The 120,610-nt window shown below is 59.6% G+C and overlaps 13 protein-coding genes across 24 annotated transcripts; 9 read left to right on the top strand and 4 right to left on the bottom strand.

The window, feature by feature from the left end:
• The first annotated feature begins 1,383 nt into the window (after positions 1-1,383).
• On the top strand, positions 1,384-11,202 carry CYTH1 (cytohesin 1). The gene is given in 15 exon segments (XM_068209834.1): positions 1,384-1,414; positions 1,417-1,503; positions 1,506-1,547; positions 3,928-4,010; positions 4,739-4,803; positions 5,465-5,531; positions 5,713-5,831; positions 6,115-6,195; positions 6,287-6,399; positions 6,487-6,635; positions 6,725-6,836; positions 9,164-9,240; positions 9,339-9,410; positions 9,720-9,874; positions 10,085-11,202. Coding segments are annotated over 15 exon segments (1,317 nt in total). The 5' UTR covers positions 1,384-1,398; the 3' UTR covers positions 10,164-11,202.
• Positions 11,203-12,309: 1,107 nt separating this feature from the next.
• Positions 12,310-45,662, top strand: DNAH17 (dynein axonemal heavy chain 17). The gene is made up of 80 exons (XM_068209864.1): positions 12,310-12,691; positions 13,388-13,581; positions 13,856-14,048; positions 14,140-14,239; positions 14,317-14,402; positions 14,515-14,640; positions 14,877-15,032; positions 15,111-15,194; positions 15,519-15,686; positions 15,943-16,059; positions 16,175-16,443; positions 16,557-16,752; positions 17,141-17,287; positions 17,513-17,621; positions 17,762-17,865; positions 17,969-18,109; positions 18,235-18,378; positions 18,540-18,722; positions 18,816-19,070; positions 19,177-19,346; positions 19,586-19,808; positions 19,887-20,003; positions 20,120-20,206; positions 20,430-20,582; positions 20,936-21,184; positions 21,422-21,544; positions 21,770-22,117; positions 22,197-22,288; positions 22,431-22,557; positions 22,775-22,927; positions 23,313-23,438; positions 23,560-23,667; positions 23,788-23,919; positions 24,214-24,374; positions 24,462-24,618; positions 24,886-24,990; positions 25,411-25,568; positions 26,073-26,211; positions 26,722-26,949; positions 27,104-27,241; positions 27,709-27,841; positions 28,026-28,153; positions 28,245-28,393; positions 28,726-29,008; positions 29,098-29,271; positions 29,855-30,062; positions 30,157-30,322; positions 30,406-30,508; positions 30,667-30,814; positions 30,930-31,021; positions 31,196-31,357; positions 31,449-31,613; positions 31,759-31,950; positions 32,346-32,612; positions 33,091-33,252; positions 33,751-33,984; positions 34,175-34,339; positions 34,434-34,529; positions 34,622-34,839; positions 35,073-35,280; positions 35,458-35,573; positions 35,853-36,045; positions 36,150-36,385; positions 36,687-36,803; positions 37,293-37,497; positions 37,820-37,984; positions 38,097-38,237; positions 38,378-38,548; positions 38,700-38,822; positions 38,963-39,156; positions 39,266-39,414; positions 39,521-39,648; positions 39,886-40,113; positions 40,639-40,830; positions 41,424-41,603; positions 42,469-42,651; positions 43,309-43,491; positions 43,689-43,832; positions 44,320-44,545; positions 45,289-45,662. Exons 1-80 carry the CDS (start codon positions 12,347-12,349, stop codon positions 45,534-45,536), a joined length of 13,386 nt encoding a protein of 4,461 aa, XP_068065965.1. The 5' UTR covers positions 12,310-12,346; the 3' UTR covers positions 45,537-45,662.
• Positions 45,330-63,281, bottom strand: PGS1 (phosphatidylglycerophosphate synthase 1). 3 transcript variants are annotated; one of them, XM_068209849.1, is made up of 10 exons: positions 63,122-63,281; positions 56,968-57,157; positions 56,519-56,596; positions 55,531-55,630; positions 54,694-54,883; positions 54,195-54,373; positions 52,786-53,319; positions 49,352-49,500; positions 47,187-47,329; positions 45,330-45,470 (listed from the first exon to the last, which is right to left on the bottom strand). In XM_068209849.1, exons 1-9 carry the CDS (start codon positions 63,205-63,207, stop codon positions 47,210-47,212), a joined length of 1,626 nt encoding a protein of 541 aa, XP_068065950.1. In that variant the 5' UTR covers positions 63,208-63,281; the 3' UTR covers positions 45,330-45,470; positions 47,187-47,209. The 3 variants fall into 3 exon arrangements, with proteins under 3 accessions (XP_068065950.1, XP_068065948.1, XP_068065949.1); XM_068209847.1 differs by lacking the exon at positions 63,122-63,281 and adding an exon at positions 60,806-60,991; XM_068209848.1 differs by lacking the exons at positions 45,330-45,470; positions 63,122-63,281 and adding exons at positions 45,784-45,911; positions 60,806-60,992.
• On the top strand, positions 62,399-107,570 carry HGS (hepatocyte growth factor-regulated tyrosine kinase substrate). 2 transcript variants are annotated; one of them, XM_068209843.1, is made up of 22 exons: positions 62,399-62,411; positions 98,425-98,473; positions 98,780-98,864; positions 99,261-99,336; positions 99,734-99,826; positions 101,659-101,782; positions 102,655-102,707; positions 103,156-103,224; positions 103,410-103,534; positions 103,768-103,846; positions 103,934-104,032; positions 104,240-104,335; positions 104,658-104,696; positions 104,779-104,922; positions 105,059-105,272; positions 105,454-105,626; positions 105,766-105,906; positions 105,984-106,155; positions 106,233-106,366; positions 106,622-106,738; positions 106,885-106,980; positions 107,071-107,570. In XM_068209843.1, the coding sequence occupies exons 2-22, from the start codon at positions 98,437-98,439 to the stop codon at positions 107,173-107,175; spliced, it is 2,271 nt and encodes a 756-aa protein (XP_068065944.1). In that variant the 5' UTR covers positions 62,399-62,411; positions 98,425-98,436; the 3' UTR covers positions 107,176-107,570. The 2 variants fall into 2 exon arrangements, with proteins under 2 accessions (XP_068065944.1, XP_068065945.1); XM_068209844.1 differs by lacking the exon at positions 62,399-62,411 and having other exon boundaries at positions 98,335-98,473; positions 105,062-105,272.
• SOCS3 (suppressor of cytokine signaling 3) lies at positions 62,421-64,985 on the top strand. The gene is made up of 2 exons (XM_068209861.1): positions 62,421-62,572; positions 63,139-64,985. The coding sequence occupies exon 2, from the start codon at positions 63,206-63,208 to the stop codon at positions 63,833-63,835; it is 630 nt and encodes a 209-aa protein (XP_068065962.1). The 5' UTR covers positions 62,421-62,572; positions 63,139-63,205; the 3' UTR covers positions 63,836-64,985.
• On the top strand, positions 76,728-79,403 carry LOC137485377 (uncharacterized). 2 transcript variants are annotated; one of them, XM_068209851.1, is made up of 7 exons: positions 76,729-76,965; positions 77,139-77,222; positions 77,313-77,401; positions 77,652-77,837; positions 77,986-78,123; positions 78,295-78,487; positions 78,803-79,403. In XM_068209851.1, the coding sequence occupies exons 1-7, from the start codon at positions 76,761-76,763 to the stop codon at positions 79,138-79,140; spliced, it is 1,233 nt and encodes a 410-aa protein (XP_068065952.1). In that variant the 5' UTR covers positions 76,729-76,760; the 3' UTR covers positions 79,141-79,403. The 2 variants fall into 2 exon arrangements, with proteins under 2 accessions (XP_068065951.1, XP_068065952.1); XM_068209850.1 differs by having other exon boundaries at positions 76,728-76,965; positions 77,986-78,487.
• On the bottom strand, positions 79,698-82,603 carry AFMID (arylformamidase). The gene is made up of 11 exons (XM_068209852.1): positions 82,373-82,603; positions 82,172-82,262; positions 81,993-82,097; positions 81,874-81,922; positions 81,614-81,699; positions 81,463-81,535; positions 81,084-81,181; positions 80,846-80,924; positions 80,496-80,625; positions 80,144-80,248; positions 79,698-80,032 (listed from the first exon to the last, which is right to left on the bottom strand). Exons 1-11 carry the CDS (start codon positions 82,586-82,588, stop codon positions 80,003-80,005), a joined length of 1,062 nt encoding a protein of 353 aa, XP_068065953.1. The 5' UTR covers positions 82,589-82,603; the 3' UTR covers positions 79,698-80,002.
• On the top strand, positions 82,738-85,725 carry TK1 (thymidine kinase 1). The gene is made up of 7 exons (XM_068209860.1): positions 82,738-82,864; positions 83,130-83,161; positions 83,246-83,359; positions 83,437-83,530; positions 83,855-83,944; positions 84,029-84,148; positions 84,258-85,725. Exons 1-7 carry the CDS (start codon positions 82,799-82,801, stop codon positions 84,411-84,413), a joined length of 672 nt encoding a protein of 223 aa, XP_068065961.1. The 5' UTR covers positions 82,738-82,798; the 3' UTR covers positions 84,414-85,725.
• On the bottom strand, positions 85,992-88,188 carry SYNGR2 (synaptogyrin 2). Its single transcript, XM_068209859.1, has 4 exons — positions 88,030-88,188; positions 87,642-87,879; positions 87,225-87,364; positions 85,992-87,125 (listed from the first exon to the last, which is right to left on the bottom strand). The coding sequence occupies exons 1-4, from the start codon at positions 88,132-88,134 to the stop codon at positions 86,928-86,930; spliced, it is 681 nt and encodes a 226-aa protein (XP_068065960.1). The 5' UTR covers positions 88,135-88,188; the 3' UTR covers positions 85,992-86,927.
• Positions 88,729-95,487, top strand: TMC6 (transmembrane channel like 6). Of its 6 annotated transcripts, none has more exons than XR_011005297.1 (20): positions 88,729-89,113; positions 89,238-89,356; positions 89,655-89,786; positions 89,896-90,054; positions 90,169-90,274; positions 90,374-90,470; positions 90,560-90,814; positions 91,075-91,265; positions 91,346-91,484; positions 91,644-91,799; positions 91,979-92,154; positions 92,303-92,384; positions 92,705-92,802; positions 92,955-93,050; positions 93,197-93,272; positions 93,519-93,652; positions 94,006-94,182; positions 94,304-94,449; positions 94,585-94,663; positions 94,869-95,487. XR_011005297.1 is itself a non-coding variant. In XM_068209842.1 (20 exons), exons 1-19 carry the CDS (start codon positions 89,058-89,060, stop codon positions 94,654-94,656), a joined length of 2,400 nt encoding a protein of 799 aa, XP_068065943.1. In that variant the 5' UTR covers positions 88,736-89,057; the 3' UTR covers positions 94,657-94,663; positions 94,869-95,487. The 6 variants fall into 6 exon arrangements, 3 of the variants coding, with proteins under 3 accessions (XP_068065943.1, XP_068065942.1, XP_068065941.1); XR_011005295.1 differs by having other exon boundaries at positions 94,861-95,487; XR_011005296.1 differs by having other exon boundaries at positions 94,854-95,487.
• ARL16 (ADP ribosylation factor like GTPase 16) lies at positions 97,079-98,387 on the bottom strand. 3 transcript variants are annotated; one of them, XM_068209856.1, is made up of 4 exons: positions 98,237-98,387; positions 98,090-98,146; positions 97,574-98,004; positions 97,079-97,422 (listed from the first exon to the last, which is right to left on the bottom strand). In XM_068209856.1, exons 1-4 carry the CDS (start codon positions 98,318-98,320, stop codon positions 97,251-97,253), a joined length of 744 nt encoding a protein of 247 aa, XP_068065957.1. In that variant the 5' UTR covers positions 98,321-98,387; the 3' UTR covers positions 97,079-97,250. The 3 variants fall into 3 exon arrangements, with proteins under 3 accessions (XP_068065957.1, XP_068065958.1, XP_068065959.1); XM_068209857.1 differs by having other exon boundaries at positions 97,574-97,689; positions 98,237-98,384; XM_068209858.1 differs by lacking the exon at positions 98,237-98,387 and having other exon boundaries at positions 97,574-97,689; positions 97,891-98,004; positions 98,090-98,224.
• A 688-nt stretch (positions 107,571-108,258) lies between the features above and the next one.
• MRPL12 (mitochondrial ribosomal protein L12) lies at positions 108,259-111,689 on the top strand. Its single transcript, XM_068209863.1, has 4 exons — positions 108,259-108,549; positions 108,640-108,720; positions 108,821-108,955; positions 111,391-111,689. The coding sequence occupies exons 1-4, from the start codon at positions 108,274-108,276 to the stop codon at positions 111,505-111,507; spliced, it is 609 nt and encodes a 202-aa protein (XP_068065964.1). The 5' UTR covers positions 108,259-108,273; the 3' UTR covers positions 111,508-111,689.
• A 716-nt stretch (positions 111,690-112,405) lies between these two features.
• On the top strand, positions 112,406-118,469 carry SLC25A10 (solute carrier family 25 member 10). Its single transcript, XM_068209853.1, has 11 exons — positions 112,406-112,630; positions 115,434-115,553; positions 115,641-115,749; positions 115,829-115,877; positions 116,212-116,253; positions 116,523-116,566; positions 117,052-117,122; positions 117,228-117,320; positions 117,544-117,621; positions 117,729-117,785; positions 118,223-118,469. Exons 1-11 carry the CDS (start codon positions 112,541-112,543, stop codon positions 118,322-118,324), a joined length of 855 nt encoding a protein of 284 aa, XP_068065954.1. The 5' UTR covers positions 112,406-112,540; the 3' UTR covers positions 118,325-118,469.
• Positions 118,470-120,610: the final 2,141 nt, after the last annotated feature.

Here is a 120,610-nt window from a genome sequence, read left to right as displayed (position 1 = left end):
CTTTGGCCAAGCTGGGCTCTGCTCCTCTCAAGGCCTGGCACCATAAGCAGTGCTGGGAGCAGGTGAGGTGCCTGCCTGGCTGCATTCCTTGCACATGCACAGTCTCTGCAGACATGGCTGAGCTGGTCTTCACCATGCTGGAGGCTGGGGGTCTGTGCATGGGAATGTTGGAGCCTTGAGCCACTGGGAGCAAGATAGTGGCTGTGGAGTGGGTTCCTTGATGGGCTCTGGGTCAGGGAAGCGAGGTTAATGGGGTGTTGGGCAGGGCTGCACAAAAGCAGGAGAGTGTCCTGAGCACAGGGTCCGGCAGCCTAGGAGGGCCTGTCCTGGAGCTGCCTGTCCCCAAACCCTTTTCCTGATGCACCTCAGCTGTGGGGAAGGATGGGGCTGACGCAACCCAGGGTGTGCACATGGTGAAAACAGGATGTGGTATGAGGAGACAAGCAGGATGTTTCTGGGGGCCCCACGGGACCCCCTCAAGGGGCACCGTGGGTAGTAGCGGCACCTGCAGCAGCACGCGGAGACCCTGGACTCATCCCCATGGCCTGCCTGGCCCCAGGGCTGTTGCTGTTGCCCCTCTGGTGTGGTACAGCGTGGGCCAGCAGCAGGGCTGGCTGCTGCTGTAGCTCAGGGGGCCAAAGGACAACCTGAGGCTTCTGAAGCCCACCCTCCCCTTACTCCATAGCTGGCATTCTGGGTGCTGTGTTTCCATCTCGTGCTGCTGAGCAGGATTTAGCTGAGTCAAGGCAGCCGAAGCTGATGCGGCCTCTCCAGGCACAGGGACGTGCTGGGGTCGCTCCCACTACAGGCACAGCCCCACAGCACCTGGAGTTGCCACACAGGGGTCCTGCACAGAGCAGTGGGGTCCCTGCAGACACCCCATAGCAAGGGGGCAAGACAGTGGGGAACAACATCCCATGGGGACTGGCATGGCTCCTAGTCCTTCTCCTGGTTCCAGTTCTTGTCCCAGCCAGCTGTGGGAGATGCCATGAGGCCTGCGGAGGTGAGCGGGCACCAGCTGTCCCCACGGCCAGCACAGGACCTGGACCTGCACTGGAGGGATCTGGCAGAGTCGGGGGAGCTGCAGGGCTGGGGGTCTGCTGGCCTGTGGGGGCCCAGCTGGTGGAGGGGCAGGGAGGGGACCCCGGTGCTGCGCAGCGAGCTCAAGATGTGCCGGGTCGGGTGTCCTGGCAGGCTCCGAGGAAGGAAGGGCCGGGCCAGCCCAGGCCCTGCCTGGCTGGGACCCCAGCACAGGGCGTCCCCCGGCCCTGAGCCAAGGAGGGGGAGCAGGCGCCCATTTCCCACCCAGCCGGGAGCACAGGAGTTAAGGTGCTGACGGCTCTGGCTCACGGCGGCAGGAACAGGGTGGTGCTGGTGCTGGCTCCTGGCGAGGCCGGGATGACGCCCGAGAGGCCCGGAGCTCATTGGTACGGGGCCCTGAGTCACCGCGGAAGCACCGAGGCTGCAGGTGCCCGCTCCGAGCCCCGGCAGCTCGGGCACGGCCGGCGAGGGCCCTGGCACGATGGTGCTCAGGGCAGAGGGCAACGGTGAGCCGGGCCGGGGCGCGGGGGGCCGGGCAAGGGTGGCCGGTGGTTCGTGACTGCCCCGCTGCCCTCGGGCAGCGCTAGGACAGAGGGCGAGGCCAGCAGGGTCCTGTGCCGCGGGGCTGTGCTCTGGGCGAGCTGCGGAGGGCCATGTGCTGCGATTGCTGCTCCGGGCTGCAGCCCCGCTGAGCCCCGAGCCCCATGGACAGGTCCTGCTGCCCCGGGGCAGGATCCTGCCGCGGGAGCCCGCGCCTTCCCGTGCTGGTGGGGACGCCCAGCCATGCTGGGATCCTGCAGTGTGGTGGGTCCGTGTGCGACTTCTGTGCCAGGCTGAAGCCAGGGGAAGTGTCTGGTCCAGCCTCCCGTCCCCCGGCACTGCTCTGCCTGCGGCCGGGCTCGCTGGGGCTCTCCAGGGCGGTTGCTGTGCAGAGCCAGGGAAGGGTTAATGCCGCCTTCCTTCCCCAGAAAAGCTCCTGCGTCTGGGGTTTCTCTTCCTCTGGCTGCTGCTGACATGGCTGGGCTGCTTGTCACGAGTGCTCAGCCTCCACCGGGGAGGGACCTTCCGGGGCTCTGGAAGAGCCCTGCCGCACCACGCCTACCCCGGGGCCACCGGGACCCCGGCTGGAGCCCCTGTCCTCTCCCAGGTGGGCAGCAAGAGGCAGAGCTGAGGGCTTGCCTGAGGCCTGGCATGAATTTGGCTTTCCCTACGGCCAGGCCTGGGGGTCTGGCAGCTGGACAAGAGGGTCCTGCAGCTAGGCAGGAGGGTCCTGTGGCACACGCAGCAGCCCAGGGATTTGGGGGTTTCTGTGTCTGATGAGCCAGTGTGACGCAGCTCATCCCTCCCGCTGCCAGCCTGGGCTTGCTGGGCGCCCTGGGGCCTGGCAGTGGGGGCTGGTGCCGGTGGGAATGGTGAGAATGGCGCTGGGATGTGCAGAAGGTGCTGGGATGCATCGACACAGCTCTGGTACTGTAAGTAACTTTTAACCTGGTGTCACGAGCTGACCTGTCTGGCTCAGGCTTCCCGACATGGGAGACTGAAAGTATTGGGAAGTGTTGGCGTGTCTGAAGGACTGTGTCGCAAGCCAAGGCGCCTCAGCCTTGGCAACAAAGGGTTGTGAAGGAGGAAGCTCATCAGACCCAGAGCAGAGGCAGGGAAGTGCTGAGCTCAGAGATTCGGGTGCAGGGTGGCCGTGTCCCAGGGAGCTCCCACTGAGGCAGCGGCGGTGCGGGGAGAATCGATGCACAGTTGAGGACAGTGCTGGTCCAAAGGAACGTGGTGTCTTTGGGCACTGGCATGGGGCAGTGACTGCGCTGGGGACACTCTGGTGAGTCTGGGCTGGTGGCAGCAGTGACTGTGTATGTGGTGGCACACGGGACCTCAGTGAGCGAGGGGGTAATGCTTGGGGCAGGGGAGGATGGTGACAGCCCTACAATGCCTGTTCCCGCACCCCAGGGCGGGAGGTGGAGGTCGCACAAGAGCTGAGCAGGCAGATACTGCTGCCACCTCCCTTGGGGACAACGCTCTGGAGGGAAGGTGTTTTGGTGTCCTTGCAGGTGACCTTGGTGCAACGCACAGGACCCACTGGCAGAGGTGGGAGACATGAGCATAGTAGGAGGGCTAGGAGCACTCTTGAAGGAGCCAGTGACCTTGGGGACTGGAGGGAACAAGAATGTTCACTTTGTCACCATGAAGCAAGGAAGTCACGTGCCAAAGAGCACTAGGAATGTTCCTGGAGCAAGGGGACCATGTGGTGGCCCTGGGCGATGGTGTTGGAGGGGGGGTGTCTGGCTCCCCAGGGTGACGGGAAGGTGTAGATGTCATGGTGTGCAGGTGAGGTCTGTCTGGAGGGTGCACCACCTCCAGGCTCTGCCCCAGAATAATGCACTGTAGAGGGAGCTGCAAGGGTGGCCAGGAGCTGGTTTATGTTTGGGGCTGACCTGGTGCAGCAGAACAACCTGCAGGGCTGCAGGTCAGTGTGGAGCCTGTTGGGACACAGCAGAGCTGCTTGGCCATGGGGAGCGGAATGGGCACCCACACCAGCCCAGCTGGGGCAGAGCAGAGTGAAATGGGACTTGGAGGGGCAGCAGGGCTGGCAGAAGCAGTGCTGGAGGTGATGCGGGGGCCTGTGTGGGTTCTCAGTCTGCAGCTGCCACAGTCTGAAGGAGCAGATGCCCTTGCCCTCAAATTCCTTTCATGCCACTGGTGCCACTTGGCCTCTGTGTGGGGCTGGAGACACTGCTCACCAGCCCAGCTCCTCCTGCCACCCAGCACCTCCACGTCCTGCCTCCACCCAGGCCCACAGCTGCTGGCTGGGAGCAGGGGCTGTGCCAGGAGCCTGATTGCCAGGACCACACATGCTGATCTGATCATGTCTCTGCTCAGTGCCCAGTGACCTGACCCCAGAGGAGTGCCAGGAGCTGGAGAACATCCGCCGCCGAAAGCAGGAGCTGCTGGCTGACATACAGGTGTGATGCCAAGGGGCCCACACAGCCACACAGCCTCCCTGTCCCAGAGACAGCAGTCTGGCTGGCAAGGGACAATGTCCCTGCTTGTATCACTGATAGGGTCCCTGGAGCCCCATCCAGGATCCCTCATGCTGCTGCTCCACAGCTCTTCCTACAAGGGGCTCTGGGAGCAGGGTCCCAGCTGGGATGTGGTCCCAGGTAGCAGCCAGCCATCCCTGCCCTGCCAAAGCAGCCATGCCTTTTCCTGTACCCTGCAGAGCTCTAGGCTGTGCAGTTGTGCCAGTCTGTGCCAGCCCCTGCCTGGCACGAGCAGGGACCATGTCTCTGGGCCAGGCCACTGCTCTGGCAAGTGACTGTGAGGTCGGGGCTCATCTGGGACACTGTCAGTCGTGTCCCTGATTAAGGCAGCAGAGGCTAATTACTGCCATATGCTGGGCATGATCTGAAGGGATTAGGGGTAATTCTGTTAACCTCCGAATCTCTTCCTTCCTGCATGCTGGGAGCGCAGCAATGCTGCAGGGATTAGCAGCAGGGGGCAGCCAGCCCCACTGCCACTGCCCTCTGAGCTGGTTCAGCCCCTGGGCAGCGCTTGGGGGTGGGGGGAAGAAGGGAGGGAAGGAAGGAGGGGCTGTGGAGCCTCTTGGGGGAGTGGGGCTTTCTCCAGGGCTGGGGGCTGGAGGGTTTGTGGGGGAGGCACCTCCTTGTCTCAGTGCCCCCTCTCCCCACAGCGCCTGAAGGATGAGATAGCAGAAGTGACGAATGAGATCGAGAACCTGGGCTCCACGGAGGAGAGGTGAGTCCCAGCACCACAGAGACCCCCTCGGGCTCACCTATGCTGTGCAGGAGCCAAGGGCAGCTGAGCCCTGGCCCACAAGTGCTGGCGTAAACAGCTTTCCCAGGCGCCCTGAGCTCCTGGGAGCAGGATTCCAGGATGATCTGCTGCTCCCAGGTCTGTTTTTCCCAGCCCCAGCCCTTCTGTCTGGCCACAGCCATTGGCGAGCTTTGTTATTCTGAGCTGGTGCAGTCAGTGCCAGCTGGGATTAGGGGGTTCCGGCAGCTGGTGGGAGCCGACTCCCAGCATCATTCCCAATTACCCGCTGGGGCATGAAGCCTGTCCCCTTCTGCCAGCCCCACTGCTCTCCCCAGAACCCTGCCACAGCCAGCTTGCCCAAGCCTGCCCGTGTCTGGGTGACCTGACAGGTGCTGTGCCTGCACCCCTCTGCTCAGGGTGACCCCAAGGACACGGGGTGGCAGCTCCGCTCTGTTCCAGGGCCTGGTAGGCCGAGAGCAGCCCCAGGCCACGGCGTGGGGCAGACACGGAGCAGTGTGTTGGCTTTGTCCTCTGTGGGTCCAGCATGGGTTCCCTTGGTCCCTCCCCACAGTGCACTGCCCCAGGGGCTGCACAGTGGCAGAGGGGCCCTGCCGGGTGCTCAGAGCTTCTTCATGCCTTGCAGGAAAAACATGCAGAGGAACAAGCAGGTGGCCATGGGCAGGAAGAAGTTCAACATGGATCCCAAGAAGGTACTGTGGGATAGGGAGCAGGGCTGGTTACCTGCCTCTGGGGGTGTGCATGGCTCTGCCACCTCCCAGTCCAGGTTGCTGGGGCTGGGGCAGAGCCAGCAGCCACAGCAGGGGCTGGCGGTCAGGGGGCAGGCTGGGGCGGCAGCCACAGACCCCCAAGCACCTCTCTTGCACCCTCCAGGGCATCCAGTTCCTGATCGAGAATGACCTGTTGAAGAACACGTGTGAGGACATTGCTCAATTCCTGTACAAGGGAGAGGGCCTCAACAAGACAGCCATCGGCGACTACCTGGGCGAGAGGTGCACTGGGCTCGGGTTTCTGGGCTCCTGCCACCTGAGAGATGGGACACTGCAGATCTGAGCTCACAGGGCAGCTCACTGGGGGTACCCAGGGTATTTGGTTCATGGCTGGCACTTGCAAGTGGCTGATTTGTGCAGACCAGACCAGGGATCAAGCAGGGGGTAGCTGCAGCTTTCCCCCATGAATGAGTAGAATCTGGAGAAGGGCAGGGACAGTGGAGCCACTCAGCAGTCACAGGATTGCTGATCATGCATCCCTCGTGCTCTGGCTTTGTTCCCACAGGGATGAGTTCAACATCCAAGTCCTGCATGCCTTTGTGGAGCTGCACGAATTCACTGACCTCAACCTTGTGCAGGCCTTGCGGTGAGTAAGGGGCTGGCAGCTGAGCGTGGCCCATTGAGGGTGGTGGGGACCATGGAGCCCCGAAATCAGCAGCACAGCTTGCTCTCCACAGGCAGTTCCTGTGGAGCTTCCGGCTGCCAGGGGAGGCACAGAAGATTGACCGGATGATGGAGGCCTTTGCCCAGCGGTACTGCCAGTGCAACCCTGGTGTCTTCCAGTCCACAGGTGAGCGCCTGTCCCAGACAGCACCTATCCCAGGGTGCCCCTGGTATCATCCTGCCCCACAGCTGATTTTCCCCTCTGCCCCTGCAGACACCTGCTACGTGCTGTCATTTGCCATCATCATGCTGAACACGAGCCTGCACAATCCCAACGTGAAGGACAAGCCCACAGCAGAGCGATTCATCGCCATGAACCGTGGCATCAATGACGGGGGGGACCTGCCTGAAGAGCTGCTCCAGGTGAGGGCCAGGCTGCAAAGCTGGCCCAGAGCAGGGCCCACCACGGGGCTGCAGGGCAAAGCAGAGCTGATTCCATGTCATTCTACCAGAATCTGTACGAGAGCATCAAGAATGAGCCCTTCAAAATCCCTGAGGATGATGGCAATGACCTCACCCACACCTTCTTCAACCCCGACCGGGAGGGCTGGCTCCTGAAGCTTGGTGAGTGCCAGCAGCAAGGGAGGGCAAGGTCTCACCAGGGTGCAATACCCCTGGGCTTCCCACACTTTTCCTGCTGGCCTGGCTCTTCAGAGTGTGAGGAGGCTACAGAGACAGGCATAGCCTTCATGGGAAAGGCATCTGTACATCCAGCCCTCCATTTTCCCTTGGCTGGGCAGCAGGAGCAGACTCAGAGCCGATGAGGCCCTGCAGAGCGGCTGGGTGGGTGTCCTGGGGGATTCTTCCTCTAGGTTGGGCAAGCTCCTGGGGTGCAGAGCTGGTACCAGGGTCTGGTGTCAGAGCACAGAGACCTCGAGGCCCTTCAGGTCACCGAGTCACAGCAGGATGTGGAGCAGGCCCACGGGGGCAAGCAGCGAGCTGCCCCAGGCTGCGTGCATCCCCCCTCCATACCACAGACAAGCCCCTGCCTCACCTTCCCACAGCATTATCACCTCTGCATCCCGGCTCCACATGCAGGCAGCATGCATGGCGTCCCTGCTACACCGCCCGGCTCCGCAGCCGGAGCCCTCCACGCCCTGGCTCCTGTGGCTTCTCTTCTTGGCACCTCTGGGGAGCCCTCACCCAGGTTTAGCGAGGGGGAATGGGTGTTGGCAGGATCAGGGTCCAGTGGGGCGTTTCCCCAGGGTTCTGGCTGGGGTCAGAACTCCTGATACGTGGCCAGCCCCTTGGGAGGGGAGAGCAAGAACTGCCTGCTCCCTGCCCTGGGGTGGGGGGGACTCAGGACAGCCCCAGGCTCTCCCGTCCCTGATTGGAGGGGCCCTGCATACCCAGGTTCAGGTTGGCACCACCAATGGGGTGGCAGAGAGGCAGCGAAGTGGCTGGGGACCCCAACTGTCTTGGGGGGCAGGGAAGGACCCTGCTGGTCAGCCACGGGGTGGAGGGAGCCAGGCCCTGTCCCCAGCAGCCAAGGAGCCCCATCCCACAGAGCCACAGTGAGCCAGGGCAGTCAAGCCCCCACAGCCCTGCCGCTGGCCCAACCCCTCACAGCTTCCCTGCTGCAGCCCGGCCCCACTGACCTGCAGGGCAAGGGGGGGCTTTGGGGTTCCTCTTTTTATTTTTTTTCCTTTTTTTTTTTTTTAATTTTCTTTTCTCCCTCATTTATATGTTTCCATGATTTTGGCTCTTCCTTTCCTTGCCCCCAACTCCAGGAGGTACGTACCCCTCTTCCCTGCTCTGCTCACACTGCTGGGGCTTCGTTTCCTTTGCGTTTTTAATTGCTGGTGATGAGTCTCATTGCTGCTGCTGTTGCTGCTAACCCCACATGCCCAGGGACCTCGCCTGCTGCAGGACAGCCCCTCTCCACCTCCAGGCAGGGACATGGGGTGCCAGCCCTGCCAATGCCGTGCGTTCCCCAAGGCCTGTGGCCTCCTCTGCCACCCCGGGGGAGGACGGGGCCGCAGTGGCACCTTGTCACCTGCCCAGCTGTGCACCACCATGTCTGCAGACAGCTCAGCCTGGCCAATGGGTTCTTGCCTCCGGTGACACAAGGGATGGGGACAGGTTTGGGGTCTCCTCAGGAGAGGCCCCAGCCTGTGCACGGGTGGTTAGGGCGTGCCAAGAGGCTGGAGCTGGATCCATCTGCGTGGTGCCCTGTGCTGTGCTAAGGGCTCACGGCAGTCCCCATGAGGCACCAGCACTGCTCCAATGCCTGCACCCCAAGGTGTCGGGAAGCATTGGTGCTGGCCCTCAGAACTGCTCTGGGGCAGGGACAGGGGTGGGCTGCCAGCTGGCACAGGGGAGTGGGGGGCCATAGGGCCTTCCTGGCAGGGGAGGGAGATGAGCAGGACCCCCAGTTTACACTGTGGCTCCTGGTGTCCGTGCCGGATCCAGCCTGCAAGGGTGGGTGCTCGTCCTGCATTCAGCACTGCTGCAGTGGCTGCGCTGGAGGGGAGCTGGGCCCGGGGGGGAGCAGGGCAGCTTCTCCCACTGTGCTGGCAGCTGTGGAGCTCGGCCGTGGCCTTGGGTCCTGCCTTGCCCGGGGTCCAGGACGAGCGGGACCATGGACATTGTGAACAGAAATCCCTGTGTCTTCCAAGGGAGCTGCCTGGCCGCAGTTTCCTCTAGCTGTGCTGAATCTGTGCTTGGGTGGGAGCGGCCAGCGCTCCCAGCCCGGCAGTCCCGCCCTCGCCTCCATCCTCTCCCGTGCGCTTCCTGCTCTGGTCGGTGCGGTGTGCGCTGCCTGCTGCTGCTGCCCGCCGCTGCCTGGCTCTGCTTGGCTCTGTGTGTCCGCCCGGGCCTGCGCTGCTGGAGCCTCTGTGTGCCCGGCCCTGCTCGCAGGGCCGTGCCCGACTGGCCCTCTCTGCTCCCAGGAGGCAGGGTGAAGACGTGGAAGCGGCGCTGGTTCATCCTGACTGACAACTGCCTTTACTACTTCGAGTACACAACGGTGAGTGGGTTCCTGCAGGGTGAGCTGAGCTGGGGCAGGGAAGGGGCTAGACTGGGGGTGTCCCACCCCACAGCTGACCATCTGCTTGGCCACACCAGGATAAGGAGCCCCGTGGCATCATCCCCCTGGAGAACCTGAGCATCCGTGAGGTGGAGGACTCAAAGAAGCCCGTGAGTGCTGTGGCAGTGTCCTCTGGGGTTTGGGGGCAGCTTTGGCTTGGGCAGGAAAAGCTGGGAGGTTTTGCAGCACCGAGATGTCCCCAGGAGTGGCAGGGGCCCCAGGGCAGTCACTGCCTTCATCAAAGGGGCTGGTCACCACAGGGGCACATGCAGGGCCAGGGGGTGGCAATCACGGTGTGTCTGTCCCTCTCTGCCACGCTGGGGTGGCTGTGCCAGGGGTGTGTGGCTCTGCTTTTTCCCTCCCAGTCTGGGGTTCCCTTTGGAAATGGGGGCTGTGTCTGAGCGGTCTCTCCCTCCCAGAACTGCTTTGAGCTCTACATCCCTGACAACAAGGACCAGGTGATCAAGGCCTGCAAGACAGAGGCAGATGGGCGTGTGGTAGAGGGGAACCACACCGTGTATCGCATCTCTGCCCCCACGCCTGAGGAGAAGGAGGAGTGGATCAAGTGCATCAAGTGAGTGCTTGGAGGAGCATGTGGGGGCACGGGCACAGCAGGGACCTGCCTGCTGTCCTCAAAGGGGACAGTGCTTCCCAGGGCATCCTGCAAGGATGGGGGAAGAAAGCTTCCCCAGGGATATAAAGGGATCTGCCCAAGGCCAAGCCAGGGAGGTGGCACCCATCACTGCAGCACTTTGGCCTGACCCAGCCCTTGTTCCCCTGCCAGGGCAGCCATCAGCCGGGACCCCTTCTACGAGATGCTGGCTGCCAGGAAGAAGAAAGTCTCCTCCACCAAGAGGCACTAGCAGCCAGACTGGCCCTGCGAGGCCAGCCCAAGTGTCCCCCTGTCATGGGGGCATGTGGGGTGGGGGTCACGCTGCACGCTGGCCCTTGAGGCCCAGGGCCCAGCTTCAGCTTAGCCATTTCTTTACTGTGGGGGGAGGGAAGGGGCACGGGCATCTCAGTGACTCTGGCCCCCCCTCACTGCCTCATCACCAGACAGCATCTTCACAGGCTCAAGCTGGAACACAGCAGCCCTGGGAGCCCTGGCCTCAGCACCATGGGCACCCTCCCTGCCTCTGAGCCCCCAGAAGCCTGCGGCCACATGGCACTGGGTCCCCCCAGCACCCGTGTTCAGACGCTCTTGGGGTGTTCCGTCAGGAGGGTGACCAGCTGTTGGTGAGCAGCTGGCAGTTTTGGGGTGCCACAGGTGCTGGGGTGCAAGGTGTCAGCCCCAGGGGGGCCCTGCAGAGATACAGCTCCTGGCCCTCGTTGTAGCGGGCTGGGTCTGTCCTAGGCGTCCCCACGCTGCTGCCTTGGACCCTCCCAGCCACCCCCTGCACTGGAATGGTCCCACAGACACAGGAGGGACGAAGGGCAGGGACTGTTGATGAGCAGTGGTGCTACACAGGGCAGAGATGTGCCCTCACCCGGCTGTGGGAGCTGTGGCTTGGATGTGGCGGCGCTCGGTGGCATTGCCCCAGCACATCCTTGTGCCGTGGCCCTCGTGCCGGGGTGGCATGGGAGAGCCTGCCCTCGGGATGGCTGCTGGTGGGGATCTGGCTGGGTGGGGGCTGTGGCCCCACCTCTCTCTGCCTCACAATCGCCTGTGGCTTGTCCTGTCCCCATCCTCACGCACGGTCTGGAGGCGCCTGGATCAGTATTAGTCTATTTATCAGAGGTGTAAATACTCCTGTATAGTTTTCTCCTTGTAGATTATTTTGTATGTGGGTGGTTCAGTGCAGAGGCCTCACAGGAGTGGGGCGGGTGGGCAGGATTTTTTATTCTAACTTTTTTTTTTTTTTTTTTAATTTGCCATGGCCTTGTTGAAGATCAGCAACAAATAAATACTTGCACCACACTTCCCTTGGCCTCCTGTGCTCTTTGCAGCTTGGGGTGGGCAGGAGTCCCCTGCCAGTGTCAGCCTTTGCCCTGTGCCCAGCCTTGGACTGGGCTCGTTTTCGTCCCAGTCCGAGGCTATGATGTGCTGGGGGTGTTTGTGAGCCTTGTGCCTTCACAGCTGCCCCTGGCCACCAGGACAGTGCCTGGGGTACCTCACTGCAGAAGGCAGGGTGCCTGTTCCAGGCTGGGACAACTCTTGGTCCTGCACCCTGCTGAGGGCACCAAGCTTGGCTGGCAGGGCCGTGGTCACCCATGGGTAGAGGTGTTCAGGGCACTCTGGAGGACTGGGGACAGTGGGGGCGTGGGGTACCCTCGGGTACCCTGTTCTGACCAGGACTGGGGGATTCATACCCAGCTGGTACCAGGGATCAAAGTCAACTTGGGGCTGAGGGCAAGCTGGGAGTGCCAAGCCTGTGCCAGCTGTGTTGGTGCCATCAGGGCTGGAGGGGGGTTGTCCACTCACACGCATTTGTGCCATGGGGGGGATCTGCCCAAGCTGCAGTCCCTGCCCATCCTGTGCCTCAGATGGGGCAGCCTTTGGGACTGCAGCCTGAGTCTGGCCAGGGTGGGCAAACAGCCCTTGCTGAGGGATTGGGCAGTGGGGGGTGCAGGGGGAAGGGCAGCCCTGCAGTTGGGCCGGTGCCCGTTGGGCCAGTGCCCGTTGGGCTGGTGCCGGGGTCAGTTGGGGCAGACTGTCGGTTGAACTGCTGGCGGTGTCAGGTGGGGTGCAGACAGTGCCTGGAGGCTGTTGGAGGGTTGAGGAGTGTGACAGGGAAGCAGTAGAGCCAGGTAAGATTGGGGTGAGCCAGGGCAGCGATAGGGCCAGGCAGGGATGGGCAGGTCAGGGGGAATAGGGCTGGGTGGTGATGGGCCAGGCAGGGATGGGGTAGGCTTGGGGCCACTGGGCCCAGGCCGGGATGGGACTGGCAGCTTCCCCTAAGCCTGCATGTGCAGAGGGAAGGCTGAGGGCCGTGGAGGGGTGGGATGGGCAGTGTCAGGAGGTCAGGGTGTGGGGTCTGCACAGCCCCTGGCTGAGCGGGGTTCTTGCAGGTGCTGGGGAGCTGCAGGCACGCCCGGTGCTGGCACGATGTCAGCCCCACAGGACGAGCGGTTAGTCCTCCTCGAGAGCTTGGCCACGGCGTTGCTGCATGTCCGGCCAGACAAGTGGGGCAAGTTTGTGGCCAGCGAGGAGACTTCAGTCATGCTGGACAAGTTCTTCAAGCAGCCAGAAATGCTGGAGCTGGTGCTGGGGCTGAACCCTGCTGGGCAGCTCCAGCCCACTACCTGCTTCCCACCTGCCCTAAAGGGCAAGGGAATCTACTGCGTGAAGAGGAAGGGGGAGAACATCACCGGGGAGAACTGTCGGAGTGGTCTGCTGGTGGGAGACATCGGCCCCTCACCTGTGGAGCAGCTCATCACCGTGCTGCTGGAGGTGGGTTGCCCATGCAGGCACAGGCTTGGGGCGAGCAGGGTGAGCTGAGCTCCCTGGGCACACTGCTGTGCTGGGACCCCTGCTGTGGGCTGCTCTAGACGAATTTCCAGGTAGGCTCCAAAATAAACTAAAATTCACACAAGAAAACTTGTCCCAGGTCCTTGCCCTGACCTTGCTGTGGCTCCCATCCTATGTTGAACAAGCCCCACAAGGACAAGAGCTGGGTGAAAGTCACCAACCCGGTTTTCTTCTGGCCCCAACTAGATCACTTCCTGCAATTTTAGAAACTCATAATAATTCCCACTTACCTTTACCCTGCAGCTGGGAAATGTCTAAGTGTATTTCTCTCAAACTTCTCATAAATATTCCCACTGCCAGTCCAGAACACCCAAAAGCTGCATCAGCTCCAGGAGCCCCCACTATTCCCCCTCACTGCTGGGGGCTTTTGCTCATGTGCCAGCCTCTGACTCTGCTAGATGCATTCACTGTGCCACTTCCAGCACTTCCCAGGCCATGAGAGCTGGAAACCAGAGCAAAGGGCCTTTTGGTCACACTGATAAATACCAGCAAAACTCATCTGTGGCCAACTGAGCCGTGACTGCACTGAGACTGTGCTTCAGTGGGCAGTGGAGGGAAATGCCCACTGCCCTGTACAGGAGGTCATGAGCAAGTGCCTGACCTAGCCCTGTCTTGCAGGTTGTGTCCCCTCTGCTCCTTAGCCAGGATGAGGGGGTGGGCTGGCCCAGGATCGTGGTGGAGGACGTCATGCGCCACACTCACCAGCTGCAGAACAAGATGTTTGTGATGACTGGGAAGATCCAGGGAAAGCCACTGCTCCCACTGCCCGAGCACCTGGTCAGCTGGGAGGACTCAGGCGCCGCCCTGGACTGGTGGGTGGCACCACTTGGTGCCAGAAAAGCCTAGCAGGGGCCCAGGACAGCATAAATCCCTCGGGGAGGGATGGGAGCCAGGTCACTGGCTCGGTCCCTGCACAGCCCTGGGCACAGCCATCCCCTGCAGCAGACAAGCTTTGAGGGGTTCATGCCCTGCATCTGCAGTGGCAGAGATGGCCACATGCAGGAGTCATGGGCTTCCCTAGGGCTGTTTGGGGTTCCCGTGGGGCAGTTCAGGGCTCCCAAGGGGCATAACCCATCTGCCTTTCAGCCTGGTGGAGCCCATAGATGGTACAGTGCTGCACTCCATCGAGACCGTGGTCATCGAGTGGTTCCAGCAGGTTGAAGAGATCTTTAGCCAGGACCCAGCGCAGCAACTGCTGGAGGGGCTGCACCCCCTGCCCAGGGTTGAGTTTGATTTCTGGCAGACCAGGGTGACCTGCTTGAAGTGCGTCAGTGAGCAGGTACTGTCTCACCCATGGTGGCCACATGTGCTCATGCTGAGCCCCCCGTGCTGAGCCGCCTGTGCTGATCCTGACGCCTCTTCCCTGGCAGCTGCTCTCACCCCAAGTGACAATGCTGGCCAAGACACTGGAGAGGGCTGACAGCTGCTACTGGCCATCACTGCAGAACATGTTCAGGGCCGTCACTGGTGGTGAGCTCCCATGACATGGTGGTGGCTGCCTCCAACAAGGTGTCCTCATCCCAACACGGACTTTCTCCATGTCCTAGGTTTGGAGGAAGCCAATGATGTCAGCCTCCACCTGCAACCCCTGCAGGGGCTGCTGGAGGAGATGGAGCAAATGGACTACTCCCAGGTGAGTGATGTGTGGCAAAATAACCAGGCAGAGCCTCATCTCGGCAGCAGCAGAGCCCCAGAGGCTTTGGGGGGACACATCCCCCCGCACTGACGAGGCTCTGCTCCCACAGCTGCAGCCCTTCGTGCCCAAGGTGCTCTGCACTGTCTGCCTGCTCCGGGCTCACTGCGTGCACTACCACTCGCCTGCCCACATAGCCCGTGTCCTGCAGGAGACCTGCAACTTCTTCATCAGCCTGGTACAGCCCCATGGCCAGCACTGACCCACCCCTGTCCCCTCCAGTTGCCTCTCTGGGGCAGATGCGGTGATGCAGAGACACCCTGGACAAGGGAACAGCAGAGCCCCCCACAGGGCTGGGGGGAGTCTGGGGCAGGCACGGGCTGCCTGCAACCACCAGCAAGTCTGTGGGGGTGAAGGGGGCAGGAGGAGCCTCCACATCCTCCTGACAGCAGGCCCTGCCTGTGTCTGTCCCAGACCTATAAATTCCTGAACCCGGAGGACATGCTGAAGGGGCTGCAAGGAGAACCCCAGGAGACCCTGGAGGGACTCAAACAAGCCATCTCCACCACAGAGAAGTTCTTCCAGTCCTACAGCACTTACTGCTCTGATGTAACCCCCACATTCTTCCCGGTGGGTGCAGGGATGGTGCAGGGACCTCTGACCCCCTGCACGCCAGCAGCAGACTGACAGCCCCCTCTGCCCTTCCAGGAGCAGCCAGAGCTCTGGCAGTTTCCCCCCAGACAGATCTTTGGGAGGATGGATGCCTTCTTGCACAGGCTCAAGGCCATCAAGGTGAGAGCACAGCACTTCAGGGCACAGTGCCAGCCTCAGTCAGGCCTTCCCTGCCCTGGGGATCCTGGGGAGGGAGTGGCACAGGGGGAGCTCGGCTGGCACAGTGGGACGACACTGGGAGTTCAGTGGCAGCGTCCCAGCACAGGCTCCCCCCAGCCCCGAGCCCCCATGGCAGGATGGTCACACCCTAGCCAGGCCACCCCTGCGGGGCTGCTCCTCAGGACTGCTGAGCTGGCAGGACACAGCCCTGTGCTGGTGGTGCAGCTCCTGCACCTGCAGCCTGGGACAGGGGAAGCCAGGTACAAGGGGGTTTATGCTTGCCAGGAGCTGTTCCAGGCAGCCATCGACTTCCTGAGGCTGGAGAAGACAGCGCTGGGAGGGGTGCGAGGGAACTTCCTTGGGACCTGGGTGTTGCGGATCTCTGAGGAGATCTGTGAAGACACCAAGGCTTTTGCTGAATGCAGATATGATCCCTTGGATCCCGATGAAGAGGTGAGCAGGTGCTGGAGTGGAAATGTAATGGATGCTGGAATTGAGGTGTTAACATTGGCTAAGTGAAAAGAAAAAAAATCTCTTGTGAGAACATGCTGCATAGGGACACATGGGACTGCCCCACAGCAGCACAGGGCTGGCTCTGGAGTAGGTCATGGGGCTCTGGACCTTCTGGGTTCAGCAAATCCTTCCTGAAGGATCTGAGAAGGAGGCACAGGGGCTGTGCCACTTTAAACCATTTTGCTTTCAATGGCAGCAATGGGACAGAGACTTTGCAGAGTTCCAGAAGAAGGTTGAGGATGCAAACAGGCAGCTGGCTGCCATCTTCTGCCAGGGCTTTGATGACTGTAACAGCCTGCCAGCTGCCGTGAAGGTACCTGTGCCCCAGCTCAGCAGCCTGGCACGCAGCTCCCACAGGACCTGGGGGTCTCGCCTGTCCTGGGACTGCTCCAGGGTGCAGGAACCTGTGCCTACCTCTCTCTCTGCAGCTGGTGCACATGTTTGCCTCTGTGCTGGAGCAGCCCCTGATCAAGGCTGAGGCTTTCCCCTGCTACTTGGCCCTGCTGGGAATGTTCGAGGCGGAACTGGAGAGCGTCAAGGCGCTGTATGACACCCGGTTCGTGTCCCCCCCAGCCCCCGGGGGGGCCCCAGCCATCCACAAGAACATGCCACCCGTGGCTGGGCAGCTGAAGTGGGCTCTGGAGCTGCAGCAGCGACTGGAGGGGCCACGCAAGGACTTGTTGGCCATCAACCACCCGTAGGTGCAGGTCCCCTGTCCCAGGGGACACAGGGCAGCAGTGGGGCGGGATCCAGCCTGGAGCGGGTCCCCTCCCGTGCCCTGCTGCAGCAGCTCTCTTGTGGCTCTGACAGTGCCATGGCGGGCGCTGAGGCTGAGCTGGTGTCCGGGAAGTACGAGGAAATGATGGGGCTGCTGCAACGTTACAGCAAGAGGATCTACGAGGAATGGGCGAGCGGGCCCGGCCGGGACTGCCACTTCAGCCTGGAGCAGCCCCTGCTCCGGAGGGACCCCGAGTCCGGCCTCCTCAGCGTGAACTTCAGCAGAGAGGTCGGTGTCGGCACGGGCAACGCCAGCAGCGCCCCACCCGGGCTGAGCCCGCGGTCCCGGGGCTGAGCCCGCCGTCCCGGGGCTGAGCCCGCGGTCCCGGGACTGAGCCCGCCGTCCCGGGGCTGAGCCCACGGTCCCGGGGCTGAGCCCGCCGTCCCGGGGCTGAGCCCGCCGTCCCGGGGCTGAGCCCGCCGTCCCGGGGCTGAGCCCGCGGTCCCGGGGCTGAACCCGCGGTCCCGGGGCTGAGCCCGCCGTCCCGGGGCTGAACCCGCCGTCCCGGGGCTGAGCCCGCGGTCCCGGGGCTGAGCCCGCCGTCCCGGGGCTGAGCCCGCTGCAGAGGGTGTTGCGGTGTTGCTAACCGGCCCCTCCCGGCTGTGGTGTCTCGCAGCTCTCTGCCGTCCTGCGGGAGGTGAAGTACCTGCACATCCAGCAGCAGCAGGACATCCCAAGCAATGCTGAGAGCCTCTTTGCCCAAAATGAGACTTTCCAAAAGATAGGGGACAACCTGGAGCTCATCGTGGGCTGGTACAATGAGGCAGGTTCTGAAGGGGAGGCAACCCAGCTGTTTTTCCAGGCTGAAAGGGACTGGGGGGGTTTGGGTACCACTGGCACCTCAGGTCCCTGCCCATCCCGTGGCTAAGCCAAGCCGTGGCTGCTGCCCCCCACCACTGTGTTGGTGGGGTGGGGACCCCGTTCCTCAGTGCTCACTGAGGACGTGTTGGCCCAGATGAAGCACTCACCTGTGGATGTGTTGGCCCAGGTGAAGCAGCAGCTGATGCCAGTGGAGCAGCCACTGCTGGCAAGGGAGCGTGAGGCCCTGAACGTCCGTCTGGCCAGTGCTGAGAAGTCTCTGTTCTGGAGCCATGAAGGTAGAAACCCCCACCTTGGCTATCTAAGGCTGGGGATTGTCCTTGTGCATTTTGGGGGTCCCTGGTCCCCAGCACCAACTGATCTCCCACTGCCCTGGGGGTGTCTCCACAACATGCTCATGTGCCCATTTCTCTCCCAGGTGTCATGGAATACATCCAGGACATGAGGGAGACCTTGCATGACCTGCAGAGACGGGTCCAGAGAACGAAGCTGAACCTACAGAACATCACCCAGCTGATGGAGGTAATGCTTGCTGGCACTTCACAAGCATCTTTCTGGGACACATCTAGCTGGGATTGTCCTTTCCCTGGCTCAGCAGAGCAGCCCCGTTCTCTCCTCCCTGCAGGTCTGTTCAGCCACTCCCTTGTTTGGAAGAAAGGACAACAAGGAAACCACGCTCCTGGACCTTGATGGGAAAGAAAACGCCTTAGCTCAGCGCCGTGCTGTCATCAGGAGCACAGGCGAGAAGATCCAGGGGATGGTGAAGGTGAGACATGGCCCTGGAGCGCTCAATGGCTCACAGGGCCATAAGGAAGGACTTGAAGCAGCGTCAGGAGGCGATGCCTTTGCTGGGTGCTCACTGACAAACGCTGCCTGGTTTTCTCGTGGCAGGAGAACGCAGATATGTTTAAGGCTGACGTGTCCTCACAGATATGGCAGAACTATGTGGGATACATAGACAAAATCGTGTTTGATGGGCTCTGCAGACTCATTCACAAATCCCTGCAGCTGCTGCTCACCAACATGGACCCTGACGTAGGTGCTGGTGTTCTGGCAGTGGGTGTCCTGGTGCTGGGCTCGGGGTGTCCCAGTGCTCACTGCCAGTTTGGTCAGTGGCCAAACGTGACTGTCCCCGCGCTCCCTGCAGCTTGCAGGGCTGTGGGGCTGTGGGACATGAAGGCTCTGACATATTTCAGGCCCGGGTGTCCCCGCTGTTTGAGGTGCGCATGGAGCTGTCCGAGGGCCGGGTGCAGTACCAGCCCTCCCTGGAGGTGGGGGCCGGCGACAGCTTCTTGGTGCTGGTGGAGGAGCTGCTCGCGGACATGGAGGCGGTGGCAGCCTCCATGCCACAGCTGCTGGAGGGGGCGGTCAGTTACAAGGTGAGTCACAGGCAGCAGCTCCCAGCTCAGCAGGAAGGGGGTGAGGGTGGCCGTTGTCCCCAGCCAGTCTCTGAGCTCTGCCTGTCCCTTCAGATGGCGCTGGAGGAGCAGCCGGACCTCATGAGGATGCAGGAGAAGGTGATGTCGCTGGTGGTCAGCACCATGGCAGAAGGTGAGGAATTCAGCGCCAGCTTTGAGGAGCACTCCCACCTGTGGAAGGAGACCCCCGAGGAGTTCCTGCAGCGCTTCCTCACCTTGGGCAGTGCCCCTGGAGAGGGCAAGACAGAACCACTGCCAGAGAAACCCTTGGCACCTGGGATACCGCCCCTCATGCTTTTTCAACAGGAGGTGTGGGATGGGTGCCTTGAGATGTGCTGGGTGCTTGGGTGCCCTAGAGGACACTGGGTGCCCAGAGAGGTGCCAGCCACAGACTGTGACCCATTCTTGTCCCCAGATCGATGTACTTGAGGCACTGCATGAAGAGGTGTTGGAGTTTGAGGAAACCAGGGTGTTTGGGGGGTGGCTGCAGAGTGACTGCCGCCCCTTCAAGAAGGCGCTGCTGGGTGCCATCAAGGGCCAGAGCCTGGCGCTCCGGCAGTACCTCGCCCACCACGTCACCAGCAGGTAAGGCCCGGTCAGCCCTGGTGTAGGGACGGGGTGCTCCCACTGACTGAAACCCGGCTAAGCTGTGGCACAGGCACCACTGTGTGCCAGGGCAGGGCTGACCCAGGGAGACAGCCCTGGAAGTGCAGGTTCCAGGTGAAGGTTCCAGGCACCTTCAGGGGTGAGTTTCTGGGGGGTCATGGCCTGCAGAGTGAGCCCCAAGCCCCAAGGACACCTGGTGAGCGCCAGTGTCCTCTCAGTCTCCAGGAGCTGCAGAATTTCATCAAAGAGTCCACTGCCGGCTTGAGTAAACCTCTGGAGGAGGGAGACTATGAAGGACTGGTGGCGATGATGGGGCACCTGGTGAAGGTCAGAGAGAGGCAGGAGATGACTGATGTCATGTTTGAGCCCTTGAAGGAGACAGTTGCGCTGCTCAAGACTTACGGGGACAAGATGCCAGAGGAGATCCACCTGCTGCTCCAGGTGGGATGCATAGGTATGGAGGGCTGGGCAGGGGCTTACTGGGGCCAGGATGGTGACCCCACATGGTGTCCACTGCAGAAGCTGCCCGAGAGCTGGGACAACAACAAGAAGCTGTGCCTGCGGGTGGCGGACAATGCAGCGCCCCTGCAAGCCGCCGAGGCCACCATCCTCCGCAACAAGTGCCAGGAATTCGAGGTGCCTGCCTGGGGGCTGCGGGCAGGGAGGCAGCTCCTCGGCAGCTTTGGGAAGACTCTGCTGCTTCCCAAATGCCAGATCCTGGCTGCCCCCATGAGCCCCATGCTCCCACACAGGTCCAGCAGCTCGCATTCCGGGAGAGTTTCCAGGGAAAAGCCCCTTTCTCGTACACAGAACCAGAACCCTACAAGTCACTGGACAGGGTAAGGAAGGGGAGGATACCAGGGCCACTGCTGTTCCCACTGGCACTGCCTGGCCACCCCTGACATTGGATGCCAGGGAGGGGCAGCCACTCCAGCTCTGGCTCCAGCTTCCAGGCTAACAGGGAGAGTCTGGCCCTGCAGCAGGGACGGAGCCCCTGCTGGAATAGAGACATGTCCCTGGCACACAGTCCCTGGCTGATACCTTTTCCTTTCCTCCATCCAGCAAAATAAGAGCATCATGGCCTTGGAGAAGGAAATGGCAGCCCTGGCCACCTCAGCTGCGCTGTTTGAGGTGTCGGTCCCGGAGTACAAACAGCTTAAAACCTGTCGCAAGGAGCTGCGCCTGCTGAAGGACCTCTGGGACATGATCACCCTGGTGTGTGCTGTGCTCTGGGAGCAGGACACAGTGCCCAGAGCTGCATCCAGGCCAGGGCTGGATAGCAGGCTGCTCTTGGCTGGCATGGGCACCCAACGCAGGCAGCTGGTGCCAGTTGGCCAGTGCCAGCCAAAGGTGCAGAGCTGTTGCAGCTTCTCAGAGAGCTCATTGCCATCAGAGGGAGGATGAGACATGGGGCAGGTTGTTACACTTAGAGCAGGTCTGCTCTCATGGCGTGTGCGTGAGTGGGGCCCCAGTGGACACGCAGGGAGTGCGGGCACTGGGTATGCTGCTCCTCTTCCCGGGCAGGAATGCTTTTGCTAATCACATGTGAAAATGTATCCTGGGTCCAGGTGAACCTGAGCATCACCATCTGGAAGACAACCAAGTGGGCAGAGCTTAATGTTGAGGATATGGATATTGAGTGCAAGAAATTTGCTAAAGACATCCGGGGTTTGGATAAGGAGATGAAGAGCTGGGACGCGTTCACGGGGCTGGACAGCAGCATGAAGAACATGATGACATCCCTGCACGCCGTGAGCGAGCTGCAGAACCCCGCCATCAGGGACCGGCACTGGCAGGAGCTTGTGCAGACAACCAAGGTACTCCTGAGTCCTCCTGCCCAGCCCTGGCCCAGAAGGCTCCAGCCCCTGGCCCAGGGGGCTCCCAAGATCCACACCCAGCAAGGGAAGGGTGCCATTAGGTTTAAATCTGGCCACATGCAAATATTTGTGTAGGGTCTCTAAAAGTGGGTGTTAATTGAGCTCGTCTGGCTGAGCTGCTGGACTGCCTCTCTGTGGAGGGGAGTCCAAGGCCCAACCACCCCGGTTCTGCTCCAGGTGCAATTCACCATGTCCGAGGACACCACCCTCGCTGATCTGCTGCAGCTGAACCTACACAAGTTTGAGGAGGAGGTTCGCGGCATTGTGGACAAAGCGTCAAAGGAGGCTGAGATGGAGAAGGTAAATGGGGCTCAGCTCCTCCACTGCTTTGCTGAGACCCCAGTGCCAATGTGCCTCTGTGGCTGTCAAGGCCTTTTGTCCCGGTTCCTGGGACTGGAGTCCACAGGGAGCACACAGAGCTTGTGGAGCCCCTGGCTGGAGCTGGTGCTCCTTTGCCCCCTGCTTCCCCACAGGGGCTGGGCCCAGCACCACGGCATCCAGCTCATCCTCGTGCCCCAAATGCAGGTGTTGAATGCCCTGGACACTACTTGGGCAGCAATGAAGTTTGAGTATGAGCCCCACAGCAGGACCCAGCTCCCACTGCTCAAGATGGATGAGGTGCTCATTGAGATGCTGGAGGACAACCAAATGCAGCTGCAGAACGTGTTGGCCTCCAAGTACCGAGCCTTCTTCCTTCAGAGGGCACAGGACTGGCAGGAGAAGCTGTCAACCACTGACACTGTTATCAACACCTGGTTTGAGGTACAGAGGAAGTGGAGTCACCTGGAAACAATCTTCATAGCATCTGAAGACACACGAAGTCAACTGCCAGAGGAGTCGAAGAAATTCGATACCATTGATGAGGATTTCCGAGTGCGAAGCCCATTCCCCCTCTCCTTTTTCCCACAGCTCTCTCCCACTTCAGGTTGGCTGAAGTGTTTTTCCTCTTCAGGATCTGATCGCTGATGCAGTACAAACTCCCAACGTGATTGAATGCACCAACAAGCCCAAGCTGCACTCCAAGCTGGAAGCGCTGCAGGAGAGGTAAGGACCAAGTGATCCTGGTGAAGCACTTGGGAGGGCAAAGGAAGGGGTTGATTCCTCCAAAGCGTCAGCAAGACAAGGACTGAGCAAAGGGTAGAACTGATAAATGGGGGTTAATGCAGGTTTTTCTGTTTTCTGCCAGGCTGGCAGTCTGTGAGAAGGCCTTGGCTGAATACCTTGAGACCAAAAGACTGGCTTTTCCCCGGTTCTATTTTGTCTCCTCTGCGGACCTACTGGATATTTTATCGAAGGGGACTGAGCCCTTTGAGGTATAGGCTGTGTGCGAGCATGGGGCTGAGTCCTGTGCCATTTCTCTGCACTTGTTTGAGCAGTTTTAGAACATTTTTCACTCTTACGGGCAGAACACCATCCCTGATCTGCCTTCCTGGGGTTGCAGTGCCCAGGGAGCACTCAGGGGTAGATCACCCCTGATCACCCCTCCACACGTGACAGGGGTCCTGACAGTGGCTGTGCCTCTGCTCTCAGGTGTCCCGACACTTGACGAAGCTGTTCGACAGTTTGGCCAAGGTGAAGTTCCAGGAGGGCTCAGACAAAAAGCCTCAGAAGGTGGCCCAGGGGATGTTCAGCCGGGACGGGGAGTACGTGCACTTCGATGCAGACTGTGACCTGTCTGGCCAGGTCAGCTGAGCTTCATGGAGACTTTGAGGCTGAGGCAGGGGGCAGGTTGAGGATGGGCATGAGCCTTTAGCTGGTTGTGCTGTAACAGCCTGGCAGGAGTCTAAAAATGCAATTACAAAGATTTTTGGCCAAAAGCCCCAGAAATGGCACCTGCATTGTAGGTACAGAGAAGCACTGTTGTGTGAACCTGCTCAGCCCCTCGAGGGCTGCAGGGTGGTTACCCCTCACCTGTTTGCCCTCAGACCACCACTCATCACCTCCCGTGGGATGTGCCCTGCTGGATCGGCCCCAGGCTCTCTGTGTGGCGAATTGTGATGTGCAGGGAGAGGTTTGTGCCGCCCGGGTGGGCTGGAGCTGCTCGCTCAGCTCTGATGTGACCCTCCAGGTGGAGGTTTGGCTGAACCGGCTGCTGGAGCGCATGCGCTCGACTCTGCGAAACCTCATCGCCCAGGCCCTGGGCACCTACGAGGACAAGCTGCGGGAGGAGTGGGTGTTTGACTACCCAGCACAGGTGGGTGCTGAGCTGGCTCTGACAGGGACAGGAGGAGGAGCCAGAGAGCCCCGGGAGGCACAGGTGCCCACCCTGAGCCAGGTTCCTCTTTATGGCGTGTCATCCCCATGGTTTGCCGCAGGTCGCCCTCACGTGCGCCCAGATTGCCTGGACCTCAGAAGTCGGTGTTGCTTTTGCGAGTCTGGAGAAAGGTTACGAGAATGCCCTGAAGGATTATAACAAAAAGCAGGTTGGCATCTTCTGCGCCTGACCTGGAGCCGGCCCGAGCCTCTCTACCAGGCCAGGGGTCATCGAGAGGTGGGCAAATGAGGGCATCATCTCTATGCGCATTATTTCTGTCCTTCCCCAGATTTCTCTGCTGAATGCCCTGATTTCTCTGCTCCTTGGGAACCTGAGTGCTGGAGATAGAATGAAGATCATGACAATCTGTACTATTGATGTCCATGCAAGGGACGTTGTGGCCAAAATGATCCAAACAAAGGTATTTGGTACCAGAGGGAATTTTTGCTGCAGCATCCCTCAGAACTTTGGAGCATAGATTTTTCTGTCATTCCATTACTTTTGGGCTGGGCACCTGTGTTGGTGGGTGTGGACTGGGCTGGGCTGTGAGGAGGCATGGTCCTCACACACCCCAGCATGGCTCTGGGACCCCTTTGCCCACTGTCCTAGTGCTGGGAGGTGGCGAACGGTCCCGAGGCAGGGTGTGTCGCTCTCCCAGCGGGCCAGGGTGGGCAGTGCCAGTGCCCACCTGCCTCCACAGCCAGCTGCTCCGCAGGTGGAGACCTCCCAGGCATTTGCCTGGCAGTCCCAGCTGCGGCACCGCTGGGATGACGGGGAGAAGCACTGCTTCGCCAACATCTGCGACGCTCAGCTGCTGTACGCCTACGAGTACCTGGGGAACACCCCCCGGCTGGTCATCACCCCCCTGACCGACAGGTGGGGGCTTGGCTCCCCAGCCCTGCCCCGGCACTGCGGCCGTGCCACACCACGGGCCCCGCTCAGCCCGGAGTCCTCCCTCCACAGGTGCTACATCACCCTGACACAGTCCCTTCACCTCTACATGGGGGGGGCCCCCGCGGGCCCTGCAGGCACCGGGAAGACAGAGACCACCAAGGACCTGGGCCGGGCTGTGGGCATTATGGTCTACGTGTTCAACTGCTCCGAGCAGATGGACTACAAGGTAGGGCACGGGGCAACAGGATGGTGGCACCGAGGTGAGAACCACGGGGTGTCCAAGACAAGGGGACCCTGTGTTTGGGTCAATGGGAGCCCAGGGGAGCCTCGGCAGGGGGGTTTTATCACTGTGGGGAATTTCCCTAGGGAGGAGCACAATCCGTAAGGCACGAGCAGCTCTCAGCACTCGAGTTTTGTCACCAAATCCTCCACTGCAGCTGTCGTGAGGGATCGCAGTGCCTGAGCCCTGTCCCATTGCTCTGTTTCTCTCCAGTCCTGTGGGAACATCTACAAAGGACTTGCCCAGACAGGCGCCTGGGGCTGCTTCGACGAGTTCAATCGCATTTTGGTGGAGGTCCTGTCTGTCATTGCGGTGCAGGTGCGCGCTGTCCCCACAACACAGTGGCACTGGGTGCCAAAGAGACTTCATGTCCTGCATGCTTCCCCAGTTAAACCTGACTCGCGGGACAGTTGGCCGCTGTTCTCTCCACTACATCCTGTTTGGACACAGGGTGGGGGGTGAAATCCCAGCAGTGCAGGGCATTGGGGCACAGTTAAACCTCACAGTCCAGCTGTGTCCATCCTGGTGACCTGTCATCCGCAGCTCTGCCATCACCTGGGACAGGGAGTTGGTGTGATTAGGAAGGAGCTGGTTTAAGGCCAGGTCTCCTGCTGCTGTGGCTTCAGCAAGATCTCAATATTATTCCTGGCACAGCTAAACCCTCAGGCTCACCTTGGGGAGCAGTCAGGGCCAGCCAGAGCACTGGGCAGGGAGCCAACACCTCTGCTCACCTGGCAGGTAAAATGTATTCAGGATGCAATCCGTGCCAAGAAGAAAAAATTCAACTTCCTTGGGGAGACCATCTCCCTGGTGCCATCGGTTGGGATCTTCATCACCATGAACCCTGGTTATGCCGGGCGCACGGAGCTGCCCGAGAATCTGAAAGCTCTGTTCAGGTGGGTCGGTGTCACTGCAGCACTTCCCTCCGTGCTGGCACTCCTGTGCCACACCCCTACCACCCTAAGCCAAGGGTGGTGGCCCTGGTGTGAGGGAGCCCTTAGCGCCATGGGACAGCCATGTCACTCCCCAGAGGTGGCCAGGCGGGGTGAGCTGGGCTGCTCAGCAAGGGGAAAGCGTGCTCGGGTGGGTTGCCACCCTCAACTAAAATCCAATAGAGAGTTGACAAAAAGGTGGTGAAGCACTGGAAGGGGAGGGACAGAGATGCTGTGGGACCCCTGTCCTTGGTGAAATTCAACCTGTGACTGCAGAAGGGCTGGTGTGCCCTAGTCTGGTGGGACATGAGCCCTGCTTGGAGAAGGAGTCTGGGCAGGAGACCCCAGCAGGTGTAACTGCAGCAGCTGACTGTTCGTTACACTGCAAACTTGGGGGCAAACCCTGGGAGCTGTGGGAGGATAAGGACATGGTAAGCAGCCTTGACAACTGCAGCTGCTCCTCTCTAGACCCTGCGCTATGGTGGTCCCCGATTTTGAACTGATCTGTGAAATCATGCTTGTGGCAGAGGGATTTCTCCATGCCAAGCTCCTGGCAAGAAAGTTCATCACTCTCTACACGCTCTGCAAAGAGCTGCTGTCGAAACAGGTAATTAACAATATTACACAGTGCTGGCTGGGAGAGGAAAGAGTCCATTTGATCATCAAACCTGACACACGGTTTGTGGGATTGCTGGTGGTGACACACGGAGTGACAGTTCTGCACAGCTCAGGTCTATGGCTGGACAAGATCCACTTCTGCATCATATGGCACCTTTCTGCCTTAAGGAAGGAATCAAGAAGCCCAAAAGTAGAATAGCATGGAATTAGAATTAGAATTAGGCCAGTTAAGGTGAGAGCACTCAGATATTATTCATCTCAAGAGAGGTGATTTGCACTATAAACATGCCTCCAAGAAGGAAGTCAGATTCCCAGTTCCAAACTACCCCCATGACTGACAGAGGCTTCTCCTGTAGATAAGCTCAGTTGTGCTCCAGCCCGGTGGGTGCCATGTGGATGCCCTGCCTGAGGCCAACGGACAGGGAGTTCCTCTGCAGTGCTGCTTGAAGCAGTTCTCCCTCACCAGTGTGCAATGGTGATTCTCTGCTTCCTCTCACAGGACCACTATGACTGGGGACTGCGGGCCATCAAGTCCGTGCTGGTGGTGGCTGGCTCCTTAAAGAGGGGGGACCCCGGCTCTGCAGAGGACCAGGTGCTGATGAGAGCTTTACGAGACTTCAATATCCCCAAGATCGTGACAGATGACTTGCCTGTGTTCTTGGGCCTGATTGGAGACTTGTTTCCAGCACTGGACATTCCCAGGAAGAGGGACCTCAACTTTGAGAAGGTGCAAGCCCAAGCACAGCACCATTGCAGAGATGTCGCAGTCCTGGCAGGATCCAGAGGCTGATGGTCTATTCAGTGCTTCTGGGGGCGGCTGGCTCATCTCCAGGGCCTTTCCAAGGCTGCTGCTGGTGGTCAGTGCCTGCTCTCCCTCCCAGGTCATCCGTGAGTCCGTGCTGGAGCTGAAGCTGCAGGCAGAGGAGAATTTCGTGCTGAAGGTGGTACAGCTGGAGGAGCTGCTCCAAGTGCGACACTCCGTCTTTGTCGTTGGCAACGCCGGCTGCGGCAAGTCCCAGGTAGAGGCCAAACCATCCTGAGGACATGGGCCCCCCACGGCCTCAGCCAAGCAGATCCCGTGGCCATGCCAGAACAGTGTTTGGACAGAGGTCAGCAGTGGCCATGCCAGGCCCTCAGGCACTGTGTGTGCCAGAGAGAGCCCCTGCAGCTGGGCAGGTCTGGGATGCACAGCTCAGGGGCTGCCCGAGACACCCACGGGCGGAGCAGAGACAAAGACAGAGAGCAGACAGGGGCACACTCTCAGGATTGCTCCTGGGTGCCGGCAGGATGACAGGACAGGGCTGGCTGGCAGGGCCTGGTTCACGCCTGTCCAGGAGCTGGCTCTGCAGAGGGAGCTCAGGGGCTTTCCCAGAAGTAGTCCAGGTGGAAGCAGGGCTCCATGACTCCACTGCAGGCAGAGGCTGCTGAAGGCTGTGGTTGCCCGGGTGGGATCAGCACCTGTGGCTGCACCATCCTCTCTCCACAGGTGCTGAAGTCGCTCAACAAGACGTACCAAAGGCTGAAGAGGAGGCCAGTCACTATGGACCTCGACCCCAAGGCTGTGACCTGCGATGAGCTGTTTGGGATCATTCATCCAGCCACACGGGAATGGAAGGATGGTGAGACACCAATGCTGTGAGCTCAGTTTATGGGATGTGAGATGGAATGGGAAGTCTTTTCCCTGGGGCTCTTTCCTGGAGTGGGAGGGAGAAGGAATGTGTTTCATGGGAGCACCAGTCCCACGTGTCCTCCAGCAAATGGCTGTGTGTGGAGAGGAACAACCCAAGTGTCTCTGTGGGGCAGGTCTGTTCTCCACAGCAATGCGTGACCTGGCCAACATCACGCATGATGGGCCCAAGTGGATCATCCTTGATGGAGACATTGATCCAATGTGGATTGAGTCCTTGAACACAGTCATGGATGACAATAAGGTTGGTGCCATCACACCCCAGGGGCTTTGCTCATTTGTTATCTCAGGGGGACCAACTCCAGACATCCCCCACAATGAGCCACTTCCCCCAGGTTCTCACCTTGGCCAGCAATGAGCGCATCCCCCTCACTCCCACCATGAGGCTCATCTTCGAGATCAGCCACCTGCGGACGGCCACGCCGGCCACCGTGTCCCGGGCTGGAATCCTCTACATCAACCCCACAGACCTGGGCTGGAGCCCGTGAGCTGGGCAGGGAGGATGGGTTGGGCTGGGATGGGATGCAACGCGATGCAATGCGATGCAATGATGCAATGGGATGGGATGCGATACGATGGGTGGGATGGGATGGGATGGGATGCGATGGGATGCGGTGCGATGGGATGCGGTGCAATGGGTGGGATGTGATGGGATGGGATGCGGTGCGATGGGATGTGATGGGATGGGATGGGATGTGATGGGTGGGATGTGGTGCGATGGGATGCTATGCGATGGGATGGGATGTGATGGGATGGGATAGGATGGGATGCGATGGAATGGGATACTTGCTGCAGCCCTGTTTGTCTCTCCCACAGCATTGTGGCCAGCTGGATTGAGACAAGGACAGTGAAGTCTGAGAAGGCCGCTCTGATGATCCTCTTTGACAAGTACCTGCCACCATGCCTGGAGAAGCTCAGGTCTGGGTTCAAGACAATCACCCCTGTTCCTGAGATCACGGCCATACAGACAGTTCTGTCCCTGCTAGAATGTTTCCTGACACCGAAGAATGTCCCACCAGACTCACCCCGGGAGCAGTATGAGCTCTTCTTCGTCTTTGCCTGCATCTGGGCCTTTGGTGGGGCCTTGTTCCAGGACCAGGTACAGCCAAGGGACTGCCCAGCACCTGCCACTCTTCTCTGCATCCCATCATATGGCTGGGGTCTGAGTGTCTCTGTTTTGTCTTCCAGCTGGTGGATCACCGCCAGCAGTTCAGCAAGTGGTGGCTGTCAGAATTTAAAACCATCAAGTTTCCTAATCAGGGGACAATTTTTGACTATTACATTCATCCAAAAACAAAGACATTCAATCCCTGGGATGAAAGAGTGCCAGAGTTCAAGCTCGACCCTGATGTCCCCTTACAGGTATTTCCCACAAGGGCTGTGTTTATATGGTTTGTTTGACTGTCACTCCACAGTCTTCCCCTCAGCAATGCGTGGAGCATCATCAGGATTCAGACTGGTAGCACCCATCACACCTGATGGCTTCCAGTGATTCTCTTTACCCCACAGAAGCCTCAGGCAAGGGCTGTGAGTTCCATGTCTCCTTTACCTTCAGATTAACCTGCAGCTTCAGAGAGTCTCACAAAATAGCTGTGACTATTGCCTGAGTGCAGTATGTCCTCTAGCACCCACTTTGTGTCTCCTACAGTGGCATCTTGGGGGGGCTATCTAAGCTGTCAGGGAAAAGGGCGAGGAACTGTGGCTGTGTGGCAGTTTCAGGAGCTGTCCATGTTCTGTGTAATAACTTGGTTTTGGTCAGAAAGTCTTTAGAGTAACAGCACGCAAGATGTGTAGCTTTAGAGAAGGACTAGGTTTGCCTGCAGAGAGCACCAGGAGCTGCCAGGAGCACTGTGCAGGGCTCTGGCACACTGCCCGCTGCCCCGACAGAGGGTCCTGCCTCTGCCAGTGCCAGGGCAATGCAGGGACTGACAGAGCCTCTCCCCAGGCTGCTGTGGTGCACACCACAGAGACCATTCGCCTCCGCTACTTCATGGACCTGCTGATGGAGAAGCAGCGGCCGGTGATGCTGGTGGGGAACGCAGGGACGGGAAAGTCAGTCCTGATGTGGGACAAGCTGGAAGCACTCAGCACAGATGAATATCTGGTGCAGTCTGTGCCCCTCAACTTCTATACAACCTCGGCCATGCTGCAGGGTAAGGCTTGCAGAGCCAGCAGCTGGCCCTGCATTGGGCTGTGCCGCAGGGTCCTGCAGTGCTGACCCCCAACCACCTACTCCTCTAACTGCAGCCATCCTTGAGAAACCCCTGGAGAAGAAATCAGGGAGAGTTTTTGGCCCACCTGGCACTAGAAGGCTGATCTACTTCATCGATGACATGAACATGCCAGAGGTGGACAAGTATGGCACTGTGGCACCACACACCCTTATTCGGCAGCACCTGGACCACGGGCACTGGTGGGTGCTGGAGGGGCACGGCATGATGGGGGGATCCTGTCCCCATCCCTGGGGAAAGCTTCACGGTGCTGGTCCCTGCACAGGTATGACAGGAACAAACTGACCCTGAAGGACATCCGCGATTGCCAGTACGTGGCCTGCATGAACCCGACCGCGGGGTCCTTCACCATCGACTCACGGCTGCAGGTGTGCAGGGCCTGGGGGCAGGGCTCTGCCTGGCACATTCACTCTCCAGGCACTGAAGCCCAGAGGGTGGAATGGGGCAGGGGACCCTGCAGTGCCGGCTGGCTGCATCAGCCCCTGTGGGATGAAGTGCCCACATCCATTTCTGCCCCTTTCTGCAGCGCCACTTCTGCGTCCTTGCTGTGTGCTTTCCCAGCCATGAGGCTCTGCACACTGTGTACAGCACCATCCTGCAGCAGCACTTGGCCCAGCACAACATGCCAATGCCTCTCCAGAAGATGCAGCCCAAGCTGGTAGCAGCAGCCCTGGGTGAGCCTTTGCCACACTGGGGTGGGACAAGCCCCTGGGGAATGCGCTGCTGGGGAGCCAGGCTCAGGGGTCTCTGGGGACCTGGAGCCTGCTCACCCCTCTGTCCTGCCAACAGCCCTGCACCAGAAGGTTGCCACCAACTTTCTGCCAACAGTCATCAAGTTCCACTACATCTTCAACCTGCGGGACCTCTCCAACATATTCCAGGTAGTGGGAGAGCTGTTTCTTCTAAAATATCCTTGTTCCTCCCTTTCCTGATCCCACATCCTTGCAGCATACCATGTCCCTGAAAAGGGCCTTGGCTTCTCCCCAGAGCAAACCTTTGCAATCAGCTCTGAGCAGCACTAAAATAACCCTAAGGGCTGTGGATTTGTTTGTCAGGGGCTGCTCTTCTCCACCCCTGAATGCCTGAAAACCCCTGTGGACTTGGTGCGTCTCTGGCTTCACGAAGCAGAGAGGGTGTATGGAGACAAGCTTGTCGATGAAGAGGATCAGTGCAGCTTCAAGAAGGTGATGGCCGACATCTGCAAAGCCTCTTTTCAAGTAAGCTGTGCTGACAAGTACGGTGCTCCAGCCCAGTGGTGCCCCCAGGTGCCCCACAGCTGAGCCCCACGGTGGGAATTGCCTCTCCCAGGAGATCAATGAAGACCTGATGTTCGCCAAGCCCAACATCTACTGCCACTTTGCCCAGGGCATGGATGAGTCCAAGTACATGCCAGTGGCAAGCTGGGCAGCTCTGAGTGACCTGCTTGGGGAAGCCCTGGACAGCTACAATAAGGTGAATGCAGCGATGAATCTGGTGAGTGCCTGTGGCAGGCAGGTCTGCCCTGAAAAGATGGGACTTCAGCATTGCACTGCTTGGTTGGGTTGGTGCATTATGGGGCACCCATTGCTCTTTCTGCCCTGATCCAGAACACCAAACCTTCCCCTCCTGCTTTCTTCAGGTGCTCTTCGAAGACGCAGTGTCTCACATTTGCAGAATTAGCCGGATCTTGGAGTCTCCTCGGGGCAACGCACTACTGGTGGGGGTGGGAGGCAGTGGAAAGCAGAGCCTGGCACGGCTGGCAGCTCACATCAGCAACCTGAGTGTGTTCCAGATCATGCTGAGGAAAGGCTATGGCATCCCAGACCTGAAGGTAGGAGCAGCTTTGGACCCTGGCTCAGTGCCACCTGCTTGGGGATGTGTGCTGCACCTGCAGTGACAGTGCCTGGGGGGGGCTCACGAGGCTCTGCTTTCCTTGTGACACTGAGTTTGCATATGAGGATCCACAGGTGACACCCCTGAGCCCTTCCCCAGGGGGCCACAGTGCTTCCCCAGCCAGGCATGGGCAGGAGCTGCTGGTGACGCCGGGGGTGGTGGTGTGGGCAGCCCTGGTGCTGGACCAGTGCCTGGGCAGAGCACCTGGCACCAGCTCCTTCCCAAAGGCTCCCTTCCAGCTCTCCAGGGCAGCCCAGGGCTGCTCCAAACTGTCACTCTGGAGAACACTTCATGGGGGTTGAACTGGGAGGTGACAGTTTCTCTCTGTCCCAGCTGGACCTTGCCTCCCAGTGTATCAAAGCAGCTGTGAAGAACATCCCTGGCGTGTTCCTGATGACAGACTCCCAGGTGGCTGAAGAATCATTCCTGGTTGTGATCAATGATTTCTTGGCGTCTGGGGAGGTGCCAGGCCTATTTCAGGATACTGACCTGGAAACCATCATTGGGTCCATGAGGCCTCAAGTGAAGTCCCTTGGATTGGAGGATACAAAGGAAAACTGCTGGAAATTATTTATAGAAAAAGTCAGGCACCAGTTAAAGGTGGGTGATTGCTCTCCAGGTTGGTTTGTCTGTGCCCCTGATTTGCCCCATCCAAAACCTCTTTGCAACAGGCCACAGAAACACTAAGGTTTCATCCCAGGATGGGGGGTTTAGGCAAAAGGTGTTTTCAGAGACTCTCAGGTGCCTCCAGCCCCAGAGGTGCTGTACTGACCTCCCTGGGGGCAGAGTGGGTCAGTAGCTTCCACGGCCACACACCATGCTGGGCACTCCCAGCGACACCCACACGAGCACTGTGCTCAGCTGCTGACTGCAGGCACCAAAGGGGACCCATTTCCAGCCCTGGTGGCAGGCACAGGGTGCACAACCAGAGACCACCTCGTGCATGCTGGGAGTTAATGGGAAGGCAGCAAATCTCAGGTCTGCAGCAGAATCCTTGCAGTTATGTGGAGCCCCCGCAGACACTGCCCCCACCCTGGCAGCAGGGACACCCCACTCAGCCACTGTTGCTCTGCCCCAGGTTGTCCTCTGCTTCTCCCCCGTGGGCTCAACCCTGCGTGTGCGGGCCAGGAGATTCCCAGCCGTGGTCAACTGCACGGCCATTGACTGGTTCCACGAGTGGCCGGAGGATGCTCTCGTGTCTGTCAGCAGCAGGTTCCTGGAGGAAACACCAGACATCGAGGTGAGCTGGGACCCAGCACAGCTGCTGTCCTAGGGCACTGGGGATTGCCGGCTGCACCGGGCAATGAACTGCACCTCTGCTGCTCTCTGTGTTTAGTGTGCCCAGGGATGGGGGTCTGGCATGACTCGGAGGGCTGGGGACAGCAAGCTGGGAATAGGTCTGAGATAAGTTTACAGCTGGTTCCAGCATCAGAGCCTGCAGCCCTGCACTGTGCTGGTGAGGATGAACCCTCCCTTTCCATTCTGTCCTTAAAAGACCTGCACAGGCAACAGCCCGGGGACAGCAGCTCCTCCCCACACAGGGATGTCAGGGACAGAGCTGGGCATGGGAACCAACACCCGTGCCTTTACCACCAGCATCTCAGCTCTGGATTGTGGTCACTTTGCTCTGGCCTCTGTGGCTGCAGGCAGAGCCAACCTTGCAGGAGGGCTCAGTGCAGCCCCTGCACGCCAGCGCAGCCCCCGCTGCAGCAGCTCCCTGCCTGTGCTCTCTGTGCAGCCAGAGGTCAAGGCCTCCATCAGCCAGTTCATGTCCTTCGTCCACACAAGCTCAAAGGAGATGTCCAAGACCTACCTGGCCGTGGAGAGACGCTATAATTACACCACGCCAAAGACATTCCTGGAGCAGATAAAGCTCTACCAAAACCTGCTGGCGGATAAAAGGAGCAAGCTCTCTGCCAGCATCGACAGGCTGGAGAAGGGGCTGATGAAGCTGAGGAGCACGGCCTCACAGGTGTCTGCCCATAGCCTCTCTTGTCCATCATGCCTGTTCTGGGTCTGGCACAGGGGGAGAGAGCAGGCACATCCCTGCAGGATGGTCACGGTGTCTGTGAGGTCCCCAAGCCATAACAAGACACTGCTGCTCCATCAGGCAGGGCTTGGCAGGATCGGCCCTTTTATCTGCTGTTTCTTCCCTCATTGAGGTGGACGACCTGAAAGCCATGCTGGCAGTCCAGGAGATAGAGCTGAAGCAGAAGAATGAGGACACAGACAAACTGATCCACGTGGTGGGTGTTGAGACAGAGAAGGTCAGCAAGGAGAAAGCCATTGCTGATGAGGAGGAGCTGAAGGTCGAGGCCATCAACAAGGTGCGAAATGCTGAGCTGGTGTCCAACATGGGACAGGGCAGCATGAGCTCTGTGATTACAGCCACTTACCCCATCCCATGTCCTCCCCCCCCAGATGGTGGCTGAGAAGCAACGAGCCTGTGCAAGTGACCTGGCAGAAGCAGAGGTGGTGCTCTCCGCCGCCCGCGAGGCCCTCGACACGCTCAACAAGGTGGGTGACTTCTCAGTGGGAAGCAGGTGCCCAGCCAGGGCTGGCAGCCGTGGGCCAGGGTGATGTTCAGTGGCCCTGTGGTCCCTCCCCAGTACAACCTGACGGAGCTGAAGTCCTTTGGAGCCCCACCACCAGAGGTAGTGAATGTGATGGCAGCTGTGTTGATTCTGACGGCCGAAAATGGCAAGATTCCAAAAGACAAGAGCTGGACAGCAGGAAAAGTCAAGATTGGAAAAGCAGACACTTTCCTTGCAAGCTTAAAAAACTATGATGGGGAAAACATCCCTGAGGCCTGTCTCAAGGCATTTGAGTGAGTCCATGGCTGGTTCCTGCCCCTTCACAGCCCCTGCCACCAGCTGCCCTGAGCAGGGAGGCCAGGGGGGACCCAGAGCACGGCAGGGTTTGGGGACAGGAGTGGGATCCAGGCACTGGCCCCGCTCTGCCACACTGCCACCCAGAGGAAACCCAAGCCCCGGGAGGAGTGGGACGGGCTGCCAGCAGCTGCGGCGCAGTGCCACAGCACGCCTTGTCCTCCCGTTGCAGGCCGTACCGGAAAGACCCCAGCTTTAATCCAGAGTTCATCAAGTCCAAGTCAACGGCTGCAGCAGGGCTGTGCTCCTGGTGCCTCAACATGGTCCGCTTCTACGAGGTGCACTGCACGGTGAAGCCCAAGAGACAGGCAGTGGCTGATGCTGATGCCGAGCTGGCAGAGGCACAGGCGAGGCTGAGTCGCATTAAGAGCAAAATTGTGGTGTGTGTCCCCACAGCCCCCAGCCACAAGCCCCTCAGTCACCAAATGAGCAAAAGAACTCTGTGAACCCAGAGCCCGGCCCAAGCACTGTGCTGGGACAGAGATGCTGCAGAGCTCTGGGACCATGGAGCCTCCCATCTGGGCAAGGTGTAATTCTGGGACTGTTCTCTTCCAAAGGCCCTGAATGAAAATCTGGCGACTCTCACCGCTCAGTTTGAGAAAGCCACAGCAGAGAAGATCAAATGCCAGCAGGAGGCTGATGAAACCAACAAAGTCATCACCTTGGCGAACAGGTACCATGCAAACACTGGCTCTGAAGCATCAGGGCAGGCTGCTGCTCCCTGGCATCGCCTGGTGGCCCTGACACCAGGGCCATGGGAGCAGCAGAGTGCCCCATACCCTCCCCAAATTAAAAAATTCTGAGATTAATTGGGCCGGACATTCATGGGGGAGGCAGCCATGGAGATGTTTGGTGACAACGCCCCAGGTCACCATGGCTGAGTCGCCACCCATCCCCCGCCCGGGTCACAGCACCAGCACCACAGCAGCCACCATCCTCTCTAACCCCATAGGCTCGTTGGGGGCCTGGCGTCCGAAAACGTCCGCTGGGCTGAGTCAGTGGAGCAGCTCAGGGAGCAGGAGAAGACGCTGTGCGGGGACGTGCTGCTGGTCTCTGCCTTCGTGTCCTACATCGGATACTTTACCAAGAAGTACAGGGCTGAGCTTCTGGAGGAGCACTGGGTCCCCTTCCTCCACAGGCAGTCGGTGAGAGGCCGCAGGTTCCACCCCAGAGTGCCTTCCCCCATGCCCACCAGCACCGGGGGCTCCCACGCCTCTGCAGCCAGGCACCCAACAGCCCCTCCCTGCAGGTGCCCATCCCCATCACCCCGGACCTGGACCCCCTCAGTCTCCTCATGAATTCTGCCGACGTGGCAGCCTGGAACAATCAGGGGCTGCCCAGCGACCGCACTTCCACCGAGAACGCTGCCATCCTCTGCAGCACCCAGCGCTGGCCACTGCTCGTGGACGCCCAGCTGCAGGGCGGCAAGTGGATCAAGAAAAAATACGGGGAGGACCTGCAGATCGTCCGCCTGGGCCAGAAAAGGTGGGCCAGGGGCTGTGGGGTGAGCACAAGGTCAAGCTGCACCAGCCCCCCCTTTCCCTGCCATTGGAGGGTGCAGAGTCAGGGTAATCACATCCCCCATCAGATTCAGAGCACCCAAGGGCAGCAGCCCTGAGGATGTACCTGACACCTCCAAAAGCTCTGTGGGGGCCAGGACTGGCAGAGCACAACAGGGTCCCGACAGGGCACAGTGGGTGGAAAGCAATCTGTGAGCCCCCCACAGCAGCCCAAGCCCTCCACAGTGCACAGACTTGTCATACACGCCTCCCCTCTCCTCCCTCAGATACCTGGACATCATTGCCCAGGCGGTCTCTGAAGGACAGACACTGCTGATCGAGGACATCGGGGAGACGATAGAGGCAGTGCTGGACCCACTGCTGGGCAGGACCTTCAAGGGCAGGTCAGCACACCCCAATGCTGAGGGGTTTCACCTGCCCCAAGCAGCCACTGCTGCCCCAAAACGCTGCTAGATGCACCTTCACTGTGGGCAGCTTGGAAGCCTGATCCTTCTTTTGTTTGGCCACATCCCCCTGTTCTCCAGTATGTCCCATGGAGGACACCTGTACTGAATGTGGCCTGGTCTTTGGCATCCAGTTCATTTAGTGATTCAAGGATGTGTTCCCTGGGACACCTGCCATGTGGCATGAAAAGCTGGAAGGGGAAATGCACCCCAGAGGCCATGAGGGGCTGTGGCAGGGCAGTCTCCAGCTCCTGTTCCTCCATCCTTGCCCTGCTAAGTCTGGTTTGGTACTTCTGCCCTTGCTGTGCCTTTTCCCAACCAAAGAAATTCATCCCAAGTGGTCAGGAACAGCACACAGGCTGAGGGCATCTGTCTGTGATGAGTTAGTGCCCAGTGTGTGGGGATTAATTTGTTTAATTAACTGAACAGATACATTAGAATTGGAGATAAAGAAGTAGAGTATAACCAGCAGTTCCGCCTAATCCTGCATACCCGATGTTTCAACCCACACTACAAGCCAGAGGTGCAGGCTCAGTGCACTCTCATCAACTTCTTGGTGACACGGGAGGGCCTGGAGGACCAGCTGCTGGCTGCTGTGGTAGCCCGGGAGCGGCCGGACCTGGAGGCCCTGAAGGTACAGGGGCAAGAGGGGCTGGTTAGAGGGGTGGGAGAGGCTGAGGCACCGCAGAGGGCTTGGGTGGGGAGCATGAGAGCTCCCCTCCATGTGCCCGCTGCTGTTTGTCGGGAGCCAAGGAAGTCCCAACAGACCCTGCAGCTGCAGCCAGCACTGCCTGGGCACGCTCATCACCTCACCCTGCGGGTGATGCTGGGACCCAGCACAGGCCACAGTCGCCTTCCCTTGCACCAGCACGTTGGTGGCCCTGTGACAGAGGGACTGGTGCCAGCCCTCTGCTGTGATCTCTTGAGCGACACATCCCTGGGTGCTGCTGTCACAGGCAAGCCTGACCAAGAGCCAGAACGAGTTCAAGATCAAGCTGAAGGAGCTGGAGGACTCCCTGCTCGCCCGGCTGTCGGCTGCTGAGGGAGATTTCCTGCGGGACACAGCACTGGTGGAGAACCTGGAGATAACAAAGCACACAGCCAAGGAAATTGAGGAAAAGGTAAACGTGCTTGCTGGAGCTGGTGCCACAGGCAGAGGGACAGCTCGGCTGGGCACCCAGCTGCTTTGATGTGTGATGGGGTTCTGGTAACACCCACCCTCTGCACCTCCAGGTAAAAGAAGCTAAAGTCACTGAAGTACAAATAAACGTTGCGAGAGAGAACTACCGGCCGGCAGCAGAGCGCGCATCCCTGCTGTACTTCATCCTGAGTGACCTTTGCAAGATCAACCCCATCTACCAGTTCTCTCTCAAGGTAGATGGGGAGTGAGGAGGGACAGAGATGTGGGTGGGTGGGACAGAGGTGGGGGAGCACGGACATTCAGTATTTCAGCTTTTTTGATATTGACAAGACCCCAGCAGCAACATGCTGATGCCTGCCGGGATCTTCCTCAGGCCTTCAACGGGGTCTTTGAGAAAGCCATCCAGCGTGCAGTCCCCAGCGACGACACCCAGCAGAGGGTGATCAACCTGACCGACCAGATCACCTACTCGGTCTATGTGTACACTGCACAGGGCCTCTTTGAGAGAGACAAACTCATCTTCCTGGCCCAGGTTGCCTTCCAGGTAATCCCTGCTGCTGTACCACAGGCATTCACGTGGCTTTAGACAGCCTGTTCTCTTACTCTGGTGCTGCTGTGGATGCTCAGAGCCTCTCGTCCCTCACAGTGGGGCCGTGAGCATTGGGTGGCTGCGACACTGCACTCCCAACTTTCAGGTCCTGACCCTCAAGAAAGAAGTGAACCCAGCAGAGCTGGACTTCCTCCTGCGCTTCCCTTCCAAGACTGGCATCACGTCCCCTGTGGACTTCCTGCAGCACCAGAGCTGGGGTGCTGTCAAGGTGGGTCTGTGCAGTCACCCACTGTGCCAAGGCAATGCCAGCACAGCCCCTAGTGCAGCAGGTCCAGGGTCACCTGCAGCGGGTCCCTGGGGATGAGCAGAGCCCAGGAGTGATTTAGTCTTTCTCTGTGGAACCTGAAGGCACTTTCAGAAATGGAAGAGTTCACCAGCCTGGAGAGCGACATCGAGAGTTCAGCAAAGCGATGGAAAAGGTTTGTGGAGATGGAGGCACCAGAGAACGAGGTGTTCCCCATGGACTGGAAGAACAAGTCAGCCCTGCAGAAGCTGTGTGTGCTGCGGTGCCTGCGCCCTGACAGGATGACCTATGCCATCAGGTACCTGGTGCCCAGCACAGGGCTCTCCTGCAAGAGCCCCAGAGTGTCACCACTCCAGCTGCAACCAGTGACTGTTCCCATCTCACTGGATGGTTCTATTTCTCTGTAGGAAATTTGTGGAAGAGAAAATGGGAAGCAAGTATGTGAAAGGAAGGAGCATTGATCTCTCTGAGGTGTACGAGGAGAGCAGCCCCTCCTCGCCCCTGTTCTTCATCCTCTCCCCGGGTGTTGACCCACTGAAGGACGTGGAGGCACTGGGTGAGGTGCTGCCCACCCCAGACTGGCACCAGCCCTGCTGGCCAAGCGGCCAGAACTGCGTGGACCCACTCGGTACTGAGACTGACTGCAGACATACCCCTCGCAGGCACGAGGCTGGGTTTCACCATTGACAACGGGAAGATCCACAACGTATCACTGGGGCAAGGCCAGGAGGTCGTGGCAGAGCACGCCATGGAGGTGGCAGCTGCCGAGGGCCACTGGGTCATCCTGCAGGTGGGTGGGGGCAGTGGGGCACACCACAGAGCGCACAGCCCTGACGGCAACTGGGCACATCAGGGCACAAAGTCCTGCTAGCATCCAGGCACACCATGCAGGGTCACCCCGCTGGCGATGGCAGTGGCACTGCCTGGACTAGCTGGCTGTACCCAGCGCCTTCCCCCTGTGGAGCCACAGTAGGAATCGGGGTGGGGGGAAGTGAGATTCTCAAGGTCCAGAGAGTTTCTTTTGCAGAACATCCACCTAGTGGCCCGGTGGCTGGGCACGCTGGAGAAGCTGGTGGAGCACCACAGCCTAGAAAGCCACCCCGAGTACCGACTGTTCATGAGCGCCGAGCCAGCCCCCAGCCCCGAGACGCACATCATCCCGCAGGGGCTGCTGGACAACTCCATCAAGATCACCAGCGAGCCGCCGACAGGCATGCATGCCAACCTGCACGGAGCCCTCGACCTCTTCACCCAGGTACCTCCGTGCCACCCCTGCCCTCCCACAGCTGCGTCCTCGAGCCCTTCTGGTCAGCGGGTATGGCTCATCCCCTCCCAGGGTTCCACAGGCTGTGCACCTCAGGGGTGTCTCCGCTGCCAGGGACACTGCACCCGGAGCCAGCCCTTGCCAGGACATCCTCCTGGAGTGCCCGGAGTCCTCCTCTGGCAGGGGTTTAGGGGTAACCAGAGCTGCCCGAGGGTATCCAACACAAGGAAGTGCCAGGTTGCCAGTGCCTTTCCCGAGGCTGAACCTGGAGCTGCTGCAGCTTTGCCATGAATAAGCTGCCTCAGCTGTCAGCAGGGCATTGGGGTGTGAATTCCTAAATCCTTCATAAACAAATGAGTGCAAAAATTACCAAACAGGAAATAATTTAAATACAATTGTGTGCCTTTTTTTTTCTAATGAACATTTTCAGTTCTCTTTTGCCTATGAATGTTCTTCAATAGAGGGGCATCTGACAGCAGTATTCAGCTGCAACCCACCCTCACTGTTCCTCTGCAGGAAACACTGGAGCAGTGCAGCAAGGAATCTGAGTTCAGGTGTATCCTGTTTGCCCTTTGCTACTTCCACGCAGCGGTGGCCGAGCGGCGCAGGTTCGGTACCCAGGGCTGGAACAGGTCATACCCTTTCAACAACGGTGACCTGACCGTCTCCGTCAACGTCCTGCACAACTACCTGGAGGCCAACCCCAAGGTGAGGGATAACGAGGTGACTGCTCCTCAGCACAGCAAACGCTGCAACAACTGGCCTTGCTTAGAACATTCACCAGTTTGCAGCACAAATGCCGTCTCAGGAAGAAGCCCAGGGCCAGGAGCAGCTCCTCTCCTGCTCCCTGCACGCTCAGGCAGGGGAAGGGGATGAGTACTCTGCCTGACAGAGATGGCTGAAAAAGGCATCAAGGCACCAGCCAGGGCAAGTGCCTGCCCTGGCTCACCTGCCTGCCCCGACTCATGCCTTGGTGGTTAGTGGGTGGTTCCACCTAAAAAGCAAAGCCCGCTCCAAGAATGCAGGTGCAGTGAGCAGGGATGAAGTGTCATCTTTAGACCTGCCCTCACAGATGTGATCAGTGCTTGTTGGAAAAAAGACAGGATTCAAACCACAGATGGCTGTGTTCCTACTGGGACAAGGAGAAATCTGTGGGTGACCAAGAGACTCTTCCCAAGCCTCTGTGGGTCCAGGGACTGTCACCTCCCTGCACAGGTCAATCCTGGAGCCACCACTCTGTGGTTGCATGGGGAACTTTTGGGGAGCCTCCTGGGAGTCTCAGCTTGAGCCTCTCCCTGCAGGTACCATGGGACGACCTCCGGTACCTCTTTGGGGAGATCATGTACGGGGGGCACATCACTGACGACTGGGACCGCAGGCTGTGCCGCACGTACCTGAGCGAGTACGTCCAGCCCAAGATGCTGGACGGGGAGGTGTCCTTGGCTCCAGGGTTTATGATCCCTCCCCGCATGGATTACGAGGTAAGAAACATTGCAATTTGCTGTATATATTTATAACTACATACTACTTGCAATTATATATATTATAATTGCATTTATATATGCATATAGATATATTTGTATATGTATATATATGTATTATACTTGTATATAATACTTGTATATATATATATATATATATATATATATATTTATAACTATTTAATACCGGATTTATAACGATATAATACTTGCATTTATATATATATTATACTTGCATTTATATATGCATATATATATATATTTATAACTATATAACCCCTGATTTATAATGATATAATACTTGTATTTATATATATTATACTTGCATTTATATATTTTTTAAATAACTATATAATACCTGATTTATAATGATATAATATTTGTATTGAGTACAAGTATTATACACTAATATGACTTTTCCCGGGGTGGCTGAGCAGGTGAGGAGGGATGGGGATTTCCAGGAGTTTCGCCACCTGCAGGGCTGCCCGTGTGCCCTGGCAGTGCCAGCCCAGCCCTGCCCTGGGAGCCCCATGGATCAGGCTGAGCACATCCTCGGGGTTGGCAAACTTTAACCACCAGAGCCCGTTTTTTATTAACCTGAATTTCCTCTTGCTCGCCAAGGGGAATGTAGGGAGAGAGTGTCAGTCCCCTTGGGGATGTGAAGAATTGCTGCAAAAGTAATTCCTGTGGTTGAGATGGAAAGGGAAAAACTTGGCTGAGACACAAGTTAAAAAAGAGCCTCCGTGCCCACAGGCAGGTGCCATTAAGGGCCCCAAGAGTGGTGATGGGTTTTCAAGGTTGCAGGGAACTTTGGGCTCCTCTGCCTGCACTTCCAAGCTAACGCTGGCCCTGACCCTGCGCTCAGGCCTACCACCAGTACATCGATGACAACCTGCCAGGAGAGAGCCCCCACCTGTATGGCCTGCACCCCAATGCAGAGATGGGTTTCCTGACCGTCACCTCGGACCGGCTCTTCCGCACAGTGCTGGAACTGCAGCCCAAGGAATCCGAGGCTGCCGGAGGCTCAGGTGTCTCCCGAGAGGAACAGGCAAGTCAAGTACTGTCTCCTTATGGTAGAAATTAACTGATTTTTTTTTAAGGTGGGGGGAAATAATTACTGTGGGAAAAAAACCTCTTAAGGGTGACAACTGCGAGGCTGGAGAGGGGAGGCAGATACAGGTCTGGAGACAACTGAGAGAGCAGGCCCCATGGCAGGAAGGACAGGAGAGGGAGGTGATTCCAGCACAGCCACGCTGTGGTCATCAGCCCGGGGATGGCAGCATGCACAGCACAGAGGCAGCTGGCAGCATGGCCAGGAACCTCACCCCCGATGGGCCACTGGCAACACGTGGCTTACGTGGGGCTCCTCAGCAGATGGAGCTGGCTGAGGAACCTCCATTCATGACAGCAACTACTAAAACCAAAGATTTAAACGAATATTTTTTAGTCTTCTTCCTGACTGCCTGGACTTTATACTTGAATTTCACAGCCTCCATGGCCTCAGGTCTCTTACCTTGGCTATCAAAAAAGAACTACAGTTTTTAAGACCCAAGAGTAGTTAGTAACAGAATGGAGCATTAGTAACAGAGGAGGAGGTACAAAGAAACACCAGGGCAGAAAAAGAAAAAAATCTTACCAAGTTAATTAAATGGAAGCTGCAGCATTTTTCTCTGGGCAAGAGCAGTTTATGGCATTCTCATTTCAGGTGAAGTCAGTCCTGGATGAAATCATCGGGCAGCTGCCGGAGCCGTTCAACATGGAGGAGATGATGGGAAAGGCAAAGGAAAAAACCCCATACACTGTTGTAGCCCTCCAGGAATGTGAAAGGATGAACATCCTGACCAACGAGATCAGGCGCTCGCTGAAGGAGCTGGACCTGGGACTGCAGGTAGACAGCAGGCAGCTGCCTGGATCATCTCCCAGTATTCCAAAGCACTCTGCCTTTGCTGCAGCTCGCACCCATCAAGCTGTGCCAGGTGCAGCCGGGCAGCCCCAGCCTTCTGCTCCCTGAGCCCAAGCACATCCCTCGGGCTGTCCCACCACCGGCTGCAGGTGGCACTGCCTGGAATTTTCTCTTTTTCAAAGGGAGAGCTGACGATTACATCCGAGATGGAAGAGCTGGCAAATGCTCTCTTCTATGACAGCGTTCCAGAATCATGGACACGTTATGCCTACCCCTCCCTCCTCAGCTTGGCAAACTGGTATGCGGACCTGCTCCTGCGGATCAGGGTGAGCAGAGTGTGTGTGGCTGTCAGAGCCTGGGGTGCCCCAGGACTCTCCCCACCAGTGCACTGGTTTATTGGTAACTGGTTTATTTCTCAGTGTCAATTTAACCAGCCTGAAGTACCTGAAAAGGGCTGTTACTCCAGGAATGGGAGCACAAGTCTGACCAGGGTTCCCATTACAGTACATCACTGTAGCAAAGGAACATCGGTTCCCCCCCATTACAACTCTGGGTGTCCCATAAAAATATTAATAAAACTGGCTATGTTAAAAAATAACAGCAATATTTTCTGCACTATGAATTCAGGGTTTCAGCTTCATTGCTGCAGGGGAATCTGCTGCTTATTCCTCCCACACCACCTCCAGCCAGTCTCCATTCTGCAAGATCAGCTGAAGCTTGGGTTACGCATCGCAAAGCATCAGCTCTATCACAGTGTCCTGCAGCTCACAGCGCACCCTCCACCCTAAGGCACTCTGCTGGTTTATTTTCCAGGAACTGGAAGTCTGGTCAACAGATTTTGTGCTGCCTGCAACGGTGTGGCTAGCGGGATTCTTCAACCCCCAGTCCTTCCTCACAGCCATCATGCAGTCCACAGCCAGGAAAAAGCAGTGGCCACTGGATAAGATGTGTCTGGCAGTGGATGTGACCAAGAAAACCCGCAAGGAAATTACATTTCCCCCTAGAGAAGGCTCCTACGTGCACGGGCTGTTCATGGAAGGTAAAAACTGCATCTCTGAGGTGTTTCAGACATGGAGCACGCCCAGCTCAGCCCCTGTCCCTCGTGCAGCTGAGCAGTGTCAGCACTTGCTGGCCGGTCTGCTCTGCCCCACGCTGGCGGCAGCTCAGAGCAGGGAGCCCTGGGTCCACCTGGGTCCATCTGGGTCCACCTGGGTCCAGGCTCAGCCGCCAGCTGAGGGCAGCACTGCCCGGATCACACAGCCTTTCCAACCAGAAATTTGTGTTTTAGCAATTTAGGCTCCAGCCCATGAACCCCGGGGCTCCTGGAGCTACAGGGCTCTAGTGAATACATATGTGCTCAAGCATAGTTGATGCTCGAGTAAGACAAATTGAGAAACTTAAATCCACGGTAATTACTGCTAACGAGAGGGAAGGAGGCAGTTTGGCAGAGCAGCTGAACGGTCCACTTAGACAAAAGCAGAGAGACCGTAGGACAGCATGTGACAGATCCCACCACGGCCGGTTCACCTTGAGCTCTGCAATTCCCACATAAAGCCATGCAGAAGGGAGGGGTGGGGACAGAATTTATTCAGACATCCCACACACAGTAAGGCAAATGCAGTCCTGGGTCACAGTGAGATGAGAACATGTCAGACTACCACCACTGAGCCACTCCACCCAACCTTAACCTCTGAGCTCCCAGCCATGAGTAGCTGTGAAGCAAGGCGCTGGGGAGCAGCCCGGGGCGCTGTCAGGGTCCCCTGACGCCTGCGGGCCCTGCAGGTGCGCGCTGGGATGTCCCCTCGGGCTCCATCGCGGACGCACGCTTGAAAGAGCTGACGCCCGAGATGCCGGTCATCCTGCTCAGAGCCATCCCCGTGGACCATGTGGACACCATCAACGTCTACGAATGTCCCGTCTACAAGACACGGATGCGAGGGCCCACCTACGTCTGGACCTTCAACCTGAAGACAAAAGAAAAAGCTGCCAAGTGGGTCCTGGCTGGTGTGGCTCTGCTCCTAGAGGCCTAGACTTTACTGGCAATGGAAAAAAACAGTACTTTTACTTGCAAAAACTCCCAAGTTGTGTAACTCAGTCTATGGTTGATTGTACCAGAACTATTTTAGCAAAGTATCAATAAAACCAGTGCTGGAAGCGCTGCTGTGTGGAGCCTGCTCTTGCAGCACACGGGGTTCTCAGGTCGGATACTGGCTTTCCACTGGTGGTTTCTGACGTGGTGCTGGTGGGGAGCCAGACCACCGTGGGAAACCAGACCGAACAACTGCACACAAGTGCCTGACTCTTTTCCCTCTTCTGGCTCTCCATCTTCCCACAGCTCTTTGTGTGATGGCTCAGTGCAAACTGAGCAGAAACTCCTCACGCTCCTGCATGGAGCAACTGTCTGGCTGGAGCAGATGGGAGAAGAAAGGTGCAGATTTGGTCCAGTTCACCCACACCCAACCTGCACAGCCCAGAGAAGGTCCAGCTGCAAACAGGTTCCTCTCTGAAGTATGTTATTTCTATCTCTAGGGTACAGAACCTACTCAGCCTTTTCTTCACAACAAATAATTTGTATCAGCAGTAACACACTTTAAGGTGAGTAGATCTGCCAAGGCTGGTCCTTTTGGCATAAAACAATTCACCAAAATCCCACCCTGTGAAATATTTGAACATACAGTTACCTCACACTTTCATCACAGCTCACAGAAAAGCCCCAAGGGCAGGCACAGAGGGCAGCTCATTTTTTATAGAGCAGCAGTATTTACAATCAGTTACGACTGAGTTTCACACTTACCATCAGCTTTTTTCAACTGCCAGAAATCCTGCTTGTGCCACTGCCAGATCAGAAACCCTTGCTCACACCCTACCCTGCACTCCCACACCTTTTTACCTGGCTTCCAAACACCTTCTCTGCACGATGTTATGGTTCAAGCCTCCTACTTCCAGCAAGAAACATCCCAAACCCACACCAGCACTAAAAGTCTTCTCCTGCCCTTTCACAACTCATGAACGACACTTGTAACATATCTGAATATGAAGGAGCCAGGCAAACCCTGCTGAGGGGGAGGCTGTTGTTAAGTAATAAAGGGCTGTGGGAACACACCCTGGCACACAGTGTCCACTGCACGGACTGTGCCTGGCACAGGAACAGGCAGGAGTGACAGCCTGAAGTTCAAAAGGGCTCGAGTCACGGGGCAGTGGAACCACCAGGAACCCCAGGACACCACAAAACAGAAAAGCAAAACCAACTGCCCCTGTTAACCAACACTAGAGGGGCAAAGCAAAACCTTGACTGGATACAAAGACAAACCATTTAAAGTATTCCAGCAATGCTTTCTATTGGCTGGTCAAGACAGCACAAACACTGTCTCTCTCTGCGAAACTCTGAAAGGGACATTTCAGAAAGGGAGTTTTATTTCCATGCATGGAAAATACCACTGTATGGGTTCTCTGCCAATGGCCCTTCCAGAAATTCTAGTAGACAAAACCCAGTCAGGATCTGAGCACTGAGCCCAGTCCATGGCAACCAGTACCCTAGAGGAATCGAGAAGTTCCTGGTTTTCCCCACATGATCTGCATGGCCATGAACTAATTGCTCAAATCTTTCTTTCATGACAGAGCACTGCAGCTATTCACTACAGCCAGTGCAATATAATTTCCCATAATGGCAGCAAACTCACCCAAAGCAGCAACTTTTCTTCTTTTAAAAGAAATTCTTGATCAAAGGTGTCACCAGCTTCACCCACAGTTTCACATAACGACTTGGCTGCTCAAACGTTGATGTTGAGACCACACCTGAGCAGAGGTAAAGATGCTCTTGCTCCTGAATGGGGAAAGAAACATCATCTCAGTAAATCCCAAGTGTTAAATTACATAATGGTCTTTCAAGAGAAGCAAATTCTCAGATAAAGCTGACCAGGGATCTTGCCACAAGAATGCACCATTTCTCCTCAAGAATTTGCAATTAAAACTCTACAGAGAACAAGGCTAGAGGGTTTTGCTTTTTTGTGCCCCACAGCTGCATGAGCTGAGCTTCAGTTTCAGAAAACTCCTCAAGGCCAGGCTGTAATTGCCAGAAAAGGAAACCTCACCCAAACCTCCTGGGACTGGCTTATGCAGCTCTTTCTAGACACAGCTCAGGCGCCGTGTTTGCAGATGAATGTGCAGTCATGATCTCAGCTAAATTACCAGAAACACTCGGGCCCTCACAGCATGCACCCAACTGCTGAGGGAGGAAATGAACCACCCTGCTGATAACACGCTCACAGCACGTGAGAGCAGTGCTTTGATCACAGGTAAGTGGGGTTTTTAGCACAAACAGTCAGGTTTCAGATCTGCAAGCAAACAAGGAGCTGAACAGCTCCTGGAAGTTTGTTCATCTTTTTTTATAATTGAAGCTGTCACAAACAGCAGAACTCTGCACTATTTAAATTCAGGGTGGAATAGGGAAGCAGGAACCAAGTACTGCAAAGTAACACCAAAAAGATGAACCAAGACATTAATCTGCCAATTCACTCTAATTTGAGAGCCCTCAAATGCTCCAAGAGCTATAGTCGGCCCTGCTGTGAGCATTCTACTCCACGACCATCCATTATGGTGAGATCTGAGCACCAGAGGCAAGGCCAGTTCCCTGAATCAATCTCAGTTCATTCACAGAAGCACCCAAAGACACCCAGACCACTCCCATTTCTTCCCAAATCTCAGCACACATTTTTAAAATGGAACTGAACATTACATAGGCAAAGTGATTTCATGGCAGCATCCCAGGAATGGATTAAGTCTTCTAAAAAAGACCACAGAAAGTAAACACGCAGCCCATCTCAGAATCAGCTTCCAGCAACAGGGAATGGTTTAAAGCCCTTTGAATGAGATCACTGCAGCCCTGTGTGAGAAAATTCCTTTGTGTCACATTTCCATTGATTTTCCCCTTCCATTAGAAACAAGCAGAGGCAAGATATGAATTGAAATACTCAAGCAACTCTTCCAGTAATAGAATTGTTTTTGATTAGATACACTCTGACTCATCCCAGGGAAGAGCCCTGATGCAAGAGGGCAATTCCCATTGATCCTGCAGACAACTCTGCCAGCACCTGCCTCACACAGTGCATTTCTGAGGTCTCCAAGTCACACAGAGGCACCAAACATCTGCTTTGAAACAGAACACTGCAGGATAAATTACAGGGGACAGAGTTCCAGCAGAAGATTCAGTCAAGACAGCTGGAGAACCAGGCAGGATTCGGAGCAGCAGCAGAACTGCTGAGCATTACAAGCTGCCTGATTAAAAACAGCACAGAAAAACCGTGGGACATTGAATATCAAAGCACTTAAACATGTTTGTGTCAAGGTTATATAATGTCATATTATTATTCAAGATAAGGATTTTATCATAGAACTTCATGGGCATCCCAGCCAGTCCAGAAACCCTCTTCCAGTCCAAGCTCAGACACTCCAAGGGCCCGGCCTCATTACTCCAGAACCTGCCATGCCCTGGGCAATGCTCAAATGCTGGGGTTAAGGCTCAGAGGTGCAGCGTGGCTGGTGAGCAGAGGAGCCAGCAGGTCCTCCCAAGGCTCTGTGCACATGCAGCCCTGAGCACTCCCAGTACCGGAGGTCACTGGGGACACACATTCCTTCCCGTTATGGCCTCATTTCCCAGCACTGGGTACTTGCAGCAGGCAGCTCATCAATAGTCACTTCACTGACAGCTCCTCAGGACTCCCCATGCTGCTCCAGCAGCTTCTGAGTTATTGTAGCTGGAGGTTTTTATTGCCACTGCATCCTCAGCATTCCCTGTGTGACCCAGAAGTACAAGATCCCCACTGCATCCCCGGAATCTGCTGCTTACCTGATGGAGCTGCTGCTGCAAGGCTTTATTTTCTGTCACTATTGCAACCTGAGCTTCCAAGTCGCGATGAACCGATCGATATCCGAAATTTGGAGAGCCAATCAGGGTCAGGCAGGGCAGGTCGCTCCCTGCCAGGTACAGCCAGAGGCCTGCAGGAAAAATGAGGAAGAGAGGCAGCGTGACAGCCAAGGGAGTGGCCAGGGTGGGCTCACACGGTCCCTTCACTCAGGATGAATTAAATGCTTTAAATGTGGATTACAGACTCTGTACAGGACCTCGAGAGCAGAGAGCAGCCCAGCAGGGCCTGCAGGGCTGCTCTGCTGTGTGTGCAGTGTGTGCCATGTGTGGGGTGCCCTGGCACAGTCCAAATCTGAGTGTTCTGACTGGAAGTGCAGCACCCCCAGTGCACCCCAGGAATACACAGCCCCAAAACAACCCAGAGCAAGTCCTGTCGCTGCATTAGAGGCTGTTTTGTACCACAGTGAATTCAGAAATGCTCAGAGAAGACAAGCAGGATTCCAGTGAAGGAAGCAGCCCCAAAGTCCCAGCCAGACAGGCTAAGTCTGTCCAGCCTGTCCCAGGGCCAGGGACCAACCCCCATCCCAGGACCATGACATGAAGAGGCATCTCCCAGCTCTGGCAAGTGAATTCACATGCCACTGTGAAGAGACACAGAGGAGAAGTGCAAATTATTTCACTCCCTCACTTCCAGAGGAGCCACCAGGGATGAGCTCAGACTCTTGCCAGGGCACCTGGCCCCCATGGTCACTCACCAACACAGCTGCCACAGCTCTGCCAGCACACAGAGCAGGACAGAGCCCGGGACAGGTTTTCAAGGGAAAGATGGAAACATCACATTATTCTCAAGCACAGCACTGCAGCAGGGCAAGAAGGAACAGCCACAGGAGAATCAGGACTGCTGCCAAGGAGAGGCTGTGTGGCCACTCTGCACAAATGGAGCCAGAAAGCCTTTGCTCTCCTCAGCAGAGCCCTGGGTGAGTCTCTGGTAGAGGCTTATCCCCATGGCTGGTCACACACAGACTGCAACAAAGAACCCGTAGCATAAAAACCACCTCGGCCTTAAAATAGCAGCAGGTTTCCCAACTCAGCCCCAGAGCAGTTCCAAGAATGCCTTGAGTAAGATGCTGCCGATTCACTGCCAGTTCCTGTAAGCTCCTCCCCGCCCCCACAGCACACACTGACAGAGCTGGCAGTGCCCTAGTGCCACGCTCCAGCCCCCGCAGGCTCAACCCACCACAGCGGGGCTGGACAGCCCACCACAGGCCCCGGGAGCCACATGGCACAGGGTTTTGTCACGTTCTGCCACCAAACAGGACCCTGCCAGGGGCTGTCTGGTGGCTGACCAGCCAAAGGCTGGACCTCTGCCCAAGCAGCAGCCATGAGGAACAGATTCCTTGCCATCCCAAGTGTCCTGTGGCAGTCCCACAGCCTTTACAAGTCTCTGGTTTCACGGCCATCTGGCAGGATCTGCTCAAACAGTGACTCACCTTCCAGCAAGGGGAAGCACAGCTTCCCAGCGCCACTCAATAGCAGTGACAGGGTTTATCTCACAGCACACAGCCACCTGCCCAGCACCCTGCCATCACAACGTGCTTGGAAAGGGACCCTGATCCCAAGGGATGTACCTCTGTCACCCCCAACACCACACCCAGGGAAGTGGCAGGTAGGCTTTGGGATGTCACACCAGGACAGCTGCTGGCAGTCCTCCTCAGACGTGCACCCCATCTGTGCAGAGCTCTGCTACACCTGCATGGGCACCCAGGAGAGACATCCCTGGGAGCACCACCTGACATTGTGCATGCAGATACAAACATGTTAAGGGGAGCAGGAGGGGCACGAAGCACAGCCCCAGTGTTTGGGGATCCCATGGAAGACTCAAGCGTGTCTCATGTCTCAGTCCAGAGAGGAAGCACCAACAGGCACTGTTTGCTGCCGGGAATCTCATGTCCTCAGCCAGGAGCTAGGCTCCATGTGCTCCTTGTGCACATGCCCTTCACATCTCCGAGGCTTCCTCCCTTCCCTCTTCTGTCCTTGTCCTCTCTGCCACACCACGTGACTGCTGCAGAAGGAAATGAGGTGAATCCAACGTGTGCCAAGGGCAGAGCATGCCAGAGGAGGAGCTGCACATGACCCTCCCAGCACTCTGAAGGGGAATGGAAACAAGGCAGCAAATGTCTCCAGCTGTCCCTCCTGCTACGCACTGAAGCTGCTGAACTCCAAGCCCTGCATCCCTCTCCAAGCAAACACCACACAGCAGAAAGCCCAAAGCACTGTCCCACAAGGCCTGGTTGGCCCAAACAGGACCGGTGACCATCTGCACTTTGGTAGCTGGGAAAAGCAGCCCTCGTTTCTGGGCTCAATTTATGCCAAACCACATCCCACTGGGAGTTAGCAGTGCTCAACAAAGGCAGAACCTGGGAAGCACAGACCGCTCCATCACGTGCATCCTGAAAGACACGGGACACCCCAGCAGGCAGGCAGGGCTCTCCCTTGTGCTGCCCTGTGGGAGATAAGGGATTTCCCTGCACTCCCAGCCACGCTGGGGAGGGGCACTCTGAGATCTGTCATTTCAACACAGAGGCACCCAGTAGCACCCAGGGATTTTCGACAGTTGAGAAGGCTGCTGACTCAGCTTTCCCTCCCCACCACCTCTGAGCTCCCTCTGAGCACCCCTGTGAGAAGCAGGGGGATGAAGCCATTCCTACTAACAGCTCTCTTCAAAACAGGAACGGCGTAAGGCCCAGTGTTCCAACCACAGCCCAAACACTCCATCTGAAGCACCCTGCTGAGCCTGTGGGAGCTGGGCACAGTGTATCCAGCAGGAACCCAGGGTCTCCCAGAGAAGACCTCGAGACCATTCATTAACTCATTGCATGTTAGTCCATATTCCTTCCTCAGCCCCTTGCCCGCATCCCCTGTGAGCTGGGAACGGGAGCTGGTGCACATCCCCCAACACTCACATTGTCCCCACACAGAGCTGCTGCTGGGAAGGCCCCAGGAGCAGCTCCCTTCCAGACCTGCCCCCGATACAGCTGCAGGGTCCCCAGCAGAGTCAGCACTCCTGCCTGCTGAAACCTGCCCAAGGGATACAAGAAACTGCACCAGGCACTGACTGCACCACAAACACATCCAGATGCTTCCTTTCCTTCACATCACCTTTCTCATCCAGACAGTGCTTCAGTGCCACCACAGGAACAGCTCTCACATCATCCCTGTGACTGCACTGAACCAAAGGCAAAGGCAAGCGATCCAAACCCTCCAGGTTTACACAAGCACGTTGTTTGAACCTTGGAGGAGTATTTTGAAGGTTAAGCCCAGACTGGCACCCAGCCAGCCCCTTACTCCTTTTGCAATCCAAATGCACAGCTCTCATACACCTCTGAACAAGACCCCTTGGGATAAGGGCTCCTTACCTTTGGCATGGAACGTCCACCCAGCACGGGAGTACTCCTGTAGCTGCACTCTCTCCTGCTGCTGCAGGCAGCAGACCTCACTGTAAAACTGCTGTTCAATGTAAACGTAGGCAGCAGGGATGGCACCTGCCACCCCTTTGGCACCAAAAAACCCATTGACCTCTGGCGAGGCCAGGAGGATCCGGTACTTGGCCCTTGTGCCCAGGATGAGGTCCATGTAGGCCTGTGTCAAGTTGAAGTAGCCAGTGGTGAGGTATAGCCTAGCATCCCGCTCAGCCTCTGTCAGGAGTGTCTCTGTGACCATCTCGTCTATTTGAATCCCAAAAGGTTTCATTTGGATTAAGGGATAGATCCAGGTGTCAGGCTCTGGTTTCAGACTCCCAGATGCCTGAGAGCCTTGCTGGGATAAGAGGGAGCTGCCTGGCTGGCTGCTGTGGAAAGTCTTTGCATGAAGGAGCTCTTGCCGTGTGCGGGCAGAGTTGATGACCTCCATGACCCTCCGGTTGGCAATCTCACAGTAAGCCACTTTGTCTCCTGCAGGCAAAGTCAGAGAGATGTGTCTGAGGTCTACAGACACAGAGCTACGCGTCACCTCTGTCGCCAGGATACAGGAACAAACAGGAGCCAACACAGAGGGCACATGACTCTCTGTCTTAAGGCCCAAACCAGCTGTTTCAAGGTTGGCAGAGCTATGTTACAGAAGAGAAATGCTCAACAACTGGCAGCAGCCTGAAAAATCCTCTGAGAAAGGAAAGGACGAGGGCAAGGCAACACTGACAACCAAGAATGAGCTGGAACACACAAATAAACTCCCACCCCCAGCCTGAACTTACATCACCCAGCAGTGTAAGGCCAGGACAAAAACTGATGATGCAATCAGCCTGGCTCATCACTGCCCTTCTCTGCCCAATTTTACGCTTGTTCCCAGTCTTCCTGAACTGATCCTCATTTGATTCCCAGAACAAACTCCACTACAAAAGATTAATTACCAACAATAGCAGCACATTCATAAACCCTTCAGAACATGCACACCCAGAGCACCTGGAATTGCAGCTGCTAATACCAGAAAAACTTCCTAAAGGACTGAAGTTCTTGTTTAAGGCCAAAAGCAGCACATTTATGAGGCAGCACTGAGACTGTTTCAGAGTTACTTCCAGTCTCTGCATGCCCTGTCAAATCAGCCTATGACAGCCACTGTGCTAGGAAAACTCCAACAGACCCAGTCCTGAAACTCAATCAATCTTGATTATAGTACTGGATGGCTCAAAACAGGACACCCCACAGTCTGAACAATGGTCAGATACCCAGCAATTCCCACATGGATGGAGTCTAAGTCATCCTTAAACCTTGGCTGTCACTCCTCTCCTCTGGATCCCATCACTCAACCAGGTGAGACAACTCCCTCCTACCCTGGTATGGGTGTACCATTCCCTCCATCATCTGGACTGTATCATCCTGCTGTAACTGCAGGGACACATCTCCAATCGCGTCCACAAGCTCCGTGAAGAAGTCTGCAATCTCAGGAGAGTCCCGCAGCAAGATGTAGCGGTCCTGACGGTTGGTGAAGTACAGATCACTCAGGTTTGCACTGAAGAGAAAGGGAAGAGATGGGTTCAGAGCACAGACACGATTCTCAGCCTCCCAGGTCAGGCTACAGGCCTCACTCTGGGATAGCTGTACTAAAGCACAAATTGGCCATTTCCTTCAGAATCGCAAAATATTTTTCCCGTTAAGAAAGGCTCGCTTTCATCCTGAGAATGTGCAGGAACTGTGGTTGCTCTCCCATCTCAGAAGAGCACTGACAGGATCACGATGGAGTCCAGATGTTCAGACAACTCTGGCAGCACCGACACCCTGCCCAAAGGCCAACAAAACGACCGCACCAAGGCCGGATGCAGCAGGACTCACCCGCTCAGGATCACGTTGTCATCGAAGAGATAGACCTTGATGTGCTGCAGCCCAATGGTCTCATTGAAACGCTCTGGAATCAGGAGCCGGAGAAGTCCACGCAGGTTTGGGGTGTGGAAGAGGGACACACGGACTTGCTCGGGAAATCGCTGCAGCAATGGGATCAGCATTGTCCGAGAATTCTTCCTGCCTGGGAGAGAAAGGGAGTTTCACACAAAGATCACACAGACAGGACACATCATGACACAGCTCTTCAGCTGGTTACAGGGTGAGCACCCCTCCCATCCACTGGCACTTTACATGTTTTCCTTTTTTCTTTGTTTTTTTTTTTAGATCACTTTCATTTGCACTATGTCAATATTGAAACTGACATTCAAAATCAGTCACAGGGCAGGTCTGATACTTTTCAAGCTTCTTAACCAAGCCTCACCAGCAATGGTAACACATCTACAAGAGCCACTGCAGATGACCACAGGCTCCTGATTCAGTGTGCTGCTGCTGCTTCCAACAATTCCCTTTCTCCTTTCAAAATGAAAATGTAAGTGAGCATGATGGGTAAGGGCAAATGCACTAACAAATGAACCAAGCAAAACTACATAAGTTGCTCAGAGTAGTTTGGTTCTTCTTGCTTCTACCACCTATTTTTGGAAGAAAAGCTGTTCAGCTTGAAGATTTTCTGGGAATATGCAGTTCTGGAATACAAAAGGCCAATCATGAAATGTGCATGCTTTAAGCAAGTAGGTCCAATTGGCCAAGATACCCACTCTGAAAAGAACTGTCTCTCTAGCCTAACCGTAAAATCAGGCTCTGACAAAAGCAATGAGCAGCAATTCCTACCCCGGGAACCCCTGGTGTAGTCGAGGAGAATGGAAACTCTGAGGTCGGGTGAGCCTTTTGCTTGCAGTGATTTCTCCAGTGTTTCTTCTAAGCAATACACCTGCAGAGAGAGTTCTCTCCTCATTACAAAAGCAAATACATTTCCAAGGGAAGTGCTCAGCAGCAGGAGACCCTGGCCAAAGCCGCTCCCACACCCTGGTGCAAGTCCTTCCTCCTTGTGCCAAGCACAGCCAGTTCAGCCTTTGCATCTGCCAGCCTGGCAGCCTCCATCAGCCTAAAGCCACAGATCAAAGGGCCTCAGTTTTACATGTCCACATTCTTCAGGTCTCACAAGAGCAATTAATGTTCACAGAAAAAGTTCCAATATCATTACGAAATTACAGACTCGCATCACCAAAGACAAACATTGGCAGGAATTCACTGCATTTTTAGTCTTTAACTACAAGGTTGTTTGTCAGATGCAAATTCAAATGCTATGTGCAAGCCCAGACAAAGCTGGGCATAAATCCTATGCAGGCTCCATCCACCTTTACCCTTCCAGGGCATTTGCTTCCTAACATCAGAACCTGGCCAAGGCCAGGCTTCTTCCTCAAGCCCTTCAGCAAAAATGCTTTTGTTTCCAGAGGAAAGAACAAAAAAAGGCAAATACCATGAAGCAAAGCTGGCCTCGGTGTCAAATGCAGAAAACCAATCCTTCGTCTGTGTCCTACACCTGGAGCACCAAGCACAGCACCACACACCTACAGCTACAATCCCGTTCGAGAAAAATGTCAGGGAAAGATAGATTCCCATGACCTGAGTTTTACAAAGGCCCTCCCCCGAGCATTCTGAACAGCAGGCCAGTCCCTTCTGACAGGGCCAGGCTAACTATCCCCTGAAGTGCAGCAGTTCCCTGGCTCTATACTAGACCTCAACCAGAAGTGTGCCTCCCTTCCACATCCCTCCCCTGCATTCCCTTCCTGGCCTTCCCAAACCCTTCCATACTCACCAGCTCCTGCTCAAGGAGTCCTGTTCCCAGGTACAGTGAGGCCATCACCACCCGCTGCTTGGCTGCTTTTATCTGCACCTGGGAGCAGCAAAAAACAAGTTCAATGTCACACAGGGTGTCTGGTCCTGAGGAGCCATCAGCCCAGACCTGGCAGTGCTGCACTCCGCTGGGAGGATGCCTTCAGCCACATCTCTGCTCTGGCTCCCTGGCCTTGAGGGAGGAAAGGCAAGACATGGACAGTAGCGACATAGAACACACGGAGCTCTGCGGAGCCACAGCAGCACCACTGCTGCATCTAAAAATCAAGGAAGAAACTAGTGCTTTCTGGGAAACTGAAGAGCACACTCCCTGCAGCTAAACCTATTCCATACGAGAGCAGTTACCAGGCAGCAGCTGCAGAACTGGGATTGTATCAAAACCATTCCCACAACTTGCATCCCACAGCTTACCTTCAAGAGTTCATAGAATTCTGCCGGGGATGAAAGCACCTTGACATGCGAGCTGGAGATCCCAAATTCTGGGACCAGATTCCTGATCCACTGGAACCTGTGTGCTCCTTCTTGACAGAGGGAACACGGTGGGGCTGTGATCACTGGAACAGGAGGGGTGAGTAGTGGGGCTAGAAGGAGCCATGATGATCTGTACAAAGAAAGATGAAGAAATTCTTTATAGTGAAACTTTCGCTTCCAAGCAAGACTCCAAGCAGGCAAAGGAAGAGCTGCAGCCAGGGACAATACATGGCAGGGATCCACAATGGCAAGAAAGCCTTTCCCTTTCCATAATCTGATCTGAATCACCAAAGCCAAATGTAGAAACAGAGAGACACAGGCAAAATGTGGGAGAACAGATCTGAACATCACCAGCTCCTCCCCTGAGCTGGCATGAAGATGAGGGGAAACAACTACTTCATCAGGACAACATGGCAGGGGAAGGAGGCCGGGAGCTGCAGAAAATGAGTGTGGATGCTCAGGTGTCTGGTAGTGCTGCACTGGTACCACCTGTACCTGTAACCAGTCACTTCTGGATTGTCTCCATCACACACACATCAGCCAACACTCCATGTCGAGCTTTGTTCTCAGCTGGGCTGAAGTTCACATTTCAAGTTTAAAGATCACACTGCTTTAAAGAGAAAAATGCCTCCATCCCTCAGTCTTATCCAGAAATAGATCTACAGCACACAAGGTGGCCAAGTGCAAGCCCCAGCAAAGGCAGAGCAATGACACCCCTAGAAGGACCCACAAAAGGAGCGACTATGTCCCAGCAGGAATGCACCAAGGGCCACAACAGGGATCCATCTCCACTGGCAATGCCACTGGCATTCCGCAGAAGCACAAGAAAGGGTCGCAACTTCCCCTGCAAACCTCACAAAAGGGGAGGTTTCCACACATTCCCTGTGAGAGAGGAAACTCGTCAGGAAACTCGTTCTTCAATAAATTCTGGAACAAATTTAATTTCTTTGAAGTCACTTTGGGAAGAAACCAGCTTACCCCCAGCGGGTGACAGGAAGCAAGCAGCAACTTCTCCTCTCCGAGGTTTCACACATGCAAATTTATCTAGTCATAGAATAACCCCCAGCAGGAGCCTGTTCCCATGACAAAACCACATTTCAGCACAATTAGCAGCAGCAGCTCCCATGAGATCCAGGAATCCATGAGCAAGGGACTGAACTGCATCCCTGAACCCACACGAACCATTCCAGTCTGCAAACCTCACTCATGGGAGCCACACTTCTTGGGATGGAACTGGGGCAGCTGTCTTACCCTGAGGACCACCAGGTCCTCGGGCCAGCAGGCAGCCACCGTCCTGTGGCCCATCCTGATGATTCCACCATCACCACACACCAAGAGGAAACTTGATCACAACCTTTACCAGAATTTGTTACGAGGAACTTCTGGCTTTTTACCACAATCCAGAGCCCAAATGAACAGAGATTCCAGGAAGATGATTTCACTCATCTGGTTCATGATACAACCCGGGATCTTCACAAGGTTTCCAAACATCCTTACAAGGAAACCAGTTCATAGTGGCTTTTCCTGTAAAATCCACGAGTTTGTCACTGACTATTCATGAACACCGAAATCTGAGTCAGTCAGTGCAGGAATTCCTGGGATGGTGGGTTTTAACAGATCATGTGGACTGGGCACAGCCTGAATACCCAGAAGTGACAGAGATCACCAGCACCGGCTGTTAAAAACAATGCAAATATCCCGTAAAAGGTGCTGAAAAAATTAAAGCAGAACAGAAACATGAGAAATACCACTTTTCAGGCACATACTCCTAAGTCTCTACAGAACCGGAGCACAACCTTCATACACCTTTGCTCACCTCAAGCCTCAAAGGCCACACACAGAGAGCAGATTCCCACTGTTCCATCTCTGCAAGGAAGCATGGCACAGAGAGCTACAGGAATTCACACTGGATCCAAAAACACAGGGTTTTAAAGCCTACCGAATGCTCAACCCACAGAGCAGTGGCATCGTTGGGCTCTAACCCAGCCCCACAGGTCACAAACAACATCCTCTGGAATTATTCCCAGGGAGGAAGCAGTGGCAAATTTTATGTATTTTACTATAACAATCAACAGAGAAGACTATTGTCCTCATTATCTAATTGGCCAACCCAATTACCCTTCCAGAAGCCAGACCAGTGGCCAAGCAGACACCTTCCAGAAACATGATTCCAAGAAGGCATTTTCTAGCAAGGATTGTTGGAACTGTGAGTCCAACTGCACCTGTGGCCCTGTACCTGCCTGCCTGGAGCTAGGGGCAGCTCTGAGGGCAGCTCTGAAGGCTGCAAGCAGCGACAGGTTGAGCTTGGAGCATCTGGACTCTGACCGGAACATTTAGAGGAACATCAACCTGCAGCACCAGTACTATTTGGTTTGATTCGGATTGATTCTGCATAGGTCAGTTTATCCTCACTAATTGCATCCTCCAGATTTTTCACTCCCTAAGTAATTTACAATGTGTCGACACTGTTTGATCTTTCAACCCAATACTGAAATTTACACCTTATTCAGCATTGAGAACCTATGGCTTTTAGAATTATCAAATAAATCTGTATCTTGCTCCAGCCACAGAGCCACTGGCAGAGCAACTCGCTCCCAGAGCAGCAGCGTCTACCCACCAGTGACTGACATCAGCTCAGTGACTACCAGGTACAACCAATCCCTGCAACCACGCACACACAACTATCAGAAATCATGGAACATTATGAAGAAATCATCAAAATTCCACACTGTGACAAAACAGGTTTCAGAGGAACAAAAAGTGAACTAGGGGGAAGCCCTTTCCACGTACTTCACATCACTGAGTTAACCAGAAAGAGAAAACGGAATCAAAAGGAACCACCTCAGAACCCTTCTGAATAAAAAGTTTACCCTAAATAGAAACAACGGATTTTTTGGGGTGTGTTCTATTTTTTTTTTAATGTAGGTTTGGTACAGAAACTCACAATGCAGCTGAAACTCCTATTCACTGTAAAACCTCATCTTCAGAACCAGAGGTGAAGTGAAACTGTGGGACACAGTGCTGTCCTTTCACCCACACACCCATCAGCACACAGGGGGATCTACAGTGCTGCTCTGTGAACTCAGTGATTGCTTTCCAGGGCTCAGCCGAATTTATCTGCCCTAAGAACACCGGCGAGACCAAAAGAGAAATGTGGCAAGAATTTCCTTGGTGTGAACAAGAACACAGACTGATGACCCACCTCCCCCGGGAGCGCGGTGACAGCACAGTCACCGGTGAGAGCCACGGCCACTGCCGCCGGGCACAGCGTGCCCTGCCCCTCCCGCCTCCCTGCCCGTCGCAGCCCCGGCACAGAGGGCACTGACACCGTTTCGGGGACGGGGCACCTCGCCCCCCGCGACCAGCCGGCCCGGGTGGGCTGAGCCGAGCACCCAAACGCGGCCCGAGGGCTGAGCTGTGACAGCCGCGGGGCGCCTGGGGACACAGATGCCGGCTAGCGCCTGGTGACAGTGGGAGGCAAGGAAATGGGAAATGAAGGAGAAATAACGCTCAGCTGTTGTCCCGAGGGCGATCGGACAGTGGGGCGAGCTACAGGGGTCTGCGAGAGCAGAGCCGAACCCGGCTCCGACCCCGGCCTGGGGGTACCGGGCCGCCCCTTTGCCCCTGCGCGGCTTTTCCACGGGGCTGGGCCGGGCCGGAAAGGGGAAGCGGCGAGAGGGGAATGCCCCGGTAACGCGACACCGGCTGCGGGGGCGGCCGAGGGCTCCCGCTGCCTCCCAGCCCCGGGAGAGCCGGCGGGGTCCCGGCCGGTCCTTACCTGCGGGCGCGGCGGTCGCGGCCGCGGGAGAGGCGGTCGGAGAGGCGGCCGAGCAGCGCGGCCAGGCCGAGGCGGCCCCGCGGCAGCCAGGCCGAGAGCCGCCGCCACAGCGCCGCGCCGCCCGCTGCCATCGCCCGCGCCTTCCGCTTCCGCGCTGCCATGGCGACACCGCCTTCCGCTTCCGCGCCGCTGCCCGCGCCGCCGCCCCGCCCGGGCCCGACCCGCGGCGCCCGGGAACCCCGGCCCGACCGCGCGGCCTGCCCGCCGTCCCCCGCCGTCCCGCCCGCCTACGAGCGCGGAGCCCGCGCAGGGCCGGGAAGGGTCCCGGAGGAGCTCAGGAAGGGCTCGTTGTCCGGCGGGGCCGCGCCGGGGCTCTCCTGGTCCGCACACGTGGGACGGGCTCACGCGGAGCCAGATCGCCTGCCCGGCAATGTCACCCCACGGTGTCTCTTCTCCCCCCGGGGCGAGCCCCGCCGCGGCTGAACGGCTCTGAAGGGACTTACACGGTTCTTGCCCGCGGCGGAACCGGCGTTCGCCGCCCCGCCGGGCAAGGCAGAGTCCGGGGACCGCGGGTCCCCCCGCCAGGTCCCGATACGGGGAGCCGGTCCCGCCGGGGAGCCCCGGGGCTGCGTCGTGCCCGTCCCGTCCCTCCCCCGCTATCCCTGCCCGCCCCGGCAGCGCTCCGGAGCTCGTTTGCATTTCAGAGCAGCCGGTCCGCCGGCGCCGATTCCCAGAACTGCCGCACTGGGTTGGTCTCTGCCGGGCAGCGGCCGCTCCTCCGAGGCAAATTAAACTGTTTAAAATAAACCCACGGACAGAGCTCGGGTTGTGTGCGAGCTCCGAACCAACAATTGCCAAACGGGTGGGGAGGGGAGCTCCAGCGCCGCTCCTCCCGCCGGGCACCGTCCCCACCGTCCCCGAGGGCCCGGGGCGGGGCGGAGGGCTGAGGAACCCCCTCGGACCGAGCCCCGGGGAGCAGCCACGGGCGGGGGGCCTCGGTCCTGCCGGGCTCCCCACCAGCCCCCATGGCCCCGCAGACCGGGCAAAGCACCAACCGCGCGGAGCGTCCCGGGGCTCCCGCAGCCACCGCCGCCCGAAGCGGGGCTCGGGCGCGGGGATCGAGCAGCTGCGGAGCCGGGAGCCCCCGCACAGCCCCGGGTGTGGATTCCCCCTTGTCTCCAGTCCGAGGGTACCCCGCGGGTCCCCCAGGAAGCACGGCCGAGGCTGACGGCACCCTTGCGCGTTGGTCTGGAAATGAGGGCTGGCAACGTGGGAACGTGGGACCGGCAGCCCCCGCTCGGGTGTACCCCCGGTGTACCCCCCCATCAGCCGAGCCCAAACTCCTCGTCGGGGCGGGCCCGCGGCCCGGCTGCCCCAGCAGAGGCGGGGGACGGCGAAGGCCCCCGGGGCGCCGAACCGGGGCTCTCCGTTTCTCTGCAGGGCGAGGGGCGGGGGCAGCCGCCCTGCCCAGAATGGGCTGTCGGGGCCGGGTCGGAGCGGGAAGGGCCGGGGCTGGGGCCGGAGGGGCCAGGCCGGGGGCCCGCGGCTGGCAGAGCAGGGGCTGGCGGGGCGCCGGGGGGCCGGGCCGGGCCGGGCCGGGCCGGGCGGGGCGCGGGCGGTGCCGCCGCGTTACAAGAAGCCGCGCAGTTCCAGGAACCCGAGGGCGGGCGTTGCGCCTGCTATAAGAGGCCGCCCCGGGCCGCCTCGGCAGCTTCGCCGCCGCGCACCGGCCCCGCTCTGCCGCCAAGACCGGCTCCTGCGCCCCAGGTACGGCCGCGGGAGGGAGTCCCGGAGAGGACGGGGGGACAGCCGGGGATGCCGGGACCTTCGGCGGGGGGCGATCGCGGAGGACCGGGGATGCCGACGCTGCCCAGGGAAGGGGATCGCCGGGGATGTTGGTGCCTCAGCGGGGCGATAACCGGTGGCCTGGGGTAACGATGTGCCCCCGGGCGTAAGAGAGCGGGAGACCATCAGAAGCGGTGCTCCAAGAGAGGGGAGAGAGCGGGAGACCGCAGGTTTGCCCGTGCTCCCGGGAAGGAAGAGCTGGGGACGGGAGTGCCGGTGTCGCGAGAGGCCAGTCGCCGGGAAACGGGGGCTGCCGGTTCCCCCGGGAAGGGAGAGCCAGGGATGGGTGCTGCCGGTTCCCGGGAAGAGAGAGCTGGGCAGGGGGGCTGCCGGCTTTTCTGGGAATGAGAGCTGGGGAAGGGGATTGCCGGGAACCGGCAGCGCTGTTGCTGCGGGAGGATAACAGCCAGGGACCGGGAGTGTAGGTGTTCCCGGGAAGGGAGAGTCGGGGACCGGAATACCGGGACTCACCGCTCTCTCTGCCGCAGGTGATGGTGTAGCAGCGGCTGCTGCTGGCAGCAGCATCCAGAGCACACGAAGCTGGCTCCCTGCGCCATGGTCACCCACAGCAAGTTCCCCGCCGCCGGGATGAGCCGCCCCCTCGACACCAGCCTGCGCCTCAAGACGTTCAGCTCCAAGAGCGAGTACCAGCTGGTGGTGAACACCGTACGCAAGCTGCAGGAGAGCGGCTTCTACTGGAGCACGGTGACAGGTGGTGAGGCCAACCTGCTGCTGAGCACCGAGCCGGCTGGCACCTTCCTCATCAGGGACAGCTCAGACCAGAGGCACTTCTTCACCCTCAGTGTCAAGACAGAGTCGGGCACCAAGAACCTGCGCATCCAGTGCGAGGGCGGCAGCTTCTCCCTGCAGAGTGATCCCCACAGCAGCCAGCCCGTGCCCCGCTTTGACTGCGTGCTCAAGCTGGTCCATCACTACATGCCACCCACACCCTGCGCCGTGCCTGAGCAGTCTGGGGGGGCCCTGCACCCCAAGCGCACCTACTACATCTACTCAGGTGGCGAGAAGATCCCCCTGGTGCTGAGCCGCCCGCTCTCCTCTAGTGTCTCCACCCTACAGCACCTCTGCCGCAAGACCGTCAACGGGCACCTGGACTCCTACGAGAAGATGACTCAGCTGCCAGCCCCCATCAAGGAGTTCCTGGACCAGTACGATGCCCCTCTCTAAGGGGCCAGCGGAGCAAGGTCACATGCTACAAGCACAAGAGCAGGGGACAGGCACAGTGCCCCACCGGCACAGGAGCTGGCAGGGTATGCCGAGCCTCTCGATCCAGGAAGGAGAGAGGGGGAACTGGGGCAAGCTGCCATGGGCTCAGGGCTGTGGCCAGCATTGCTGGGCACCCTTGCTGCTGGGGGGACTCCTCATCAAGCGTGACACCTCCTCCCCACAGGGAAGAAGATGGTTCTGACCAGACTGTGGATGTTACAGTGAACCCATTGGCAAAGCCCCTGTGGGCTTGGGCAGCCAGGACAGCTCCCACAGCACGGGGGAACGTGCGCCCCACCAGCCCCATCCTGGGGGTGTCCTGGTGAGAGCCCCTTCCACCCTCAGAAATGGAAAGCACTGGAGCCCAGGAGTGCCTGATCACTTTTCCTCAGTTTTAAGGGGAAGGTGTTTTTTGCCCATACTGTACCTCTTGCTGCCTCCTTGTGGGTGAAAACTCCTTTCACATCAAGCCCCAGACTAAGAGGTCGATGCCTTTGCCCTGCGTTGCCATTTTCCAGGGGACTAAGCCTTAATATCCCCCCTGCCCCGCGGTCTGGGTTAGTGCACGTCAGCTGGTGACGTGACAGCTGCGCAATGACGGTCCTGCTGATGTGCTGTGAAGCTGGAGGGGAAGCGTCGCGTCCCGATGCTGCTGAGTCCCTCACAACTGCATCTGCAAGGATCACCCCGAGGACGCTGGGCCCTTACTCCCTACAGTGACAGCCCACCTCCGCCCGGCGACTCCTGCAGACCCCGGCTGTGCTGCTCTGCAGGGCCCCAGTTCCCCGCAGGAACGCAGAAGGACGATCCCCTGGAGCGTGTCATCTCGTGAGTGCTTTTCTGCGTCCACCCAGAGAAGTAGTTGGGTTTTCTGGCTTTTTTTAATTTTTATTCTTATTTTTTTAACTGAAGGGATGTTTACAGGCCAACGTGAATCACTGTCTTTTATAAAGATTCCATCTTCACCTCCAGCCTTGAGGGCTGAGCAAAACAATGCTTGAAAATTCAACCAAAACCAAACTCAGATGAAACTTTGCACATATTTATATTTATATTCAGAAAGAAAATGTTTCCATAATTTATAATAAAGAGCACTATTTTTTAATGAAAACCATCAGATTTGGTTTGATTTCTTGATTTCTCTCTCGCACCCCTGAGGCCGCTTGGCCCCGGCACAATGCTGGGATGTGTTTACATCACGTAAGCACCGTTTCCTGGAGCCGCTGTCCACACCGGGTGATCCCACCGCGGTGACTCAGCCCGGGTGCGTAAGCTCTGCCCCAGCACTCAGGTATGTCTGAGCCCTGCGATGTCGCTCCGTCTGCCAAGCCATGAGGATGGGATCTGCTCCTGGCTCGCACACACGGTGCAACCATGGGACAGCAGACATGGCCCTGGGCACAGGAGGGGCCGAGCTGGTGGCCGAGGCTGGCCTGTGGCACAGCCCCAGTGCAGTGCTCGTGAAGGGCCGAGTCCTGCCTTCCCCCAGACCTGTTTTGGCACATGCCGGGGTGAGGAGCTGCAGGAGCAGGGCACTTTGAGGCACGGGTAGGAAAGGGTCTGCAGGTGCTCCCTCTGGGAGTGTAGTGGGCTCGGAGTAGGGGGTGCCAAGACAGTGCTCACCCCCACAGCACAGAGAGAAAAGCTCTGTCCTGTGCAGAAACCCAGCTGGGCACAGATGCCCAAGGGAGAGGAGAGGATTCAATTCTCCTGGGGATGTCCTTGCCCCCAGAAGCTCCTGTCTTCTGCTGCTAGGGGCATGAAGTAGGCATGGGAATAAGCCTGCAGCTGCATCTGGCTGGTGTGCAGTGCAGTGCCTGGCTGAAGAGTTGAATGCAGGGATGTGGGTGATCCCCTGGGAGCAGGTCAGCCCCCCAGAACTGCCCCAGAGCCCCTGCCTGTGAGGAGCAGACAGTGCCCAGGTGCTTTGTGCCCAGGCCTCAGGCTGCAATCTCCACACTGTAGGCATTATGCCCGGCATCAGGAGCAGTGGTCCCGCCCCCCTGGGGAACCCCGGCTGCTGGAAAAAGGATTTCCTTAGGAATCAGCCTGGACCAGAAGCATGGTGAGTGTGCCAGTCCAGGCTGTGGGCATGGCACAATCCCAGTGACTATTTTGGGGCCACTACGTGTGGCTGTGGCACACGTGCTGCCAGAAGTGCCACGGCCTGCCCAGGCACCCGCTACAGCTATGCAAGGAATGTCCACGCGCACGGGTGGCTGCCTGCCAGGCCCTGCCGAGGCACATCCCCGAGTTTCCCTGTTCAGCCCTGCGTTTAGGGCTCCCAGCAGCACCAGTGGTGCCCGGCCCCATGCCAGTGATGGGGTGGGAGCAGTGCTGCAGCCACAGCAGCCCCCAGCTGGCAGGAGTACCACCACTCCCCCAGGCAGGATGAGGCGAATCAGGGGATGAAAATCAGGGCCCTGGGGCTTTATGAGCACACCCAGCCCTCCTGGCAGAGCAAGGGGTTCACAGCACCTCATGGTGGGGCAGAGTGGGAAGCTGCCCCCAGGGACAGCAATCAGGCTGCCCACAGTGACCCTACCCATGTCCTCCCAGCCAGACCCCAGCCTTCCCATCTCTGTGGGAACAGCCCCAGCTTCTTCACTTCCCAGAAGGGCCCTGGCATTGCCGACCAAGGGCCTCTTCCCTCGCGGTGCTGCAACCCGTGGCTGAATCAAGAATCCGGGAAGCTCCGCCAGCCCTACGGGTTTCTTGGAATAAAGCCAAGCTCGCGGCAGCAATGACGCGGCGGCCGGCGGGCAAATCCCTGCTGAAGGTTTCACAAACCTCTCTCTGCTCCAGAGCAGCTGAGCGGACTTGGCCCTGCGTTTCGTAAGCAGTCTATCAAACATGTCCCACAGCCAGTTCCCCTCTGCCCTTCACCAGGGCTGGGGCAGCCGAGCTCCCCCTGGGAGGGTTCCTGGATGGGCAAGATGTTATCAGGGTGATCAGACCCTGTCACCGTGTGGTGGTGTCAGGAGCCAGCTGGGAATTTGCACAGGGCTCCAGAAGCAGGGCTGGGACATCGGCGTCCTGCAGCTCTCCACATCCCAGACCTCCTGGGGCTGGGCACCAAGCAGCGCCAGCAGAACCCAGTGCAGCTGAAAGTGCATGCCCCCGGTGTCATCAGTTCCTCCATGCTGTGATGGTGGCCATGCAGAGCAGGGTGAGGGCAGCAGGCCCAATGAGAGCCTGACAAGGTGCTGTGGCACAGAAGGGTGGTCAGGCAGGGACAGGCTACTGCCCCTCAGCCCCTGTAATGCCACGTCCTGCCTCAGCCTGGCCTCCCCATGGGGTGCAGGGTAGCCACCAATGCTTCCCATCACTCTGCTGGCTCATTACTGGCACAAGAAGGAAGTGTCCACCGGGATGGTGAACCTGAACTCAGTGGGGTCAGGGGTGCAGGAAACCTGCTCTGGTGTGTAACCAGCCTCTGCAGAGCCAAAACAGGAAACCACCGCAGCCGGAGATTGCTGCGGGCACAGCAGCAGAGGGCTCGGTCGGCACCGCAGCTCTGTCGTGGCTACACCAACCATGCAGAAAAGCCAGCTGGTCACAGGGAAGCAGGGCAGACCCATGAAGGCTCCCCAGCCCCACACCGGCACCCCAAGGAAGGTGGCAGTGGACACAGCACCGGAGGTCCCTGGGGCAGCAGAGACAGGCAGGGAGCTCGCCGTGAACACCCCGGCCTCGCGGCACTCCCTTCACGCACTTCTTCCTGCTTGGCTCTGCAGCACCAGGACATTCCCACATCTACCACGGCATTTCCCAGTAGAATGCAGGAAAGGGCTGTGCAGCAGCTGAGGACTTACTGTAAATGGCACCACCTGCTCCTTACGTGGCAATTGCTCCGCAGGCTAGGGCACAGGGACATTTGGGAACAGGGACTGGGCCATCTGCTCCCAGCGAGCTGCCAGGAAGTACAAGCATGAGCTCCTCAGCGGAGCCCAGAGCTGGCAGTGGTGGTTCCAGCTGCAGGCCCAGGATGAGAGATAGCTGCTTGGGCTGGAGGAGGAGCAGGGCTGCAACTTTATGTCCCCGGAGCCCCTCGGTTCCACAACTGCCCCTCATCTTGGGCCTCTGCACTCAAGGTACTGCTCAAAGTCCCTGTCCTGGTAGCAGCTCAGCTGCCAGTGACCTGGAGCAGAGCCTTGGTGGCTGGGGGAGCCATGGGGGTTGGTTTGGTCCTGGCTCTCCCTGGGCCAGGTAGGGCTATTATCAGGCAGGGAGCAGGGGGTGGCAGCAGGACGCTGTGCCCAGGCCAGGAAGTATTTTGGGATGCAGCTAAGCCCAGCAGGCTGTGTACATCCCCATGGAAACTCTACTTTGTTGCTGCTTCCCCAGCCAGACCCGCGCCAGCTCCAGGGAGCCAGCAGCTGTGGATTCCTCACTCCTTCCATCAGCAGCTACGAGAGCTGCTCTGCCCTGGCCCCCCCCGCCCCAGCTCTCTGCTCCCTGGCAGAGACCCGGGCCCAGAGCTATGCTGCTCTTGCACCTGCACTCGCAGGGAGCAGCGATGTGCCAAGCGCTGGCTGTGGTCACTCCTGGGCACATGGCACGCCACGGGAGGTCCCTGTGGGTGCTCGGGCAGCAAGCTGCCAGCTGCCTGGGGTGTGCTTGCCCAGCGCAGAGTCCTCAGCTGACCCTGGCAGAGTAGCCATGGGCAGGTGCCAAACCCTAACCCTGGAGCATCCCTTGGCCTCACATCAGTCCTGGCCTCGGCCACGGCACAGGAGCCAGCAGCGGCAGAGCCACACATGTGGCTGAGGATGGAACTCCTGGATGTGGGACCCTGTGTCTGCAATCCAGCCCCGCCCTCCTCGCCTGTCCCCTCCTCACAATGCACAATGCTGAGGGGCCTGAAGGTCCCCACCAGCCTGGTGGGCTCTGCCCATCCCATGGCTCTGGCAGCCATCAGCAGAGAGCAGCTCCAGCCACACGGTACGGGGTGATGGGTGCCAGCGGCGCCACTTGGGCAACGATGGGGATTGTGGCTGGCAAAGGGCACAGCTGGAGCACATGCTCCCCAGAAGGACCCAAGGGCCCTGTCTCAGCATTTAATGAGTGGGAATGGGAGCACTTTACTGTAATTCCAGTAATTACATTGTTCATCCTTGGCAGCCGACACCAGTTGGTGTCCAGCGCCATGGGATCGCGATAAGCCACCTGGCAATAAGGCTTGGCAACAGGCTGTGCTGCCGGGCAGCCAGCCAAGGCAGGGCAGGGAAGGGCTGTGGAGCAAGGTGCGAGGTACGGTAAGGGCCCGCCCCGGGAGTTCCCGTCACTGCCGTGCAGGTGGCGGCCAGGAGGCCCCTGGTGTCCAGGGTTGAGCCCACACAGCCGGGGATCCCCAGCCCACTGAGGTCCTGGCAGGATCCTAGCAGCCGCCCACCACTGTGGAATCCCCAGAACACACCAGGCCTGCTGGGCACTGAGCTGGAGCTGCCAGCAGCAGGATGTTCCAGCCACACGTGCGGTGGGGGTTTGGGGCAGCAAGGTGCCAGCAGGCTGGGGGGGACTCCCCACCCACCAGGTGCACGAGGGGACAGGGGAAGGGGAGGAGGCTGCCTGTCACCCCCAAGGACCTGGCATCCCACCCTGCCAGCACTATTGCAGCTTCCAGGCAGCCAGGCAGGCACTGCCCCAGGCTCTTTCCAGCCATCGCCCACCCACTCTGGCTCAGCTGTGGCATCCCTGGGTGGTTTTCACTGGTGCTCGGGGCCAGTCAGGATCGGGGACAGTTGGCACCCCAGGGACAGAGTGGGAGCCCTGCTGAGTCATCACTTCACTGTTCTCGTTTTTCCATGGTGCTGTTGTGCATTTGCTGGAAGCCAGCTCAGAGCCATGACTAATCTGTTCTCAAAACAAGCACAAAGCAAGCGCGAGGTTTGTGCAAACCCACGGGGAGGAGGAGGCGGAATCACAGCACGGGGCTGGACTCAGGAGGCAAGACGCTGGAGCACCTGGGAATGCCCAGCCATGGAACAGCCCTGCAGGCAGCAGCCTCCTGTGTAGGGGGTGGGCACAGAAGAGGTGGGCAGGGGCACTGAGGACCCCCAACCTTCCCTCTCTACAGCTGGGCTGGGGTTCAGACAGCATGCTGGAACAGGCTGCAGCATGCAGGGCAGGCAGGCCTGGGCCATCAGCACTCAGAACCCCATGTACTACGGCCAGAGTTGGGGCTCTCATATGGGTTGTTTTGCCTTATGGGGAAGCCACTGGAGGGGGAGGCCAGGGAGGAAGCACATTGATTTGCTGTTATTAAAACCAGAGCTGCTGTCGGGAACTCCACAGCCTGGCTGCCCTCGCGTGCTTCCTGGAAAAGGCTGTCCCATGTGCCCTCATCAGCGGGAGATGGGGCCCCCAAAGCACCTGGCAACAGCAATAGCCCGCGCCGGGTTTGGGTGGCAGCTGGGGCAGGCAGCCAAGGATTCAGTTTTGCCCTTGGTGCCCACCGCTCTGCTGCCCAGCAGTTGGCTCCCAGTTGCCCACTGCCCCCCTGGCCCTCCTCAGCAGCCCCGGTGCTGCCTGCGGTGCTCAGGGCAGCCCCGTCACCCCACGGCGGGTGGCAGGACGGGAGCAGTGGCACCCCGCTGAACTGAGGAGTGTTTACTGGAGAGGCAAAGTCATCGCTTCCAGTGGGGGATGAATCACCCCTGTCAGGAATTCTGCCCGGGGGCTTTTCTGTAAGAGCATGGAATTTCAACACTGGCCGCCCGTGCCCTCCCGGGTCCCCCCTTCTTGCACAACCTCTCGCCGGGGTTGCTGGTCCCAGCCCGGCTTTGCTGCCGCAGCAGCCGCTGAGGAGCGCGGGCAGCGGGGTCCCGGCGCAGAGCGACCCTGCCCGCGGCACGGAGCGCGGCCCCGCCGCCCGCAGAGAGGCGACAGGGCAGGGGCCAGCCCGGGCTCGCAGCTGCCCACTCACAGAGCTGCGCACCCCGGTGCCCCACAAAGCTGCCCCTGTCGCGAGTGGGTCCCCAGGGGCCGAGGGCTCCCCAGTGCCGCCCCCGCTCACACCGCGCTGTCGCTGTCACTGTCGCCAGGCTGTGCTGCAGCGTGCAGCCTCCAGCTGCACTCGCACCCACGAGCGGTGCCAACAGACAGGGGAAGTGGAGGGGGTCAGCTGCAGAGCGGGCTCCGACGGAGCATCTTCCCTCTGCTACGACCAGGCACATCCCACCCCCATTAGGGCTGAGAGTGTGGGGAATGCTGGTAGGGTTGGAGGCATGAGGCTGTAGATGGAGGGGCAGCCCCTGGAAAACCCCTACCAGCTGCCACTGCCACCATCCTGGTGCTGTTCTGCTGTCGGGGGACACCACTGGCCATGGGGCTGCCCCACCATGGGCCAGGCTACTAGAGAGAAGGCGAGAAGGGGGCCAGAGCTTTCCCAGCAGACTGTGGTGGCCTCGAGGAGTCCATGATGGGACTGGGGATTCTCTCAGTTTCAACACACAGCAGAAACTCCGTGAGAACTCAGTGAGAGCAGAGGTGTTTTTGGATAAGGGGGAAGCACACTCAGAGCAGGAAATGAAACATCACCTTTGAGACTTGTGGCTCCTCTCAGCCCGGCGCAGCACAGATGGGTTGTGCCGGCTCCCAAACAACCGTCCCAAAGGTGAGGAGAGCAGAGCGAATGGCTGTGGGAACCCAGAGATAAGCATCCCACTTCCCAGCATCTCCTTTCCTGGACACAGGGCTGCCAGGAGCAGCCGTTTCCAGGAGACCCTTCGCAATGGGAACCTGCTCCCTGCTACACTTGAGGGGGCAGGCCACGGGCCACAGGACCTGCGGCCCTGGCAGTGTCCCTGTGCCAGTGACAGCCAGCACATCTGCCACCACGGCTTCAGCACAAAGGTCCCACATGACAACCCTGCCCCTGGGGCATTGCTTCCAGCAGGAGGAAGCAGCAAATGCTTTCCCAGGAGCCTGGATGATTTGCCTGCCCCACTTTGCATGCCTGAGGCTGCCCGGGGACACACAGCCACAGCCCCCCAACCCAAGGCAGGGCAGGATCAACATCCCAGTTCAGAACACCCAACAGCCTCTCTCGGTCTTGGCAAAAAAAAAAGGTGGGCATGTGGGAAAGATCAGGACAAGGCACCTCAGCTGTAGGAAGATGCTTTATTTTTTGCTTTGCACTTTCTGCCATTCCTGGAAATGTGTGAAGTGGCTGCCCTGACCTGCCTGCTGGGAAGCAGCTCCTTTGTCCCACTCAGCCCCTGCCCCTCTCCATCATGCCAGAATGTTCTACTCCCAGAGGGGCTCCCAGGACCCACAAGCTGAAGTCCCATGCACCAAGATCGAGCAGCTCCATCCCAGCCCCACACATCAGCTCCAGGCTGATTTATAGAAACCCAGTGCCTGGGGCTGACGGTGCCTCCTGCCAAACCTCATTAACGGCTGGCCTGGGAGAAGGCAAACAGCTCATGCAGCAACAAGGAAATCCTTGTTTAAGCATTTCTGGCCATGCAAGGCCCTTCACCCCATACCCAGGGGAGAGGGAGGAAGAAGAGGAGGTGAGAAGGAGGTGCAGGCTACAAGCCCCAAACTGGCACCACCCTGGCATTCAGGAGAACCAAGAAGGAGACATAAAGGGACATATCAGGGTCTGCATAGGGAGGGAGCCCCCAGGATGGGATGTGAGCCGGGGGGAAGCAGGAAGCTACATGGGGGCAGAGGGCTTCCACTGTGCTGCAGAACCCTGCCTGCCCCTCAGTGCCCCCTGCTTCCAGCAACACCAGGTTCCCCACACAAAGTGCTGGCCATGGGTGCAGTGAGCTCCGGGCAGGCCGGGCAGCGTGGGAGGCCGTGGGAGGCAGAAGCAGTGTGCCAGTCCACAGTGGGCACGGGACACCAGCACGGCTGGCCTGTGGACCCAGCACTGGCATGCTCCAGAGCAGCATCAATGACCTGCATCTGCCTGCCCCATGTGCGGCTCAGGATCTATTTCATCATCTGGAGAAAAGCATTTACTGCCAATAAACGGGCTAATTAATTCTTCTCAAAGACCTCTCAATTATTCATCTCGGGCCACAGAGAAAACAATTAGAGCACTTACCTCAGCCCTGGCTCAGCCAGTGTAGCAGCTGGTGGCAGGCAGGGCACGGCGGGGACGGCCCGGCACGGACCCCCGGTGCCTGGCCATGCCCGGGTTTGCCCACCTGGCCAGAGCATCCCCGCGGAGCACTGGAGCAGGGACGTGGAGCCACCAGCCTTTAGCCGTGACCGGCCCCGGCGCCCTCCCAGGGTGCCCCAGAGCTCCCGCAGCACCAGGGCTCTCCCAGGGACCCCCGGCTGCTCCCTCCCCACAGCCCCCAGGCAGCCCGCACCGGGGTACCCCGTGAAGAGCGGCTTTCTCCCCGACGGTTCTCCAGCTCCTTGGCCCTTGGGATGCTCGATCTGCTCTGCAGAACAGCCCCTGTTCAGGTGCACCCAGAACAGGGAAACCCTGGGCACGGGGGGCACGATGGGCTGGGAGGGGCCGTTCCCGGCATGGCCGGAGCCCACGAGGGCAGCGGCCGCGAAGGCCACGGGGCCAGGCCCGTCCCGGTGCCCGGTGGGTCGGACCGGCCCCGCAGTGGCGCCGCCGGGGCCCCAGGAAGCGGGGCCATCGCCGCCCCGAGGCTGGCGGCCAGAGTCCCCCGCAGGTCCCCGGAGCCGCCGAGCCGGGCCAGGCGGGCAGGACCCGGCGGGTCCCGGGCTCGGAGACGCCCGTCGGGCGGGTAACGCGCGGCCGGCCGGGCCGGGAAGGGTTAAGGGCGGCCGGCGCCCCCCCGGCGCGGAGGCCGGGCCTGTCGGGAAGCCGGGATCGCTGCGGCGGTTTTACTGGAAAAGTCGCTGCCGGCGGAGGGGGGGCACCCGCGGCCTCGCAGGCTGGGGACGGGGCACCGGCCGGGACACGCGGCCACCGGGCTCCGGCAGCGGGCCGCGCGGGGCTCCGACCGAGGCTCCCCGGGGCACCCGCGGCTCCCGCACCGGCCACGGCCCCGGCAGTCCCGGGACTGTGTCCGTCGGGAGTCTGTCCCGGGCCGAAGCTCGGCCGGTGCCACAGCTCGGGACATGTCACCGGCACGCCGGGAGTGTGGCGGGGTCCCGGTCCCGGGTGCCCGACCCGGCCCGGCTGAGCCTGGAGCCAGCGCTCCCGGTGCTCCCGGGCATCGCCCTGCCGTTCCCGGCAGCAGGAAACTGCTCGGCTCCGTGGCTCGGGTGCCTCGAGGGTGACGGACGGCAGCTGCCTCGGCCCAGGTGGGACCGGGGCCCTGCAGAACGGGCAGGGCCAGTGCCACCCCGTTGGGACGAGCCATGGAGCCCAAAGGGCACACAGGGTGAGCAGCACGGGCTGCATGGACAGTGTGGCCGCAGGGCAAAGGCAGCACCCCGAGCTCATCGTGAGCGCGCTGTGGTCACGGCCAGGTCCTGAGTCAGCCCTCGGCGCTCAGCACAAGACCCTCGGGGCATTGCCTGGGCCACTGACAGCTCCATGGCCGCAGCCACCGGCTCTGCTTAGGAGGCTGGGAGCAGAGCCCACTGCCAGCCTGCCCCAGCGCAACCATGTGTGCCAGGGGCAGAGGGCTCAGACCCAGCCCAGTGATGCCCCTGGAGCTACAGCACTGTGCTTCCCCCATCCCACAGCCCCTCCTGCAGCCGGGATGCGCTCAGCCCTGGGGACGTGCAGATCAAGCGGCGGGGCCTGGCAGGCCTGGGATGGGGCTGCCAGTGGGGCTGGTAGCAGGGGGGGCCCAGCTCCGGGAATCGGCCCCAGTGGTTGCCAGGCCTGTGGTAGGGAGGGGGGAAACCCGATCCTCCGCGGTGGGATCTGGGCTCCACTCCCGGCTCCCCAGCCAGGCCTCAGCTGCTAATTTTAGCCCTGGGGAGGCACGACTGGAGCAGGAGCTGAGCCCAGCGGGGCAGGGGCTTAGCCCACCACAGGAGATGGTGTGGGCAGGTGGTGACTGCAGTCCTGTGGTGCAGCGTGGTCCTGGGTGAGGCCCCGCTAGTCCCCAGCTGCCAGCCAAGCCCCTGGCCAGACGCTGGCACTGCCCTGCCTCTGCCCAGCTCCCGTGGCGTCCATTCAGCCGCTCCACATAAGGCTACAAGTGCTTCCTTGGTGCTGGCTGCATCGAGCCCCACCGTGGCCCTGCTGGGTCACAGGCAGGGGTAGCTCTGTGGGTGCTGGTAGCAAGGGGGGACCCCCAAGGCTGGTCCCAGACCAAAGTCCCAGGGAAAGGCACAGGGCTGAAGGACAAGGGGCTCGGTGGCAGACACCCAGCCACACTACACAGTCCTGCAGAAGCTGCAGCTGCTGCCCAGTGAAGGAGCCCCTGCTTGGCTGCAGACCCTGACTGGGCTGGGGGGACTGCCCACAGCAGAGCCCTGAGCTGCCCTTCAGCTTTGGGCACACTAGGGCAATCAACCAGCCCATCAGGTGCCATGGGAGTGTGGCTGGGAAGGCCATGCTGAGGGGTGCTGCAGCCATCCGGCCCTTCCCGGCAGAGAGAGAGTGGCTCCAAAGCCTGCCCTGCCCTAAATCAGCCGCCCCAGGTGGAGGGGGGGGGGATCCCTGGCTGGGGCCCCATAGCTGCCGTTCCCCCAGCCCTTCACCTGCGGCGTGACCAGCTGCACTGCCCAGCGCTTACTGGAAGAGGAAGCTGGCGGGAAGGCAGTGTGTGTGGCGGGGCAGCTTTGGGGAGGCTCAGCTGGGCTCAGCAGCCGGCACAGCTCAGCTGTCCATGCTCCCAGGTCCAGGGCCAGTAACGGGAAGCGTCTGCTCTCAGTGACGGTAAATCAGATCGGGGAGATTAGAGGCCTTTTTGCCTAATCATGAGCAGCTTGAAGTTGGAGGACAAGTTCCTGGAACAAAGAGGAAATGGAGGCAGTAAATAAAGAAAAACTGTTAACATGTGGCCCTGCGTGTGAAAAACGTCTCATGAAGGACTGTTTATGGCTCACTCATCTGCGGGGCTGACAGGCGATAGTGAGGGAGGGAGCTCCATGGACAGGGGCGCAGGCAGGGGGATAGGCAGAGCGGGCACCAGTGGGGTGGCTGCAGGGGGCTCAGGATAAGGAACCTGGGGCAGCCAAGGCTGGGGGGGCACGTGGCAGAGGGAAGGAGAAGGCAGCAGCCTGGCACAGGTGGCTGGAGCACACAACATCCACAGGTGGGCAGGGGCTGAGGGGAAGAGGCACCTTAATGCACGTGCCCTATTGATCCCCTGCAAATGCCAGGGAGGTGCTGGGTGCTGCAGCGGTGCCCCCGCCGTGCTAGCAGCAAGGAGTGTGGTCTGGCTGGTCCAGCCCAGCGCGGGGAGGAGAGGGGGTCTCGCTACTGCTTTGGACACACGTCCTCCTGCTGAGGGCCAGTGTTCTGCCAAGAGGCTGGTGGGTCCCCTCAGAGCAGGCAGAGTGCCGAGATCTGTGAAGCTGCCCAGAGATCCCAGAGCGCCGCTGCAGCGCCAGCCCACCTGCGGTGCCATCGCACTGCGCGTCGGCTGCTGCCAGGGCAGACGCAGCCAGAGCCGGAGCAGGTTCCCAGCGCCCAGACGATCCCGTGGCAGCCTCGCTGGCAGCGGGCGCAGCGGGGCGGGAGCAATTCCTGCTCAGCCATGGAAAGACTCTGGAGGATCGCCCTGGCGCTCCCTCCCGCGGGACACCCAGGATGGGGACGGGGCAGTGCAGGGCCGGGGCAGCCCCCACTCGTGTTCCCCAGCGCCAGGGTGGTGGCGGATGGAGGGATGGGGGCTCGTAGGGCCGGCGTTCCGAGGCAGCCCCAGTTCGCGGGAGGTGCCCGCGCAGGACCGCTGCCCTGTTCCCGCCCCGTATTCCCGGGATGGGCGATCTCGATCCCGCCCCCGCCCGGGAGCCCTTGCGGGGGGCGGTCCCGGCCATGCGGGCGGTGCTGCAGCGGCGTCGGCTACCTGGGCCCTGGGGGATGGCCGGGGGGAGGCAGCCGCGGGGTCCCGCCGCGGCCCCGCCGCTTGTCGTGGACCTGCGGAGCGACACGGTGACCCGGCCGTGCGCGGCGATGCGCCGCGCCATGGCCCGCGCCGCCGTGGGCGACGACGACTACGGAGAGGACCCGACAGTGAACGGTGGGCGGAGGGGATGCACCTCCCGGTGGGTCCCTGCCAGCAAGCCCCCGACCCGGGGGCAGCGGGATGAGGGGCCCGGAGCGGGGCTACGGGGGCAGCCGGGACCTGCGGGGTCCCCAAGCCCGTGGGCCCGCCCAGCCCCAGCCCCTCAGGACATCCCTATCCCCGCGCAGAGCTGCAGCGCCGGGCCGCGGGGACTCTGGGGACGGAATCGGCTCTGTTCGTGCCCACGGCCACCATGGCGAACCTCATCGCCGGTGAGTCCGGGGCTGCACTCGCAGCCCCTCGTGCACCCAGGCTGTGGGATGCTGTCCTCGGCCCCATCCCTCACGGCCCTTCTCTTCCAGTGATGTGCCACTGCCAGCGCAGGGGAGCTCAGCTGTTCCTGGGCCAGGACGCCCACCTGCAGCTCTACGAGCACGGCGGGGCCGCACAGGTGAGCGCGGGGGCAGTGGCGATGGGTACAATGGCAGTGGTGGCAGTGCGCGCAGGGCAGGAGGGCGGCCGCGTGCTGCCCTCCTCTGGCTGCCAGGGCCCGGCCAGGCGGAGGATCCGCTGCCGGGGCATCCCCTGGATCCTTGTCCCAAGCCACGGGCTGCAGCACGAGTGGGGGACAGAGGGCTGGAGTCCCCGTGCGCCACCACTGTCCCCTGTCAGCTCCGTGCTCTCCCCTGCCCCGGGCACAGGTTGCCGGTGTGCACTCCCAGGCACTGCCAGATCTGCCGAATGGCACGTTCGACCTGGAGCAGCTGGAGCTGACCATCCGTGAGGCCCACGGCAGCCGGTACCACCCACGTCCTGAGCTCATCTGTCTGGAGAACACGCACAGCTCGGCCGGGGGCCGGGCACTGCCCCTCACCTATCTCAGGCAGGTGAGAGCCCACAGATGGTGCTGGCACAATCCTGCCTGGTGTGAGCAGCTGGGCCCTGCACAATGGCACTGCGGGGACACTGGAGCTCAGAGATGGCTCGTGGTGCCCCAGGGGTGCCTCCCAAACCAGCTGTCCCCCTGACTTCCAGGTCCGTGGGCTTGCAGACCATTACGGGCTGCGGGTGCACATGGACGGCGCACGACTGATGAATGCAGCAGTGGCCCAGGGTGTGGAGCCAGCTCAGATTGCCCAGCACTGTGACTCTGTGTCCCTCTGCTTCTCCAAGGTCTGCTTGTGTGGGGAGGGGTCTCCGGGGCTGGCAGGGGCCAGCACAAGCTGGAGCCTGGCCCTTGTTTGCAGGTGTTGGGCTAAGAACACACCTGGCAGGCTGGGCCCCAGCCCAGGAGGGGTGGCTGCCCCTGGGACAGCTGGAGTGACCCCACTGGTGGTTCTGCAGGGCCTGGGCGCCCCGGCTGGTGCGGTGTTGGCAGGGTGCAGGGAGTTTGTCGCCGAGGCCTGGCGTGTACGGAAGCTGCTGGGTGGGGGCATGCGGCAGGCGGGAGTGCTGGCGGCTGCCGCCCGCCTCGGGCTGCAGCAGGCGGAGGCGATGCTGCGCAGAGACCACAACAACGCCCGGAGCTTTGCGGAAGGTACCTCAGGGCCCCTGAGTGTGCTGGGATGTAACAGCACACCTGACACTGCCCAGCAGTGCTGCCATACTGGTGGCTTGGACACCATCCCTGGATGGCCACACTGGGTCTCCAGACAGATGAGGATGCTGCTGGGAGCCTCACCTGGCTGGAGTGCCAGGATCATGCCATGACCGTCCCCATGCTGTGCTCAGTGACCCTGGTACCACATGGGGGAAGAAAGGGCTCTCCATGCAGAACCTGGGGCGGGGCTGGGGCAGGCAGCCTCTTCCAGGTAGCTGGGCAGTGGGCTTGCACCACCTCGGCCTCCCACAGGTATCCATGCGCTGGACTCTCCTCTCTGCTCCATCAACCTGGCCGCAGTGGAGACCAACATTGTGATGGTAAGTGTCCAGGGGGCCTGGCCGTCCCCTGCCGAGCTCTGCGACCGCCTGCGTGCCGTCAGCGAGGAGGAGGAGGCTGAGACCGGGCAGGCTGTCAGTGTCTTGCTGCTCCCGTGGTCGGCACGGACTGTGCGCGCCGTCTGGCACCGCAACATCTCGGCCCGTGACACTGAGCTTGCAAGGAGAAAGCTGGAATTTGTGGCCAGGAAGTGCCAGGAGGAATTGGCCTTGGGACTGCATCCAACACCTCCAGGCACTGGGGGAGCCTGAGCATTCTGCCAGGCCCTTTGTGCTCCAGATGTGTTCCCAGCCATCTGAAACTTGACATCAGCCCTCACAGGCAGCCTGACAAACCAATGTGAGCCCAGCCTAGGGGAGACCCCAGTCCTTGAGGCAGTCAGTGCACAAAATAAACACCTTTTGGTGGTACTGTAGCTGTGCAGGGTGTTTTCTCTCAAATGTGCTCTTGTCCTTGCTCTGCAGCAGGGACATCATCACAGCCAAGGTCCCCGTGAAGGGACAATTGCTCCTGAGGACATAGAACCATCTCAGCCACAGGACCAGAGTTACTGCACAGCAATGCCAAGGTTTGTGTCTGCCCAGGACTGTCCCAGGAGCATGAGCCCAGCCTGGCCCAGATGGCTCTGTCACTCCCATTCACAGAGGCTTATGTCATTCTGTCCCACAGCAGCAGGTGGGCTCCCCAGGCTTCCCTGTCGTGTTCTGGGTCAGCAAGTCCCAGAACTCTGCACTGGAAGAAGGGATTCTCTCAGCAGCAATTTCTTTGGGTGTGCACTCACTGACTCCCCAGGAAGCACCAGCCCAGGCAGCAGTAATTCCCATTTTATTCTGCATTGCCAATGTGCAGTGTAAAGGACACTGAGGGAACAAACTTCATGATCTAGCTGCCCAGACAGAGCCTTGCAGCCCTCAGTCCCCTGTGCTCCAGCGGGCAGGAGCACTGCAGGGAAGGGGCACCAGCCTAGGCTGGGCTGAGCAGAAAGGGCACAGTGCAGATCAGAGGTAGTGGTGGCGTTGTGTTAGACTGAGGAGGTAGCAGGCAGGGGGACACGAGATGCCCCTTGCCACCACACAGGGCCACCGTCTCCATCTGTTTACTCCTGAGGTGCCATCATGCTCTTGAAATCATGTTCAGAATCACCTGGGATGAGGAACCAAACCCTGGGAAAAGCCCCTGACCCTCTGACCCTGCACCTCCCCGCAGGGAGGTGGCAGCCCACCCGATCTGCCTTGGTACAGCCCTCCTGCCTACCTGAGTGAGGACATAGCTGTCCTCTGACAGCCTCTCAATGATGTCAAAGTGATCCACACCAGCCAGATCCAGCAGAGAGACAGACCAGCCGGCTGCACGCAGGGCCTGTGGAGAGAGCGGTGCCATAGGACAGACCCCAATCTCCACCTGCCCTGGACAAGCAGCAGGAATAGTGTCTTGGCAAGGACTGGTGTCCTCCAGTGAGCCAGAAACTGTTCTGGATCGGCACAGAAGCTCTTCCTCCCGGCTGGGTAAGTTGGTGAGGGCTGCCTGGAGCAGTGTCCCCACCAGAGCCCAGCAGGGCGCTGCTGGAGCTCACCTGGCCATTCTCCTGTGACTGCCTGATGCTCACCTGGCTGTACTCCTGTGACTGCCTGCGAAACTCTGGGGAGTCATGCTGGGCCACAGCCACGAGCACCTCACAGGCTGCTGGTGCTGCCGGGGTGACATGTCTCATGGGGCTGTTCCTCTGGGCCACCTCCCTGCAGGAGTCACGCCGGTGGCAGCTGATGCAGCCCTTCGCTCCAAGAGCGTCCGCGCTGTCAGCTGGACTCCCCAGCTGGGGCAGCGTGGCTGCAGAGCCACTGACACCGCCTGCCTGTGCTCTGTCCCCATGTGTCTGGGGCAGAGTGGCTGCAGAGCCACGGACACCGCCTGCCTGTGCTTCGTCCCCATGGCTGTCCCCACAGCATGTGAGCTCACCGGCTCATGTTCAGAGCATCATTCACGTAGGTGTGCAGGATGGGCTCCAGGTCATACAGGCCACTCACCAGCACCGCTCCTGGAGGCAGAGGCACAGGCAGGTGAGGAGTTGCAGCCTGGGTGGCTCCCACAGCCCTGGGGACCTCACAATCAGTTAGCATAATCAGCCCCACAGCCTCGTCCCAGGTGTGGAGACCAGTTCTTCTCTCAACCCTGTTCTGGGTCATGGCAACGCTACCTTTGATATCTGGCACCACTTGGAATTCCGTCCAGTCTGTGGACAGCACCATGGCCGCCAGGTGGGCCCCTGCCGAGTGTCCGCACAAGTAAATGCCTCTGGAAGGAGGGAGCAGTGAGCCAGTAGGAGGGAGCGACTGAGAGGGACACTAGGGACACCTAGGCACTCTTTGCTCTGTGCAGAGGAGTTGGCACAGCCCAAATGTGTCAGCTCAGATGTTTCCCAATCCATCAGCTGCTGCCTTGTGCAGTGACAGGGGATTGTGGCCACAGGCACTGCCCAGTGCTTGGACTGAGGTGCCAAAGCCTTTGTCCCGCTACAGGCCTTGTTTGCCCCCAGCCACTCTCACAGACCAACCCCTGACCCGGGAGCTGCCCACCTGATCCTGGGGTACCGCTCCGCCAGGAAGACGAGGCTGCGGCGCACCTGCAGCACCATGGTGTCCATGTGGCCTGGGCAGAGGACAAAGGGCAGGGTTGGAGGGCGCTGGGCTGCGCAGGCAGCTGCAGCCTCTGCAGGGCAGCACCTACCTTTAGGGGCTATGTCGTACCCCACCGCCACCACTGCCACCCCCTGCGACACCAGCGGGGGGGCTGCAAACCCCGAATCGTCCTTACTGGGGGGACAGAGATGCTGCTGACAGGCTGCGGGAGCCGGGGGCTGTAGGACCAGCTGGGGACTGGTCAGACCCCGTGTACCCAGAGCAAACCCCAGTGTCAGGAGAAGGGGTCAGCAAGAGTTGGTGAGGGGGTCCTTTCCCGAGGAACCCCTCACCGACAGCCCACCTCACCTCAAGCACTGCCAGTATCCACCGTGGATGTAGACCAGAACCGGGAAGGCTGTGCAGCACAGTGCGGGATGAGCCGTGTCCACCCTGCCCGCTCCCGTCCCTGCCACCCCGTCACTCACTTTCAGAAGGGTCCGTGGGAAAATAGATGTCCAGCTTCTCCCCGTCCCCGATGCCATAGGGCACGTGCAGCAAGGTCTGCGCGCTGGCCCGGGCCCGTTCGGTTCCTGCGGCGGGAAGGCGGTGGATCACGGCGCCGTGGCACCGAGCGCAGCCGCTCTCCCGGCGCCGCGATCCCCACCTGCCGCCGTCACCGCGAGGTGGGCGTCGATGATGGTGTCCCGGTCCAGGCGGAGGGACCAGCGACTGGGAGAGTAATGGTCCTCCAGCGCCTGCAGCGGGGAGGCAGCGGGGCAGCGGCGGGGCACGCGAAAACCACCAACCGGCGGCCCGGACGAGAACCGTGCTCTGCCCACCCGCGGGCCCTGCCTCGGGGCCCTACCTCCGCGGACATGTCCCGCCACCCGCCCATCGTGGTGCCGCTCCCGGTGCCGCTCCCGGTGCCGCTCCCGGTGCCGCCTACCCGCCGAGGGGCGGGGCCTGAGCGGGGGCGGGCGGACGCGCTCCCATTGGCCGCCCCGGAGGCGAGGCCCGAGCCCGGGGGCGGGACCAGACAGTGGAGGCGAGGCCAGAGCTCGGGGGCGGGGTCGCCTCCCATTGGTCGCTCGGGACCGGGAGGGCGGAGCCGGCGGGCAGAGGAAAATAAAAATTTTGGCGCCCTTTACCTCCATTGGGCAGGGCTGCCGCGCGGCGGCGCAAACCCTTTCGCGATTGGCTAGCCCTGTGACGCGTGGGGGAGAGGCCTCCTCCGATTGGCTGAGGGGGCCGCGCCGAATCGGCGCGCGCGGGCTCGGGCCGGCAGTCCGCCATGAACTGCCTGACGGTGCCCGGTGTCCACCCCGGCTCCCCCAGCCGGCCCCGCGGGCAGATACAGGTACGGTGTCGCCCCGGGGCACGGGCTGGGGGGTAGGTACCGCTGCCACCCTGGGGCACCGGTGCGGGAGCAGATGCAGGTACGGCAACGCTCCCGTGCATCGGGCTGGGGGCAGGTACGGGCACGGTACTGCCCCGGGCACGGGCTGGGGGCAGATACAGGCGCTGTGCCTGGTCACCGCGCCGAGGGGGCTGCGGGAGCCCCGACTGGGTGGAGCCGGGGCTTCCCGCTGGCTGCTGCTCTGACCGCGCCGTTCTGCCCTTAGGTGATCTTCGGGCCCATGTTCTCCGGGAAGAGGTAGGCGCGGAGCGGGAGGCGCAGGGCGGGGGCACGGGAAGGCGGCGGGCTGAGACTGAGGCCCGCTGACACCGTGTCTTGCAGCACGGAACTCATGCGGCGAGTGCGACGGTTCCAGCTCGCCCAGTACCAGTGCCTGCTGGTGAAGTATGCCAAGGACACGCGCTACAGCTCTTCCGGGGTCTCCACACACGACAGGTGAGCTCGGGGGCAGGAGGACACCCCGCTTCCACGGGGCTGCCTGGCCTGTGGGCTCACTCCCTCCCTGCCCACAGGAGCACCATGGAGGCCCTGCCTGCCCGGCTCCTCCAGGACGTCTACCAGGAAGCGCTGGCCGCCGCCGTCATCGGCATCGACGAGGGCCAGTTCGTAAGTGCATGGCTGGGGTGGGTTTGCTGGGCTCTGCGGGACACAGACTCCTCGGCACACCCTGTGCATACCAAGGCCTGTCCTTTGTAGGAAGAGGGGGAAGTAACACCCTGGGGCAGTTTGATCTATGTGGCCTGTGCTTACAGTCAAAGCCTCCTTCCTTATAGTCCCTGCAGACAGGACAGTGGGAGTGCAGCCCATTTCACAGACAGGGCACATGGCTCTGATCTTCCTGATTCCTGGTGCTGCTGTCTGGGCACGCACCATGGGATCTGGAGCCGAGTGATGCCCCCCCTCCTTTACGATGTGCCTGTGCCCCTCCAGTTCCCAGACATTGTGGAGTTCTGCGAGACAATGGCCAACACCGGGAAAACCGTCATTGTTGCTGCTCTGGATGGGACTTTCCAGAGAAAGGTAAAGCACTCCTTTTGGCACAGCAGCTGCTTTGGGACCCTCGTGGAACCCACCCAGCAGCATCTTCCCTGCTGTCTCACACAGGCCTTTGGGAGCATCCTGAACCTGGTGCCGCTGGCGGAGAGCGTGGTGAAGCTGAACGCTGTGTGCATGGAGTGCTTCCGGGAGGCCTCCTACACCAAGAGGCTGGGAGCAGAGCGGGAGGTGAGTCACCTTGGAACAGAAACTGTTTCACCTTTCCAGTCCTGCTGGTATGGAGAGACTCCCTCCAGGGAGCTGGGCTCTGCAATCACTCCCCAAACTTCCCTGCCAGGTTGAAGTGATTGGAGGAGCTGACAAGTACCAGTCTGTGTGCCGAGCCTGCTACTTCCGCAAGCGACCCCAGCAGGCCGGGCCAGAGAACAAGGAGAACGTGCCCCTGGGCCTGAGGCAGCTGGAGACAGCTGCCCCTCGCAAGATCTTCACTTGACTGCTGGGAAAATGGAGGGAAAGGGAGTTCAGTGCTGTGGCTCACAGGCACCAGGTCTGCCTCTCTGTATTTTAACAAACTGTTCAGTGCCTCAGCCCTCCCTACCCAACCTCCCCACACCAAGCACCACAACTGAGGATCCACCAAGCCTGATGCTGTGGAAGCTGAAGCAAAAGCCTGGCTAGAGTGAGTTCCCATCTCAGAACAAGGAGAGAGACCAGCACAGTTACTGATGCTGCCACACGCAGGCCCTGGGGCACTGCATGTTGAGCCGGGCCGCAGCGCTGCTGCCGCTCACTGTGGCTCTGGCCAGCTCTCCCAGTGGTCTAAGCGTGCTCAGGCTGGCACTGCTGCTGCTTCTGGTGCCTGGGAATGCAGCCCTTCTCTCTTGTGCACTGTTGCTAAATTTCAGGTTTCTCAAGACAATGTACAGCCATTAGTATTTTAACTGCAACTTTTAGCTTCCTTCCTTAACCGTCTGAGGTAACTTGTCCCTTGTCACAGAGCTGTGACACAGCTTTTAAACTGACACACAAGGCAGCCCAGCCCTGGGCAGGCCCCCAACCTCTCTGCCAGCATGCTGGCTGGTGTCAATTATTGTTGAAACAGAAGAAGGTAGAGGAGGCCTAGCAGCTGACTCTTCTGAGGTGTTGAACCTCAAAGGGCTGGCTGTGTTCTAGCAGGCTGTGACAGACTCGTCTGGAGGAGCTGGTCCCAGGAAGAGCCTCCAAATTCAGGGCAGTTTTTCTCAGGTTCAAGACTGGTGCTTCCACTTTGGTGCTATGTTACCTGTGAGAGGTTTGGAGGCTCAGAGTTTGCACTAGTTATTCCAGGGAAGATCCAGCTGCTTGGTAAAGGGGCTCTCCTGAGGAGCTGCTTCTCTGCTCTAGTCATGTCTCTTGCTTTCTCCTCAGCCTTCCAAAATTCTTGAGGCTGACTCTTAGTCTGCTCTAAGCTGACTGAAGGATCCTCTTCCCTCATTGTTAGACTCAGATTCTGGAAGGTTGTTATGTTGTTGCTTCCTTATTCCCTGTGAAAGTGTTTTTTTCCTGGAAGTGTTTTTTTCCAGCATCCACAGGCTCCAAACAGTAGCTCTTTGTTCTGGCCAGGCCAGACCCCTGCATCTGAGTCCAGGGCTGCTGTTTGCCTGTGCCCTGGAAGGCTCCAAGAGCTGCCTGAACTCCCCCTGCTGCCCCCATGTTACAGGTGAGAATTATTGTATTCACAAGCACTCGATTACTAGGCCTGGGCTTTTCCCCCAGGGCTGGGGAAGCCTCTGCTGCTGCTTTAGGTTAATAAATAACTTAATGAACCCCTGTGTGTATTTTTTACCAGCGCATTCTGCTAAGTCGTCCTGGCCATGACCAATGAGACAGCAACGTGGGCTGGTCACAGGGTGGGAGGGCTGCTCAGACCAAGGAGCATGAGGAGGGTGGCCTAAAAATAGCCACCAGCATGAATGTGCTGTTTGCAGCACAGCAGTTGGCAGGGGCTGCACTGCCCCAGCTGACACTCCAAGCCCTGGAGGGGCACAAGGAAGGGGCCTTTTCTGCTTCCCCCAAGACAAAAGGCACATGGTGGCTCGGTGAAAATGTTTATTCCAACCCTACAGTGACAACTACTTGAAGGCTGGCCCCAGCAGTGATGCCCCACACGGCTGCTAGGACAGCACAGCAGCAAACACAACCTGAGACAATGGCCCACAGGCTCCTGGTGTGGCTGGAGTGCAGGTGGGAGCCTGGGTGCAGGAGCACGGGAGCTCAGCCTCGCAGCAGCAGAGGCAGCACTCAGGCAGGCACACAAGGGAAAGAAAGTGCTCCAGGACTGTCCTCAGCCATGGCCCTGCTGAGGGATCTCAGTGCTCACTGCTCCCACAGACCCCAAACTGCATCATCCAAGCACCAGCAGCTCTAGTGCAGGCTGGGGGAATGCACAGCACGGCATTAGGGAAGAGGGGGCTTTGGCAATAGCTCGCCCAGAAGCAGCTGATGGGGGAAGGCAAGGGAAGCCAGCGCAGGCAGGAGCTGGGCCTGGCTGTGCTACAGCGGCGAGAGCGAGAGACGGCACTTGGGGAATGCAGCCAGCAGGGCTGAAAGGCACTGGAGACAGGATGGGCCAGGGCAAGTCACAGGGGCAGAGCCTGGCCAGGTCCGGGGGTGTGAACTGCAGCCCATCACCAAGGCACCACAGCAAAAGCAGAGGCTTGCACATGCCAGGGCTGCCCACAAACCCAACCTCCTGCAGCTGCAGAGTTCACCCAGCAGCTGCAAATCATCATGTGCTAAATCACCCACCAAATCACACACTGGGCTCTGGACCTTCCAGTGAGGATCTCAGCTCTGGGACCAGACAGAAGCCCCTCCTGCACCCCATGAAAAAGCCCAGTCACCTTCAAACAAAGCAGCCATCACCCTCCTGCCCCACTGTCCCCTCCAAGTCACAGATCCCTCCCTCCCTCCCTCCCCGCGAAAGGAATTGCACTGGTACAGCCATCCCATGTGTGCCAGCCAGGGCTCAGTACACTGGTGGTGGCTGATAGCCCTCGGGGGCCTCCGCTGTGTGCGTGAAGGGTGGCTGCTGGTAGCTCTCATGGCTAATGTTGGGATAGCTGGAGTAGGGAGTCGGAACCCCTGCGCTGGGGTCAGCATAGCTTTGAGCAAAGTCCTCCACTCCCATTTTGTACCTCTTGTAAGCGAAGGTGAGCAGGAGTCCCTGCAGAGAGAAGGGGAGCAGCATCAAGGCCATTCCAGGCTGTGGAGCACAGGGGGCCCCTTTGCAGTCCCCCCAAGTGGGGCAGAGTGGTTCACTCACCCAGGAGAAGATGGAGAAGAAGCTGAAGGTGATGGCAGCGCGGGCAGAGTCCGCTCCGATGTACACATCCTCGGCCCGCGTCCAGGACCACTGGTTGGTCAAGAAACAGAAGCCAATGAACCACAGGAAGGTCCAGAGACCTGTGGGGGGAAGTGGCATGAGGGGCCAGGGCAGGTCCTGCTGCTCCTGGGCAGTCCTGGGCCCAGACACTGCTGCACCGTGCAGGCTGGCGCAGGCACCCGGCCACAGGCAGCCACTCCTCGGGGCACTGAGCAGCAGCAACAGCAGCAGCGCGTGGCCCGCGGGCAGCGCGCCAGACGGGAGCGACTCCCTTCGCCAGGCACCGGCAGCCACGTCACGGGACAAGGCGGCCATTGTGGCAGCCACGGGAGGCACAGCCTGCCCGCGCCCCAGTACCTGAGAAGCCGAGGTCGGCCAGGACCAGGTACTTGCGGTCGGTAGTGTTGCTGATCTGGGGGAAATAGACGTCCACCATGAAAAAGAAGATGCAGGCGAGGAAGGCGAGGACGCCGATGCCGATGCCGTAGCGACAGGCGTCCTCGTTGTGGTTGAAGATGCAGTAGAGCTGGGGGTCCTCGGGCCGGCTCATGTAGCCATCCCCGACCAGGCAGGCGAACACGATCAGGGCGAAGACCTGCGGGGTGGAGCCGATGTCCGGTGGGCGGCACCGAGGCCGGGGGGAGCCCTTTGGGTGCTGCCCGTCCCGGCGGGCAAGGGGCACCGGCCTGCGGCGGGGGGATGCCGTCCCGGAGGGGCTCTCCCGTCCCGTCCCGTCCCGACTCACCGCGCTGACGATCCGCGCCAGCACCTGCGGCTGCTGCACGAAGCGGACCAGGTCGAAGGCACCGCCGGCCTTGGCCGCCCCGTAGGCGCCTCCGCCGCCCTCCATGGCGTTCCGCCGCCGCTCCTGCGCGGCACCGCCCCGGGAGGGCCGGCCCTTGCGGACCGGGGGCGCCGGGGCGGGGCGGGCGGGCTGGGTCCGGCGGGACAGGGGCTCCCCCGCCCGGGCATAGAGCGCCGCGCCGGTCCCGCTCCGTATCCCGGTGCGCCGCTCTATCCCTTGTTCCGCTCCGGTGTAACGGGGGACGGGAGCGCCGGCCCCACGCCTCGGCCGCCGACGGGCCCCGGTGAGCGCAGCCGAGGGGAAACGGGGGCTTCTGGGGAGCTCCCACCGCCCCCAGCCGGTACCGGGAGGCGGCAAGGGGGACGGGACGGACAGGGCTCGGCAGCCCCCGCCCTCCCCGCAGATCCGCACCCGCGCGAGCCGCGGCCCGGGCAGCCGGCGGCGGGGAGCGTTCCGTCGGTTCCCGGTTCGGGGCTAGCGGCGCTTGACGGGGAGCCCCGGGGCGGCCACCTGCCCCGAGCAGCCTTAGCCCGTCCCGGGGTGGAGGAGGGAAAGCAGGGGAGGAATGAGGGACGGAGAACACGGCGGGGGGCTCGGGGGTCTTTGCTCCGATGGGCCGGTCCGGGCCCTTCCCGAGCCGAGCTCCGGGACTGGTGCTCGCAGGTTTCGTACCCGACCCTAAGGGTCCCGGGACGGCGGGCGGAACCCGCTCGGCCGCGGTACCGCCCCATCCGCCCTCTCTTCCTTCCTGACGCCGGGCTGGACCCGGGGTTAGTCCCGGTTTAGCCCCGCGGACTCCGCGCTCCCGGCTGCCCCCGGCCTCGCACGCCGCGGCTCCGGCTCCGTCCCCGTCCCGCAGCGCTTGGGAGCCGCGGAAACCGGGGGAGCCGCGGTAAGCCGGGGCTGGTGGCGCCCGTCTGCTCACCACGGCAGGGCCCATGTAGGAGGGACCCGCTCGGCCTCGCAGGATGTCCCAGCCGCCCTCCATCACCCTCCACGTCCCCGAGGGCTCCGAGAGCGATGGGTGAGTGTGACCTCCCCGCTGCCCTGCCGTGCCTTGCGACCTCCATCCCAAGGTACGATGGGCTACGACCTCACGCCCTGCAGGCACCAGGTGTCCGAGCCACCGTGTCCCTGTGTTCCTTCAGCCAGGAGCCCAGTCCGGACAACGAGAGAGCCCTGCACACCTCATTCCACCAGCTCATCATGGAGCAGAGCAGCTTGATCGAGGCAGGTCTGGAGCTGGAGTTGCAGGAGAGAGGCAGAGGTAAAGCACTGCAGCCTCAGCCAGGGCATGCTGGGGACAGTGTGTGTGCCTAGGACCATCCCTCTGCTTGGGCCAGCTGTGTCAAAATGCTGTGGCCAAAGCATTCGTAGGAGCCTGCTGATGCCTTGGCCAGTGCAGAGCAGGGCAGTCCAGGGCAGATTGGATCTTGGGGACACAGAAAGCCCTGGGGAAAGGGGTACTCTGGGAAGGGCACACACCTAGCCTCTGTGCTGGAGCAGAGCTGCAGGGACACAGGGATGAGCCATGGCTTCTCTGCATCCTGCCTTCCCCCTCCCAGAGTCCCCAGCCCGCTTAGCTGTTCCAGATGCCTGTGCCATGGCCTGGCCAGAGCCCGGGCAAGGTGAGGAGCACCCCAGCTACTCCTCTGCCTCCCTGCAGATCTTGGCCAGCATGCCCAGCCGCACGATCGGTAGGTGCCACCCACTTTCCCACCCTTCCCCAGCTCCCAGAGCCCCTTGGAGCTCTGCCTGCCCTGCTCTCCTGCAGCCGCCCAACCCCTGCTCTGCTCTGATCCACAGGACGCAACCTCGGGGCCATCATCTCCCAGTACTGCAACCGCACGGCGCGGCTGCGGCGCCGGAGCGGCCGCCCACCGCTGCAGCAGCTCTGCCGCACGGCACGGCCCAGCCTGCGCCAGTATGACCTGGAGACTGACCCAACCAGGGCCACACTGGAAGGTGAGGGTCCCCCAGACTGTGGGAAGGCAGTGCTGACCACTGTCCCTATGCTGGGTTGGGGACAGCAGGCCGTGACTTGGCGGGCCTTGTCCCACTGAGCCCCTTGTGCCCCAGAGAAACGGCGCCTGCTGGTGAAGGAGCTGCTGAGCCTCTCACCCAGCCAGTGCAGCCACATGCTGCTCACCATGCCCCTCAGCCTGGCGGAGAAGCGCATCCTCCGGTGAGACCCCTTCCATCAGCACCAGCTTGGGCAGGACTCCCACAGCCGGAGCTGTCCCAGGAGCTGTGGTACCCTCTGACACCCCTCTCTTCTGGGCAGGCGGCAGCTGAGTGGGCAGAGGGGCCCAGTGAGGCAGCACGCCCACCACTGGGCCCCCTTCTCACCCTGTGGTTGGTCCAAGGTCTGCGTCGGCCTCGTAAGTCAGAGGCACAGGTCTGCACAGAGGCTGGGAGGGCTCCAGTGCAGGCTCCAGCCCCACTGCTCTCCCCATTTTCCTCTCCCCAGGGCTGCCGAGGTCTCTGGTACAGGCTCCTCTCCCTGCTCCGCACTGCCCAGCCCGGGCACTATGCCCTGAAGCAGATTGGTGGCCGCTTTGGCTCCAGTGTCCTGTCCTACTTCCTCTTCCTCAAGACACTCCTTATGTTGAACTTCTTTTCATTCCTCATCCTCCTGGCCTTCGTGGTGGTCCTGCAGGCCGTGTACCCCACTGCATCAGTCAGCCCCCAGCCCTTCACTGGCCTCGAGCTCCTCACAGGAGCGGTAAGCATGGCCCAGGCACCCCCAGGTCAGGGGCTGCGCCGAGCCTGAGGGGCAGCCCCACTTTCCCCCTGTAATAATACCCCAGTTCTTGCCCTTGCAGAGCCTGGGCCCCAGGACCACCGGTGCTGTGGGTGCACAAGGTGGTGCTGCCCCAGCCCAAGGCTCTGTGTCCCTGAGGCTGGCACAGAGGTGCCAGGCTAAGCGGGAAGCTGCGAGCACTGCCGAGGTCACCATGGGGCCCATCGTGTGCTTTCCTGCAGGGCTACTTCACACACTCGCTGCTGTACTACGGCTACTACAGCAATGTCACCCTGAATGACCCCTGCACCTCCAGTCCTGAGGGCAGCGTGTGCCCCCTCGCAGCCCCCCTGCTCCCGTACAACTTGCCACTGGCCTACCTGTTCAGTGTTGGGGTCTCCTTCCTTGTCACCTGCATCCTGCTGGTGTACAGGTGGGTCAGCGGCACCTGTGGCACTGCCAGCCTTCCCCTTCAGCCAGCCCCCATCCCTGATGCCCTTCACCTTGCTGCAGTGTGTCCCGCTCTTTTCGGGAGAGTGTGGGAAGCTCCACAGGGGACTTGGCCATCAAAGTCTTCTGTGCCTGGGACTTCAAGGTGATCCAGAGGCGCTCGGTGAAGCTGCAGTGCGAGAACATCTGCACCCAGTTGAAGGTGAAGGAGCTGGGCAATGCAAAACACCCCAGACCCCAACCTTGCTAGTGCTTTGTCCATCACCCCTCTGGGTCCTGCTGTGCTGCAGTGCTGCAGTGGGACAAAACCTTGCTCCAGATGCATAGTGGATATGGCAGCTCTGCTGCTGCTCTCTTGCAGGAGGTGCTGGGGGAGCAGCGCTCCCGCTCCCACTCGCAGAGCCGCTGCCAGTGCCTGGGGCACTGTGTTGTAATGCTGCTGGCCTGGGCACTGGCCCTGGGCTCGGTGTTGGGCTGCGTGTTGGCTGTACACTACTTCTCAGAGCACATGCACATGGTGAGTGCTGCCTCTCACCCTGGGATCCCCTGCCCTGGGGTTGGAGGGACAGGGCTGGGATACTGGGCAGTGACAGCCCCACTGCAGCTGTGCTCCTGGCTTGGACATTTGCTGCTCTCCCAAAAGACACCACACCTGGCTGCCAACAGCTGTGCACTCAGCCAGTACCTGCTCACCAGGTTCAGCAGGAGCAACAAGCACGGGGCAGTGGCAGATGGCAGCAAGAAGCCATTCTGCTAGTCCTGCCCCTTGTGGTGTCCCTCCTCAATGCCTTGATGCCGCACCTGTACAACTTGCTGGCAGTGTGGGAGAAGCAGGACTCCCCAGTGACACAGGTCTACGTGGCAATCACCAGGTGGGCTGGCTGGGGCTGTGGTGGAGGGAGCGTTCTGCAGCTGCACCTGTGGCAGGCAAGGAGGCTTTGGGGCCAGGCACCCCATCTGTGGGGCCCGGCCCTCGATCCCCTGGGCTCAGGGACTTCTGTCACTGCTCCTGCTCCCCAGGAACCTCATCCTGAAGATGGTGATTCTCATCCTGCTGTGCTACCACTGGGTCAGCCGGAGCGTTATCTGCTCGACAGAGGAGGTCAGCACCACTGCCTCAGGGCCATGGAAGGCTGGGCTGAGCATGGGGCTGTGCAAGGAGCTGGTGGCATCTTCCCTATTCGATATCAGGAAGAATTTCTTCCCTGTGAGGGTGGTGAGGCTCTGGTATAGGTTGCCAGAGAAGCTGTAGGTGCCCCATCACAGGAACTGTTAAAGGCCAGGTTGGAGAGGACTCAGAGCAACCTGCTCTAATGGAAGGGTGTGTCTGCCCATGGCGGAGTGGGGGAAGAGATGAGCTTTAGGGTTCCTCCCAACCCAAACCATTCTGTGATTCTATGCCACACTTGACTGTCTCCCCAGTGCTGGGAGACATGTGTGGGGCAGGACCTGTATCGCTTCATGGTGATGGATTTCATATTCACCTTGCTGGATACGCTCTTCGGGGAGCTGATCTGGAGGTAACATACCCCAAGACATGTCCCCCCACCAGTGTGGCATCCCTGCATGGTCCCAGCTCTCTGGTGCAGCCAGGCTCTGCTGCCATCAGAGGGGGAAGGTGGGGTGTGAAGTCCCCTCAGGCAGTGTGGGAACAGAGTTCACTTCCACCCAGGCTAATTCTGGAGAAGAGGCTGAAGACAAAGCAGAGGCCAGAGTTTGATATCGCCCGAAATGTGCTGGAGCTGATCTATGGGCAGACCCTGACCTGGTGAGATGTTTCTGCCTGGTGTGGCTCCTTCCTCTGCTGGCAAATGCATTGTAGTCCCCTGGAGCCCTGTGGGTGCTGTAGCTGTGCCCACCACTGTGTCCCCTGGGGCTCAGACCCAGGCAAGCTTGTCTTTCCCCTGCTCCCAGGCTGGGCGTTCTCTTTGCTCCGCTCCTGCCAGCTGTGCAGATGCTGAAGCTGCTGCTGCTGTTCTATATCAAAAAGGTGTGATTCCCCCACCCCCTGCAACTCCCCATGGGCTGAACTGTGGTGACGCTGTGCCCTGTCACCGTCAGCCCCTGCTGCAGCAGTGGTGCCACACGGAGCAGCCTCGTCCTTGTGGACTGAGCGGGGCTCTCTGGGGACAGCATGTCCCCAAGCTCACTTGGCTCCAGTGGGCAGGAGGGAGGGGACAGCAGGGACTGCTCTCCAGGAGCTGGCAGCCCACGGGACACTTCTCCCTATCCACAGACCAGCCTGATGCAGAACTGCCAGTCCCCCAGCAAGCCCTGGCAAGCATCACGCATGAGCACTGTGTTCATCACTCTGCTGTGCTTCCCCTCCTTCCTGGGTGCAGCTGCCTTCCTCTCCTACACCATCTGGTCGTGAGTACCCACGAGGCTGCGGCTCAGGGCACAGGACCCCCGGCTGCCTGGAGAAGGAGGGGCTGGGGAGACCATTGGCCCCTGTCCCTGGCAGCGCCCAGCTGCAGGCTATGAGGTGCTGCCCCAGGCAAGGGAGGTGCCTCCCTGCTGCTGGCCCGTGCTCACTTCCTCCAGCTGTTCCTGCTGCAGGAGGCAAAGGATGAGGACTCCCTTGTCCAGCCCTGGGGATGCTGGGGACAGTGAGGCTGGGTCCCTGGAGGGCTGGACATCTGAGACAGGCAGTGCCCTGGTCTGGGACCAGTAGTTGCTGGGCTCCCCATTGCTCTGAACACCCTGTTGGTCTGTTTGCTCAGGGTGCAGCCATCAGAAACCTGTGGTCCCTTCCGGGGGCTGGAAACAATCTACAAGTCAGGGAAGAGGTGGGTGCTAGTGCTGGAGAAGTCCAACCCCAACATCACCTGGTTCGCCTGGGTCTACCAGCACCTGTTGGAGAACACAAGCCCCCTGTTCTTCATGTCTGTGGCCCTGATGTGAGTATGGACCCGAGCCCAAAGCTGAACCCCGGGCCCTCACTTTGAGGGTCCTGCTGTCACAGCCCTGAGCGGGGCTGGGAGCCAAGGTGTCACCCCAGAGCCCTGTGCCCCATCCCAGTGCCAGGAGCACAGTGTCCCTCAGCTTCCTGCCTGGCTGCCACCATCCCACCCTACTGTCATTGCAGAGCTGTGATCTACTTCAACATCCAGGTGGTAAGAGGCCACCAGAGGGTCATCTGCCTGCTCCAGGAGCAGATTGCCAATGTGAGCACTGCCCCTGCCCATCCCCGCGGCTTCACAGCCTGCTCCAGCCCCAGGACTGCCAGTTTGAGCTCTGGCCCCAGCAGCGCAGCCACTCACCCCCCAGTGCTGCTCACTGCGCTGTCTCTGATGTTGCAGGAAGGGGAAGATAAGGCATTTCTCATTCAGAAGCTTCACTCCGTTTACAAGCAAAGACACAGGCGCTCCTGAGTGCCAGGTGAGGCCAGCATGAAGGGCAGTGGGGAGGGGTTGCCAGGGCACCCAGAGCTCAGCCATGTGCATGGATGCTCCTCTGCCTGTCCCAAGGGATGCACCATCCTTGGTGTTACTGAGGCCCAGGGACAGGGAAGAGGATGGAGGCAGGTCTGGGACAAGGACCCAGGGTCTTGCGGACTCTCTCCTCTTAGTGTCAAGCTCCACAGGGAGGAATGGGATGGAACGGACTCTGCTTGCAGCTGGGACTGAATCTGTCCATCACAACACAGCACTGGAAGCTGGGGGACCATGGAGTGCTGGGGAAGATCCTCCTCTTGGCATGGCCAAGACCCACTGGGACATGTCACTGGGAATGCTGCATCACAGGGATGCAGGTGCTCCTGCTGCCTGGAGCTACTGGATGCAGTAGGTACAGGACCAGGCCTGCTGTCACACCCGAGGACACAGCTCCATGCAGGACTGCCTCACCAGCACAACCCTGCTCCGTGGGGGCTCACTTCTTGCAGAGAACAGCCCTTCAGCTCTCCCTCCTGCCAGTGTGCTCTGGGCTGTTTTCAGAATCCTTTGGGGACCATGGAGTTTTCTCCACAACCACCTTCACACTGCCTAGGGGCAGCAGGCATGAAGCCAGGAGCTACCAGGCATGGACCCAGCTCCAGCTCAGCACCTGGCTCCCCAGGAGAGCAGCTGGCTGATTGCAGTCCCACAGACAAGGTCACTGGGCCAACCCCAGCAGTCCTGCACCCACTGCCCTGGCTGGTGGGCCAGACTTGGAAGAATCACCGTGCTGCTGAGTGCTGGGCTGGGCAGGGACTCTGTGGGCTCAGGCTGACCTGGGCCATTAAAGCGCTGCTGTGCAGGAGTGCTCTGGCTGGTGTCTGGACGTGTTGGGCTGGAAGCAGACAGGTAGGATTGGTGTGTCAGTGCTCTTCGTGGTGGTGACTCAGCAGCAGTCAGGGTGTGCTCGGGCTCCTTGGCACGGCCTGCTTTCCCATGGGGCTGCCTGAGGCAGAGCCCAGTTCAGCCCACACTGAAAGGCCACTGAAAGGCCCACAGCAAAGGCCACTGCCAGCCCACTTGTCACTCACCATCACAGTGCAATAGCTGCAGCCCCCAGCAGCAAGAGCCACTCCCCTCCATGTCATGCTGTTAGCAGCTGCAGGCCCTGGGATGGCACCTGTCCCGGTGCCACAGCGCTGACAGGCCCAGGGCAGGGTGTGCTGTGCCATGTGCCAGGCACGGGCAGCCACCAGTCCCCTATGTCTTGGCACCAGGGCTGCCAGCTGAGGCAGCTGCCTGCCCAGCTGGGCTGGGCCACCAGCGTGGGCACAGGGCAAGTTATCAGCACAGATAGACACTGCTTAGTGGTGTGGGCACAGGGCAGGTTCTCTGTACAGCCCCAACTCTTCCTGGGGTGCATTAGGAAAGCATTGCCTGCAGGTCAAGGGAGGTGATCCTGCCCCTTTGCTCAGCCCTGCTGAGGCTGCAGCTGGGATTTCTGTGTCCAGTTCTGGGCTTCTCAGGACAAAATGGACATGGAACTCCTGGAGCAGGTCCAGCAGAGGCTACAGACACAATAAAGGGACTGAAGCACCTCTCTAATGAGAAGAGGCTCTAAGCCTGTTCAGCCTTGAGGAGAGACAACTGACAGGGGACCTCATCCTCTGTCAGCAGGGAGGTGTCAGGGGATGGACCAGGCTCTGCTCCTCGATGCCCAGCAGTGGGACAAGCAGCAACAAGCAGAAATTGATGCACAGGAGGTTCCACCTGAATATGATCTCTATGGGTCCCCTCCAATATTCTGTGATACTCTATTAGAAATAACTTCCTGTGCCAGTGACAGCACACTGGAACAGATTGCCCAGAGAGGGTGTGGCATCCTCCTCACTGGAGATAGTCCAGAACTGTCTGGATGCAATCCTGTGCCATGTCCTCTGGGATGACCCTGCTTGACCAGAGAGATTGGACCAGATGACCCACAGTGGTCCCTTCCAGCGTGACCCATTCTGAAATTGCCTGAGGCCAGGTGAGTGCCGGAGAGCAGCCGAGGGCTGGCACTTGCTACAGCTTGTGAGACATCCCTACTGAAGCACCCCAGTCACTGGCCTTGCCCTAGCTCCACCCAGGTCACCCAGTCACCCACCCAGGTCACCCCACTGTGCCTGGGCTGGCACGAGGCTCACATGGCCAGAGCTGCTGGCAGGAGCCCCACATGCACTCAGTCTTAAACCCAGGGGGCCTTACCCACCCCTGCCCTGCTTAGCTCAGCTCAGGTGCTGCTGCAGCCTCCAAGCCCGCTGCAGGAACTCCTCCTGTGCCTGGAGCTGCCAGCATGATCCGGGCCTCTGTGGCTTCTGCTTGTCCCTTCCCTAAAAGCCCAGGATCTCCCTCTGAGCGCAAGGCAGCCACCAGCCTGGACAGTTTGGTGGGAGTTTTACTGTGAAGTCCCACAGGGATCCAGTCCATCAACAGCCCAAGGCACTGTCCTGGGCTCTGCTCCCAGTCCCAGGCAGGGCAGCTGCTCCTTCGCCACCTCCTTCTGTGACAGGATTGTCCTGGGCTGCCACTGGCACCTGGCAGGGCTGGGGTCAGCAGGGGTCTTTGAGGGCGGTCCGAAGCCACTGCAGGACATCGGCCAGGCCGGTGCCATCGCGGGCGCTGGTCTCCAGCATCGTGATGGGCTGCGTAGCGCAGGACACGATGTCCTGCATGCGGAACAGCGACTTCATCTCCACCAGTGACATGTAGCAGGGCAGGTCACTGCAGTGGGGACAGGGGAGCTGCATCAGCCAAGCACGACGGCTGCCCTGCCCGGCCCAGCCCCGGCGCAGGGGTCTCCAGCCTGGGAAGTGCAGCAAAGCACAGCTGCTGCCCCCTGGCACCCCCAGCCTTCGGGTGACCTCCTCCTCACATCTTGTTGAAGATCACCAGGACGGGCACAGAGGCAAGCGGCGCTGCAGACAGGACTGAGAGCAGCTGGATGCAGGACGAGGAGACCTGGGTGGGGTTGGAGGCATCCACCACGAACTGGAGGGAAGAAGGGAAAGCAGGGTGCGGGTGTGCCGAGGGCAACCCCAGGCCGGACTGGGCCAGAGCAGTGCACGGAGGAGGGAAATCCCACCACGGGGCGAAACCGAGGGGACCGACCGACCCCCGCCCCGAAAGCCCCTCTCCCCGCGACCATCCCTCGGGACCGCGGCCCCGGGACGGGTTCCCAGTGCCGCTCACCAGGAGAGCGCTGCACTCGCTGTAGTAGCTGGGCCAGATGGGGCCCATGCAGCCGCCCAGCTCCCGCACGGTCACCCTCCGCGGCAGCCGCAGGTCCGTCAGGTTGGTGCCCACCTGCGGGACAGGCACCGGGACCGCTGGCTGCGGCCATGCCCCGCGGCCGCCCCGGTGCCGCTCGGCCCCGCCGGGCCGCACCTACCGTGGGCAGCGTGGCCGGGGGCTCGCCCAGCTCCGCGGGCTCCTCGGCGCTCAGCTGTGCCTCGCGTTAAGGACACGGCGGCTCCGGGAACGGTCCCCCCGGCCCGTCCCTCCCCGGTGCCCCGGTACCCCGTGCCCCACGGATATGGCGCAGCCGCCGCACCAGGAGGCTCTTCCCGCCGCCCGCCGCCCCCAGCAGCAGGAAGGTGGGCGGGGAGCGGCCCGCGGCCATCGCGGAGCCGCCCCGCGGAAACGGCACCGCCCCGGCGGAAGCCGGAAGCGGAAGGGCCGCAGCGGGGCGAGGGACGGACCGGGCCGGAGCGATCGGGCCGGCGGCGGGCGGACACCATGGGGCGCGGCGGCGGCACCTTCGAGCGGCTCCTCGGTACCGGCGCGGCCCCCTCGGCGGGCGGGACGGAAGAGGGTCGGGGTCCGCAGCGCTCGGGCCCGGGAGCAGGCGGGCCCAGAGCACGGCCCTGGCTGGGCCGGGCCGGGCTGCGGCACCGCAGCGGGGCTGAGGTCACCGAGCGCCCGGGGGCGTCTGAAGCGGGAGGGTTGGTGCTTTCCGGGTGCAATCGGGGCTTTATCCCCGAGCGTCGGGGCAGCGCCACGCCCGGAGCGCTCCCGGGGAGCGCCGGTGGCGGAGCGGAGCCGCGGGCTCACGGCGGCCCCGTGGGTTTGTTCATTGCAGACAAGGCCACGAGCCAGCTCCTGCTGGAGACGGACTGGGAATCCATCCTGCAGATCTGCGACATGATCCGGCAGGGAGACACCCAGTAAGTGCTCCTGGGCTTTTGGACATGCTGTGGGCGCAGCTCTCCTGTCTGCGCAAGGACGGAGACCCTTGGAGGGTCTCGGACCTGCCGGCCCGTGGTAACACACGTCTCGTTGTACCCTTCCGTAAGAGCATCAGAGGGGCTGTACAGCACGCCCTGATGTGCTGGCGTGTTTCCCAAACCCTGGGAGCTGCAGATTACCCCTGGCCTGAAATCATTAGGGAAACTCAAGCTTGAGTGTGCTTATTCCTTCCCAGTTTCACTCAGTGGATCATATACCCCTAAGCTAGCTGTGCCCTTCGTGTCAGGGTGGGGATTGGTGGGTTGTCAGCAGCAGGTGGGATCTCCCCTCAGATTCTTGATCCCCTGAGAACATGTCCCTTCTTCTCTACCCAGAGCAAAATACGCCGTTAACGCCATCAAGAAGAAGGTGAATGACAAGAATCCCCACGTGGCCCTGTACGCGCTGGAGGTAAGGGCACCTGGCTGGCAGCACAGCGGGGGCTTCTCACTACCTGCCTTCAGGCTGCACAGCTTCGTGCAGCCAGCCTCTTCCTGACTCAGGCACAGAGGTTTTGGGGTGATCAGGCCAGGGCCTTCATGCTTTAGTTCCATCTTGGGTTTGGAACAGGCAAAGCTGAGACTCGGGCTGCCCTCCCCGGGGTTGGTTTCCACAGAGCAGAAGGCCCCCAGCCCCTCATGGAGGTGAAGGACAGCTGGCTCCCAGTGCAGGGAGTGGATTGGCATGGCCCCAGCACACCTCACTGCTTAAGTACTGCCCCATGTTCATCCTGTAATGTGTGCTGGGACCCCCACAAGTTGCAGGAGAGGCAGGAAGCTGTGGGCTGATGTTGTTTTGGCCCTTGCAGGTCATGGAGTCGGTGGTTAAGAACTGTGGCCAAACAGTCCATGACGAGGTGGCCAATAAACAGACCATGGAGGAGCTGAAGGAAATACTCAAGGTAAATAGATTTATTTTACTGTCATTTTTTTTCCTGTGGAAAAGCAGCAGCAGCAGGAAGAAATGTATGTGTCCTCTCTTGTGTCCTCTTTGGGTAAGGAGCAGAAGGGAAACGGGAAATGCACTTCAGAAAAGAGCAAACTATCGTGTAGTGTGAAAGGGTGAGTGTAGGGAGTGAAGGAGGGCTTCTGGGAAGAGGAGATGTGGTGGGAGCAGAGGTTTGTGCTGTGAAATGGCAGGAATGTGCTGTGGAGGCCTGGGCCATTCCATGGGAAATGCTCCTGGATGCAACATTTGGGCTGGGACAGCAGAGGAAAACAGATGATGGCCTGGCACCTGTACCAAGGACCTGGGCAGTGGCAAGATGAATTCCCTCTCATGGAACAGTGTGAGACACATAGGCAGGTAAAGCAACAAAGGAAAAACCAGCTGGAGCTGCCTCTGTGTCACGGCTGTGTCATTGGCATGTTGAGTTGTTCAGGAGCTCTGCAGGATGTGACCATGGCTGCTGGCACTGACAAGTTGTTGTTACAAGCTGTCGCCAGTCTGATGCCTGCTGGAGCTTCAGGTGTCCTTGGACTGGGGAATTCCATAAGTGAAGTGGAAATGAGAACTCCTGTTTCCAGCTCCCAACTCAGAACAGCAATGTCCAGACAAGAGCTTATTAGCATCGTACTGTTCCTTCCTCATAGCTTCTGTTTTCCACCAGAAATAAACAAACAGGTGACCCAGATCCTTGGAGGACGAGCTGTGTGAGTCCTGTCACCTTGCACACCGAGCAGGGTGTCTCTGCTGTCACCTTCCTGTTAGGGCTGACTCAGTCTCCCTGCAGGATCTTCTCCTGAGGCAGGAACACTGACACAGCATGACAGCCAGGTGTGGTAGCACAGCCACTCCAAGGGCTGAGGAGATCGAATCAGATCCAGGGATTTTGTGGTTCTCTCAGTCCTTGCCTGCCTCAGGAGTTCCACAACTGCCCCATTCTCCTCCCACACTTGGAACTTTGCTGCTTGTGAACACCCGATGCTGGTAGAACAGTCCAAGTTCTGATGAGATTCAGGGCTGTGACATGTATGGAATGCAGGATTTTGCCAAATGTTCTAGAAGTTGGAGCTCCAGGAATTGTCAGTAAGTGATGCTGTGTGGGCCGAGGTCTTGGCTAAAATCAGAGCTTGACAGTACTGCTGTGCTTCCTGGGGATTTTGGGAACAGCCAGTCATGTGGATGTGATCACTTGGGCAGCTGATGACACGGCGGCTCTGAGGCTGGCTGAGGTCAGAACAGGCTTGCCAACTTTTCTCCAGTTCCCTGAAGTGTGATGCAGTTGCCCCTGCCTCCAAAGGGCAGCTGTCCCAGCTGTCCTCACTTTGTCACGTCCTGAGGTGGCTTTGAGTACTCCTGGAGGGGAGGTGCTGGCACCCTCCAGGCACCCCCCAGCACTGTCAGGGAGCAGGGAAGGTGGGCTGTGCTCTGCTGGGCAGCTGGGGCTCCCACCGAGTTCTGAGTGTGGGATGCTGGCTCTGGCGAGGGGGTGGACAGAGCTGCTGGGCACCTGCTCTAAGCATCAAGGCCACAGCTCTGTTCAGTTGGTCTGTGCTGCTCGAAGGATATTTTGTTGTTTGTGCTGGAGGGGGCAGTGGGGCAGCTGAAGGGGTCTGTTTGTGCTCTGCATTGTCCTTGCTGCAGGTTTTTGACAGCTCTTACCTCTCCTGAGTACTCTAAAGTCTCTCTTTCCTGAGAGGTCTTTCTGGCTTCTCTTTAGGGGGTTCACACCATCCTTTGGGTTTCAGGGACATTTTCTCAGATGTTTTTTTCTCGTCCCTTCCTGTGCAGAGGCAAGTGGAAACAAGTGTCCGCAGTAAGATCCTATACCTCATCCAGGCCTGGGCTCATGCCTTCCGCAACGAGCCCAAGTACAAGGTGGTGCAGGACACCTATCAGATAATGAAGGTTGAAGGTGAGGACTGTGGTCACAGGGGAGGGGACACCTGGTGAAGCAGCTCTGCAGGAGCTTTGGCAGTTCTGTGCCTGGTGTGAGCAAAATCTGGACTTGCAGCACTGAGCTCTTCCTTGGTTCCCAATACCCAATTAAACCTTCAGGATGACGAAATCCTGCTGCAGACATGGGACAGTCCAGTGGTCCCAGGACCAGGGCAGATTGCTCTAGGCCTCCAGCCCAGCCAGTGCTTCAGGGCTGGCTGGGAGACCTGAAAAGCGGGAGCTGCAGCCGTTCTTGGGGAGACTGGCAGCAAGTCATCATGTCCTCTGGGAGGGATTTGCTGTGGGGCAGTTCCTTCCTCACAGGCTTTTGTTCCTGCTCCCAGGATGGGTCCATGGTCCCCCTTGCTGACACATGTTTGTGTGACATTTTCCCTTCTGTCCCAGGACAGCAGTGTCCACTTCAAGGGCAGGGACACGCTGCTGCCTCTGCTTCCTTCTGTGCACCAGAAACTCTGCAGGCAGTGGCACAAGCTTGGAGGGTCAGTCCAACATCCTGAGCTGCTGTTGCTGAGCTCTGGCCCTTGAAGGCTGAAACTCACAGCCCTGCCTGCCCATCCAGTGGGCTTTATATCTCTCTCAGTTCAAAGTACTGAGAAATAATAAGCCTTATCCAGAGGCCCTTGATGTCCCTTGTGGGTGTGTAAGGGAAACAATTGGGGATTGTCCTCACACCATGGCTGAGGGGAGCCTGCTTCTGGTGTGTCAGAGGGAGGTGCTGGTCAAGACAAGAGGTGGTGCTGAGCTGGCACCTGTAGCATGAGCTTGCAGGCACATGGCCTCCCTGTGCCAGAGGATTCCTCTCACAACAGGGCTCCGTTTCTCCTGCAGGGCACATCTTCCCGGAGTTCAAGGAGAGTGACGCCATGTTCGCTGCAGAGAGGGTGAGCTCTGTGGCGGGGGAACAGCTGGCGCTGTGGGAGAGACCTGCTTTGCCATCCCCTTCTGCCAAACCTGCAGGTCTCGCATTCCTCCATTTTGTGCGGATTGGAGACCTTGCTGGGAGAACGGACCGGGACAGGGAGTCAGACCCATCATTCCTCCTGCTCACTGGCCTTGCAGCAGCTTGGCAGACTTGATGTGGCAGCAGGGCATTGCTGAAGTGATTGCTGTGCAGACAGTTTCCTAGTAAATCTTGTGCTGACTGGGAAAACATCACAGTCTCTCAAGAACACGAGAGGAGATAACTGGGGATTAATATTTCCTGTTGAGCTGCAGATGCCCTCAGTCTCCCCCATGAGGCATGAGAGCCCTGTTAACCATCAGAGCTCCTGAAAGGGCCACTGCCAATGCACTCCTCCCTCCTTACTCCATTTCCCTTGACCCCTACAGGCTCCAGACTGGGTGGATGCAGAGGAGTGTCACAGGTGCAGAGTGCAGTTTGGTGTTGTGACGCGGAAGGTGGGTGCTGCTCCTGGATTCCCTGCTCTATGCAGCCCTTGGAACTTGCAGGACTTGGTGTGTGGAAGTGTGCTGGGGACAGACCATGTTTCCTGGCTGCTGGCAGGGAAATGAGTGTCTGAGTGATGTTGGCTAAAGGAGAAGGAATGTCTTGCCACCACACTCATGTCTCCTGTCCTTCACAGCACCACTGCCGGGCCTGTGGGCAGATCTTCTGTGGGAAATGCTCTTCCAAATATTCCACCATCCCCAAGTTTGGGATTGAGAAGGAAGTGAGAGTCTGTGAACCCTGCTATGAGCATCTCAACAAGTCAGTACCCTTTGTGGTGGGTTTCTTTGCCTGCAGCCACTGAGACATTGAGGGGGAAAGCATGGTGTGGAACTAGCTCCCTGCAGAGCACAACGGGGGCTTCTCAGGCTGTGCAGGCTGGGCTGGGCTCTCTTCCTTCCTGGGAGTGGGGTTTGCTGCTGGAACATGGTGCAGAGCTGGGCTCTGGTGCAGAGAAGGGAGCATTCAGTCCATACTATCACTTGTCACTACAGGAAAACTGAGGGTAAAGCTGCTGCCACCTCTGAACTGCCCCCTGAGTACCTGACCAGCCCTCTCTCTCAGCAGTCCCAGGTGAGCAGCTGCCCCATAGGTAATCTGGTGATCCTGACCTGTTTGTTGATCCCATTACTGACCACCTCCTTATCTTTCCACTTCCAGCTGCCTCCAAAGCGTGATGAGACAGCTCTGCAAGAGGAAGAGGAGCTCCAGCTGGCTATTGCCTTGTCTCAGTCAGAGGCTGAGGAGAAGGAGAGAATGGTTTGTTCGCTGCTGGGGTCTGGGAGGGGTTGTTGCTCTTCAGCCCAGCTGTGCTGATCCATAACAGATCTCTGGACGTGTCCTGGTGTGAGCAAGGCTCAAAGCCTGTGGAATGAGAGGGTGAAAGCAGAGCCAGGCACAAGCTGTGTTGTGGTTGGTTTGGAGAAGCCTGGACTCTCTCTGAGTTGGCAGTTTTCTCTTTTGCAGAGGCAGAAAACAACCTACTCCATGTACCCCAAGGCTGAGCCCACTCCTGTCACATCGTCGGCTCCCCCAGTCAGCACGCTCTACTCCCCACCTGTGGTATGTCCGTGGCAGCTCCTGTACGTGAAGTGGCTGGACACAGGCCACTTCTGAGCCCGAGTTTGCCCTGATTTTGTCCAATTTAATCCTCATACTGAGAGAAGATATTTGCCCTGTTCAACCCATTGCTCGTTCACTGTGTTTTGAGCAAGAAGGTGTATTCTCAGCCAGGACTTAGGTGCCTCCACTGCCTCCCAGCCTGTGTCCCCTTTGAGGCTCAGCACTGGTGGTCATACATGGCCAGGTCCAAGCTGAACACCTGTGTGGGATCTGGGGATCTCTGGTTTTGCTGAACTACATTTCTCCATTTGTCTCTTTCCAGAATTCCTCTGCTCCCTTGGCTGAGGACATTGACCCAGAGGTAAGGATCCTGGCCCTACTAGTCTGCAGCACAGGCTTGCTCTGCGAGGCAGTGCTGCTCATTTTCCTTCTTTTCCTGGCAGCTGGCCCGGTACTTGAACCGCAACTACTGGGAGAAGAAACAGGAGGAGGTTCGCAAGAGCCCCACACCGTCAGCACCCCTGTCCCTGACGGAGCCAGCTGTGCAGCCTGGCGAAGCCCACCCCGCCCCTCTTGGGGTGGTTGAGGTAAGAGGGTGCCTAGGCCTGGGTCTGGCACCCACCGAAGGGCAAGAAGCACCCGACTCTTGGGCTCTGCAGGCTGGCTGCTGGCTCTTGGCACTGGGAGGTCACAGCTGACTGGCTGCCCTGTCCTTCCTTCCAGCAGCAGTACCAAAATGGTGAGTCCGAGGAGAACCACGAGCAGTTCCTGAAGGCGCTGCAGAATGCGGTCACCACGTTCGTCAACCGCATGAAGAGCAACCACATGCGAGGCCGCAGCATCACCAACGACTCTGCCGTGTTGTCCCTCTTCCAGTCCATCAACAACATGCACCCGCAGCTGCTGGAGCTGCTCAACCAGCTGGACGAGCGCAGGCGTGCGTGGGAGCTGGGGGAGCTGCTGGCCCTGGGCATGGGTGGGCGGCAGCCAGGGCTTCCACACTGTCAGGGTTCAGCATTCCCGTGACGCAGTCTCACCGGAGAGAGGCTGGTGTGCAGTGCAGGGGCAGTCCAAGTGCTCTGCCCCCATGTTCCTGAGGCTGTCCCTTCCCTCCTCAGTGTACTATGAAGGCCTGCAGGACAAACTGGCCCAGATCCGGGATGCGCGTGGGGCTCTGAACGCGCTGCGGGAGGAGCACCAGGAGAAGCTGCGCCGTGCAGCGGAGGAGGCAGAGCGGCAGCGCCAGATCCAGCTGGCACAGAAGCTGGAGATCATGAGGCAGAAGAAGCAGGTGAGGCAGGGGAGCATGTCTGGGGTATTCCAGGCCTGCCTGCTCTGTGGCCCAGCCCAGGGCTGGCAGGGATGGCTGCCCTGGTAGGAGGGCTTGTGTGGTATCGTGTCTGCCAGCCACCACAGCCCTGTTCCCACAGGAGTATCTGGAGATGCAGCGTCAGCTGGCCATCCAGCGACTGCAGGAGCAGGAGAAGGAGAGGCAGCTGCGCCTGGAGCAGCAGAAGCAGACCATCCAGATGAGAGCCCAGATGCCAGCTTTCTCACTGCCTTATGCTCAGGTACAGCTGCTGGGGTAGGCTCCGCCTGCCAGATTCAAGGGATTGTGGCTTTAAGCTGATTTTCCTTCTCCCACCAGCTCCAGGCCATGCCCACAGCCAGTGGGGTGATCTACCAGCCCTCTGGACCCACCAGCTTCCCTGGCACCTTCAGCCCAGCTGGCTCGGTGGAGGGCTCTCCCATGCACAGCGTGTACATGAACCAGGCTGCACAAGCGGGAGCTGGGCCCTATGCTGCCATGCCCGGCACTGGTACGCTGGGCAGCTCAGCCACTGCGGGGAGGGGAGAGCCCAAGGCGGTTGCTCCAACCTCTGCTCTCTCCACCCAGATCCCAGTATGGTGAATGCCTACATGTACCAGCCGGGCGCCAGCAGTGGGCAGGGCCCTCAGCAGGGGCCGGCGGTGCCCACCACCACCCCTGCATATTCATCCTACCAGCCCACACCCACACAGGGCTACCAGGCAAGTGAGGCAGCGCAGCCTGCAGCCAAGTGGGACAAGGGCTGGGGGGTTCTGTGGGGCTGGGCAATTTACCCAACCTCAGCAATGAGATCTCTGAGCAGGAGGGAGGACGGGCTGGTTGGTTCCAGATCTCCAGATCTGCTGCTCTTGCTGTGGCAGTGGGCTGGAATTAGATGCAGTTCTGGGCTCAAGGGCCTTGTCTGGAGAAGTGAGCTATTGCTGTCTGTGCCACCTCTCACCAGCTTCTCCCCACAGACTGCAGCCTCACAGTCACAGAGCATCCCAGCCATCTCCCAGGCACCCCAGTCAAGCACCATGGGCTACATGGGCAGCCAGTCTGTCTCCATGGGCTACCAGCCCTACAGTATGCAGGTGAGCACTCCCTGCTTGGGCGTGGGGGGACAAGGCATGGATGGGCTCCAGCCCATGGAGCCATCCTGGGGGAGGTCACCCACCACTGCCCTGTGGGTGATGCACGTTCCCCAGCCCCTGTGACGCCCGCCCGCTCGTTCCCATAGGGTCTGATGTCTGCCCTGCCAGGCCAGGACACAGCTCTGAGCAGCCTGCCAGCCCAGCAGTCCTACCTGCCCGGGCAGCAGCCCCTCTACCAACAGGTGAATGCCAGCAGTCCAGGGGGTCAGGACCTAGTGGGGCACATATTCTAATGAAGCCACACACTAACAAAGCTGTTTCCTCTGCTCCAGGTGGCCCCAGCTGGGGGGCCCCCCCAGCAGCAGCCCCCACCAGCGCCGGCCCCTGGGCAGCAGCCCCCGGGCAGCGGAGAGGCCCAGCTCATCTCGTTTGACTGATCGTGGCCACAGGGCACAGGGATCCAGTGTAACACTAGTCTTCATCCGAAATCACTCTGTACTTCGACTACTCATCCTGCCCCCCAGCCCCGTGTCCCAGGGGCAGTGGGGCCGTAGGCTCCTACTGCCGGCTTTGGGGACCAAGGGGCAGGGGAGCAGCCCCCCATGCCCTGCAGCCTGGGGCAGCAGCCCCCCGGCTCACCCACCCACCCTTGGCAGCTGGCGGCCCTGGGGCCGGGCGGGAGCTCGGCCTGCCCCTGTCGTTGCCCCGGGGCTTGTGGCACAGGCCCCAAGGGCGCAGCGCTCCAGCCCTGCCCGGTCCCCAGCTTTGCCCCATCCCTGCTGCGCCCCGCTCCCTGCAGCGTCCTCACGGGCCCGGGGCCCTTGGCTGGCCCGGGCCGCTTCCTGTCCCCGCCCCTCTCGGCGGAGACCGAGCGCTATCGGTGACAATAAAGTGTTGGAACGAACTGCGGCTCCTGTGCTGGGCGGGAGCAGCTCCCACCGGGGCATCCCGACAGCGAACGGGGCACATGGTTGCCAAGGGGAGGCAGCAGCTCCGGGGTGCAGATCCAGTCAAACTTCACCCCTCGGTACTGGCCAGCTTTGGCCACGTAAATTTCCTCCATACAGTGTCTAGAATGTTTCTGTGCTGTAGATGCATAGTCCTAAATTATTAAGCTTTCTGGAGCATTAGAATGTATTACTGCAATTAGTGAAAGTCAGAAAGGTAAAATGACAAGGCTTCCAGACTTTATTTTTGTTTCTTTTAATATGCATTCATTGTGCTTCAATTTTACCGTTAACCATGGTGTACAGTGTAGAAACAGAACCAATTCTCCTTCCAAACATTCCAGAGAGGAAGTAATTTCTGTTCTTTCAGATAGGAAATTTTTCCTACTCCTATTTACAAATGATAAATAGTAATGGCGGTATTACGGTTGACTTTGCTTTCCCATCGGCCCGCCTTGGCCTACATCTCCCATCGCGCATCGCTGCGCTCCCGCTGTGTCACCGCCGGCTCTCCGTCGGTGCCGAGCGGCGGCGCGGGGCCCGCCGGGAGCGCGGGCGGAGCGGAACGCTCGGTGTCCTCGGGCCGCCATGCTGCCCGCCGCGCTGCCCGCCGCCCGCCGGGCGCTGCTGCCGCCGCTGCTCCCGCCGCTGCTCCCGCCGCTGCTCCCGCCGCTGCCGCCGCGCCGCGGGTCCCCCGCCGGGCTGCGCGCGCTCGGCACCGGCCCCGCGCGGCGCTCGGAGGCGCTGGCCGGGGCGCCGCTGGACACGGCCGCCAAGGAGTACTCGCCCAAGGTGCGGCAGCTGGTGCGGGACATCGCGGGGCTGACGCTGCTGGAGGTGGCCGATCTCAACGCGCTGCTCAAGGTGGGTGCGGGGCCTGACCCGGCCCGGCCCGGCCCGGCCCGGCCGCGTGCGCCGCCTGACCGGCCGCCGCTGCCGCTGCTCTTCCCGCAGGAGACGCTGAAGATCCCGGACGTGGGGGTGATGCCCGCGGCGGCCGCCGCCTCCCTCCTGCCCGCCCAGGCTGCTCCGCAGGTACCGGGCGCTCCGGGAGGGGCGGGAGCGGGGCCCCAGGGGCCACACGCGCGGGGGCGGGCTCGGCCTCGGGGCTTCACCGCGCTCCTCCTGCTTCCAGGAGGAGGAGGAGGTGGTCCCGCTCAAGAAAGAGAAAACTCATTTCACCGTCCGGCTGACGGAGCTGAAGGCCACTGACAAGGTGAAGCTGATCAAGGAGGTGAAGAACTTCGTGCCTGGAGTGAACCTCGTGCAGGTGAGGAGGTGCTGCCCCAGGCTCTGGTGTTTTGTCTCCAAGTCTAGCAGCCCCAGCTCTCTGTTCAGAGGGAAGCCTGGATTTGTGCATTCAGAAGCACAGCCTGCCTGTGTGCATCTGAGTGCAGAGACGTGGGGAAGAGGATTTGCATGCACATTCGTCTGGCATTTTCCATTTTCAGAAGCAGGGGGATGAAGGAGGAGGCTCAGAGCAAAGGACCCAGAGATGTCCATGCCAGCCTCAACTTCTCCAAACCTGAGAGCTGCCATCTATGAGCTTTCTTGCAGAGCTCAGGAGTAGCCAGCATCCCTTGCTACAGCTGGGTTTGGCTTGCCTTTCCCAAAGCCAATGTATTTCTGAAGTTAAATGAGCCTTTGTAATTCACACATCTTGCAATCCAGGCTTACAGCTCTTTTCAGGGCCCTTCATTTTATAGGTGGTGCTGTTTCTTTCCTCGGAGGAGATGGGCCTCAGCCCTGGGCAGTGTCTGAGCTCAGGCCCTTGACCTTGGATGTGGCCTCAGCATGTTGGGTGATGAAGCTGCTACTGCTGAAGCGTGTAACGTGCTGCACATCTCCAGGGTGATGCTTTCATATCTTGGGGTCAATAGTAGCACTTTCCATTAATCCAGCTGCAATGCTGAGCATTGCAGTGTCTGCTCCTACTGTAGCCCAGGAGAGCAGAAGTGTTTGCAGATAATCCTCTGACCCATTCTTATTGCTGCATTGCAAAGCCAGCAGAGAAAGTCAGTGGCACAGGTACAAGTTTGGCTGTCTCATGGGGATAATTTCCTGACTGTCAGTGCAGTTCCTCTGGAAGTTGTTCATCCATTATTGGTCCTAAGCAAACATGAAAATACCAAACCCTGTAATGGACACAATCAGCAGACGATTAACTGGAGAGCTGATGCTAAGTGAGCTTGGCTTTGCATGTGGCACCTGCTGGATGAGCTGTTTGTGGTGCCAGTTATTGCAGCTAAACTCAAGTGTGATCTACCCAAGCCCGGCACGTCGAGTGAAGCACACATGCAGCACAAACAGCTGTGGAGGTTCTACCTGCAGAGACTGTGTTCAAAGTGGAGCCAAAGCCCTTTTATTGTAAATTTTACTGCCATCCACTCAAGGTGTTTTTTACCGAGGTTTGCAGGCAGATCTGCCCATGGCCTGTAGGGCTGCTGATGGTGTGGAGGGAAGCACATACAGTGATTGCCTTGGGCACTGGTGGGACCCAAACATCAGTCCTGTGGCAACAACTGAGTGATGAGACAGGCGTGTGATCAGCACACACAGGACCGAGGCTGGCGGCACCTCAGGAAGCTCACTGGGAGCTGCCCAGCCCAGGCTTGCCCTCTGTCACCACCAGCCCTGGGCTCTAGCTGGACTGAGAGCATGCTGCCTCTGCCCCCTTGCTGCTGCTACATGGGTCCCACTTGGCTTGGGCTCTGCTCTTCTTCCCACTGAACACTAGGAACAGCTGCTTCTCTAGACCGGGGCTGCTTTAGAATGGAGTCACACCTTCCTGAGCAGAGTTCAAAATTAATAATCTGTCTTGTGTTGCCTGTGCTCATCGCAGTGAGCCTGAACAGGCTCCTGTCCAAATCCTGTCCTGGTGAGCAAAGGCATTCCTGCCCCACCAACCCACTGCTCACTCATCTGTGCCTTCTAACCCCAGCAAAAAAAAGCATTTTTCTTCCACCACAGATACATAGGCATTGAACCCAGCAGGAATCAAAAGGACAAAACCTTCCTGCCAGCACAGTGGCCAGTCCAGTGGGTGCTAAACCCCCGCAGTGCTGTGGCAGAGAGCTGCTGCATGTAAGAGCAGCAGGGCCTTGTCCCGGGTTCACTTCCTTCTCTATAGCAGCAGGGCAGTAAATTCTTTAAAGTAGCTCAACAGATTTTTAGGTTTGCCTTAAGTATTGCAGTGCTGCTTAGTACCAGTAGTTTTGCTTTAAAAGCCCCTAAAATGTCAAAATACTGTGTTGTCACGTAGTCTGTGCTGGAGCTCTGTTTTAGCCAGTGCAGCTGTGTCCAAACCCTGCCCTGGCCTCCCCTCCTGCTGGCACAAGTATGTGAACCAAAACATTGTCACTGAGCAGAGCCAGCCCAGCGCCAGGCGGATGCTGCCTCAGCAGGTCCCTGCATGGGGCTCTGCCTGCACCCACACCTGTGCAGGCTGGGGTGCACATCTGGGAGCACCAGGCACGTGGTGGAAGAGCTTAAGGAAAAGGTTTCCCAGCAGGTGTGTCATGGCTTGCAGTCAGGTTTAGCTGCCTTCTGGTGGGATGTGCTGTAGTTAAGTGTAAGTCTCGGGGTTTGTGCTGGTCAGTGAGTTCCCGTGGTTGGCTTAAGCAGAGGTCAGGATCATGGCTCTAAATCCAATAATCCAGTTAGTGAAATCCTGTTTACGAGCCTTGTACTTTGTCCCTCTCACAGGCAAAGAAGCTGGTGGAGTCCCTTCCGCAGGACATCAAGGCGAACGCGTCCAAGGAGGAAGCAGAGAAGATCAAAGCAGCGCTAGAGGCAGCGGGAGGGACTGTTGTTCTGGAGTAGTCTCACCATGGAGAGACTGGTGCTACAGCTGCTGCCCAGGCCGGGCTCCGGACATTTCCGAGTGCACGTGGCACAGTGGGAGCGCTCTCCCAAAAGAATGCTGTATGGTTTGGCAGAGCTGCTACTTCCTGCCGTCACCGTGAACTCTACCTTATAAATATCAAAAAAAACCTGTAAAATGATTAATCTTTCTCAAGTGCTGATTATCCCCGTGCTCCCCGTGTCATGGAATCAGAATGGTTTAGGGTGGAAGTGACCTTGAAAGATCATCTCATTCCAGCCCCTTGCTATGGGCAGGAACACCTTCCACTAGGCGAGGTTGCTCCAAGCCCTGTGCAGCCTGGCCTTGAACACTTCCAGGGATGGGGCTGTCACAGCTTCTCTTCTCAGCAGCCTGTGCCACAGCCTCCCAACCCTCACAGTCAAAAATTTCTTCCTAATATCTAATCTAAACCTACTCTGAGTTTGAAGCTGTTCCCCCTTGTCCTGTCGCTACATGCTCTTGTAAAAAGTGTCTCTCTCCATCTTTCTTGTAGGCTCCCTTCAGGTACTGGAAGTTTGTACCAGCGCATCATGCACCTCCTTACACTGCCTTTTGCTGATGGTCTTACCTCTCTGTTAATTATTAACGAGAACACACTTCCACAGGTTGTGGAGGTGCGTGTGGGGTGTGAAAGTGTATTCTGGAGCTGCTGATTACCCCTGCGCTCAGTGTGTGCACGCTGGTAACGCTGCCGTGTGTACCTGTGCCTCCCCCACCTCTTCACTCTGCGTTTTGCTGATGGCTTCACCTCCCCATTAATGAATCCCTTAATTATTAACGGGAGGAGCCTTCCCCGGGCTGGAAATGGGCATGCGTATGGGGTGGAAATGGGGATTCCGGAGCCCGTGGTTGCCGCGTTCGCCGCAGGCTCGGAGATGCGAGCCCCGGGCCCGCCCCACCCCCTTCCGGTACCGGGAGGGGGCGTGGCTTAACGGAACAGGGCGTGGTCTTGTCCCGGTGAGGGCGTGGCTTCTGGCAGAAGCGGCGCCCATGGCGGAGCAGCGCGTTTCGCGCTGGTACTTCGGCGGCCTCGCGTCGTCCGGGGCCGCCTGCTGCACCCACCCCTTGGATCTGCTGAAGGTGAAAGGGGGACACGCCTAGGGGCGGCTTTGGCGGCGTGGGGAGGCCGGCTGGGGGGACGGAGGGCGAGTGTGAGGAGCTGAGAAGGATTGCGGTGGTCTGGGCGGGCTGTGAGGGGATGGGGAGGCAGTTATGGGGGCAGGTAGTGGTGAGGGGCTGAGGGGACGGTTGTGGGAGGCAGGTATTGGTTGCGAGGGTCTGGAGAGGGTGTGAGGATGGGGAGGAGGTTGGGGGGAGTTGGGAGTGGGTGTAGGGGTTCTGGAGAGTCCGCGATGGAGCGGGGAGTAGGTCTGAGGGTCCTGGAGCGGCGCTGGAGGACTGGAAGTGGCTGTAAAGGGATGGGGAGGCGCTCCGAGGGTCCCTGGAGCGGCGCTGGGGGACTGGAAGTGGCTGTAAAGGGATGGGGAGGCGCTCCGAGGATCCCGGGAGCGGCTGCGGGACCGGCCGTAGGGGACTGGGCTGCACCGGGGGGAGCGGCTGTGACGGGACGGGGAGCGGCTCTGAGGGTCCCGGAGCGGCTGCGGGACCGGTTCTGAGGGAGATGGCTGTGGGGAGTGCGGCTGTGAGGGTCCCAGAGCAGCTTTGAGGGGATGGGGAATGGCTTGGGGGGGACTCGGAGTGACTGTGAGAGTCACTGAGAGTGGCTGCAAGGGGATGAGGAGCTGCTCTGAGATACTGGGAAGGAGGCCTGAGGTTTCTGGAAGGGTTGTGAAGGGATAGGGAATGGCTGTGAGGGTCCCAGAGCAACTGAGGGAGCTGGAGAACAGCTGTAGAGCTCTGAGGAAACAGTTTCTGGGGGTCGGTTCTAAGGAGCTGATTCGTGGCTGTGCAGGGACATGGCTGAGAGGTCACAAAGACCCAGCACAGGGACATGGGTAGATGTGTGGCTGAGGGGTCCGGGGAGCTCGGGGTGCCAGCTCTAGGAGCTGTGGAGGGTGCCTTGGCCAGCCCTGCCTGGATATGGCAGTGACTCTGGGGCCGGCAGTGTTGGACACTGGCCCACTGGGCTCTGAGCCCTCTGGCCAAGATGTCACCTAGGCGCCGCAGATGACCTGGCATGCCTGCTCCTGCACAAAGGGTGCCGCGCGCAGCCCTGTGCTGCCAGCACCCACGGATGGGGCAAATGCCAGCACTGCCCAGAGCCTTGTGCGCCAGCCAAGCGGCAACAAGCCTGGCAGCAGAACAGGCTGCAGAGGGAGAGGGAAGAGGCAGCCCAGGACAGGGCCTGCCCTTCCCAGGGGCCATGCCTCTGGGTGAGGCTGGGACAGACAGCCCCTTCCCACCCCATGGAGAGAGAGGAAGATGTTCCAGGCACAGACCCAGGAGAGGAGCCAGCCCTGGCAGGGCAAAGCCACCTCCCCAGTGCTCGGCCTGTTGCCTTGCCCAGCTGGCCCTGTCTGCCCTGTCTGGAGGTGGCTGCCAGCCCGTGGGAGCTTGTGTGGGGTGCCTGGCAAGGTGCTAAGAAAGGGAATTAGCCTGGCACCTGCCTCTACGTCTGTCTCTGAGCCAGCATGATGGCTGTGACATTTGGGCTGCATCCCCATGCAGTCCTCTATGGATGGGCAGCCCCTGCATTCCTGAAGTTGCGAGCAACACAGCCTAGCCAGCTGTTTTTGCCAGATTAATAATCACACTGATTATTGAATACACACCTGCCCTTGGCCATGCATTCCCCCACAGCAGAGGCTGGTGCCAGGCCTGAGGAGGCACAAGGGGCCTCAGGCTCTGGCAGGGCAGGGGACGAAGGGCACTTCATTGCACCGCTGGACTTTGGCCTCGCAGTGAGAGGCCCTGGCCAGCCCACCTGCAGAGTGCTTGTGCCCTTAGGCCAACTCTGTGCAGCCGCTGGCCGCCCATGGGCTGCTGGCCCTGCAGCGACCAGCAGTGATCACAGCCCGGCCAGCCCATCCCATGCCTGCCTGCCCTTCCTGCAGACCTGGGACTGCAGGCAGTGGATCGTGTCCCTACATGGCTCTGCCTGCCCTGACATCTTCAGCTGTCCCAGACTGTGAACAGCCACAAGCTCTGGTCCCTGACGTCCAAAATCCACCTGTGGGGTTTGCAAGCAGGCCCCTGCACCCCTGCTGCTGCCCCATATGGGAGACATTGGCTGTTCCCAACATCCTGCAGTGTGTCCCACGACCCAGCTGTGCCACAGCTTCTCTTCTGTAGTGGCCTGATCCCCTGACAGCAGCCCTTTGCTCTCCTTATCTCCTGGGGCCTTTGACCTACATGTGGTCTCTGCAGCGCTCAGAGCTTGCCCCAGCATCAGCCCACACGGCTCCCTGTTGCCATTGCCCCTGGTGATGGTGGGAAGTGTTGGGCTGCTACAGGCAGGAAGGGGAGCGCCTGGCCAGCTGTGGTGTTCTCTTCCTGCCTATGTGATTCCTGCACTGAGGAGAAGGGGAAGTGGCTCTGGAGGCCTGCTGCATTGCATGGCCGTGATTTCACCCGCCCAGATGCATCCCTTTGAGCAAACAGGGCACTTGCCCACTCACATACTGCTGGATGCACACACACACCTTCCAGCCCGAGGTGGCCCGGAAGAGCAGGCGCCACACTTCACCTTGTGGCCGGCTGTTGAGGGCAGGGCCTGGGAGGCGCTGCAGGGAGGTGCCTGGGCACTCCTCTCTCCCTGCCTCCACCCCTCTGGTGCCAGACTGGGCCAGTCGGGTGTGGGGTGTTGCTGTCAGCTCCCGTGCAAGTACTGCTAACGTGACACATGCACCAGTCCACACCTGTTCAGTGCCCTTCTCTCCCTGCCCAGCCTGGCGCTGGGCTGACGCGCTGCACTCTGCCCCAGGTCCACCTGCAGACGCAGCAGGAGGTGAAGATGCGGATGATGGGGATGGCAATGCACGTGATCCGCACCGACGGCTTCCTGGCTCTCTACAACGGGCTCAGCGCCTCGGTGTGTCGGCAGGTGAGTGCGTGGAGCTCCTGCAGCACGTGCTGCTGCTGACGAGCTGCCCCGTGCCAGGACACAGCTGCTCATTTCCCCCTCATCCAGATGACATATTCCTTGACTCGCTTTGGCATCTATGAGACTGCGAAGAACCACCTGGGCAACCAGGGGCCTCCCCCATTCTACCAGAAAGTGCTCTTGGCTGCAACAGGAGGTGAGCCAGGCAGTGGGGCCCTTTGCCCTGGCTCCCTCAGGATGGATAAGCCCCTGACCCAACTCTTCTTTGGCCGCAGGTTTCACTGGCGGGTTTGTGGGAACTCCAGCAGACATGGTGAACGTCAGGTCAGTTCTGTCTGCACAACCAGGGCTTTTGGCCTGTGCATGATGGCATTTGGGGTGGTGGCTAGTGCTGGGGTTTTCCTGACATCTCTCCTGGCCAGCCTGCCCTGTGGTCAGTGGGCCAGGAGCTCTGTGCCCAGGATGGCCAGATCTGTTCTGCCTTTTGGTGACAGCACCCAATCGTGTGTGACCTTCAGGGGGAGTGAGACTGAAGGCAACTTTCTTGGCCTTTTGAAAACGGGCAACAAAATTCCACTGCCCTGTGCTGGGGTCGCCGTTGCTGCAGGGGACAGTGGGGTACCGGCTGCCCCCTCACCTGCAGTGCTCTGCCTTCCAGGATGCAGAACGACATGAAGCAGCCGCCGGCTCAGCGGCGCAAGTGAGTGAGGGGCCAGGGCTCGGGATGCTGGGGCAGAGGGGCGGGAGGCCTGGCGGGGCCGGTGGGATCGGCGTTCCCGGGGCCGGGGTCCGCGTGGCCGCGGGGGGGCAGCACCGCACCGGCGGCGCGGCCCGAGCACCGCACCGGGGGCGGTGGGGTCTGCGCCGGGGCCGCCGCCTTGGGAGCCGCCGGTGCTCGGCGGAGCGGCGGGGCTGCCGCATTGCTGGGGAGCCTCGGGCCCTGACCCCTTCCCCTCTCGCTCCTTCCAGTTATTCCCATGCCCTGGATGGCATGTACCGTGTCCTCCGGGAAGGTGAGGCTGTGCCAGCCGTGTGGGTGAGCCTGCTCCGGTGTCCTAGCAGGTGCCGGGTCAGGGCACCCTGGAAGTTCACTCAGCCGGGGCAGGGAGAGGGGCCGGGGGATGCCCTCGGGGCTGGGGGTGTCCAGGGGAGTGCAGGGTCTGGCTCTCCTCATTGTCTGGCTGGGGCAGGGGCTGGGCAAGGTCTGGCAGGGCCTGGCAGCCTGCACATACTTGGTGGGAAAGGGTGACGTGCTGGGAGCTGCAACAGAAAAGCGGAGGAGGGTGGAGCAGGTGGAACAGAGGATGAGCAGAGGCAGGGAGGAGGTCATGCTCTTTTGAAGGACTCCCTACTCCTTCAGCCTGTTTGCTATGGTGTGCTTCAAGCAGGGCTGTGTGAGGAGTTGTGAACACAGACTGGGCGTGGAAGGAGACTCCCAGGGTAATGGAGTCTGAGTGATGGCAGAGAACTGTGCTGATCCAAATCTGTGTGTCCACAGAGGGCCTGAAGAAACTCTTCTCAGGAGCATCAGTGGCATCATCCCGTGGGGCCCTTGTTACTGTTGGACAGGTAGGACAGCTCTGCGGGGCAGTCGGTGACTGGGATGGGGACTAGGATGGTCCCTGGTGTGGCAAGGAAGGGGGAGCATGTCACTGATTCACCAAGTCTCTGCAGCTTTCCTGTTATGACCAGACCAAGCAGCTGGTTCTCGCAACTGGATTGCTGTCAGACAACGTCTTCACTCACTTCCTGTCCAGCTTCATCGCTGTGAGTAGGGCTGGGGTCTGGGGCAGTGCTGGGGCTGGGTTTGCCTGCAGCCAGGGTGAGAGCGTCACCCTGGGGCTGCCAGAGCTGCTGCTCTGGGCTCGGCTCAACACAGCGGCTCCAGGAGGCTCCTGGCCTGGGGTCGGGTCCCAGTGGCTCTGAGTCTCTCCAGTGACCACAGCAGCTGCTGGCACGGACGTCTCCTGACTTGGCTGACTCTCTGCAGGGCCTGTGTGCCACATTCCTGTGCCAGCCCCTGGATGTGCTCAAGACCCGCCTCATGAACTCCCATGGGGAGTACCAGGTGAGTCGCCCACCTTGCCCACCTTGCTGCTGCCTGTGTTCCCATCTCTATGTGCCAGCTTCTGCCTCCCAGCCCCTCCCACCTCATCTCTCACCTTCTCACTCCAGGGTGTCATCCACTGTGCCATGGAAACTGCCAAGCTCGGACCACTTGCCTTCTACAAGGTACCTGGCTGGGGGCACATGGGGTGGGGCAGGCTGGGCCGAGCTGGGAGCAGAGGTTGTGGTCCAGAACAGTCCTGGGGCAGGGAACCTTCCAGGTTCTGCTGTGGCAGCCCAGCTGCTTCCTGCATCAGGCCTTTTTCTGTGCAGCCTGGGCTTGGCCCTGAGGTATTGCAAGCCCTGGCCTCAATGGGACTCAGCCTGGGCCCAGGCACCACAGTTGTGGCCCTGTTGCACCCATCGAGCTCCCAAACAGCAGTGCAGGTGCCAGAGGGGTTAGCACATGGTGCTGAGCCCTGTGTGCACCGTGGTGGCCATGGTGTGGCAGCGCCTGCTCCACAGCCTGGCCAGTGCTGACCCACGCCTGCCAGGGTTGGGCTGCTGGGACAATCAGTGACAGGCACTCACTGACTCTTCCCCTTCTTGCTGTCCCCTTCCAGGGCTTCGTTCCTGCTGCTGTCCGGCTTGTTCCTCAGACCGTTCTCACCTTTCTTTTCCTGGAGCAGCTGCGCATATATTTTGGGATCAAAGTGACCACCTGAGTCTGGGGGACCGGATCCTGCCTTACCCCAGGGGGGTGAGCGTGTGGGTCACCCCAAGATCCCAGAACCCCTCTCTGCTCTCTGGGGCCAGTGCCATTCCCCCTGTTCTCAGCTCTACTCCTGTGCCTTGCCAGCACCTGTGGCCAACACCCTCCTTGCAAACTCACCCCTCCTTTCACCCCCATTCTCAGCATCTCCACCTCTGCATTACTGCTTCTGGGTTTTTTTTTTTTTGGGGGGGGGGGTTCTGTCTTCCCACTTCTCTACTGGCTCTGAGTTGTGTCCTTGCTCCCCCCAGCCTTGTCCCTGATGTGCCCCAGAAGCAGGACTGTGCTGTCTCAGGGAGTAGGGGGATGAGATGCCTGGCTCTGTACCTCATCACAGAGCTCATGGGGCTGGGGGAGCTGCTGACCCTGCAGCTGTGGGGCTGGGGCTTGGGGCAGTGTGTGTGAGGCCCTGTCCTCCCTCTGCCTTTAGCCCCTGTGCTCCTCCCTAATCCCAGCGCAGCTTGGACCTCCTGCCCTGCTCCTGGCCTCCCACCCTCTGCTTCTGCTTGGCCAAAACTCCTCAGCACTGCTGGCTGCTGGGCTCTTCAGGGATTGTGCCTCATACCAATGATGGTGGGGAACATGGCCTTGCTCTGGCAGGGCCTGCTACTGTCTGCTCGGGGACCCAGTGCTCTCTTACCACAGTGCACCTACCCTACACTGATCTGGTCTCTGTGGGGGCATCCCCCACCACCACTCTGCAGCCTCTTTCACCTTGGGGCTGGGCAGACTCCCACTCCTCACAGCCCCTCACCCCACACTGCCCAGTGTGTGGGGGCCGTGAGCACCAGTCCCTCTGCTATGTGCACCCCTGTGTGTGCTGGCCCCAAGGAATGAATCAAAGAACTGGAATATCTGAGACCTTGATGTATAATAAAGAGTGAAGGTGGCACAGGGCCTGCTGTCCTGTTAGGAGGGGAGAGATGCTGCACCCTCTTTTCATGGCTGAGGGCCTGGGCTGGGAGCTGAGCCCCGCAGAGCTGAGAGAGGGTAGCAAGGCTTGGCCCCTGGCACTATGCCAAGGGGGTCTTCACTCTGCTCTGTGCCCAGCACCCCTGGCCCTGTGTGCAGAGGGAGCTGTGGGCAGGCTCCACAGCCAGGCCCTGCCAAGCTGTGCCCGGTCTCAGCTGGAGAGCAGCTCCAGGGTAGGGCTGTGCCAAGGGCGCCCGTCACCCCTGCGGGAGCTGCCTCCTGGATGTGACACTAATTGGGCTCCGCAGACTGAACAGAGGCAGACTGGCACAGCAGAGCAGTGAAAGCTCGTTACATTAACAAGGCCTAATGATGCTAACTGGCATCACCACTCTGGGCTTATGCCCAGCCGCAGCAGAGGCCATGGGCAGGTGAACGCTCAGGGAGCTGGGCCCTCTCCTCACGAGTAGCTGGGGGCTGCCCTGCCAGGCTGTGTTTCCTCATCCCCCATGTCATGCAGCACTGCTCCTGGGGCTGACGGGTTCTGCTCTGTGTCATGCAAAGGGCCAGCATGGAGCAGGAAAGCGCTGGAGCCCCATAGCCCCCCAGCAGAACAGAGCCCTGCTCAGCCCCATGACGGCCAGCGGCAGGGATGTTCAGCTGGGCTGTGGTCCCACCAACTGCGCCAGCCCTGTGCTGCCGTGTGCACATACCCTCTCACCACATCCCTTGTGGCAGCTGAAGTGCAGCAGTCACACTGGCAGGCAGGACAGCATGTGCCAGACACAGCCTCGAGCACAGCGCCCACAGCTGCAGTGCGAGGGCACTACTTATCTCTCGAGCATCAGAGAACATGGGGCTGGCAGCAGCCTGTGACCGTGTGTGTGCTGCCTGCCCCCTGGTCCCACCCTGCCCTCTTCCAGGGCCCCCTCAGCTGCCTGCAGGCGCTCCCCTGGGGCGCGTCCTGCCCCCACCAGGTAGGGCTGCCCGTCCTGCCCCTACGCCCCGCTACTGGCCTGGAAGGCTGCTGGGGCCATCTCCAGAGGGGCAGCTGTGGCTCCAATCCTCGTGGCAATGGCAAGACACCCACAGGTCCCGGCGTGTGCCTGCGCCTCTGCCCACAGCCACGGGGACCTGCAGCCAGCGGCGGCCGCGTAGAGTGGGAGCCCGAGGGAGGCAGCTCTGGGGGATCCGGGGCTGGGCTGAGTGCGCCACCGGGGTACGCGCTGGCTGTATCCGTGCTGCCACGGCCCAAGGAAAATGTTCGTGCCGGGAGGCCGGGACAGGGCACCCCGCAGGCCGGGGGCTCCCTCTGCAGCCCCAGCCA

This window comes from Anomalospiza imberbis, chromosome 19 (assembly GCF_031753505.1).
Source record: "Anomalospiza imberbis isolate Cuckoo-Finch-1a 21T00152 chromosome 19, ASM3175350v1, whole genome shotgun sequence".
NCBI lineage: Eukaryota > Metazoa > Chordata > Aves > Passeriformes > Viduidae > Anomalospiza > Anomalospiza imberbis.
Note: the sequence above shows the minus strand (reverse complement) of the source record. Positions and strands in the feature narration are given on the sequence as shown.

Excerpts from the sequence above, each read along its gene's own strand:
- HGS (XM_068209843.1), top strand. The coding sequence starts at position 98,437 with ATGGGGCGCGGCGGCGGCACCTTCGAGCGGCTCCTCG. Across the intron at positions 103,535-103,767 it reads TGCTATGAGCATCTCAACAA|GAAAACTGAGGGTAAAGCTG; the intron begins GTCAGTACCCTT and ends TTGTCACTACAG. Across the intron at positions 105,627-105,765 it reads TCATGAGGCAGAAGAAGCAG|GAGTATCTGGAGATGCAGCG; the intron begins GTGAGGCAGGGG and ends CTGTTCCCACAG.
- TK1 (XM_068209860.1), top strand. The coding sequence starts at position 82,799 with ATGAACTGCCTGACGGTGCCCGGTGTCCACCCCGGCTCCCCCAGCCGG. Across the intron at positions 83,162-83,245 it reads CCCATGTTCTCCGGGAAGAG|CACGGAACTCATGCGGCGAG; the intron begins GTAGGCGCGGAG and ends CGTGTCTTGCAG. Across the intron at positions 83,531-83,854 it reads GCATCGACGAGGGCCAGTTC|TTCCCAGACATTGTGGAGTT; the intron begins GTAAGTGCATGG and ends GTGCCCCTCCAG.
- PGS1 (XM_068209848.1), bottom strand. The coding sequence starts at position 60,966 with ATGGCAGCGCGGAAGCGGAAGGCGCGGGCGATGGCAGCGGGCGGCGCG. Across the intron at positions 49,501-52,785 it reads GTGGACGTTCCATGCCAAAG|GCCTCTGGCTGTACCTGGCA; the intron begins GTAAGGAGCCCT and ends TTTTTCCTGCAG. Across the intron at positions 47,330-49,351 it reads TGCAGCAGCAGCTCCATCAG|GAGCAAGAGCATCTTTACCT; the intron begins GTAAGCAGCAGA and ends TTCCCCATTCAG.
- MRPL12 (XM_068209863.1), top strand. The coding sequence starts at position 108,274 with ATGCTGCCCGCCGCGCTGCCCGCCGCCCGCCGGGCGCTGCTGCCGCCG. Across the intron at positions 108,550-108,639 it reads ATCTCAACGCGCTGCTCAAG|GAGACGCTGAAGATCCCGGA; the intron begins GTGGGTGCGGGG and ends CTCTTCCCGCAG. Across the intron at positions 108,721-108,820 it reads CCGCCCAGGCTGCTCCGCAG|GAGGAGGAGGAGGTGGTCCC; the intron begins GTACCGGGCGCT and ends TCCTGCTTCCAG.
- DNAH17 (XM_068209864.1), top strand. The coding sequence starts at position 12,347 with ATGTCAGCCCCACAGGACGAGCGGTTAGTCCTCCTCGAGAGCTTGGCC. Across the intron at positions 22,558-22,774 it reads AGGGGACTGAGCCCTTTGAG|GTGTCCCGACACTTGACGAA; the intron begins GTATAGGCTGTG and ends CTCTGCTCTCAG. Across the intron at positions 32,613-33,090 it reads AAGTCAGGCACCAGTTAAAG|GTTGTCCTCTGCTTCTCCCC; the intron begins GTGGGTGATTGC and ends GCTCTGCCCCAG.
- SOCS3 (XM_068209861.1), top strand. The coding sequence starts at position 63,206 with ATGGTCACCCACAGCAAGTTCCCCGCCGCCGGGATGAGCCGCCCCCTC.
- SYNGR2 (XM_068209859.1), bottom strand. The coding sequence starts at position 88,134 with ATGGAGGGCGGCGGAGGCGCCTACGGGGCGGCCAAGGCCGGCGGTGCC. Across the intron at positions 87,880-88,029 it reads TGGCGCGGATCGTCAGCGCG|GTCTTCGCCCTGATCGTGTT; the intron begins GTGAGTCGGGAC and ends TCCACCCCGCAG. Across the intron at positions 87,365-87,641 it reads GGCCGACCTCGGCTTCTCAG|GTCTCTGGACCTTCCTGTGG; the intron begins GTACTGGGGCGC and ends TTCCCCCCACAG.
- LOC137485377 (XM_068209850.1), top strand. The coding sequence starts at position 76,761 with ATGCGGGCGGTGCTGCAGCGGCGTCGGCTACCTGGGCCCTGGGGGATG. Across the intron at positions 77,223-77,312 it reads CATGGCGAACCTCATCGCCG|TGATGTGCCACTGCCAGCGC; the intron begins GTGAGTCCGGGG and ends CTTCTCTTCCAG. Across the intron at positions 77,838-77,985 it reads CCCTCACCTATCTCAGGCAG|GTCCGTGGGCTTGCAGACCA; the intron begins GTGAGAGCCCAC and ends CCTGACTTCCAG.
- AFMID (XM_068209852.1), bottom strand. The coding sequence starts at position 82,588 with ATGGGAGGCGACCCCGCCCCCGAGCTCTGGCCTCGCCTCCACTGTCTG. Across the intron at positions 81,923-81,992 it reads TCCCACGGACCCTTCTGAAA|CCTTCCCGGTTCTGGTCTAC; the intron begins GTGAGTGACGGG and ends TGTGCTGCACAG. Across the intron at positions 80,626-80,845 it reads GATGCTCTGAACATGAGCCG|GGAGGTGGCCCAGAGGAACA; the intron begins GTGAGCTCACAT and ends TGACTCCTGCAG.
- TMC6 (XM_068209842.1), top strand. The coding sequence starts at position 89,058 with ATGTCCCAGCCGCCCTCCATCACCCTCCACGTCCCCGAGGGCTCCGAG. Across the intron at positions 89,357-89,654 it reads GTTGCAGGAGAGAGGCAGAG|AGTCCCCAGCCCGCTTAGCT; the intron begins GTAAAGCACTGC and ends TCCCCCTCCCAG. Across the intron at positions 92,385-92,704 it reads TTATCTGCTCGACAGAGGAG|TGCTGGGAGACATGTGTGGG; the intron begins GTCAGCACCACT and ends CTGTCTCCCCAG.
- ARL16 (XM_068209856.1), bottom strand. The coding sequence starts at position 98,320 with ATGGCCGCGGGCCGCTCCCCGCCCACCTTCCTGCTGCTGGGGGCGGCG. Across the intron at positions 98,005-98,089 it reads CCCCGGCCACGCTGCCCACG|GTGGGCACCAACCTGACGGA; the intron begins GTAGGTGCGGCC and ends CCTGTCCCGCAG. Across the intron at positions 97,423-97,573 it reads CTGGTGATCTTCAACAAGAT|TGACCTGCCCTGCTACATGT; the intron begins GTGAGGAGGAGG and ends TCCCCACTGCAG.
- SLC25A10 (XM_068209853.1), top strand. The coding sequence starts at position 112,541 with ATGGCGGAGCAGCGCGTTTCGCGCTGGTACTTCGGCGGCCTCGCGTCG. Across the intron at positions 115,554-115,640 it reads GCGCCTCGGTGTGTCGGCAG|ATGACATATTCCTTGACTCG; the intron begins GTGAGTGCGTGG and ends CCCCTCATCCAG. Across the intron at positions 115,750-115,828 it reads GCTCTTGGCTGCAACAGGAG|GTTTCACTGGCGGGTTTGTG; the intron begins GTGAGCCAGGCA and ends CTTTGGCCGCAG.